Source organism: Nomascus leucogenys, chromosome 10, assembly GCF_006542625.1.
Source record: "Nomascus leucogenys isolate Asia chromosome 10, Asia_NLE_v1, whole genome shotgun sequence".
Lineage (NCBI taxonomy): Eukaryota > Metazoa > Chordata > Mammalia > Primates > Hylobatidae > Nomascus > Nomascus leucogenys.
The window spans coordinates 61,668,222-61,811,150 of record NC_044390.1 but is presented as its reverse complement, the minus strand read 5'-3'; the positions used below and the strand labels follow the sequence as shown (position 1 = coordinate 61,811,150).

The window sequence follows — 142,929 nt, the reverse complement described above, 5'->3', positions numbered from 1 at the left end:
AGAAACAGTGTAAACCGGCAGTGTAAACAAGAGCAGGGCCTATATGAGCAGTTGAGAACGGTGAATAGGAGTATGACTAGACAGAAGATAGTGGGGATGACAAGTTTTTTTGGGGCACAGTCTAAGTTGGTCTGGTGTCTGGAATGAGACTGGGGCCTAATAAAAAGGAGCATCTATACAGGAGCTTAAATGGGCTGTACTTTGTAGCATTCTGAGGACAGGTCTGACTTCTGAGAAGGGAAAGTGGTAAAAGTATTGTCCAGTCCTTTTTAAGTTGGTGGCTGAACTTGGTGAGGTGTGTTTTTAAAAGACGTTTAGTCCGTTCTACTTTTCTTGAAGACAGAGGACCAAAAGGGATGTAAAGGTTTCACTGAATACTAGGAGCCTGAAAAACTCGTTGGCTGATTTGACTAATAAAGGCTGGTCTGTTATCAGACTGTATAGAGGTGGGAAGGTTAAACTGAGGAATTATGTCTGACAGAAGGGAAGAAATGACTGCGGTGGCCTTCTCAGACCCTGTAGGAAAGGCCTCTACTTATCTAGTGAAAGTGTCTACTTTGACTAAGAGGTATTTTAGTTAACTGACTTGGGGCATGTTGAGTAAAGCTAATTTTCCAGTCCTGGGTGGGGGCAAATCCTCAAGCTTGATGTGTAGGGAAGGGAGGGGGCCTGAATAATCCCTGAGGAGTAGTAGAATAGCAGATGGAACACTGAGAAGTTATTTCCTTGAGGATAGATTTCCACGATGGAAAGGAAATGAGAGGTTCTAAGAGGCAGGCTAGTGGCTTGTACTATAGCATAGCCTGCCTTTGCTGGTGTGTGGCGATTAGGCATGGTGGAACTGCCATCAATAAATCAAGCGTGATCAGGGTGAGGAACAGGAAAGAAGGAAATATGGGGAAATGGGGTGAATGTCAGGTGGCTCAGAGAGATACAGTCATGGAGGTCAGGTGTGTTATCAGGAATAATGTGGGAGGCCAGATTGAGGTCCAGGCAACAATGGTAATTGTGGGACTTAACAAAGAGTGAGTACAGCTGAAGGAGCCGGGGAGTGGGAAGTATATGCATCAGGTATGAGGAAGAAAATAGATTTTGGAAGTTATGAGAAATGTAGAGAGTGAGTTGAGCATAGTTTGTGATTTTTAGGGCCTCTAAAAGTATTAAAGCAGCGGCAGCCGCTGCACACAGACATGAGGGCTAGGCTAAAACAGTAAGGTCAGGTTGTTTGGACAGAAAGGCTACAGGGTGCTGTCCTGGCTCTTGTGTAAGAATTCTGACTGCACTAAACATGCCTAAGAAGGAAAGGAGTTGTTGTTTTGTAAGGGATTGAGGTTTGGGAGATTAATCGGACATGATCAGCAGGGAAAGCATGTGTGTTTTTATGAGAATTATGCCGAGATAGGTAACAGATGAGGAGGAAATTTGGGCTTGATTGAAGTAATGGGGGCTGTCTGTGAAGCCTTGCGGCAGTACAGCCCAGGTAATTTGCTGAGCCTAATGGGTGTTAGGGTCAGTCTAAGTGAAAGCAAAGAGAGGCTGGGATGAAGGGTGCAAAGGAATAGTAAAAAAAGTATGTTTGAGATCCAGAACAGAATAATGGGTAGTAGAGGGAGGTATTGAGGATAGGAGAGTATATGGGTTTGGCTCCATGGGGTGGATACGTGAAACAATTTTGTTGATAAGGTGCAGATTCTGAACTAACTTGTAAGCTTTGTCTGGTTTTTGGACAGGTAAAATGGGGGAATTGTAAGGAGAGTTTATAGGTTTTAGAAGCCCATGCTGTAGCAGATGAGTGATAACAGGCTTTAATCCTTTTAAAGCGTGCTGTGGGATGGGATATTGGTGTTGAGCGGGGTAAGGGTGATTAGGTTTTAATGGGATGGTAATGGGCATGTGATCGGTTGCCAGGGAAGGAGTAGAAATGTCCCATACTTGTGGGTTAAGGTGGGGGGATATGAGAGGAAGACGCGAAGGAGGCTTTGGGTTGGGGAGAAGGGCGGCAATGAGATGTGGCTGTAGTCCAGGAATAGTCAGGGAAGCAGATAATTTAGTTAAAGTGTCTCGGCCTAATAAGGGAACTGGGCAGGTGGGGATAACTAAAATGGAGTGCTTAAAAGAGTATTGTCTAAGTTGGCAGCAGATTTGGGGAGTTTTAGGAGGTTTAGAAGCCTGGCCATCAATACGCACAACAGTTACAGAGGCAAGGGAAACAGGCCCTAGAAAAGAAGGTAATGTGGAGTGGGTAGCCTCTGTATTGATTAAGAAGGGGATGGGCGCCTTCCTTCCTTCCTTCCTTCCTTCCTTCTTTCCTTCTTTCTTTCTTTCTTTTCCTTTCTTTTCCTTTCTTCCCCTTTCTTCCCTGTGTGGCCCAGCCTGGAGTAAACTTGGCTCGCTGCAGACTCCCTGCGTCCGGCTCCCGTGATTCTCCTGCCCTGGCCTGCGGGCTGCCTGGGATTACGGCCGCGCCTCCACCCCTCCCTGGTTTTTCTCCTTTGGCTGAAGGCACGGTTTCGCCATGTCGGCCACGCTGGTCTCCAGCTCCTGACCTCCGGTGCTCTGCCCGCCTCGGCCTCCTGAGGTGCTGGGACTGCAGACGGAGGCTCGCTCATTTGGTGCTCGGTGTTGCCTGGGCTGGAGTGCGGTGGCGTGGTTTTGGCTCGCTGCAGCCTCTGCCTCCCAGCCGCCTGCTTTGGCCTCCCAGGGTGCTGGGATTGCAGCCTCTGCCCGGCCGCCGCCCCGTCTGGGAGGTGGGGAGCGTCTCTGCCTGACCGCCCATCGTCTGGGTTATGAGGAGCTCCTCTGCCCGGCTGCCCCGTCTGGGAGGTGAGGAGCGCCTCTGCCCGGCCGCCACCCAGTCTAGGAAGTGAGGAACATCTCTGCCTGGCCGCCCACCGTCTGGGATGTGAGGAGCGCCTCTGCCCGGCCGCCCCGTCTGGGAAGTGAGGAGCGCCTCTGCCCGGCCACCCCGTCTGGGAGGTGGGGAGCACCTCTGCGCAGCCACCCCATCTGGGAAGTGAGGAGCGCCTCTGCCCGCCGCCCCTTCTGGGATGTGAGGAGCGCCTCTGCGCAGCCGCCCCATCTGGGAAGTGGAGCGCCTCTGCCTGGCCGCCCCATCTGGGATGTGGGGAGCGCCTCTGCCCGGCCGCCCCGTCTGGGAGGTCTACCACAGAGGCCAGAAGCAATGTAGGGGCTGGATGTGGTGGCTCACGCCTGTAGTCCCAGTACTCTGGGAGGCTGAGGCGGGTTGATCACTTGCGGCTAGGAGCTCGAGACCAGCCTGGCCAACATGGCAAAACATATGAAAAATACAACTGTCAAACCAACCAACGAACCAAGCAACAACAAAACAGGTCTACCCTGGAGTCATACTCTAATTTTTTCTATTTTCCTCCCTTTCTGATCCTTTATCCCACTTTCTTTTTCTTCCTCTTCCTTCTCCTTCTTCTTTGTCAAATAGAGGATTGAGTTATTATCATTGAAAAAAAAAAAAAAGAAGTGGACAGGCTTAACTTCCACTGTGAGAGTTACCTGAAGCTCAGCATCTGTGATGGTTTAGGGGGCTTCCGAGGCGATCGGGCAGTGTCAGTCTTCAGCCACTAAGCCAAGAAGATCTGGGAAGGAGTCAGTCAGAGAGCCTTGGGCCAGAGTTCCAGGGGCTCTGGGAGTGGCTGCCAGGTGAGTTGAACAGTCCGATTTTCAGTGGGGTCCCACACAGATGGGACATGGCTTAGGAGGAATCCCGGGCTGCAGGCATTCCTTGGCTCAGTGGCCAGATTTTTGGCACTTGTAGCAAGCTCCCGGGGGAGGAGGCTCTGGAGGGACACCTGGCCGCTGTGGTTCAGGCGTTTGGAAGTTCTTGTGTGCTGGAGATATGGCTGGGGTTTGTCTCACAGTGGAGGCAAGGAATTGCAACTTTTTTCTATTATTGTACACCTTGAAGGTGAGGTTAATTAAGTCCTGTTGTGGGGTCTGAGGGCCAGATTCTAATTTTCAAAGTTTTATTTAATGTCGGGAGCAGATTGGGTAATAAAATGTATATTGAGAATAAGACAGCCTTTTGACCTTTTAGGGTCTAGGGCTGTAAAGTGTCTCAGGGTTGCTGCCAAACGAGCCATGAACTGGGCTGGATTTTTATATTTGATGAAAAAGAGCCTAAACCCTATCTGATTTGGGATAAAGAAAAAGGAGCATTAACCTTGACTATGCCTTTAGCTCTAGCCACCTTTTTAAGAATAAATTGGTGAGCAGGTGGGGGAGGGCTAGTCATGGAACAAAACTGTAAGCCAGACTGGGTGTGAGGAGGGGAGGTGATAAAAGGATTATAGAGTGGAGGAGCAGAGGCTGAGGAAGAATTGGGACCTAGCTTGGCCTAGTGAGGAGGGGAGAGGTCAGATGGGTCTGTAGAAAAGGAAGATTAGAAAGACTCAGCGATGCTTGGGGTTGGGATTGAGGGGACAGGCAGGAGGGAAAGAAGGAAGATTTGGGATGAGTTGCATTGGGCACAAAGACTAGGAAGGGACTGATGTGTAAAAAGAATGCCTGGATGTCAGGCACCTCAGACCATTTGCCCATTTTATGACAAGAATTATTTAGATCTTGTAGGATGGAAAAATTGAAAGTGCCATTTTCCTGCTATTTGGAACTACTGTCGAGTTTGTATTGGGGTCAAGCGGCATTGCAGAAGAAAGTAAGATGCTTAGATTTTAGGTCAGGTGAGAGTTGAAGAGGTCTTAAGTTCTTAAGAACACAGGCTAAGGGAGAAGAAGGAGGAATGGAAGGTGGAAGCTTGCCCATAGTGAAGGAGGCAAGCCCAGAGAAAAGAGTAGAGACATGGAGAAGGGGTGGGGGGTTCTTGCCCTCCAGAAAAGCAGAGAAGGGGTTGGCGCATGGAAATAAGGGATTGGGGCACAGAGATAAGAGGTCAGGGTGTGGAAATAAGGGATTGGGGTTCTTGCCCCCCTAGAAAAGTGGGACTTGCCACTAAGGGTGAAGGAGAAGGGGTTGAGGGGTTCTTGCCCTTGCCCCAGAAAAGCAGAGAAGGGGTAGAGACATGGAGAGAAGGGGTTGGGGTACTTGCCCCTCCCCCAGAAAAGTGGGACTTGCCGCTAAGGGTGAAGGACCAAGGCAGGCGTCCCTGCGTCGTCTGATACCTCTGAAACATGGGTGAATAATCAGAGAGGCGTCCCTGCAATGATTAAACACCAAGGGAAGGCTGACTTCCCAGTCCATGATCAGCACCGGAGTTTTGGGTCCACGGATAAAACCTGTCTCCTTTGTCTCTACCAGAAAAGGAAAGGAATTGAAATTAAGAGAAGGGAGAGATTGAAGTGTGGTGCCAAGATTGAAAGGAGAAAGAGGTTGAGGGATAGTGAGGGAGGTTGGAGAAGAGAGTAAAAAGAGGCCGCTTACTGGATTTGAAATTGGTGAGATGTTTCTTGGGCTGGTTGGTCTGAGGACCTGAGGTCGTAGATGGATCTTTCTAATGGAGCAAAGAGCAGGAGGACGGGGGATTGATCTCCCAAGGGAGGTCCCCCGATCCGAGTCACAGCACCAAATTTCATGCGCGTCCATGTGAAGAGACCACCAAACAGGCTTTGTGTGAGCAACATGGCTGTTTATTTCACCTGGGTGCAGGTGGGCTGAGTCCAAAAAGAGAGTCAGCAAAGGGTGGTGGATTATCATTAGTTCTTATAGGTTTTGGGATAGGCGGTGAAGTTAAGAGCTATGTTTTGAGGGCAGGGGTGGATCTCACAAAGTACATTCTCAAGGGTGGGGAGAATTACAAAGAACCTTCTTAAGGGTGGGGGAGATTACAAAGTACATTGATCAGTTAGGGTGGGGCAGAAACAAATCACAATGGTGGAATGTCATCAGTTAAGGCTATTTTTACTTCTTTTGTGGATCTTCAGTTACTTCAGGCCATCTGGATGTATACGTGCAAGTCACAGGGGATGCGATGGCTTGGCTTGGGCTCAGAGGCCTGACAGTAAGTACCCTGAACAGGTGGACCTTCTTTTGTCTTTTAGACTGTACCTTTAAACTATATTTTAACTGTACCTTTTCTATGTTTAGATACACAAACACCATTGCACTACTATTGCCTACAGTATTCAGCACAGTGACATGCTGTGCGGGCTTGTAGCCTAGGAGCAGTAGGTCATAGCATACAACCTAGGTGTGTAGTGGGCTCTACTATCAAGTTAGTCTTGATTCCTCTTTCTTTTTTTGTGTGTGTTTTGTTTTGTTTGTTTTGTTTTGTTTTTGAGATGGAGTCTTGCTTTGTCACCAGGCTTGTAGTGCAACGGCGCCATCTCGGCTCACTGCAACCTCCACCTCCCGAGTTCAAGTGATTCTCCTGCCTCTGCCCAAGTAGCTGGGATTACAGGCATCTGCCGCCACACCTGGGTAATTTTTTTGTACTTTTAGTAGAGACAGGGTTTCAACATATTGGCCAGGATGATCTCGATCTTTTGATGTCGTGATCTGCCCACCTCAGCCTCCCAAAGTGCTGGGATTACAGGCTTAAGCCACTGCTCCGGGCCTGATTCCTCTTTCAATATCGTTACCTTCTCTGTGATCTCACACATTTTGAGTACTATAAAGGAAAGTCTTTGTAGCAATCGGACTCAGCTATTCTCTTCCAAATTAAACATATGCAAGTCATCAAGACAGTGAGCTTTGGTCTCCTTGCAGTCCAAAGTCCTTTGCAGAATGTCATGTTATTGATTTAAACTAGCAAGACATTGGGTAATTCCATCACCAAAACCATGTATCAGTTGGTAGAAATTTGTTATGAAGCATAGAAAGTCATTGATCGTGTCAAAGAAAAATTACATCACATGGGGTCAAGCTGGCAAGGAAGACTTTATTCAAGACAATTGCAATAAGGGTCAAGACTATTGCATTAGGGAGGCCAGGTGATGTGGTTCACACCTGTAATCTCAGCACTTTGGGAGGCTGAGGCAGATGGATCACGAGGTCAAGAGATTGAGACCATTCTGGCCAACATGGTGAAACCCTGTCTCTACTAAAAATACAAAAATTAGCTGGGCATGGTGGCAGATGTCTGTAGTCCCAGATACTCAGGAGGCTGAGGCAGGAGAATCACTTGAACCCATGAGGCAGAGGTTGCAGTGAGCCAAGATTGCGCCACTGCACTCTAGCTCGGCGACAGAGGGATGCTGCATCTCAAAAAAAAAAAAAAAAAAAAGACTATTGCATTAGGGAAAAGAGATTGAACTCAACTCCACTGAAACAAAAATGAGAGGATTTTCAAATGCTGGAGTGAGCTAATGGAAAAGTCCAGGAAGACATTAGGGAGGAGGTTGTCCAGTGTGATTTGGCCATGTGTGTTCACTAATTGTCACTTACAGAAGGCTCCTACCCTCCCAAAGAAGCTGAAAGATAGGGATGTTGTTTTTATTAATAATTAAATTTCAAAGGGATGGCACCCAGGTCCTTGAGAAAGACATTCCTGGGTTATAAAACTGGGATGTGGCAGGGCGTGATGGCTCACACCTGTAATCCCAGCACTTTGGGGGGCCAAAGTGGGATGATCATTTGAGCCAAGGAATTCAAGACCAGCCTGGGCAATATAGCAAGACCCCATCTCTACCAGGAAAAATAAAAATAGCCAGTCATGGTGGCCTGTATGCTCGTAATCCCAGCTGCTTGGGAGTCTGAGGCAACAGGATCACTTGAGCCTAGGAGATTGAGGCTGCAATGAGCTATGATCACGCCACGGCACTCCAGCCTAGGTGACAGAGTGAGAGATAGTCTCATAAAAAACAAAAAGGCATGAGACTTAAAAATGATTTATCTCCCTTTCAAGGGAGCAGATAAATAATTTGCAATTACAAGTTTTTTAAAGTAAATGCTCTAAAAAAAGGTCAGGGCTCTGTAGTCAGGAAGAAACCTAGCTTGTTTTTTAAAGCTGAGGAAAACATTGAAGCCATCTTAGTCCATTGAAAATCAGAATTTTCAAAACTATTGTTCCAACTCTTGGATATTTAAACATAGCACCGTTAACTCTCGTAGTAAAACAGAGGTGTTCTTGTTGTTGTTATTGTCATTGTTGTTGTTGTTGTTTTGAGATGAAGTCTCACTCTGTGGTCCAGGCTGGGGTGCACTGGCGCAATCTCACTGCATTGGATGACGATTTGCAGCATCACCCAAAGACACATATCCGATTGCTTCTTGGGACATCCCTGCATAATCTCTCCTTACACCAAGGTATTCACTGCAACCCCCGCCTCCCAGTTTCAAGCGATTCTCCTGCCTCAGCCTCCTCAGTAGCTGGAACTACAGGTGTGCACTACCACACCCAGCTAACTTTTGTTATTTTTGGTAGAGATGGGGTTTCACCATATTGACCAGCCTAGTCTTGAACTCCTGACTTCAAGTGATCTGCATGCCTCAGCCTCCCAAAGTGCTGGGATTATAGGCGTGAGCCACCGCGCCCAGGCTAAAACAGAAGTTTTATATTGTTTTTTACTAGTATCTTGAGTTCCAAGCTCAAATGGCAACATTAAAAGTGAGAGGCAAGGTAGGCTATCAGGCAGCAAATCTAAAATGGTAAACAGGGTCCATGACCCACAGGGATTTGTGGTGATGGCAACAGATTGTAGGTGAGCAGACATCAAATGTATTATTTGACCTACATATGCAACAATATCATGAGCAAGTCAGCAGAAGTCAGATGTCAGCTGCCACCGTTGAAAATCATGATTCTTCTACTAGGTTTTCTTGTTTTTTAATGACCACTGCACATTTAATCTTTAAATATGTACATTAGGCCACGCACGGTGGCTTATGCCTGTAATCCCAGCACTTTGGGAGGCCGAGGCGGGCAGATCATGACGTCAAAAGATGGAGACCATCCTGGCCAACATGGTGAAACCCCATCTCTACTAAGAATACAAAAATTAGCTGCGCGCGGTGGTGGGCGCCTGTAGTCCCAGCTACTCGGGGGGCTGAGGCAGGAAAATAACTTGAACCCAGGAGGCAGAAGTTGCAGTGAGCCAAGATCGCGCCACTGCACTCCAGCCTGGCGACAGAGTAAGACTCCCTCTCAGAAAAAAAAGAAAAATGTACATTAAACATCACATTTGGGTTTTATTTAAAAACTTCATTTTTGTGCCTTGCCTCATAATACATATTTATAGTTTAAGTGTTTTTCTATTGTAAAATGACACGACTTTCTTAAGGACCACATGGTGTAATAGCAAATTGAACTTGTCTTCTACCAGTTTTCATACTCAAGCCTGTTTTCAGATTTAGAGCATAGAAATTGAAGGGGTGCTGGGCTCATCTTTGGTTGTCAATATATGGCCTCTAAATAGGCATATTTCTCGAGGACCACATGGTGGCAAGTTGATTATATCAGACACCTTCCACCCTAGGGTAGGCAGCGATTCTTTACTGAGATGAATATTTATTTATGTACTTACATTTGCCTTTCCTGCCCGCAGTGCCTTGGCAAACAGCATCGTCCAAAGACATATTATCCAATTTCTTGTTGGAATATCTCTCCATAATCTCACCTTACACCAAGATACTTGTTTTATGGTGGAGGAGATATTAAAATGAATATTTAGGAAGAGATCCAGTAGTCCTAATGGATTTGCAGCATCTGGAGCTGCTCAGCACTTCATACCTAGATTCTGGCAACTCTGTGATTTAGTTCTCACTCTCCTGAATCATAAGCCAGTGCTAACTGCTGGCACCATATTTAAAGATGTGTCTACATTCAGCCAGGTGCTGTTACTGTCTAAACTCCTGTTTTGGGCCTCTGTGAATTCATCTGCAAAATTAGGCAACTAGACAAAACACAGCATGATCAGACCTAAAATTCTGGGCAGATGGTTTGTCTGTTTCTGGTGATACATTTTCTTTTTTCTTTCTTTTTTTTTTTTTTTTTTTGAGATGGTGTTTTGTTCTTGTTGCCCAGGCTGGCATGCAGTGGCATGATCTTGGCTCACCACAACCTCTGCCTCCCAGGTTCAAGTGATTCTCCTGCCTCAGCCTCCCGAGTAGCTGGGATTACAGGTGTGGGCCACCACGCCCAGCTAATTTTGTATCTTTAGTAGAGACGGGGTTTCGCCATGTTGGTCGGGCTGGTCTCAAACTCCTGACCTCAGGTGATCCACCCACCTTGGCCTACCAAATTGCTGGGATTACAGGTGTGAGCCACCATACCCGGCCTTTTTTTTTTTTTTTTTGTTTGTTTGTTTGTTTGTTTTTTTAGCAGAGTCTCTTTCTGTCTCTGAGGCTAGAGTGCAGTGGCGTGATCACGGCTCACTTCAGGCTCAAATTCTTGGGCTCAAGCAATCTTCCTGCCTCAGCCTCCCAAGTGGCTGGGACTATAGGTGAACACTACAATAGCTGGCTTTTTTTTTTTTTTTTTTTGAGACTACTGACCTCAGGTGATCCACCCACTTCGACCTCCCAAATTGCTGGGATTACAGGTGTGAGCCACCACACCCAGCCTATTTTTTTTTTTTTTGTAAAGAAAGGGTCTTCCTATTTTCTTTATTTTAGAGGCTATCAAAGCTTATTTTAGAAATGTACTAAACAAACATATGGAGAAATGTTCAACCTCACTAATAAGGAAATAAATTATTTATCCATCAGTTTATTTTAAATTTGAACATATAACATGATCTGATAACATTCTAAGATTGCAGATTTAACTCTATGGGGCAAGAATTTATTTTCACTTCTGTATCCCAGGCACCTAGAACAGCCTGGCACACTATAAAGTCCAATAAATACTGTCAAAGGATCATTGAGAAAGGTTTAAAAAAAGATTGTCAAATGAATGAACTTGATAAGAGCTAGCAATGGTTAATGGCAAAATGAACTATTTGATAACTTTTATCCAACAATGTCTCAGTTGAGTACTTGAACTTGTTGTATTAACCCTCAGGAATCAACACAAATAAATCTACAAACACTAAGCTGAGGTGCAATCGTGGAAAATGTAAAAGGAGGAGATGAAAGGGTAGAATTGAAGGATAACAGAGAAGTCTCTTTGTATAAGACTCATACAAAGTACTCACAGTACTCACAAGGTAATGTTGACCAAAGGCAGAGAAACAGAGAAACAAATTCCATGAGATTAAGAGGCAGAATTTTTTTTTTTGAGACATTTTACTACCTGTGTTGCCCAGACTGGTCTTGATCTTCTGGTCTCAAGTGATTTTCCTGTCTCAGCCTCCCAAAGCACTGGGATTACAGGTGTGAGCCACTGCGCCTGGCCTACAGGCAGAATTTCTTTAGTTGCTGTTGTTTTTAAGACAGGGTCTGGCTCTATTGCCCAGGCTGGAGTACAGTGGCATGATCTTGACTCACTGAAGCCTCAGCCTCCTGGACTCAAGGGATCCTCCCACCTCAGCCTCCTGAGTAGCTGGGACCACAGGTACACACCACCATGCCTTGCTAATTTTTATATTTTTTTTGTAGAGACAGGGTCTTGCTATGTTGCCCAGGCTGGTCCAGAATTTCTTTAGCTCACTGCTGCTACCTCTGCCAACTCAGAAGCCCAGGACCAATGTCCCTGTCATTGAGCATACAGCTTTCTCCTAAACAGTCTCTCTAGGGTCCTCTTGATGTCCCTGTTCTGCAAGCAGTAGATGAAGGGGTTCAGCATGGGGGTGACCACAGTGTACATGACCGAGGCCACCATGCCCCGCCAGGAAGAGGACGATGCATTGGAACTAAGATACACGCCAAGACCTGTCCCATAGAATAAAGAAACCACAGACAGATGAGATCCACAGGTAGAAAAGGCTTTGTGTTTCCCATCTGTGGACGAGATTCTCAGGATGGAGGAGACAATTTGGGTGTAGGAGAAAAGGATCCCTGAGAAGGGCACAAAGCCCAAAAGGCCGGTCACCATGTAGAGCAGGATGTAATTGATGTGTGTGTCTGAGCAGGCAAGTGTGAGGACCTGAGCAAGCTCACAGTAAAAGTGCTGAATGACCCAACTGGTGCAGAAGGACACCCGCAGCATCAACAGACTCTGGATCAGGGAGTATGACAAGCTGAGGAACCAGGACACAAGAACCAGCAGGCCACAGAGGCGAGGTTTCATGATGACAGGGTAGTACAGGGGGTGACAGATGGCCACATACCGGTCATAGGCCATCACAGTGAGGAGAAATGTGTCCATGCCTCCAAAAACCATGAAAAAATACATCTGGGTGATGCAGCCTGCATAGCTGATGGCATTGCTTTGCACCTGGATGTTCACCAGCATCTTGGGGACTGTGGTGGAGGTGAAACCGATGTCAGCTAAGGACAGGTTGGAGAGGAAGAAGTACATGGGGGTGTGGAGGTGGGAGTCAGAGCTGACGGCCAGGATGATGAGCAGGTTCCCCAGCATGGTGACCAGGTACATGGACAGAAACAGTGCAAAGAGCATCCGTTGATCCTCTAGGTCTTGGGAAAATCCCAGGAGTAAAAATTCTGAAATCCTTGTTTCATTTCCCAAGTCCATGTTGCCGACACATCAGCTAGACAGTTAAGGAAGGGAAGAAACATGAAATAGATGCTGAACAGGCTCCAAAATCTCTCTGCTTTTTTATTTCTTGAGGTGAATAATTGGATACAAAAGCTTTAAAATTGCAAAACTTTGGAATCCTACGTTCTGCCATTTGTTATAGGCAACATTTCATGATGTTGACTAACCCCTGTTCATTGGCCTCTCAGAGGCTCACCCATTCCCTTTTTCTCTGCTTTAGAATCGTCAAATCTACCAAGAGCAACTTTAGACCTTAGAGATAAAATGGTTTGAACCTGCTCTAACACACATAAGGCCCAGTGAACCTAAGAAAAGGTCAGGGTCATCTTCCTTGTCTAAGACACAACTAAGACTGAAGAAGGAGGCCGGGCGCGGTGGCTCACGCTTGTAATCCCAGCACTTTGGGAGGCTGGGGCGGGTGGATCACGAGGTCAGGAGATCGAGACCATGGTGAAACCCCGTCTCTACTAAAAATACAAAAAAATTAGCCGGGCGTGGTGGCGGGCGCCTGTAGTCCCAGCTACTCGGAGAGGCTGAGGCAGGAGAATGGCGTGAACCCGGGAGGCGGAGCTTGCAGTGAGCCGAGATCGCGCCACTGCACTCCAGCCTGGGTGATAAAGCGAGACTCCGTCTCAAAAAAAAAAAAAAAAAAAAAAAAAAAAGACTGAAGAAGGTCAGACAACTATGTCTGAGCAGTGAGAAAATATGAAAGCAGAGATAATAGCTAGGCAAAATATTGCAAGATGAGTGGATTTAGGTTTCCAAGGAAGGAAAGAGGGAGGGAGGACGGAAGGAAGGGAAGGGAGGGGAGGGGAGGGGAGGGAGGGGAGGGCAGGGCAGGGCAGGGAAGGGAGGGAAGGCAGGCAAGGCAGGGCAAGGCAGGGCAAGGCAGGCAAGGCAAGGCAAGGCAAGGCAAGGCGTTACTTTTGCCTTAAGTCCCACTTGGAGTTATGGCGGCAGCAAAATTCTGATTCAAATAGGTCATGACATTACCAGTAATAACATTCATCTTAAGAAGTTGACCACACATTAAAAACTTTCTACCTTAGAACCAGGGTTTCAAAGTTAGAGACCAGAAAGATACAGTCATTTGGCACTTACACGATTCTCTTTTTCCATCTACATAATAAATATGTCCTAATCTGTTTCTAGCGTCTGGTGTTGGTGCACAATTTTTTTGTTGTTGTTGGGTTTTTTTGTTTGTTTGTTTTGTTTTCTTTTGAGACAGTCTTGCATTGTCACCCAGGCTGGAGTGCAGTGGCACACTCTCAGCTCACTGTAACCTCCGCCTCCCAGGTTCAAGTGATTCTCTTGCCTCAGCCTCCTGAGTAGCCGGGACTACAGGTGCGCACCACCACACCCAGCTAGTTTTTGTAAAAATACAAAACACTGTGTTGATCAGGCTGGTCTTGAACTCCCAACCTCAGGTGATCTGCCCACCTCGGCCTCCCCAAGTGCTGGGATTACAGGAGTGAGCCACAGCGCATGGCCTGGTGCACAATTTTTGCTGAGCCATGCTGGGAAGTACAGAAGAATTGAACTAGGTTGACAACTAGGTTGTCAGTCACTGAAAAAGTGCTAAGAGCCATTCTGCAAAAGGGTCTTCTTTGGGCCAGGCTAAGTGTTAGCTGTTGGAGATACAAAGATTAATGATGTGGTCTTTTTTTTCTTATGGTTCCACCTTCCAGAAGATGGATTCAGAAACAGATCATTGTAACACAGCAAATTAAGTGCTAAAAGAAAACGATGTGCAGAGTGGAGTACAGAGAGGAACCCTCAGTCCACCCTGCAGTAATGCATTCACGGAAGGAGTCCTGGAGGAAGGAATACCTGGGCATGGAGTTACCCAGGTGAAGGGTTGCACAGGGGCATTTCTGACAGAGATATAAGCAAGGGAATAAGCCTAGAAGCAAGAAGCAGCATGGGACAGAGTTCTCTTAGCCCTTTGCTGCTACTTAAGCACAAAGTGTTAGATAGAAACGATGAGGATGATGTTGGAGAGGTGGGAAAGGATGGGGCTGTGAAGGAACCACAATCAAAGGAGTAATGTGATAGGAATTGCAATTCTTCCTGGGGCCTGGAGGGAAAGATGGATTTAGGGCAGGCAAAACTAAGGACAACAGAACAGGGTTGGGGATTCCTCATGTCATTAGAATTGAGGGGAACAATTCAGGAATATTTTTACAGAAGAAAAACAAAGGCCAGGAGAGGTAAAGGAATGAGGTCAATATCTTGCTAACAATCTCAGCTTAAGGATGAGACTTGACCTTCAAGTGAAATGAAGGGAATTATGGAAAAGAATGCTGCAGGTTTCAATGCTTCCCTCGTGTTCCCCAGAGGATATGGTGTCAAGAGGATACTGGATGTTGGGCTTGGCTGAGCCCTTCACTTCCCTCACTCACCCACCCTACCCTTGTTGTTATACACCATGGCCTTTGGACACTGACACTTGTCTCTTGAAGGTGTCTACTTAGAACCATGGATAAGGGTAAAGAAAGATGGGGAAGGATAAGTCTTTCTGGAGAGGCAGGAGATGTTTCCAAGCAAGTGAGGGTCACAGAGAAGAACTCAGAGAGGCTTGATCTAGGCTGAGGGCCTCTGAAGTTCTTGGGTCAGGTAGTAGGTGAAAAGAACTGGAAGTGACCAGGACTTCACTGCAAGGCACCTACAGCTCTATCAGTACCTTGGGGCATCCATTTGTACAATGCAGATTGGTCACTGTAAGACCACACAGAGTGATCCAGGGCAGAGCTATGATATCAAACAGTGCCCCAGGCCAACAAAGAGTAGCCCTTCCTATAACCTCCATCAGTCATCCACCCAAGTAATATACAGGCAAAGTTAAAGCTCACTATGCAATGGCTACTTAAGCAAGTAGTCTACCCATTCTCCCTTCCAAGAAATCAGCCTCAAGAGCTCCTTCTCCGTGGACATCACAGGGTTTCTCCTGCCGTATGATTAACAAGACAATGCCTTTCCCCTCAATCATATCTTTTCCCTATTTTCCTCAACACTTACTGGGCTATGCAGGCTTGGCAATGTGGACCCACCACAGGAGCCACCTCCCCTGAATCTTGTTGTCTCGTGGAAGTAGGTGATGAAGACAGAAGCTCTGCTGCCAAAAAGAGGAGGGAGACAGAGCCCGGCAGGTGGTACAGGGCCTGGATGATTTCTCCTGGAGAACACATGAGTGTCTTGGACCTTGAGCCTGGGGACCTGGGTGCCTGTAAATAGATGAGTTGCCTGTTGGGTCGTGGGGTGGTCTATCCCCTCTGAAGCTTGTTAGACAAATTGGTCAATGGCGTATTCATTCCCTGATCAGTTTGGTTTCTCATGGGCAGGGACTACACAGGAAGAGGTCTCTGAACTGCCAATTCCTTATCCCTGGGAGACTATCAATGGGGCCAGCTGTGATTCCCATCTCCTGTACCTCTCCTTTGGGAAGAATCACTCTAGTCTACTTTGAATCACCTTTGGTGACAACTGTCAGCAATTTTTTTTTTTTTTTTGAGACAATCTTTTTTTTTTTTTGCTTCAAATTTTTTATTTTTTGTTCTTTTTATTTTTGTACTTTAAATTTTAGGGTACATGTGCACAATGTGCAGGTTTGTTACATATGTATCCTTGTGCCATGTTGGTGTGCTGCACCTGGGTACATGTGCACAATGTGCGGGTTTGTTACATATGTATCCATGTGCCATGTTGGTGTGCTGCACCCATTAACTCGTCATTTAGCATTAGGTGTATCTCCTAATGCTATCCTTCCCCCCTAACTCCACCCCACAATAGTCCCCGGAGTGTGATGTTCCCCTTCCTGTGTCCATGGGTTTTCATTGTTCAATTCCCACCTATGAGTGAGAACATGTGGTGTTTGGTTTTTTGAACTTGCGATAGTTTACTGAGAATGATTTCCAGTTTCATCCATGTCCCTACAAAGGACGTGAACTCATCATTTTTTATGGCTGCATAGTATTCCATGGTGTATATGTGCCACATTTTCTTTTTTTTTTTTTTTTTTTTTGAGATGGAGTCTCACTCTGTCACCCAGGCTGGAGTGCAGTGGCGCGATCTCGGCTCACTGCAAGCTCCGCCTCCCGGGTTCACGCCATTCTCCTGCCTCAGCCTCTCCGAGTAGCTGGGACTACAGGCGCCCGCCACCACGCCTGGCTAATTTTTTTGTATTTTTAGTAGAGACGGGGTTTCACCGTGGTCTCGATCTCCTGACCTCGTGATCTGCCCGCCTCGGCCACCCAAAGTGCTGGGATTACAAGTGTGAGCCACCGCGCTCAGCCAGTGCCACGTTTTCTTAATCCAGTCTATCGTTGTTGGACATTTGGGTTGGTTCCAACTCTTTGCTATTGTGAATAGTGCCGCAATAAACATACGTGTGCATGTGTCTTTATAGCAGCATGATTTATAGTCCTTTGGGTATATACCCAGTAATGGGATGGCTGGGTCAAATGGTATTTCTAGTTCTAGATCCCTGAGGAATCACCACACTGACTTCCACAATGGTTGAACTAGTTTACAGTCCCACCAACAGTGTAAAAGTGTTCCTATTTCTCCACATCCTCTCCAGCACCTGTTGTTTCCTTTTTAATGATCGCCATTCTGACTGGTGTGAGGTGGTATCTCATTGCGGTTTTGATTTGCATTTCTCTGATGGCCAGTGATGATGAGCATTTTTGCATGTGTTTTTTGGCTGCATAAATGTCTTCTTTTGAGAAGTGTCTGTTCATGTCCTTTGCCCACTTTTTGATGGGGTTGTTTGTTTTTTTCTTGTAAATTTGTTTGAGTTCATTGTAGATTCTGGATATTAGCCCTTTGTCAGATGAGTAGGTTGCGAAAATTTTCCCCCATTCTATAGGTTGCCTGTTCACTCTGATGGTAGTTTCTTTTGCTGTGCAGAAGCTCTTTAGTTTAATGAGATCCCATTTGTCAATTTTGGCTTTTGTTGCCATAGCTTTTTGTGTTTTAGACATGAAGTCCTTGCCCATGCCTATGTCCTGAATGGTAATGCCTAGGTTTTCTTCTAGGGTTTTTATGGTTTTAGGTCTAAGATGTAAGTCTTTAATCCATCTTGAATTAATTTTTGTATAAGGTGTAAGGAAGGGATCCAGTTTCAGCTTTCTACATATAGCTAGCCAGTTTTCCCAGCACCATTAAATAGGGAATCCTTTCCCCATTGCTTGTTTTTGTCAGGTGTGTCAAAGATCAGATAGTTGTAGATATGCGGCATTATTTCTGAGGGCTCTGTTCTGTTCCATTGATCTATATGTCTGTTTTGGTACCAGTACCATGCTGTTTTGGTTACTGTAGCCTTGTAGTATAGTTTGAAGTCAGGTAGCGTGATGCCTCCAGCTTTGTTCCTTTGGGTTAGGATTGACTTGGCAATGCAGGCTCTTTTTTGTTCCATATGAACTTTAAAGTAGTTTTTTCCAATTCTGTGAAGAAAGTCATTGGTAGCTTGATGGGGATGGCATTGAATCTATAAATTACCTTGGGCAATATGGCCATTTTCATGATATTCATTCTTCCAACCCATGAGCATGGAATGTTCTTCCATTTGTTTGTATTCTCTTTTATTTCATTGAGCAGTGGTTTGTAGTTCTCCTTGAAGAGGTCCTTCACGTCCCTTGTAAGCTGGATTCCTAGGTATTTTATTCTCTTTGAAGCAATTAGTGCAGTGGAGAAATCTCGGCTCATTGCAATGTCTACCTCCCGGGTTAAGCAATTCCCCTGTCTCAGCCTCCCAAGTGGCTAGGATTACGGGCACCAGCCACCATGCCCGGCTAACTTTTGTATTTTTAGTAGAGATAGGGTTTCGACGTGCTGGCAGTCTGGTCTTGAACTCCTGCCCTGAAATGATCTGCCCACCTCAGCCTCCCAAAGTGCTGGAATTACAGTCGTGAGCCACCACACCTGGCCAGCATTTTCTGACTTGAGTTTTCCTAATTAGGCAGATAGTTGGGTAGCAAAGGGTCCCAGGATTCACAAAAAGGTAGTGGTTCTCAAAAGGGAGCCCGCACGAGGATGACCTCAAGGACTTGTTTAAACACAGATTGCTAGAACCCAGTTTCAAGTTTCTGTCTCAGTAGGTCTAAGTTTGAGTCATAATTTGCATTTGGGACACATTCTAGATGTGATGGTCCCCAGGACGATCTTTTTGGGATCCAGTGTCCTGGGGCAGTGTTTCACAAATTCAGATTTATCAAAGGTATAAAGAGGGGATCTTGTGAACAGATAGCTTCCTACCCTATGCCAGACTTACCTTGCCAAGATCTCCAAAGGAAGACCTAACAGTCTACTTTAAAAAAAAAAATACTGTAGTTTTTTGTTTTTGTTTTGGAGACAGGGTCTTGCTCTGTCACCCACGATAGAGTGCAGTGGCGTGATCACAGCTCACTGCAGCTTCAACCTCCTGGGGTCAAGCAATCCTCCCACAACAGCCGCCTGAGTAGCTGGGACTACGGGAGTGCACCAACATGCCCAGCTAATTTTTACTTTTTTTTTTTTTTAGAGACAGGGTTTCACCATGCTACCCTAGGGGATCCCAGGGCAATATATAGCTTCCTACTCTATCCCAGACTTACCTCGTCAATATCTCCAAAGGAGGACCTAAGAATCTACTTTTTTGAAAAAATTTTAACAGTTGGCCGGGCACGGAGGCTCACGCCTGTAATCCCAGCACTTTGGGAGGCCAAGGCGGGCGAATCATGAGGTCAGGAGTTTGAGACCAGCCTGGCCAACATGGTGAAAACCCGTCTCTGCTAAAACTACAAAAATTAGCCAGGCGTGGTGACGCACACCTGTAATCCTAGCTACTCAGGAAGTTGAGGCAAGAGTATTGCTTGAACGTGGGAGGCGGAGGTTGCAATGAGCTGAGATTGCACCATTGCTCTCCACCTGGGGGACAGAGCGAGACTCTGTCTCAGAAAATAAACAAAAAATTACAACAGTTTTATTTATTAAAATTTTTATTAATTTAAAATAAATAAATAATAAAGTTCTTATTAATTTTTTTCTTTTTGAGACAAGGTCTCACTCTTGTCAAGGCTGGAGTGCAGTGGCGCAATCTCAGCTAACTGCAGCCTCAAATTCCCCAGCTTAAGTTATCCTCTCACCTCAGCCTTCCAAGTAGCTGGGAGTACAGGCTGTGCCCCCATACCCCACTAATTTTTTTTATTTTTTTGTAGCGACAGGGTAACACTATGTTGCCCAGATTGTCTAGAATTTGTGGCCTCATGTAATTCTTCTGTCTCAGCCTCCCAAAGTGCTGGAATTACAGGCATGAGCTACCACACCTGGCCTTTATTAATATTTTTATTGTGGTAAAACATGTATAGCAAAATTGACCATTTTAAGTGTAAGACTCAGCAGCACATTGCTGGGCACGATGGCTCACACCTGTAATCCCAGCACTTTGGGAGGCTGAGGTGGGTGGATCACCTGAGGTTGGGAGTTTGAGACCAGCCTAACCAACATGGTGAAACCACGTTTCTACTAAAAAAAAGTATACAAAAATTAGCCAGGCGTGGTGGTGTGCACCTGTAATCCCAGCTACTAGGGAGGCTGAGGCAGGAGAATTCCTTAAACCCGGGAGGCGGATGTTGTAGTAAGCCGAGATCACGCCACTGCACTCCAGCCTGGGTGACAGAGTGAGACTCCATCTCAAAAATAAATAAATAAATAAAGAGACTCAGTGGCACTATGTACATTCACAATGGTGTGCACCATTACTGCTATCCATCTTCCATTCTTTTTCATCATTTCTGAATGGAAACCCTGTATGCATGAAATAATACCTCCCATTCTCCTCTGCTTCCAGGCCCTGGCAACCTCTATTGCTCCTTCTGTGTCTATGAATTCCCTGTTCATGTTTCCTCATATAAGTGGAATTGTACAATATTTGTCATTTTGCGTCTGGTTTATTTCACTTAGCATAATGTTTTCAAGGTTCAACCATATTGCTTTTATTTATTTATTTACTTTTAATAGCAATGTGGGTCTTACTCTGCTGCCCAGGTTGGTCTCAAACTCCTGGCCTCATGCAATCCTCCCGCCTTGGCCTCCCAAAGTGCTGGGATTACAAGCGTGAGCTATCATGCCCAGCTCCATGTTGCTTTTGGGATCAAATGCAAACAATCATTACTGAGGCCAATGTCAAGGAGCTTTTTCCCTATATATATATTTTTGAGAAGGTTTATGGCTTCATGTCTTACATTTAAATTTTTCATGCATTTGCAATTGATTTTTGTATATAAGAGTCAAATTTTTTTTTTTCTTTTTTGCATATGGATATCCAGTTTTCACGCCACCATTTACTGAAAAGACTATGCTTTCCCCATTGGGTATTCTTAGTGTCTTTGTTGAAAAATAGTTGACTGCACATACATGGAGTTATTTCTGGGCTCTCTATTGTGTTCCATTGGTCTATGTGTCTGCTATTATGGCACTAACATACTGTTTTGATTCGTAGTTTTGTAATATTGCAATGAAATCATGAAATGTGATGCCTCCACTTTTGCTCCTCTTTTTAAAATTTTTAATCAACAGATAATAATTGTCTATATTTAAGGGGTACTATGGGTTTCGTTATATGTATACATTATGGAATGACGAAATAAAGCTAATTAACATACCCATCGCCTTACATACCAGACAGGAACAGAAAGATAAATACTGTATGATCAGGAGCTAAGCTATGAGTACATGAAGACATAAGAATGATACATTGGACTCTGGGGACTTGGGGGAAAGGGTGGGAGGGGTGAAGGATAAAAGACTACACATTGGGTAACAGTGTACACTGCTCAGGTGATGGGTGCACCAAAATCTCAGAAATCACTGCTAAAGAACTTATTCATGTAACCAAACACCACTTGTTCCACAAAAACCTATTGAAATAAAAATGATAATAAATACTGCATGATCTCACTGATATGTGGAATCAAAAAAGTCAAACTCTTGGCAGCAGAGAGTAGAATGGTTGATACCACAGGCTGGAGGATGGGGTGGAGAAATGGGAAGATGTTGGTCAAAGGGTGCAAAATTTCAGTTGGACAGGAAGAAAATTTCTGGACATTGATTGTACTGTATGGTGACTATAGTTAATAATAATGTATTGTACACTTGAAAATTCCTTAGCCGTGGTGGCTCACATCATGCCTATGATCCCAGCACTTTGGGAGGCTGAGATGGAAGGATCACTTGAATCCAGGTCCTCCAGCCTGGACAACATAGCAAGACCCCATCTCTAAAAAAAAAAAAGTAAAAAATTAGTCAGTTATGGTGCTGTGTGCCTGTAGTCCTAGCCACTTGGGAGGATCACTTAAGCCCAGAAGTTCCAGGCTGCAGTGAGCTATAATCTCACCACTGCATTCCAGCCTGGGCGACAGAGTGAGACCCTGTCTCAAAATAATGATAAACACTAATTTTCAAATATTCACCATAATCCCATCAACAATTGTATTTCCATATCCTCGCAATCTAACTATAGCCCCTGTTAGGACTCCATTACCAGGTCTTGGAACCAGAATACATGAGGCTCCCATGTCAAGGAGTCCCAGAAATGTTTTTTCTCTACCTCCTGACCATTTTATGCACTTGTGTGAATATGGCCTTGTGTTACCAGCCACGTTTCCACTAAAGAAAGTACACAAAAGTTAGCCAGGTGTGGTGTGCACCTGTAATCCCAGCTACTCAGGAGGCTGAAGCGGGAGAATCACTTGAACCCAGGAGGCAGAAGTTGTAGTGAGCTGAGATCGTGCCACTGCACTCCAGCCTGGGTAACGGAGCAAGACTCTGTCTCAAAAATAATAATAATTAATAATAATAACTCTTTGGGAGGCCAAGACGGGTGGATCACAAGGCTAGGAGATTGAGACCATCCTGGCCAACATGGTGAAACCCTGTCTCTACTAAAAATACAAAAATTAGCTGGGTGTGGTGGCATGCACCTGTAATCCCAGCTACTCGGGAGGCTGAGACAGGAGAATCCCTTGAACCTGGGAGGTGGAGGTTGCAGTGAGCCGAGCTCGCGCCACTGCACTCAAGCCTGGAGACAGAGTGAGACTCCATCTAAAAAAAAAATTAATTAAAGATAAAATAAGAACTTATGATAGTGGAAGAAGTGTTTCTGATCCCACAGAAAGGATATAGTCCCTGCTTCCACCCCAGCCATGCTAGTATCACTTCCTATATGCACTTCTGGTGATTCTGAGTGGCTTTAATTTATAGCCAATGTTGATAATCTATCTGCTCAAAGCTAAACATACACTGGTTCTTATTCCTTATTTTTTAACACCTTTCAGATTTTTACATATTAGCCACAAATTTTATGATTGAGGAAGATAACAGAAACAGATAAGCTTCTCTCGGTACTTTGGGCCTCTTAGAGTGGGGTGCTGGGTTTAGAAGTCTTATTGTATTTCAAAAGACTTAGTGTGGATAGTGAATTTGAAGACAGATCTGACCAGAATACTGAGTCCTATATATCCTAGTAGCAGAACACTTAGATAACTGTACTCATTCATTTTACAAATGTTTGAGTCACTATGAGGTGTCTGTCACCATAAAGGAAAGGAAGCAATCCAGGACTAGTCATAAATTTGAGTTGGAAGTACGGTGTCATTTATAAGGGTGGAACAGGTACGATAAGGGTAGCTTGCTAAAGAAAAGTTCTATTTGAGGCATGTTATTTTGAAGATGATTATCAGCCATGCAAATATATGTTTGGAGCTCAGAGGAGGAGTCTGAGCCATGATTTGAATTTGGGAGTTGGTAGCCCATGTGTGTATCAGTTAGCTATTGCTCCAATGTGCTGCCTAACAAATGATCACAAAAATCCCAGAGGAAAAACATCAGTATGTTATTTAGCTCACAAATCTGGGAGTTGATCTGCATTGGGCTCCACTGAGCCATTTAGCTACTCTTGTGTCTGTAGCAGTGCCAGAAGTGCTAAAGTTAGCAAACCAAACTACACAAGCATGTTTAAAGCCTCTGTTCGTATTTTACCGGTTAACGTTCCATTGCCCAAAACAAGTCACATAGCAGAGGGCATGAATATACAAGGAGTGAGGAAATGGGGGCATTAATTTTCTAGAATGTGGTAGTGAAAGTCAAGGTACTTGGACCATGGGATGAAACCACCTTCTGAAGGAGAAAGAAAAAAAGGATCTATCGAAAGAAAGGTCACAACCAGGCATGGTGGCTTACATCTGTAAACCTAGTATTTTGAGAGGCCAAGGTAGGCAGATCACTTGAGCCTAGGAGCTCAAGACTAGCCTGGGCAACATGGTGAAACCCTGTCTCAACAAAAAAAAAATAGCTGGGTATGGTGGTGTGTGCCTGTAGTCACAGCTATTCAGCAGGCTGAGTCCAGGAGGCCAAGGCTGCAGTGAGCTGTGATTTTATACCGCCTTTCAGAATAGTTTTCAATTTTTATGAGACAATATAAACGTGATACAAAACAGACAAGTATATTATGATAAAAGAAATCACAGGACAACCTTCTCATTAACATAGACACAGAAATACTTTTTTTAAAGTAACATTTAATCTAGCAAAAATGAAAAGGCTAAGAAACCATATCCAAGTGTGGTTTATTCCAGTAATAGATGTTGTTTTACCATATGAAAATCAAGGAATATATAATTCACCTTATTAACAGATTTAAGAATTTTTTTTCCCAGACCTCTCAGGATTGACAAGGATTTCTTAAAGACTCTGATACATGCAGAGAAGGCACTAGATAAAATCTAATGTCCATTCATGATTTTTACAAAACAATCTTGACAATCCAAGAATAAAACAATGCCCTTAATTTGATAAAGGTTATTTATAAAAAACTTCTAGGTAGTATCATACTTAATGATGAAATATTAAACACATTTCCCTAAGTTCAGAAACAAGGCAAAGATAATCATTTTCATCATTTCTATTCATTACTCTAAAGAAATAAGGCAAGAAAAATAAGCAAAAAATAAAGTTGAGACATTAGGTAAGACTTTCTTTTATTGGTATTAACAGGATTTTATATATAAAATCCAAAATCCACAAAGTATTGGAATAAATAATTGAATTTATAAATTTCACCAGCTATAAAGTCAATATACAAAAAGATATTGCAATTCTACATACTAGCCAAAAACATTGAAAAACAAATAAAAAATACAAAGCAAAATATACTAGAAATAAATTAAATGAATCAAGATTTCTACAATGAAAACTATAAAACACTCTTGAGAAAAGTTAAAGACAACCTAGGTAAATGGACAATTATACCATATTCATCAACTGGAAAACTCGATATTGTGAAGATGTCAATTATCCTCAGGTTATTTTATAAAATCAATGCAATTACAGGCATAGTACCAAAAATTCATTTGTGAACATTAATCCTGAGATTCCAAAATTAATTTAGAAAACATGGGGAACAGAGAAGGCAAGGCAATCTTAAAGAATAAAAAAGTTGGAAGGCTTTCACTACCAGATTTCCAAAAATATTACAAAGCAACATAAATTAACATAGTATGGTATTGATGCAAGAAAAGACAAATGAACCAGGAGGCAGAGATCACCTCAGTGGAGAGGAAACCATGGTCTCTCTGATAAATCTATATACACACACCTTGATCCTACCTCACGCGCTACAAAAAATTATTCAGAGTAGATCACAGACCTACATAAAAAAACAATAAAGAATCTAGGAGGAAACATAGGAGAATAGATTCATTATCTTGGTCCAGGCAAATAATTCTTAAACAGGTGTCAGATCTCAAGTTGATCTTTATGCTCATTAAAGATTAAGCAGCAATCTTTTTTTTTTTTTTTTTGACATGGAGTCTCACTCTGTTGCCCAGGCTGGAGTGCACTGGCACAATCTTGGCTACCTGCAACCTCCACCTCCCAGGTTCAAGTGATTCTCCTGCCCCAGCCTCCTGAGTAGCTGAGATTATAGGCACAGGCCACCACCCCTGGCTAATTGTTTTAGTAGAGACAGGGTTTCACCATGTCGGCCAGGCTGGTCTTAAACTGCTGACCTCAGGTGATCCGCCCGCCTCAGCCTCCCAAAGTGCTGGGATTATAGGTGTGAGCCACTGTGCCTGGCCAAGCAGCAATCTTTAGCAATCTAAACACATGTTAAAGGATGACACCTGACCTTTCTAAAATGCTATCTAGGAACTACCTAACCCTGTCTGAGTTCCCAGACTTCACAGTTCCCACTTGCTGCTAAGACCAGCATTAACAGCTAACAATGTTACCATTGCTTTTAGATCCTACCTGCCCACTCCTGCCTCCTCCCCTCTGCATCTGCTCCAAAACTGCCAGGACTCTATGATTCAGTCAGTACTGACTTTAACCTAGTTTCTGGATAAGCACGGGCACTAACCCTAAACAAACAGAGTATTACATTCCCCAGGCCAGTAACTAGAGTACAGTGGGCAAGTGAGCCAGTCAGAGCCAATTAGATTCAATTCTGATCATTATATTGGAACTGTTCAAAAAGACAATCACTCTTTTCTCCCTGAGACTTTAAGTTGGGAAGAAAGTAGCCAGAGTTTCTGGGGCCATCTATGAAGAGACAACCTGCTTGGAAGAAATGCTAATGCAGGAGGATGCACAGCCAAGACAGGGAGACAGAATTCAACTAGATAACATTTTTTTAGCCCCAGGATTTAGCCATGTCTGAAGCTCATTATATCCAAGCACTTTTTAGTAATAAATTATTTAAACCAACAAATTCCCTTTAAAGAGTGAAAAGACAGGCCGGGCGCGGTGGCTCACGCCTGTAATCCCAGCACTTTGGGAGGCTGAGACGGGAGGATCATGAGGTCAGGAGATCGAGACCATCCTGGCTAAGACGGTGAAACCCCGTCTCTACTAAAAATACAAAAAATTAGCCGGGTGCGGTGGCGGGCGCCTGTAGTCCCAGCTACTCGGGAGGCTGAGGCAGGAGAATGGTGTGAACCCAGGAGGTGGAGCTTGCAGTGGGCTGAGGTCGCGCCACTGCACTCCAGCCTGGGCGACAGAGCGAGACCCATCTCAAAAAAAAAAAAAAAAAAGAGTGAAAAGACAAGACAGAGATTCAGAAATGTTATCTGTAATGTATGTATATATAATATACATATTTTATGTATATATGTAATATATGATACATGGTTTATACATATCTATGCATGTGTACCTAGATATAGATATACATACATACAATAAAGGACAAGTAACCAGAAGGAAACCTCTCAATTTTTTTTTTTTAAAAAGGAACCGTAAGTCTGGGTGCGGTGGCTCACGCCTATAATCCCAGAACTTTGGGAGGCCGAGGTGGGTGGATCACCTGAAGTCAGGAATTCAAGACCAACCTGGCCAACATGGTGAAACTCCGTCTCTACTAAAAAATACAAAAATTAGCCAGGTGTGGTGGCACATGCCTGTAATCCCAGCTACTCGAGAGGCTGAGACAGGAGAATCACTTGAACCCAGGAAGCGGAGATTACAGTGAGCAAGATCACGCCACTACACTGCAACCTGGGCGCAAGAGTCCATCTCAAAAAAAAGAAAAGAAAAGAAATCATAAATGGGTGAAATATTTCAACAGGTGCCCTCACAAAAAAAAATCCAAATAGCCAATAAGCACATTGAAAAGTACTCAAAATCATTACACATCAGGTAAATGCACACTTTCTGCTGGATGACTATAATCAGAAAGTGCTGGACAGGTGTGTGAAACAACTGGAACTTTCATGCATTGTTTTGGGGATTATTGGTGGCATCAATATCTTTTTAAAACTGGAATACCTACCAAAACTAAACTTAAAGTCTACCCTATGATTCAGTAAATTCATTCCTGTGCATATAGCACATACCAAGATAAATAAGCCCATACCTCTATCAAAAGAACGATTAAAAGTCAAACTACACATTATGTTGAGCAAAAGAAGCCAAAACACATAACTGTACATATTGTATTTTAACATTTAGATGAAAATCAAGAACAAGCACACGAAGTCAATTATAGTAAGAGTTAAAATTGTGGTTGCCCTGTGGAGTAATTAATCACTGAGAAAGAGGATGAAGGAACTTCCTAAAGTCTTGGAAATGTTCTCTGTTTACCAGGACATATACATACATGAAATGTCATTAAGCTGTACATTGAAGATTAGCACACTTCATGCATGTTAGCGTATGTATAATAAAATAAAAAGTGATTAAGGGGAAATAGTAGAGTTATACTTTTAAAGGGAAAATATAATAGGAGGGAAAATATCATAGTAGTAGATTATACTTTTAAAGGGAAAATATAATACTGTAGCTAAAGGTACCTGAAGCAATTCATCTTCTTATATTAAAAAAAAAAAAGCAGTAAAATCTTTCCTGTTTAAAGGTGTCAAGTATAAATCCTCCTCCATTAAACCGGCATGACACCCTGTGGATGCTTACCTCAATTACCAAGGGTAACTTCCCCCACTCTCCACAGCTCTTGCTTTTGAGACTTGCAAAAATATCTTTCCCCATGAATAGTGCAACATGATGCGATTGGACTGTGTAAGAAAGACTGCAACATAAGCAAAATGGCAATGCCAGAGCTTGCTAGAAAACCCAAGAAGCTGTATATGGTGATAGCTGTAGAGATGCTGCCTTGGAGGACACTGAAGTCAAGCAAGCATTTAATGTTTGGTTTTTTATTTCGTTTTGTTTTGTTTTTGAGAAAGGGTCTCACTCTGTCACTCAGGCTGGAGTGCAATGGCATGATCATAGTTCACTGCAGCCTCAAACTCCTGGGCTCAAGTGATTCTCCAGCCTCAGCCCCCTGAGTAGCTGGGACCACAGGTATACACCATCACTCCTGGCTGTAGCATTCAGTTTTGAGCAAATATTGATCAGTGAGTCCAACAGTCAGAAAAATGAGCTGAAAACTAGAGGTCACCTGACCTTTATACGTCTGTCTGTCTGATGGCCCCACTAAACATAGCATAATGGCTTTTTCTTCCCTTATGCCTTCCAAATCTCATACAAACTGTTATTTTAGACAAGTTCAACCTAGAACTGGAGAAAAAAGTGATTCTGGGAAATGTAGTTAATGTAACACAATTTTGACACTCAAAACACTGGATCCAATTCCCAGCCACGAGCAAGGACAAAGAACGAAATATAAAAATAGTATATTAAATTAATTTCTGCTGAAATTACTCACTAGACAATAAAAGCTTTTAAAAGTAAAAATTGATCATCTCAGAAGCTCTAACATCTCTTAGCAAAAAAGAATAGGAAGAAAAATATTGAGTGGGCAAGTCTGCATTATCCATGTAGACTAAAAACAAAACATCAACAAAAACCAGTGTCAATATTATAACGACTACCCATTTAAAGAACAATGAACATTAATTAGAAACCACTTTTTTTAAAAAAGACCACTCCTGCCTATACAGAAAAAATATTTCATATCCTCCATGATCCAAAAGATTTTGTAATGGAAATCATATTTACATCAGAACCAAAATTAAAGCACCTCATACTAAAAAGTATGTGTCTACAGCTGAAAAGGTAAATTTATCACCTTAAATGTTCCTATCGGAAAACACTGGCAATCAACGAGCCAGCAGTCTACTTTAAGGATGAGGCACTGATCTTCATTTCTAGTACGAATTTTCTTATACATAATAAGCAATGTTCATAAAGGCTTCAGCACATGCTTTACATACACAGGGTTTCTCTAAAGTGTCCTCAAATCTTCAAAACGATGAGCAACAATTTCCTACTTCCTTACATTCATAGGGTGTCTCCACAGTATGAGATCTCACACGTTGCCTAGGATCTGAAGGTTTGCAGACATTCCCATATGCCTTACATTTATATGTTTTCTCTAGTGTGAGTTTTCACATGCCTTCGAAAGTAGGCAGGACAAACAAAGGCTTTCCCACATTCCTTACATTCATAGGGTTTCTCTCCAGTGTGGCTTCTCACATGCCTTCGAAAGGACGAGGGACAACTGAAGGCTTTTCCACATTCCAGACATTCAAAGGGTTTCTCTCCAGTGTGCATTCTTGCATGTACAGTAAGGTATGAAGAATGACGAAATGCTTTCCCGCATTCCTTACATTCATAGGGTTTTTCCCCAGTGTGCGTTCTCATGTGGATCCTAAGAGCTGAGGGATAAATAAAGGCTTTCCCACATTTCTTACATTCATAGGGTTTCTCTCCAGTGTGAGTTCTGATATGTACTGTAAGGTGGGAGGAACTAATAAAGGCTTTCCCACATTCCTTACATTCATACGGCTTCTCTCCGCTGTGAGTTCTTAGGTGTTCGGTGAGGGATGAGGAACGACTGAACGTCTTCCCACACTCCTTACATTCATACTGTATCTTTCCAGTGTGATCTCTCACATGTGCTCTAAAGGACGAGGGACAACTAAAGGCCTTCCCACATTCCTTACATTCATAGGGTTTCTCTCGACTTTGATTTTTCACATGTGTATTAAGGGAAGTGGGAAGGTAGAAGGCCTTTCCACATTCCAGACATTCATACGGTTTTTCTCCAGTGTGTTTTCTCATATGGATACTTAAGGAGGAGGGACAATTGTAGGCTTTCCCACATTCCTTACATTTATAGGGTTTCTCTCCAGTATGTGTCCTCACATGTACAGTGAGTTTTGAGGACTCACTGAAGGCCTTCCCACACTCTTTACATTCATAAGGCTTCTCTCCAGTGTGAATTCTTATATGTATTATAAGGTGAGAGGAAGAGCTAAAGGCCTTCCCACATTCCTTACACTCATATGGCTTATCTCCACTGTGAATTCTTTTGTGTTTGGAGAGTGAGGAGGAACAACTGAAGGCCTTCCCACATTCCTTACATTCATAAGGCTTATCTCCACTATGAATTCTTTTGTGTTCTGTGAGCGATGAGGAACAACTAAAACCTTTCCCACATTCTTTACATTCATAGTTCGTCTTTCCGATGTGAATCTTCATATGTGCCCTAAAGAATGAGGAACAGCTGAAGGCTTTGGTACATTCCTTACATTCATAGGGCTTCTCTTCAGTGGGGGTTTTCATATGCTTCTTGAAACAAGCAAGAAAATGGAAGGCCTTCCCACATTCCTTGCACTGATAGGGTTTGCTTCCAGTATGAGACCTGATGTGATTCTTAAGGGATGAATGATCCACGAAGGCCTTTCCACATTCGTGGCATTCATAGGATTTAACTTCAGTATTTCTCTTGAGTGAATCAAGATTTGGAACTTGGCTGAAAGTCTGTCCACCTTGATTTTCTTCACAACATTCATAGATGTTCTCTACCATATGATTTCTTTTAAAAATAAAAGACACATTATTAGTAATAAATTTCTACCAATTTCAGTGAATGTGTATGTTTTCTGCCCTTCTGTCAAGTTATAAGCTGAAAGTTTTCACAGAGGGCTCTACCATAGCTAATACTGTCACCGAGTTATTGACTCACGGGATTTTTCTGATAATTGTTTACAACTGAAGTATGTGTCAAACATTCAAAATCTTGCTCTCATTTGTGGAAAAAACTAACTCATGAAAATTCTTTCTCAAACCACAGTCTTTGATCTAGGCTTATTTATATATACATATTTCTTAAATTTCATGACTTTAATTTTAAGATTCTCTCCTGAGGCAGTTTCTCTTTCTCACGAATGGCACTCACCTCAAATGTGTCTCATGGCTTTTGTTCTGATAATCAATACCACAGGACTCCTGGTTTTCATGTAAACTGGAGAACCAGGAATCATTCCTTTTGAATCTTACTATTTTCTGTTCATTGGATATTTTTTCTCCACAAGTATCTTGTGAAGCAACTGACTCATTAGTTTTAAGTTGAGTCTCAAAACCTGAAACAAAAAAAAGTGAAAGCTTCTGTGAGCAAAGGACTTTTAGCAGAGTGACTATTTCAGGACTTTGGTATTAATAGGCGCAAGGGTCAAAATGGTAAGCAATTAACTAAGAAATAATTCTATGAAGATTCAAACTAACATAACTAATATAGTATTAGGAGGACAAAACAGAAATTGGATAAAATGCACATGACCAAATGCTAACTTACAAAGAGGAAACGTGGAAGGTCTTTGCCAAGAACAAGGAAAATGTGAGACGACTGATAAAAAGTCAAAATAGTCATCTGAGATATCTGTGGAAGATAAGCTTCCTCATATAAAACAAAGTTTGTTTTTGTATTTTACTTTAAGTTGATTTTTTCCCCCAACCAAAACAGTTTCTCCCAAGGGTTCTTGCCTTCCTGGTGCTCTCTCATAAAGATGCCCTGGATAAGTTCTCTCTTCACTGTCTGCAGGTCCTCCTCTTGTTCCCACTGTGAGATCAGATGGGGTGTGTGTAGCGGATACCCTGCACGAGCAGAAAGGCATATCACGAGGGAAAATAATGAAGAATCACTAACATTTCCATGAAACAGAAACAAAACTTTAGTCTTCTGATATTCCAAAAATGGCCAACTGTGAGTTTAACTGCAACAAAATGTCAAATTTATTTATTGTTTTTTTAAAAAAAGGGGAGGTGGCAGGTTGGGTGCGGTGGCTCATGCCTGTCATCCCAGCCACCACGCCCGGCCTGACATTTTTAATTTTTTTTTTAAGAGACAGGGTCTCACTTTATAACCCAGGCTGTAGTAGTGGTGTGATCATAGGTCACTGCAGCCTCAAACTCCTGGACTCAAGTGATCCTCCAGCCTCCACCTCCCAAGTAACTGGGACTACCAGCGCATGCCCCCCACACCCTGGCAATGATATTTTAGATAATAATGCTAAAGCATGATCCATAAAACAAAGAATCAATAATTGAACTTCATTAACATTAAAAATTTCTGCCCTCTGAAAGACAATGTCAAGAGAATGGAAAGATAAGCCGCAGCCTGGGAGAAAATATTTGCAAAAAACATATCTGAGAAGGAACTGTTATTAAAAATATACAAAGACTGTAGCAGATATCATACAGAAAAAAAAAAAACAAAATATTCAAAGAACTCTTAAAACTCAACAATGTTTAAAAAAAAAAAAAGACAAAAAAATGAGCCAAAGACCTTTATAGACACCTCACCAAAGAACGTATACAGATGGCAAATAAGCATATGAAAAGATGCTCAACATCGTAAGTCATCAGAGAAATGCAAATTAAAACAAGGCACCACTACACACCTGTTAGAATGGCCAAAATCCTGAACATTCACAACAATGCTGGTGAGGATGAGGAGCAACAGGAACTCTCATTCATTGCTGGCTGGAATGCTTGCTCCGTCGCCCAGGCTGGAGTGCAGTGGTGTGATCTCAGCTCACTGCAAGCTCTGCCTCCCGGGTTCACACCATTCTCCTGCCTCAGCCTCCCGAGTAGCTGGGACTACAGGTGCCCGCCAACACGCCCGGCTAATTTTTTGTATTTTTAGTACAGATGGAGTCTCATCCTGTTAGCCAGGATGGTCTCGATCTCCTGACCTCGTGATCCACCCGCCTCGGCCTCCCTAAGTGCTAGGATTACAGGTGTGAGCCACCACACCCGGCCGGCAGTTTCTTATAAAATTAAACGTCCTCTTACCATAAAATCCGGCAACTGAATTGCACTCCTTTTACCCAAAGGAGTTGAAAACTTAAGTCCACATGAAAACCTGCACACCAATGTTCATAGTAGCCTTATTTGTAACTGCCAAAACATGTAAGCAACCAAGAAGTCCTTCAGTAGGTGAATGGATAAACTGTGGTACATCCAGACAATAGAATATTAGTCAGCGGTACAAAGAAATGAGCTCTCAAGCTATGAAAAGACATGGAGGAATCTTAAATGTATATTGCTAAGTGAAAGAAGCCAATCTGAAAAGGCTACATACTGCATGATTCCAACTATATGACATTTTGCAGAAGGCAACATCATTTTGGAAACAGTAAGATCAGTGGTTGCCAAGACTTAAGAGGGAGGGAAGGAGGGATGAATTGACAGAGCACACAGGATTTTTATAGCAGCGAAACTATTCTGTATGATATTATAATGGTGGATACATGTCATTATATATTCTTCCAAACCCAGAGAATGTACAATACCAAAAGTGAACCCTAATGTAAATGATGGCCTCTGGGCAATGATGATGTGTCAGTGTAGCTTCATCAGTTATAACAAATTTACCACTCTGGTGGGGGATGTTGTTATTAGAGGAAGCTATGCATGTGGGAAGCCAGAGGTTATATGGGAAACCTCTGTACCTTCCACTCAATTCAGCTGTGAACCTAAAATTGCTCTAAAAATAATAATAAAGCATACAAAAAAAATAAAAGAGAAGTCCACCCAGAACCTCAGAATGTTGCCTTATTTGGAAATAGGGTCTTTACAGATATAATCAAGTTAAGACAAGGTTATACTGGATTAGGATGGGCCCCAAATCCAATGACTGGTGTCCTTATAAGGAGAAAGAGACTTAGACACACAGGGAAGAAGATGAAGGCAGAGAATGGAATGATGCATCTATAAGTCAAGGAATGCCAATGATTGCCAGCAATCACCAGAAGCCAGGAAGAGAAAAGGGAGTCTTTCCCCCAGAGCCTTCAGAGAGAACATGGCCCTGCTGATCCCTTGATTTCAGATACCCAGCCTCCAGAAATGCTGTGAAGGAAAAAATTTCCATTGTTTTTAGCCACCAGTGTGTGATACTCTGTTACAGAAGGTCTAGGAAACTAATACAGCCTGCTTCCATAGACCCATCCCCAAATCACTCAACTGAAGCACAAATCCTATAATAGGTATTTTCTAATACCCTCTTACTAGGACATGTAAGAGGCATGTATTCTTGCTTGCTGCGCTGCAAAATAAACCCAGCTTGTTTAACTATAGGTGTGTTCTGGTAGTCTTTGGGTAAAGGACATAGACAGCAGTAAAATCCTCAAAATGTCCAAACTACAAACCTCCTCCCTGTGTCCTATAGTGATTGCTGAGGTTTATACCCACACTTTCAATACTTAATAAACCTCAAGGCTTTCAACCACGAAAAAAAGCATCAATTCAATATACAGATGTTTATTTTCTTTCTTTCTTTTTTTTTGAGATGGAGTTTCACTCTTGTTGCCCAGGCTGGAGTGCAATGGAGCGATCTTGGCTCACCGCAACCTCCACCTCCTGGGTTCAAGCGATTCTCCTGCCTCAGCCTCCCAAGTAGCTGGGATTATAGGCATGCGCCACCACGCCTGGCTAATTTTGTATTTTTAGTAGAGACGGGGTTTCTCCATGTTGGTCAGGCTGGTCTCGAACTCCTGACCTCAGGTGATCCACCCGCCTTAGCCTCTCAAAGTGCTGGGATTACAGGCATGAGCACCGCGCCCGGCCCAGGTGTTTATTTTCATAGCAAAGCCACTAGACTGTTAAGTTCCTTGGGGTCAGTGACCATATCTGTCTTACTTACCAATGTCTTCCCATTCCTCAGCCCAAATCCTAGAATAAAGTCAATTTAGTGAGATAAAATAACTTTCTAAACAACTACATGAAAGAATCTTGCCATTCTTACCTAGTGAGGCCAGGTTCTGGAAGTTTTCCAGCATCACATCTCTGTAGAGGTTCCTCTGAGCAAGATCCAGCAAAGCCCATTCCTCCTGAGTAAAGTCCACAGCCACATCCTCAAAGACTACTGAATCCTAAAACATACCACAAATTCTGTTCAGAAAAGTACAATTCCTCCAATGTGTACAAGAGGACAGATGAGGCTGACAACATCGAGGAAATCAGAGTCAATTCACAGGAAGTTCAGAAGATCCCAGCATCTACTCTAGGGCTCAGTCAACAAATCTCTCTCTCTTTCTATCCACACATAATTCATCACTGATCAAATCCTGGGTTATAGATTTAATACTTCTAAAACACTAAGTTGCCAGGCAAATTGGGTCAAGCCTGTAATCCCAGCACTTTGGGCGGCCAAAGCAGGAGGACTACTTGAGCCCAGGAGTTCAAGACCAGCCTAGGCAACAGAACATAGTGAGAATCAGTCTCTATCAAAATTTTTTTAAAAATAGCTAGGTGTGGTGACTTGTGCCTATGGTGGCAGCTACTCCGGAGGCTGAGGTGGGTGGGAGGATTGCTTGAGCCGTGAGGTTGAGGCTGCAGTGAGCATGACCATGCCACTGCACTCTAGCCTGGACCAAAAAAAAAAAAAAAAAAAAAAAAAAAAAAATTAAATGTATCTCCCCACAATCTGATGCCAATGAGCTAGGAAAAAACAAACTGTTTTTCCTACCCTCTTACATAGTCACTCAATACTGTACAGAACACTTCTGACACCAGATGTGTGGGGGATATTTTCCACAAACACCAAGCAATTCCCCAGTGGACACCAGCTGGGTATCCTACAATTTGCTTCTGATACTATCTACCTGGAGATTCCACAGGTTGGAGATTCCACAGGAGGTCCCACTAAACTGCCTCCCACTTCAGATGCCAATCCCAAGTTAAAAGGCTGTCAGTTATACTTCTGACTGGCTAAAATCAGGGCTCCTCACAGAACTCGGGGAAACATGTTTATTGGTTTATCACCGAGGTCATTATAAAGTACACAGATAAAATAGCCAGATGAAGAGACGGACAGGCCAAGGTATGCTGGGAAGGGGTGCAGAGATTCCATGCCTTCTCCTGGCATGCCACCCTCCAGGAACCACCACACATCCAGCTATCCATGAGCTCCTCAAGCCAGTCCTTTGGGTTTTTAAGGAGGCTCCATCACAGGCATGGCTGATTTAAGTCCCAATCCTCTGATCTTGCCTGGGTCTTTCTGAACCAGCCCCCATTCTGAGGCTCTCTAAGGGCTTTCAGACACCAACCATCTCATGAGCACACAAAAGACCCTCTTATTCTCCAGAGATTACAAGGGTTTTTAGGAACTCTGTGCTAGGAAATAGGATGAAAACCAAATGGTTTGTTTTTTTTTTGAGATGGAGTCTTGCTCTGTCACCCAGGCTGCAGTGCAGTGGCATGATCTCGGCTCATTGCAACCTCCACCTCCCTGGTTCAAGCAGTTCCCCTGCCTCAGCCTCCCGAGTAGCTGGGATTACAAGCACGTGCCACCATGCCCGGCTACTTTTTTTTGTATTTTTAGTAGAGACAGCATTTCACCATGTTGGCCAGACTCGTCTCGAACTCCTGACCTCAGGCAGTCCGCCCACCTCGGCCTCCCAAAGTGCTGGGATTACACGCGTGAGCCACCGCGCCCAGCCCCAAATATGTATTCACAATATCATAGATGGTGACCAATGCCAGTCTTATGATGGCCTAGAAAAGTCCAGAACATATTGAAGAAATGAGAGAAATGCTCTGGAAATGAAATAATTTCCACACTGACATCATCGATTCCTTATTACGGAAATAACTTCACCTGATACTTTATTCCCACCATAGCAATCACTACATTAAACACAGGGTCAAATCTAGATGGGATTTTAATGAATAAAAATACACCAAGAGAAAAGAAGCCTTTCAATTTTTTCCCCCTCTCACAAAACTGAGAGGCCCAGGAGCCTGCATATGCACAATTTTGAAGCCAGGCCCACAGCTGGTGATACTTCCTTGGATTCTAGGCCAGTGGTTAGCAAACTATGGCACATGGACTATATCCAAGCTGCCACTTGAATGCATAAATACAGTTTTATTGGAACAGAATAAAATGTGTTTATGTATTGTCTATGGCTGCTTTTGCACCAAAATGGCAGAGCTGAATTGCAATAGAAATACTACGGCCCACCGGGTGCGGTGGCTCATGCCTGTAATCCCAGCACTTTGGGAGGCCGAGGTGGGCAGATCACGAAGTCAGGAGATCGAGACCATCCTGGCCAACATGGTGAAACCCCATCTCTACTAAAAATACAAAGTTAGCCGGGCGTGGTGGTGCATGCTTGTAGTCCCAGCCACTCGGGAGGCTGAGGCAGGAGAATCGGTTGAACCAGGGAGTCAGAGGCTACAGTGAGCCAAGATGGTGCCACTGCACTCCAGCCTGGTGACAGAGCAAGACTCTGTCTCAAAAAAAAAAAAAGAAACACTACGGTCTTCAGTGCCTAAAATACTATGTGGTCCAATACAGAAAGAGATTGCTGGCTTGTGCTCTAAAACACTGAGGGAGACCTGGTGCAATGGAAATATTCTTTTGGACAATTATTACCTTTTACTTACCCGTATCCTATTTTTCTGTAATTCGGCAGTTTTTCTTTCTTCCTCCATGTCCCCTTCATGAAGAAAAGCAAGATATTGAGAAGTTAGAATTTAAAAAGATGACGTGAGAATCCAGACCTCCCCAAAATTCCCACACTCATGAGCCTGGATGTTGCAGCCCATCAATTATAAGTAACAATCCCCTCAACACACACACACACACACCCACACACACACACACACACACACCCAAGACACCCAGGCAAATATACCCTGCTCTTGTGGGAAAGTGGAACAACCTTATGTCCCCCTAGAGATACAAAACAGCGCTCTGGTCCTTGTTGATCATAAAGAAGAGGTTAAGAGTGCTATTTTGTAAGTTAACTGAAGACTAGAAAAGTCTGGCTGTCAATTTGCCCATGATAACAAAAAGTATAAAATGTATCAGGGAGTATCTTCCACAACAATAAACACTCCCCGTCTCAAATTCAAGAAAGCACTGATTTATATGCCAGGCTTCTGGGAGTTCCACTCCTAATATTTCTTACTTCTGCACCCCTTGGCTGGCTAAAAGGCTTTGCTGCTCAGCCCTAGACCACTGCCCCTGCCCCCATGAGCTGCAGGGTTCCCCAAAACCTGAGAAAGAGCATCAGCCTATTTTTTTTTTTTTTTTTTTTTTTTTTGAGACAGAGTCTTGCTCTGTCACCCAGGCTGGAGTGCAGTGGTGTGATCTCAGCTCACTGCAACCTCCACCTCCCGGGTTCATGCCATTCTCCTGCCTCAGCCTCCCGAGTAGCTGGGATTACGGGTGCACACCACCCTGCCTGGCTAATTTTTTTGTGTTTTTAGTAGAGACGAGGTTTCACCGTGTTAGCCAGGATGGTACCAATCTCCTGACCTCGTGATCCGCCTGCCTTGGCCTCCCAAACTGCTGGGATTACAGGCGTAAGCCTCCGCGCCTGGCCGCGCATCAGCCTATTGAATTCCATATGCAGGAGGCAGAGAAGGCCGCTATGCTGTGATACACATGCTAAATTTGCCTGCACAGTACAGTAGTAGCAGAATAAGAATACTTGGCCAAGCGCAGTGACTCACGCCTGTAATCCCAGCACTTTGGGAGGCCAAGGTGGGTGGGTCACGAGGTCAGGAGTTCAAAACCAGCCTAACCAATATGGTGAAACCCCTCCTTTACTAACAATACAAAAATTAGCCGGCATGGTGGCGCACGCCTGTAATCCCAGCTACTCAGGAGGCTGAGGCAGGAGAATCGCTTGAACCCAGGAGGCAGAGGTCACAGCAGACGGAGGTCACAGCAAGCCGAAATCACGCCACTGTACTCCAGCCTGGGAGACAGAGCGAGACTCCATCTCAAAAAAAAAAAAAAAAAAAACTTGACCTGTGTCAGCCCTGATGTGGTATCTGCAGTGCTGTTTCACAAATTTCAAACAAGGACATGTTAACAGTTACTTCCACTAGAATGGAACAAGTAGCATTTTTAAAAGCCAATAAAAAACTGTAACATTCTTGGCTGTATTAGTAACAATATATGCCATCTGGACAACCCTGATGTGAGAATGACTTTGCAAAGAAATGGCCACATTTTAGAATATTTCTCACAGAAGCTCTGCAAATCAAATATTATTACAACCAGTTTAGGGTTATCTTAGAATGAGTCAATTAACCACATGTTCAATATTACCCAATTAGACAGCTGCTGAGGCAGGGTACGAATGCAGGCCTATTTGTCTTCAAAACCCAAACACCCAGTGAGTACATTTTGAACACATACCTTAAATTTTAATTGTTTTTAAGCCCCTTATTCCCTAGTTTTACCAGGATTTAGCCTAGAACCCTATTGGGCACTACAGAGAGTGAACAAATGAAGCATTCTAATAAAATATGCTGGGTGTGGTAGCTCATGCTTGTAATCCCAGCACTTTGGGAGACCAAGGTTGGGGGATCACATGAGGTCAGGAGTTCAAGACCAGCCTGGCCAAAATGGCGAACCCCTGTCTCTGCTAAAACTACAAAAATTCGCCAGACATGGTGGTGCACAGCTGTAGTCCCAGCTACTCAGGAGGCTGAGGCAGGAGAATTGTGTGAACTCAGGAGGCGGAGGTTGCAGTAAGCCGAAATCACACCACTGCACTCCAGCCTGAGCAACAGAGCCAGACTCTGTCTCAAAATAAATAAAATAAATAAATAATCAAATATGCTATCTTTGAGCTCCTTCTCCTAAGGCCTATGTCTTGGGCAACAATGCTTCCCTTATAGCCCTTACCTCATTTCATATTTATTTAGATGACATTTATCCTGACCCTACCACATGAAGTCACAAGGAATAAGGCACAGAAAAATAAAAAAGAAAAATCCTGAAGCAAATGAATGTTATAATATTTTGGGGTAAGACACTAAGTTAACAAAATACATCAGGTAGAGATACATGCTATATAAAAAATGTAGCACATTATAGGGATAAGGAGACACGTAACATATTTATCTTTAGCAAGTCAGGACAAGTAATGTGGCAGGGTAGAAGCAGAAAATTAAAATAACTGTTTCAGATCACACTGGAATTTCAGAGGGTTTAGTCTATCTATTATATATTTATAAGCATTATCAACTCCCAGAGGAAAAAAAATCAGTACTGGCCAGGCACAGTGGCTCACACCTGTAATCCCAGCACTTTGGGAGGCCAAGGTGGGTGGATCACAAGGTCAGGAGTTCAAGACTAGCCTGGCCAAGATGGTGAAACCCATCTCTACTAAAAATACAAAAAAATTAGCTGGGCATGGTGGCAGGTGCCTGTAATCCCCACTACTTGGGAGGCTGAGGCAGAGAATTGTTTGAACCCAGAAGGCAGAGATTGCAGTGAGCCGAGATCGCGCCACTGCACTCCAGCCTGGGAGACAGAGCGAGAATCCGTCTCAAAAAAAAAAAAAAAAATCGGTATTAATAGGCTAGACTATTGATATATAAAGTTGAATAAAGACCAGCATAAAAGTTTAGAAAGAAAATAGAAAATAATATTTTTTAAAACATAGTAAACAGAATCAGAAAAGCTAAAAAAACATCCTTTGCAAAAAGAAAAACTAATGAAACTGACAAACTCAGCTTTTTAAAAATTTTTTTTATTTAATTTATTGTTTAAGACAGACTCTCTTTATGTTCCCAGGTTGATCTCATTTCCTAGGCTCAAGCGATCCATCTGCCTTAGCTTCCCACCAGCTGGGACTACAGATGTGCACCACCGCAGCCGGCAACAAACTCAGCAATTTTTTTTTTTTTTTTTTTTTGAGACGGAGTCTCGCTCTGTCGCCCAGGCTGGAGTGCAGTGGCGCAATCTCGGCTCACTGCAAGCTCCGCCTCCCGGGTTCACGCCATTCTCCTGCCTCAGCCTCTCCGAGTAGCTGGGACTACAGGCGCCCGCCACCACGCCCGGCTAATTTTTTTGTATTTTTAGTAGAGAAGGGGTTTCACCGTGGTCTCGATCTCCTGACCTCGTGATCCGCCCGCCTCGGCCTCCCAAAGTGCTGGGATTACAAGCGTGAGCCACCGCGCCCGGCCTCAAACTCAGCAATTTTAAGAGCAACAGGGCATAAACAACAACAACAACAAAAATTATGAACAAGAATGAATCATAATTACAGATATAAGGAGAATACAGAAAAAAATAAGGAATAAATACGAAGATGCACAGGTAATTAATGAATTTCTAGAAAGTAGTACAACTTTCCAGCAATGATCCAAAACCTAATTACACCCAGTAATCAAAGAAAAAAAAAATCAGCGGTTTAAAACATGGTCAGGCCGGGTGCAGTGGCTCATGCCTGTAATTCCAGCACTTTGGGAGGCGGAGAGCCCATGAGTTCAAGACCTTCCCAGGCAACAGAGCAAGACTCCTATTTTCTAAAAAGAAATAGGAATAAAGAAAGGAAAAAAAACCTACAAACACCTACAGCAAACATCCTATTTAATGGTGAAATGATAGAATAATTCCCTCTAGAATCAGAAACAAGACAAGGATGTAAATTACATGCTATTCTGTCGGACATTGTACTGGAAGTCCTGGCAAGTGCAGTAAAGAAATGAAAAGAAATGGAAACTGCAAGGAATAAAAAGGGAAAAGATTGAAACTGACAGATGACCAAATTTTCTGTGTGAAATTTAACCTATCTATAAATGATTCAAATGCATCATTAATGACAAAATGCATCAGTTCACTTTCACCTGAATATAATGTATCAAACTGATGTCCACAGGCAAAGTATAATATCCAGAGACCAAATACTATCTTTTTGTTTTTTTGAAACAGGGTCTCGCTCTGTTGCCCAGGCTGGAGTGCAGTGATGCGATCTCAGCTCACTGCAACCTCTGCCTCCCGAGTAGCTGGGAACACAGGAGTGCACGTTTTATTTTACTTTTTTTTTTTGTAGAGACAGGATCTTGCTATGTTGCCCAGGCTAGCCTCAAAGTCCTGGGCTCAAGCGATCCACCCACCTCGGCCGCCCAAAGTGCTGGGATTACAGGCGTGAACCACGGCGCCTGGCCCAAACACTGCCTAATGCATAAAGAGGGGACAGGAGGGGACCGAGCCGAGGCAAATGTCACCCCATGCTCACCCGACACGCCCTGATCCACAGATCAGCTCACAGAGAACGAGGCTGAGGCGCTTGTCCTTGAGATCCGAATGGCAGAGGTGCTCTTCCTTTCTGGAAAGAGAGCAAAGGATGCTTTCGGAGGCTGATGAACTACGACATTGGTTCTCCAACTCTCGCCTGCATCAGAATCACCCCGATTTCTGAACCCACACCAGAGTTCCCGATTCAGTGAGTTTGGGACCAGCCGCGGCCGCAAGGGCAGCTGACCCGGGCTCTCTGAGGCGGCGCCGCGGCGGCGGGAGGCCCCGGGCGCGGGGTCCGGGCAGGGAGTGGCGGGGAGGCAGCCCTTAGACCGCCGATCCCCAAGCCGAGCCCTTCGTCTCCCGCGGACCCGACCCGGGGCAGGCGGGGCGGGGCGGGGCAGGGCAGGGCAGGACAAGAAGCGGACGGAGGCAAAAATGTTCCTCAGACGCGGACGGAGGCATAGGGTGACATGGCTGTCGACTCGCGCATGCGCAGAAGCACACTTCTGATTCCCCTTTCGGCGCTGCAAACGGCGTATGGGGCGGGGCCTGGGAAGCGGGACTTGAGGTGAAGGGGGTGGAGTGGGGAGGAGCGGGGTGCGAAGGAGCGCCAAGGCTGGTTCTAGCCGCAAGTGGATGAGAAATCCTAGTTTCTTCATGATTTGGAGTAAACAGAAGAAACAGAATCCTGGACTGGACTTTCATGACTCGGCCTGAGGGGCAGAACTGGGGCTAGACCGGACCTAGGGGCGTGGCCTTTTAAATACGCCAAGGGGCAGGGCTGAAGGTGGAACCAGATTGGGAGCGGGGCTTGGTTGAAATTCCTAGTGGGCGGAGACGAGGGCTAGGAGTGGGGCTTAAGTGACTGGGCCTGGGGATGGGGCTAAGGCTAGGGCTTCCCATCCAGGTTCTCAGCCACTACGGATACAGGGTGCTCATCGATCGGGTTTATACCTATCCTCCACGTTGCTACAGCCCTGTACACAGGACACATATATTTGCAGCTCTAATAGGAAACAGACTCTCCTTTCCACTCACTCAGTCCTTTTGGGCCTTTTAGTTTTCCCTTTCATTGTTGTATTGATAAATTCTCCTGTAGAGGGAAGCCATTGATAATTATTTAAATAGAACCTTTTTCCTGGAAACTTGCTGAATTCTGATAGCTGTCAGTTTATTATTTGGAACATCAAATATAAATATTTTCTATGCATATTTTCATTGTTTTAATGTGTATAATTCATTTCTTTTTCTTTTTGTGAGGCAATGTCTCACTCTATCGCCTAGGCTGGAGTGCAGTGGTGCAACCACGGCTCATTGCAGCCTTGACTTCCCCAGCTCAAGTGATTGTCCCATCTCAGCCCCGCAAGTAGCTGAGAATACAGACGCGTACCGCCCCACCCAGCTATTTTTTTTTTTATTTTTTGTAGAGATGGGATCGCACTATGTTGCTGAAGCTGGTCTCAAACTCCTGAGCTCAAGCTATCCTCTCACCTCAGCCTTCCAGAGTGCTAGGAGTACAGGTGTAAGCCACCACACCCAGAGTCATTTCTTTTTCTTATTGTTTGTTTAGGGCTTCCTCAACTATAAGTCGGAAATAAATTAAGCATTCTTGTCTTGGTCTGTAATGATTACCAAAGTTCCTCAGTAAGCTGTTTACAACAGGTGCCCCTCTTATCAAGTTAATCTTTTTAAACCAGGTTTATGAAGATATTTTATCAATAATTTTTTATGAACACTATCAAATGTTTATGCAACAATTGAGTTGATAACATAATTTTGCTCCTCTGACTTAGTTTGCAATATCATATCCATATAAAATATTTAATTTTAGGCAAGGCGCAGTGGCTCATGCATGTAATCCCAGCACTTTGGGAGGCTGAGGTCGGTGGATTACCTGAGGTCAGGTGTTCAAGACCAGCCTGGCTACCATGGTGAAACCCCATCTCTACTAAAAATAAAAAATTAGCTGGGCATGGTGGCGGGTGCCTGTAATCCCAGCTACTCAGGAGGCTGAGGCAAGGAGAATCACTTGAACCCGGGAGGCAGAGGTTGCAGTGAGCTGAGATTGCGCCATTGTACTCCAGCCTGGGCGACAATAGCGAGACTCCATCTCAAAAATATATATATTCAGTTTTATATATCCCCAATGAATCTATACTTTTAGTAAAATGGTTTCTGAGTTTCCTAGTTTGCTTTTAAATGTCTCCCTAAACTCTAAAATATAAAAATATTTTCCTAATTTACTTCCAAATTGTATTGCTTTTTAAAACGTAGAATTCTTTACTCCTCAGGGAATGTATTTTGGTACAATATGAGGTAGAGATGTGTTATATAAATGAAACACAGGTGGCCTTTCTGTATTGGTCCCTAGGTTGTTCATTCTTCATTGCGGCTTGAGGTCACCTTCCCAATGCCTGTCCCTGGAGCCCTAGCCAGCTCCCTTTCATCATCTATGTTTTTTAAGTGTAAATCTTTTTCTATTATGAAGCATTATGTTCTCATTGTAGAAGTTTTTTTATTTTAAAGGAAAAGTATAAGGAAAAAACAAACAACATTCAGAATCCCAGCAGTTTTTGAATTTTCTGTATTTCCTTTCTGCCTTCTTTGTATATGTGGGCAGCAAGCCACCCAGGTGCCAAGGCAAGAGACCGAGGGCACAAGCTGTTCCAGTATAATAAAGAAAATATATAGAATAAGAATAGTTATACTAGAAATAGATTATAGATATGATTGTGTATGAATATCATTAATCATTTGTAGCATTACTCTTTATTCCAATATTATAATAATCTTTGTTCTACAATTACAACCTAGGAAAAACCAAGCCATACAGAGATAGGAGCTGAAAGGACGTGGTGAGAAGTGACCAGAAGACAAGGGTGAGCGCTCTGTTATGCCTGGACAGAGACACTAGAGGGCTCCCTGGTCTAGCGGTAATGCCAGCCCCTGGGAAGGAGCCCGTTACCTAGCGGACCTTGGTCTGGTGGTAGCGTCAGTGCCTGGGGAAGGCACCCATTACTTAGCAGACAGGGAAAGGGAATCTCCCTTTCCCCCGGGGGAGTTAGAGAAGACTCTGCTCACTACCTCTTGTGGAAGGCCTGACATCAGTCAGGCCCACCCACAGCCATCCAGAGGCCTAAACGTCTTCCTGTGATGCTGTGCTTCAGGGGTCACACTCCTGGTCCACTTTCATGTTCCACCCTGTACACCTGGCTCCACCTTCTAATTAGCAGTAGCAGAATTAGCGAAAGTACTAAAGTCTTTGAAATGCATAGAAGAAATAATGGCATAAGCTGTCCTCTCTCTCTCTCTCCACCTTGGCTGCCAAACAGGGAAGGGCCCCCTGTCCGGTGGACACATGACTCGCATGAGCTTACCTATCATTGGAGATGGCTCACCCTCCTTACCCTCCCCCCTTGTCTTGTATCCAATAAATAACAGCACAGCCAGGCATTCAGGGCCGCTACTGGTCTCTGCGCCTTGGTAGTAGTGGTCCCCCGGGCCCAGCTGTCTTTTTGTCTATCTCTTTGTCTTGTGTCTTTATTTCTATGATCTCTCGTCTCCGCACACAAAGAGAAAAACCCACAGACCCAGTAGAGCTGGTCCCTACAGTAAGCATAGCAGTGGGTTTTTTTATTGTTTGTTTGTTTGTTTTTGACTCAGTCTCGCTCTGTCGCCCAGGCCAGAGTGCAGTGGTGCCATCTCAGCTCATTGCAACCTTCACCTCCTGGGTTCAAACAATCCTCCTGCCTCAGCCTCCTGAGTAGCTGGGATTACAGGCACGCGCCACAACGCCCGGCTAATTCTGTATTTTTAGTAGAGACGGAGTTTCTCCATGTTGGTCAGGCTGGTCTCGAACTCCTGACCTCAGGTGATCCACCCTTCTCGGCCTCCCAAAGTGCTGGGATTACAGGTGTGAGCCACTGCTCCCAGCCCATAGCAGTGTTTTTAACATCACATAACCACTACCATGATGAAAGTAAACAGTTATTCTCATTCCTTCAAAAAACTCTCTAGTGCTGCCTCTTTTTAGTCAAACTTTTCCCTCTTCATGAATTCCTGCAATTTTTCCTACAGTTTATTTTTTCCAAAAATGTCATATGCAGTATGTAGCATTCTTCTTTTCACAGAGCACAATGCATTTCAGATTATTCATGTCATATTCTTGATTCACAGTGAAGAATGTCTTGTTTGTTCCTTTCTGCTGCTGTGTAATATTCCATGGCTTACACTTACTACCAGTTGTAGGACATTTGGGTTGTTTCCACTTTTTATGAAGAAAAATGCTATATGAGGGGTTTTTTGGTGGCAAAATATGTATAACATAAATGACACCATTTTAACTCATTTTTTTTCTTTTTTTTGAGGCATAGTCTCGCTCTGTCACCCAGACTGGAGTGCAATGGCATGATCTTGGCTCACTGCAACCTCTGCCACCTGGGCTCAAGTGATTCTCCTGCCTCATCCTCCTGAGTAGCTGGGATTACAGGTGCCCACCACCATGCTCAGCTAATGTTTGTATTTTTAGTAGAGATGGGGTTTCACCAGGTTGGCCAGCCTGGTCTCAAACTCCTGACCTCAGGTGATCCACCCACCTCAGCCTCCCAAAGTGCTGGGATTACAGGCGCAAGCCACCGTGCCCAGCCTTTTTTTTTTTTTTTTTTTTTGAGATGGAGTCTCACTGTCGCCCAGCCTGGAGTGCAATGTCGTGATCTCAGCTCACTGCAACCTCCGCCTCCCGGGTTCAAGTGATTCTCCAGCCTCAGCCTCCCAAGTAGCTGGGACTATAGGCACATGCCACCACACCCAGCTAAGTTTTGTATTTTTAGTAGAGACAAGATTTCACCATGTTGGCCAGGCTGGTCTCAAACTCCTGACCTCAAGCGATCCACCTGTCTTGACCTCCCAAAGTGCTGGGATTACAGGCGTGAGCCACCGTGCCTGGCCAATCAGAAGTAATTTCAATTTTTCATCTGCCATGCAAAAAAGGTGAGGGATTGCAAAGGCAATAGCCTCTGGTCCTTTTGTTACGTGGGCATGGAAAGTGGGGTTTCCCTTTGATCTAGTTCTAGAAAGTCAGTGTGAATTGGCCTTAGGTTCCCTGCCTCTAGACCTTATTCTACCTCGACACTGAAACTTGGAAAGGAAGCTTCTTCCTCCTTCCTTGTCTTCCAGCACCCTACACTGGTAACGGGTAAAAGAGAAATATTTATAAGGCCAATCTCCATTATCACAAAGCAGAAAAAAAGGACAAATTTGTAGCAGAAGTAATAAATCTATAATTAGGACAGTGGTCAAAGCATGTTTTGCCTTGGTTTTCCTTTAGTGACAGACCAGGTCTTAGCAACACCAAGGATTGGTTCATGGTATCCAGACTGCTTTTCCTCCCAATTTGTGGCAGGTCAATTCTCCCTGACAATCACACAGACAGGCCTGCATGACAGTCACACAGACAGACCTGCATAGCACTTCAGTTACACAGACAAATTTCCACAAAACTGCCTTAACATTGAGCAAATAGTTAAATCTAGGGAAATCAGTGCCCAGACATCAAAGCTAGAAATGAAACATATGGTCAGTCGAAGCTTTGCACGGGCTTCTCCCTAACCTGGAGCAAGCCAAAATAATAGAGACAGTCTTACATTCCTAGTACCAGGGTGTGTCTCAGGTGGACAAAATCTGAGATGAGTCAAGATAACAGAGGCAGCTGTTTGAATAGATTCATTGCAGAGTCTAAGGCAGCTTTCTGGACCCAAGCTGTAAAGGAGATAATGTGTCCAGAGTTGGTTCCTGCTGGAGGGTTTGTGGTCTCGCTGACTTCACAAATGAAGCTGCAGACCTTTGCAATGAGTGTTACAGCTCTTAAAGATGGCACAGGCCCAAAGAGTGAGCAACGTTTATTGTGAAGTGCGAAAGGACAAAGCTTCCACAGCGTGGAAGGGGACCCTAGCAGGTTGCCTTGCTGGCTGGGGGGGGTGACCAGCTTTTATTCCCTTATCAGCCCCTCCCATGTTCTGTTTCTGTCCTATCAGAGTGCCGTTTTTTCAATCCTCCCTGCGATTGGCTACTTTTAGAATCCTGCTGATTGGTGCGTTTTACAGAGCACTGATTGGTGCATTTTACAATCCTCTTGTAAGACAGGAAAGTTCCCCAAGTCCCCATTCAACTCAGGAAGTCCAGCTGGCCTCACCTTTCAATTATCCCTCTAAACAGGTCACTCAATAGCTGTTGGGAACTGGGTGATGACCGCTCTGGGCTACTTCCTGCTGGATAGGGGTGAAGAAGGGGCCCTGCAGTTGTAGTGTCCTCCAGAGGGGAACTCTCTAGGCCAGTCAAAGGGCCAGTGGGTCAGTCCAGGGGTCCTCAGTAGAAGTTGTGAGTTGAGCTCATTTGGGGTTCTGTTTGTAAGACCCTCTGTAGCTTGATGACCTCGATCCTGGAGGAAACAAATTTGATAAGGATGTTAAAAATACAGGACCCAAAGGCAAGTAATAGCAAGATGGCTGTCATGGGACCAAGAAAGGGGAGAAGCCATGTTGCCCAACTCCAGAGGTGGTATAAGAGTTTGAAAGGCATCTGATTTCAGAAGCCTTTTCCTGTAAACGCTGGGCGGCATCTCATACTATCCCTTACTGGTTAGTGTAAAAGCAACACTCTTCCCTTAATAATGTACAGAGTCCTCCTTTCTCAGCAGTGAGGAGGTCTAGGCCTCAGCGGTTTTGGACAGTCACTGCCACTAAAGAGTCTATTTGGGGTTGTAGAGTAAGGATAGATTTTGTTATTTCTTGCAAACTGTTTGAAAAATCTTTTGAGAATGTGTGGTAGTAGGATAATGAAGTAGATAAACTGGCTATTCCAGTTCCTGTAGCAGTGGCCATTCCTAACCCTGTAAGTAGGAGTATTAGTTGTATGGCCCTGCACTGACCAACTTGAGCTTTGAGGGGCACTGATAGGGTCTGATTTCCTGGGACAATGTCAATGTTGGGACTTAGGAAGACTAAGGTGCAGGTGCCTCTCCAGTTGGTGGGGAGGCAGATATAGGTTGAAGTTCCACATGAGAAGAATATGCCTTGGCTGGGTAGACAGAAATCGTTGTGTATGTTAAAAAGGTGTGTGAGTTTGTTCTTTTTATTTTCACATACTCCTGGAGTACTTATCAAGGTAGCTCCAGTGAGTAGCTGGAAAGGGGTGTTGGGAGCAAACTGAGTGGCTCCCTGTGTTCTATTTTCCCATTAGAGAAAAAACCGTTTTGTATCTACTAGGAACCATTCAAGAGAGTGATTGAAAGTGGGGATGAGAAGGCATTCATTAGTGGTGGGGGCGCTGCTGCAGGGGTTCCAGGGGTGAATGGTCATGCAGGGAGGATGTTTGCCATTACAAACTGTTTAAGCAGGGAGGAGGTGATGATTTTGGGGAGCCCTGAGAAGCAGACAAGCCATCTGAATGGAGCTGTTTGGGTGACTCGGAAGTTACTATGATCAGTTGGGGCTTGAAGTTGTAGGGTATAATTACACTGATGGGATAGCAGGTGTCCCAGGGGCAGGCCTGATAACAGTTTCCATTGGATGCATAAAGGGGCTTGGAAAGTTAAGACAGTATTTGTGGTTACAGGGCCATGTATGGGTTTTTCATTGCTCGTGTAATAGATGAAGCTGGAAATGTAAGAGCGTAAAAACTGGATTGCGCGTCCTTTTAGGGTATTGTTGGTCCTATCGGAGATGGGGAAGTCGGCTAATGATTGTGTATTTAGAAGTTGGAAAGGGTATTTTCCTTCATAACGGGGGTGTCCAAAGTTTAACTCGGGTGTGGTGAATCCAAGATTCCACTCCTGCCACCTTAACTGTAGTGGGGGTAGAGAGGATTATGGAGTATGTTCCTTCCCACAAGGAATCCATAGATGGGGAGGTAGAGGGGAGGGACTTGACCAACACTAGATCTCCTGGTTGGAAGAACTCTGTTCCCTTGTCTTTGTGACATCCTTCAGGAAGGTTTTTAAGATTTTATTGATATTTTGCCAAAGAAGTTATATCTTTGACCAAACTGGCCGTTTCCTGATCAAGTAGGAGGTCATTAGTGAGAAAAGGTCATCCATACAGCATTTCTTATGGACTGAGCCCCATTTTGTGAGGAGAATTTCGGATTCTCAACAAGGCCATGGGCAAGAGAGTAGGCCATGGGAAATGAGTTTCTTGTGTTAGTTTCCTTAGGTGCCTCTTGAGTGTTTCATTTGCCTTCTAGACCTTTCCTGAGGATTGTGGCCTCCAGGTGCAGTGAAGGTGATATTTTATCCCTAGTGCCCTGGAAATTCCCTGAGTTACCGTGGCTTTAAAAGCCAGACCATTGTCCCTTTGTAAGCTTTGGGGAAGCCCAAATCTAGGAATTATTTCATGAATTAGGACTTTAACCACTTCCTGAAACTTCTCTGTCTTCCAGGGGAAGGCTTCTATCCAATTTGTAAAAGCATCAACACAGACCAGCAAGTATTGAAATCCACTTGACTTAGGCATATGGGTGAAGTCTAATTGCCAGTCCTCTCCAGGATAGTGCCCTATTCTTTGTTCCCCAAGAGGGGCCTTACAATGGACCAGGGGATTATTCCTTTGGCACACCTCACAGGCTTTGACTACTTGTTGGATGGTTCGGAGGAGATTTGATCCTGTAAATAGGGATTTAGCTATTTGATGAGTGCTCTCAATACCCATATGAAAAGTTTGGTGGAGGGTCTTAAGTATTTTCCACGGGCTGGCTTTGGGTATGACTACCTTTCCCTCTTCTGTTGTTAACCACCCCAAGGGGAGAAAACTATGCCCCCGTCAAAGTCCTCCTTCTTTTTCGGTCGGAGAATACTGGGGCTTAATCTCCTGGAGAGGGTTGTTCCATAACAAGGGTCCTTACCTAGGTATTTCTAATGGGAGGTTCTGCCTGGCAGCAATTTTAGCCTCAGCGTCTGCCTGACAGTTTCCTTCTGCCTTTTCTCCTTCACCTTTTTTTTTTTTCTTTTTTATTATACTTTAGGGTTTTAGGGTACATGTGCACAATGTGCAGGTTTGTTACATATGTATCCATGTGCCATGTTGATTTCCTGCACCCATTAACTCGTCATTTAGCATTAGGTGTATCTCCTAATGCTGTCCCTCCCCCCTCCCCCCACCCCACAACAGTCCCCGGAGTGTGATGATCCCCTTCCTGTGTCCATGAGTTCTCATTGTTCAATTCCCACCTATGAGTGAGAACATGCGGTGTTTGGTTTTTTGTCCTTGCGATAGTTTACTGAGAATGATGTTTTCCAGTTTCATCCATGTCCCTACAAAGGACACGAACTCATCATTTTTTATGGCTGCATAGTATTCCATGGTGTATATGTGCCACATTTTCTTAATCCAGTCTATCGTTGTTGGACATTTGGGTTGGTTCCAACTCTTTGCTATTGTGAATAGTGCCGCAATAAACATACGTGTGCATGTGTCTTTATAGCAGCATGATTTATAGTCCTTTGGGTATATACCCAGTAATGGGATGGCTGGGTCAAATGGTATTTCTAGTTCGAGATCCCTGAGGAATCGCCACACTGACTTCCACAATGATTGAACTAGTTTACAGTCCCACCAACAGTGTAAAAGTGTTCCTATTTCTCCACATCCTCTCCAGCACCTGTTGTTTCCTGCTTTTTTAATGATGGCCATTCTAACTGGTGTGAGATGGTATCTCACTGTGGTTTTGATTTGCATTTCTCTGATGGCCAGTGATGATGAGCATTTCTTCATGTGTTTTTTGGCTGCATAAATGTCTTCTTTTGAGAAGTGTCTGTTCATGTCCTCTGCCCACTTTTTGATGGGGTTGTTTGTTTTTTTCTTGTAAATTTGTTTGAGTTCATTGTAGATTCTGGATATTAGCCCTTTGTCAGATGAGTAGGTTGCGAAAATTTTCTCCCATTCTGTAGGTTGCCTGTTCACTCTGATGATAGTTTCTTTTGCTGTGCAGAAGCTCTTTAGTTTAATGAGATCCCATTTGTCGATTTTGGCTTTTGTTGCCATTGCTTTTGGTGTTTTAGACATGAAGTCCTTGCCCATGCCTATGTCCTGAATGGTATTGCCTAGGTTTTCTTGTAGGATTTTAATGGTTTTAGGTCTAACATATAAGTCTTTAATCCATCTTGAATTAATTTTTGTATAAGGTGTAAGGAAGGGATCCAGTTTCAGCTTTCTACATATGGCTAGCCAGTTTTCCCAGCACCATTTATTAAATAGGGAATCCTTTCCCCATTGCTTGTTTTTGTCAGGTTTGTCAAAGATCAGATAGTTGTAGCTATGCGGCATCATTTCTGAGGGCTCTGTTCTGTTCCATTGATCTATGTCTCTGTTGTGGTACCAGTACCATGCTGTTTTGGTTACTGTAGCCTTGTAGTATAGTTTAAAGTCAGGTAGCGTGATGCCTCCAGCTTTGTTCTTTTGGCTTAGGATTGACTTGGCGATGCGGGCTCTTTTTTGGTTCCATATGAACTTTAAAGTAGTTTTTTCCAATTCTGTGAAGAAAGTCATTGGTAGCTTGATGGGGATGGCATTGAATCTATAAATTACCTTGGGCAGTATGGCCATTTTCACGATATTGATTCTTCCAACCCATGAGCATGGAATGTTCTTCCATTTGTTTGTATCCTCTTTTATTTCATTGAGCAGTGGTTTGTAGTTCTCCTTGAAGAGGTCCTTCACATCCCTTGTAAGTTGGATTCCTAGGTATTTTATTCTCTTTGAAGCAATTGTGAATGGGGGTTCACTCATGATTTGGCTCTCTGTTTGTCTGTGATTGGTGTACAAGAATGCTTGTGATTTTTGTACATTAATTTTGTATCCTGAGACTTTGCTGAAGTTGCTAATCAGCTTAAGGAGATTTTGGGCTGAGACAATGGGGTTTTCTAGATATACAATCATGTCATCTGCAAACAGGGACAATTTGACTTCCTCTTTTCCTAATTGAATACCCTTTATTTCCTTCTCCTGCCTGATTGCTCTGGCCAGAACTTCCAGCACTATGTTGAATAGGAGCGGTGAGAGAGGGCATACCTGTCTTGTGCCAGTTTTCGAGGGAATGCTTCCAATTTTTGCCCATTCAGTATGATATTGGCTGTGGGTTTGTCATAGATAGCTCTTATTATTTTGAGATACGTCCCATCAATACCTAATTTATTGAGAGTTTTTAGCATGAAGGGTTGTTGAATTTTGTCAAAGGACTTTTCTGCATCTATTGAGATAATCATGTGGTTTTTGTCTTTGGTTCTGTTTATATGCTGGATTACATTTATTGATTTGCGTATGTTGAACCAGCCTTGCATCCCAGGGATGAAGCCCACTTGATTATGGTGGATAAGCTTTTTGATGTGCTGCTGGATTCGGTTTGCCAGTATTTTATTGAGGATTTTTGCATCAATGTTCATCAAGGATATTGGTCTGAAATTCTCTTTTTTGGTTAGGTCTCTGCCAGGTTTTGGTATCAGGACGATGCTGGCTTCGTAAAATGTGTTAGGGAGGATTCCCTCTTTTTCTATCGATTGGAATAGTTTCAGAAGGAATGGTACCAGTTCCTCCTTGTACCTCTGGTAGAATTCAGCTGTGAATCCACCAGGTCCTGGACTCTTTTTGGTTGGTAAGCTATTGATTATTGCCACAATTTCAGAACCTGTTATTGGTCTATTCAGAGATTCAACTTCTTCCTGATTTAGTCTTGGGAGGGTGTATTTGTCGAGGAATTTATCCATTTCTTCTAGATTTTCTAGTTTATTTGCATAGAGGTGTTTGTAGTATTCTCTGATGGTAGATTGTATTTCTGTGGGATCGGTGGTGATATCCCCTTTTTCGTTTTTTATTGCATCTATTTGATTCTTCTCTCTTTTCTTCTTTATTAGTCTTGCTAGCGGTCCATCAATTTTGTTGATCCTTTCAAAAAACCAGCTCCTGGATTCATTAATTTTTTGAAGGGTTTTTTGTGTCTCTATTTCCTTCAGTTCTGCTCTGATTTTAGTTATTTCTAGCCTTCTGCTAGCTTTTGAATGTGTTTGCTCTTGCTTTTCTAGTTCTTTTAATTGTGATGTTAGGGTGTCAATTTTGGATCTTTCCTGCTTTCTCTTGTGGGCATTTAGTGCTATAAATTTCCCTCTACACACTGCTTTGAACGTGTCCCAGAGATTCTGGTATGTTGTGTCTTTGTTCTCATTGGTTTCAAAGAACATTTTTATTTCTGCCTTCATTTCATTATGTACCCAATAGTCTTTCAGGAGCAGGTTGTTCAGTTTCCATGTAGTTGAGCGGTTTTGAGTGAGTTTCTTAATCCTGAGTTCTAGTTTGATTGCACTGTGGTCTGAGAGACAGTTTGTTATAATTTCTGTTCTTTTACATTCGCTGAGGAGAGCTTTACTTCCAACTATGTGGTCAATTTTGGAATAGGTGTGGTGTGGTGCTGAAAAAAATGTACATTCTGTTGACTTGGGGTGGAGAGTTCTGTAGATGTCTATTAGGTCCACTTTATGTAGAGCTGAGTTCAATTCCTGAATATCCTTGTTAACTTTCTGTCTCGTTGATCTGTCTAATGCTGACAGTGGGGTGTTAAAATCTCCCATTATTATTGTGTGGGAGTTTAAGTCCCTTTGTAGGTCACTGAGGACTTGCTTTATGAATCTGGGTGCTCCTGTGTTGGGTGCATATATATTTAGGATAGTTAGCTCTTCTTGTTGAATTGATCCCTTTACCATTATGTAATGGCCTTCTTTGTCTCTTTTGATTTTGTTGGTTAAAGTCTATTTTATCAGAGACTAGGATTGCAACCCCTGCCTTTTTTTGATTTCCAGTTGCTTGATAGATCTTCCTCCATCCCTTTGTTTTGAGTCTATGTGTGTCTCTGCACGGGAGATGGGTTTCCTGAATACAGCACACTGATGGGTCCTGACTCCTTATCCAGTTTACCAGTCTGTGTCTTTTGGTTGGAGCATTTAGCCCATTTACATTTAACGTTAATATTGTTATGTGTGAATCTGATCCTTTCATTATGATGTTAGTTGGTTATTTTGCTCGTTAGTTGCTATAGTTTCTTCCTAGCCTCGATGGTCTTTACAGTTTGGCATGTTTTTGCAGTGGCTGGTGCTGGTCATTCCTTTCCATGTTTAGTGCTTCCTTCAGGAGCTCTTTTAGGGCAGGCCTGGTGGTGACAAAATCACTCAGCGTTTGCTTATCTGTAAAGTATTTTATTTCTCCTTCACTTATGAAGCTTAGTTTGGCGGGATAGAAATTCTGGGTTGAAAATTCTTGTCTTTAAGAATGGTGAATATCGGCCCCCACTCTCTTCTGGCTTGTAGAGTTTCTGCTGAGAGATCAGCTGTTAGTCTGATGGGCTTCCCTTTGTGGGTAACCCGACCTTTCTCTCTGGCTGCCCTTAACATTTTTTCCTTCATTTCAACTTTGGTGAATCTGACAATTATGTGTCTTGGAGTTGCTCTTCTCGAGGAGTATCTTTGTGGCGTTCTCTGTATTTCCTGAATCTGAATGCTGGCCTGCCTTGCTAGATTGGGGAAGTTCTCCTGGATAATATCTTGCAGAGTGTTTTCCAACTTGGTTCCATTCTCCCCATCATTTTCAGGTACACCAATCAGACGTAGGTTTGGTCTTTTCACATAGTCCCAAATTTCTTGGAGGCTTTGTTCATTTCTTTTTATTCTTTTTTCTCTAAACTTCCCTTCTCTCTTCATTTCATTCATTTCATCTTCCATCAGCGATACCCTTTCTTCCAGTTGATCGCATCTGCTACTGAGGCTTCTGCAATCTTCGCGTAGTTCTTGAAACTTGGCTTTCAGCTCCATCAGCTCCTTTAAGCCCTTCTCTCCATTGGTTATTCTAGTTATCCATTCTTCTAATTTTTTTTCAAAGTTTTTAACTTCTTTGCTATTGTTTTGAATTTCCTCTCGTAGCTCAGAGTAGTTTGATCATCTGTAGCCTTCTTCTCTCAACTCATCAAAGTCATCCTCCATCCAGCTTTGTTCCGTTGCTGGTGAGGAACTGCGTTCCTTTGGAGGAGGAGAGGTGCTCTGTTTTTTAGAGTTTCCAGTTTTTGTGTTCTGTTTTTTCCCCATCTTTGTGGTTTTATCTACTTTTTGTTTTTGATGATGGTGATGTACAGATGGGTTTTTGGTGTGGATGTCCTTTCTGATTGTTAGTTTTCCTTCTACCAGACAGGCCCCTCAGCTGCAGGTCTGTTGGAGTTTACTAGAGGTCCACTCCAGACCCTGTTTGGCTGGGTGTCAGCAGCGGTGGCTGCAGATCTGCAGATTTTCATGAGACCACAAATTCAGCTGTCTGATAGTTCCTCTGAAAGTTTTGTCTCAGAGGAGTACCCGGTTGAATGAGGTGTCAGTCTGTCCCTACTGGGGCAGTGCCTCCCAGTTAGGCTGCTCAGGGGTGAGGGACCCACTTTAGGAGGCAGTCTGTCCGTTCTCAGATCTCCAGCTGCGTGCTGGGAGAACCACTACTCTCTTCAAAGCTGTCAGTCAGACAGGGACATTTAAGTCTGTGGAGTTTCTTGCTGAGTTTTTGTTTGTCTGTGCCCTGCCCCCAGAGGTGGAGCCTACAGAGGCAGGCAGGCCTCCTTGAGCTGTGGTGGGCTCCACCCAGTTCGAGCTTCCTGGCTGCTTTGTTTACCTAAGCAAGCCTGGGCAATGGCAGGCGCCCCTCCCCCAGCCTCGCTGCCGCCTTGCAGCTTGATCTCAGACTGCTGTGCTAGCAATCAGCGAGACTCCGTGGGCATAGGACCCTCCGAGCCAGGTGCAGGACACAATCTCCTAGTGTGCTGTTTTCCAGGCCCGTTGGAAAAGCACAGTATTAGGATGGGACTGACCCGATATTCCAGGTGCCGTCTGTTTCCCCTTTCTTTGACTAGGAAAGGGAACTCCCTGACCCCTTGCGCTTCCCGAGTGAGGCAATGCCTCGCCCTGCTTCGGCTCGCGCACAGTGCACTTCACCGACTGTCCTGCACCCACTGTTAGGCACTCCCTAGTGAGATGAAACCGGTACCTCAAGCAGAAATGCAGAAATCACCCGTCTTCTGTGTCTCTGGGGCTGGGAGCTGGAGACCGGAGCTGTTCCTATTCGGCCATCTTGGCTCCACCCCCTCTCCTTCACCTTTTTGATGGCTTCGGCAGTGTAAGACTGCCACCTCCTTGGGTTTTTGCACGGCGTGCAATAACTCCATGATTTTCTTGTGGTATTTAATGGGGGTTCCCCTAGAGGTTAGGAACTCCCTTTCTTTCCATATTGCAGCATGGCCATGTAAGATTAGATAAGCATACTTGCTATCTGTATACATGTTTATTCTTTTTTCCTTTCCCAGTTCTAAGGCTCAGGTAAGCGCCACTAGTTCTGCTAACTGGGCACTGGTCCCTGGGGGAAGAGGCCTACTTTCAAGTACTGTTACATCACTAACTATGGCATAACCTGCCTTTCATGTCCCATTCTCCACAAATGAACTTCTATCAGTATATAGGTTAAGGTCAGGATTAGCTAAGGGGACTTCTAAGAGATCCTCTTGGGCAGCATAAGTCTGGGCTACAATTTGTTGGCAGTCATGCTCGATTGGTTCCCCATCCTCTGGGAGAAAAGTAACAGGGTTGAGGGCAGCACATGTGTGTATTTGAAGCACCAGCCCCTCAAGGAGTAGTGCCTGGTATCTAAGCAGATGGTTGTCTGATAGCCGTAAACTTTCTTTAGCGCCTAGGTTGCCTTTTACATCATGAGTAGTCCAGACGGTGAGATCTTTTCCTTGTATTATTTTGATAGCCTCTGATACTAAGATGGTCACCGCCACAACTACCCATAAACAGTGAGGCCAGCCTTTTGCTACTACATCTATTTCCTTACTTAGGTATGCCACTGGTTGTGGGGTTGTTCCACGAGTCTGAGTAAGGACTCCAAGAGCTATTCCCAATGTGTAAAGAGAAGTTTTGTGATGTATAAAGAGAAATTTTGTCCTGTGAGAAGGCTTAAGACTGGAGCTTGTACTAGGGCCTGCTTTAAGGTGTTGAAGGCTGTTTCTGCCTCTGGTTCCCATTCTATTAGATGAGTATTTGCCCTTTGGGTGTCCTTGATTAGAGTATAGAGTGGCCTAGCCAACTCGCTATATCTGGGGATCCATAGTCGGCAAAAGCCGATGATCCCAAGGAACGTCCACAACTGTTTTAATGTCTTTGGGCGAGGAAAAGCCAGTATAGGCTGTATTTGTTCTTTGCTGAGGGCCCTGGTTCCTCTGGCTAAGATTAGGCCTAGATATTTGACCTGCTGTAGGCAGAGCTGGGCCTTTGATTTAGATGCCTTGTACCCTTGATTAGCCAGAAAGTTCAAGAGATCTAGAGTAGCCTGCTGGCATGAGGCTTCCGAACTGGTAGCCAAAAGTAAATCATCCACATACTGAAGGACCAGAGTGCCTGGACTTGAGAAGTGGCCTAGATCTTGGGCCAGTGCCTGACCAAACAGATGAGGGCGATCCCTAAACCCTTGGGGCAAGACCGTCCACATGAGTTGGGAAGTGTGGCCGGTGGGATCCTCAAAGGCAAAGAGAAACTGGGAGTCAGAGTGCAGGGGAATACAGAAGGTGGCATCCTTGAGGTCCAGAACAATGAACCATTCTGCTTCCTTTGGTATTTGAGACAGCAGGGTATATGGTTTGGGTACAGGTGGATATAGAGGAATTACTGCCTCATTGATGAGTCTAAGACCTTGCACTAGTCTCCACTGACCATTTGGTTTTTGTACTCCCAGAATTGAGGTGTTGCAGGGACTGCTGCATTTTCTTACTAAGCCTTGAACTTTTAAATGTCTAACAATATCCTGTAATCCTTTATGAGCTTCAGGCCTTAAGGGATATTGCCTTTGATGAGGAAAAGTAGTGGGGTCTTTTAGCCTGATTTGGACTGAGCGGGCATTTTTTGCCCTTCCAAATTGTCCTTCCAATGCCCAGATTTCAGGGTTGATTCCCTCTTCAAGTAGGGGACAACAAATGGGGAACTTGTTCTCCATATTCATGTAAATAATAGCTCCAGCTTTGGCTAGTGTATCTCTCTCTAATAAGGGTGTTGGACTTTCAGGCATAACAAGAAATGCATGTGAAAAGAGCAGTCTCCCAATTACAAATGAGGAGGTGGGAGAAATACCTGGTTACAGGCTGTCCCAAGATTCCTTGGATGGTAACATACCTTGAGGACAGCCATCCAGGGCAAGAGCTTAACACTGAGAAAGCTGTGCCAGTGTCCAGGAGGAAGTCAATTTGCTGGTCCTCAGTGGTTAAACTTACCCGGGGCTCAGTGAGGGTGATGACATGAGCTGGCACTTGCCCCGGGCACCCTCAGTCCTGTTGCTGGATCATCTGGTTGAGGGCTTCTGGCCTAGAGAACCTTTGTCCTCTGGGGCAGTGTGCCTTCCAGTGATTGCCTTGGCATAGTGGACATGGGAGACGGGGCGGCTTGTTTCTCGTTGGACAATCTTTTTTAAAGTGTCTGTGCAGACAAAAAACCAAATACCGCATGTTCTCACTCATAGGTGGGAATTGAACAATGAGAACACATGGACACAGGAAGGGGAACATCACACACTGGGGCCTGTTGTGGGGTGGGGGGAGGGGGGAGATATAGCGTTAGGAGATATACCTAATGTTAAATGATGAGTTAATGGGCGCACCACACCAACATTGCACATGTATACATATGTAACAAACCTGCACGTTGTGCACATGTACCCTAAAACTTAAAGTATAATAAAAAAAAAGTGTCCTTGCAAACCACACTGATAACAAGCCCTACTGGGTGATTGGCCTGCTGCATTTTCTGTCCTCTCTGAACCACCAAAGTTTGTTTGTCTGAGGGCCGTGACGAAGGCTGCGACCTTTCTCTTATCTCGCTTCTCCTTTTTGGCCTGTTCCTCTTGGTCCCTATTATAGAACACCAAGGTTGCCAGGTTTAATAATGCCTCCAAATTTTGTTCAGGGCCCAGGGCTAGCTTTTGGAGCTTTCTCCTGATATCTGTGGCTGATTTGGTAATAAACTTATCTTTGAGGATCAATTGACCCTCGAGAGAGTCAGGTGACAGGAGAGTGTATTTTCTTAAGGTCTCCCATAGTTGCTCAAGGAAGGTGGTAGGATTTTCTTCCTTTCCCTGGGTTATGGTGGACTTCATTGAATAATTCACGGGCTTTTTTCTAATTCTCCATAGTCCTTCTAGAACACAGGTCAACAGATGTTTGCAACTCCAGTCCCCATGATCTGAGTCGAGTTCCCAGTGAGGATCCGTATTGGGGATGGTTTGCTGACCTGTAGGGAATTTGTCCCTTCAGCTGTCATTCTATCATTTACTTGACTGAGATACCACGTATCTCCAAACTCTCAGGCTGCAGCTAAAGCCGCGTTCTTTTCATTAAAGGCCAGTGTTTGATCTAACAATAGCATGACATCTCTCCAAGTGAGGCTGAAGGTTTGCCCTAGACCCTGTAGGACATCTGTATACCTATAAGGATCATCTGAAAACTTCTCCAGGTCTACCTTGATCTGATTTAAATCAGAGAGGGAGAAGGGGACATGTACCCGGGTTGGGCCAAATTCCCCTCTCCCTACAGCTTGAAGGGGACATAACCAATAGCCGGTGGGGGTGTGGGGGTTGTGGTCCCTTGGAGATTGCTTGTTTCCTTCTGGGTGGGGGAGATTAGAAGAGGCTTATCAGTTTCCATTGGCTGGAACAGGACCTCACATTCTGTATTTGTCCTGATTGGCTAGCAACTTAGGACTTTTTAAAAGGGGCAAAGGCAGAGGAGAACAAAGGATGGAGGAAGTAACTTGTGGGATGCTGAGAAAGGTAAAAACACCTTCAGATAAGGAAGAGGAACAGGCTATGACCTAATGCTTGCTTGGACCAGTATAAGCATGCCAGGGCAAATATTTAGGCTAAATTGTGGGAGCTAAGAACATAAAGTACATTGATTTCTTTATTACGGCTAGCAGATATTTAAGAATGTTCGCACAGGTCTTTGAATAAATTTTGCTTCTAAGAGAAGTTACTATTTATTCCTAATTAGATGGGCAGGAAAGTCTTTGAAGAGGAACCTCTACTTTACTTTTTACAGTAGAGAGAGTAGTCTTTGATCTTGGGGAGATGGGGTTTTTCCTTTTGGTTTAGCTTCAGAAAGTTCGTGTTAATTGGCCTTAGGTTCCCTGCCCCCAGCCCCAGGTGTTTTTCCTTTGATTTAACTTTAGGAAATTATCAGGAATTGGCCTTAGATTCCCCAACCCCAGATCTTGGTGTTTTCACTTTTAGGAAGTCCGCATGAATCTTATCTATGCTCTTATCTACGTCCTAATTTTTGTGTTTTTTGTCTTTTTTATAGGAATAGGGTTTTGCCATGTTGCCCAGGCTGGTCTCGAACTCCTGAGCTCAAGTGGTCTGCCTGCCTCAGCCTCCCAAAGTGCTGGGATCACTGGCGTGAGCCATCAGGCCCAGCCTCTAAGTGCTAATTTTTGAACAAATTCCAATAGGAGCATTCTAGTCTCTGGGCGTGAGATGACCAAAAATCAAGTGCTTGTGAGGCTGAATAGAGTCCAGAGGCAGGGAACCTAAGGCTGTTTCGTGCCGACTTCCTAGAACTAAATTGAAAGGAAAACCCTCACTTTCCTCGCCTAAATAACGAAAGGACCAGAGGCTACTCCCTTTGACCTTTTCTGCGGGCAGATAGGAAATTGGCTGTCTGCAACAAATCAGACTGATGGCCTGTTGAGTCTTCATTTGCATTGAAATGTAACTGTGTAACTTCACCCTAGCCTTTGATTGGTTGCTTTTTGCAACCAATCAGATATTTGCACAGGAGTATGACCTTTGTAACTTCACTTCAGCCTCTGGTTGGCTGCTTTGTGCAACCAATCAGATTGAACGCGGGCTACCGCTTCATTTACAGGAGGTGAGCATGAAGTGGCCAATGGGAAACTTCTAGGAGGTATTTGGACTCATGAAGATTCTGTATCAGAGCCCTTGAGCTGCTGCTTGGCCAGTTCCCACACTGTGGAGTATGCTTTCGTTTTCAAGAAATCCCAGCTCTTGTTCTTTTGTTGCTTCCTTCTTTCTTTGCTTTGCTGGGCGTTTTGTCTAATTCTTTGTTCAAAACGCCAATAACCTGGACAGCTTGCAGTCAAGACCCTCTACCGGTAACACTTGCCCTCTTCGGGGAGGTAAACAGCATTTCCTCTCTGCTCTGGGTTAGAAAAAGGGGGGGGGGGGGGGGGGGGGGGGGGGGGGGGGGGGGGGGGGGGGGGGGGGGGGGGGGGGGGGGGGGGGGGGGAGATCCGCCTGCCGGGAAAAAAAAAAAAAAAAAAAAAAAAAAAAAAAAAACCGCAGCGCTGATGTGGAACCCCGGGTCCCGCCCCCCTATGTGGTCCTAGCGTCTGCGCGTGCGCGGACTGTCTGCATGTGCGCATGCGCATAATGGCCGCCATCTTAACCGCGCGTTCCCGGCGTCTGAGGTAAGTTTTCGTTTCTGGGCGGCGTCCGGTCCTGCCCCGGTGAGGCCACTCGGGAGTAGGAGGGTCGAAAGGGGAGGCGCCAGTGAAATTGAGCCTGTCCCGTGCACTGTTGGGCAGTTCGAGGATCCTGTGGGCGCCCCCAAGTCGTGGCCCCTCCTCTGAGAGCCACAGTCAGGTCTGTCGTCTGGGGTCGAGGCGGCTGCATTGGGGCCTCGGCCCGGGAAGAGGCGGGGGGCACGGCTTTTCCATTCTCTCTGCTCCCCTCTGCAGAAGCCTCATAGGTCCGGGCGCGGCGGCTCACGCATGTCATCCCCAGCGCTTTGGGAGGCTGAGGTAGGAGGATTACTTGAGGCCAGGAGTTCAAGACCAGGCAGGGCAACAGAGGGAGACCCCGCCCCCACCCCCCCTACCATCTCTAATGGAAAAAAAAAGCCTCCACATCCAGCGTTGTGCCTTTTCTCCAGAAGGAACAGCATCTCTGCCCTCCTGTTCACGGTGACTTTTGCTTGGCGTCCTCCTGGCCTCACCAACCTGACAATTCTGTCGTGTCTCGGTGAGGACTTCATACACTTGTTCTGGCTGTGGGTGTCGGGTCTTTAAGTTGTATCGAGGTGGAAAGAAACCTTTTCAGGTTGTTCGGGAGCACATGGATCTGTTACCATCGAATGCATGAGTGGATGAATGCACATAAATGTAAAATTTACCACCGAGGAAAAACGCAGTACTGCTCAACTGTGGTTCCAGGCCATCACCTCGATCTCACCCTAGCGCCATGTAGATTCCCCCAGAGCCTCAAAACAGGAGGGCGTCCCTAGGAACACGGTGCAGGCTGATTTACTAGCAGGAGGGATTGAATTGATAATGAATACGAAGATACCTTTTGACAGGTGGGTTTTCTCCCAGTTACTCATTTGAGAGCCTTACCGAGGGCGGGGCAAGGTGGCTAACACCTGTAATCCCAGCGTTTTGGGAGGCTGAGGCTGGATGATCGCTTGAGCCCAGGAATTTGATGCCAACCTGGAAAAAATAGGGCAAGCCTCTGTCTCTACTAAAAGTAAAAAAATTAGCCGGGCATGGTGGTGTCTGTGGTCCCAGCCACTTTGGAGGCTGAGATGCGAGGATCACTTGAGCATGGGAGGTCGAGGCTGCTGTGAGCTGTTATTGCGTCACTGCATTCCAGCTTAGGCGACAGAGTGAGACCTTGTTTCAAAAAGAAAAAAAAGTGCTGATCTAGAGAACGTCTGTAGCTCGAGTAAAACAAATGTCTTTAGTCCGGGCGTGGTGGCTCACGCCTGTAATCCCAGCACGATTGGGAGGCTGAGGCTGGTGGATCACGAGGTCAGGAGTTTGAGACCAGCCCGGCCAACATAGTGAAACCCCGTCTCTACTCAAAATACAAAAAAATAAGCCGGACGTGGGCTCCTGTAATCCCAGCTACTGAGGGGCCTGAGGTACGAGAATCGTTTGAACCCGGGAGGCAGAGGTTGTAGTGAGCCGAGATCGCGCCATTGCGCTCCAGCGTGGGCGACAGTGCGAGACTCCGTCTCAAAACAAAACAAAACAAAAACCCAAATGTCTTTAACCCTTAACCTACATTCACTAGTTGTTAAGATTTGTTTCATTTTTTTCTATGTATACTTTATGATGAGCCATTTAAATTGGAAGTGAATGAACCTTCCCCTTTAAAATTAAACGTGTATCTCATATACCTCCTAAAAGTGAAGACAAGCGTAAAAGAAGACTTCAATGTCCATGCCCACCCCCAAATCAAGTCAAATTTCCCCAGCTGTCCAAAAGTCACCATTATAGTTGCCAGGTTGTTTGCATATTTTTAGATCTGTTAAATCTGTTTTTAACTAGAATATTCACCTGATTTTTTTTTTTTTTTTTTGAGACAGAGTCTCGGTCTGTCCCAGGCTGTAGTGCAGTGGTGTGATCTCAGCTCAGTGCAACCTCTGCCTCCCGCTTTCAAGCGATTCTCCTGCCTCAGCCTCCCAAGTAGCTGGGATTACAGGCGTGTGCCACCACGCCTGACTAATTGTATTTTTAGTAGAGACAGGCTGGTCTCCAACTCCTGACCTCGTGAGCTGCCAGCCTCGGCCTCCCAAAGTACTGCGTGAACCACCATGCCCCGCCATTCACCTGAATTTTTAAAAATAAAATTTTGGCCTTTGAAGATTTCAGGAGCATTATCTTGTAAAATGCTGGCGTTCTCGTGCAATGATGCTTTCCTGTGATTTTATTTGATTTACCTGTGTCCTGTATTTCTTGTAAAGTGGATGTTGGGGTTAGAGTGGTACTGTCTAATACAAATATAATGCAAGGCACAGAAGTAATTTTTTAAAATTTTAGTAGCCAAATTAGAAAATGTTAAATGTATGTGTGAAATCATTTTTAATATATTAAAAATGCAGCATATCCAGTTATCAATACAAATTTATGAAATGAATGACTAGTGTAGTCAATATAAAACTGAGACATTTCACGCTTTTTTTGTACTAAGTCTTTGGAATCCTGCACGTATTTTACACTTACAGCTAATTTTCATTGGAAATTCTTGATCTGTATTTAGAGTTTATAAAATTTACTGTTGAAAAAGTAGATTAACAAACCCAGGTTGTTCCAAACATACTTAAAAGTTTTTCAATAACAATTTTATTTTTAAAGTTGAATTAAAAGTAAATAAAATTAAGAATTCATTGCCTCGGTTGCACTAGCCACATGGGGCTAGTGGCTATTGAGTTAGACTGGCCAGATCCAAGGCTTCCATTTTCTAGGCAATGTACTGGGCTTCATATTATATCCTATCAGTGGTCACATACTACAAGTTTGTTAGTGATGCTAAGCATTTGGTCAAGGTACTCATCTCTGTATAGTCACGTTTTTCTTACAGTAATCTATAAGTGATACTTTGGCCACAGGGTAATAATCTGTTCCCCAACAGCCTTTCACCCAGTGGTTTTTTTGTTTGTTTTTGTTTTGTCGTTGTTGTTGTTGTTTTGACAAAGTCTTGCTCTGCCGCCCAGGCTGGAGTACAGTGGCGTGATCTTGGCCCACTGCAACCTCTGCCTCCCCAGTTCAAGTGACTCTCCTGTCTCAGCCTTCCGAGTAGCTGGGATTACAGATGTGCGTCACCACACCTGGCTAATTTTTGTAATTTTAGTAGAGACAGGGGTTTCACCATGTTGGTCAGGCTGATTTCGAACTCTTGACCTCAGGTGATCCTCCCGCCTCAGCCTCCCAAAGTGCTGGGATTACAGGCATGAGCCACCGCACCTGGCATCACCCAGTGGCTTTAACATCACTCATTTATCTTCTGAACCTGTTTTTACTTTGAGAGGTTAACAATTTTTTTTCCTAGTTCTGTCGTTCTTTCTCCATTCTTTATCTGACAGTCTTAGGTGAAGAGGAGCTTTCTTTCACCACTTTCACTGCCCTCTATACTTTTTTTCTTTTTTGGAATGTCACAACTTATTCTAGTTTTTTTTTTTTTTTCTTTTCATTCACTGTATTATAATCAATTACTGTCATTCGTATTGATGCTCAAACTGTCCCAAGTTTGACCAAAGGTAATCTTTTAAATTTGGCTCTGTGTCTTGTGACACAACTCTACTAATCTGAGTGCAAAATCAGACCCCAGTTCGCTTTGTATTTTCCTCTTACAGACTTCGAATCAATGATTGCTCCAAAAAGTCATGTTCCTTTTAGACACTAAGGTCTGTGTGATAGACCCACAGTGGACGTCTGTGGCCTTACAGTGGACATCTAGAATATGTATTTTCTTACATCATACATTTATACTCATATCCCCATTACAAACTTATGAGATTTTTTGTTTTTCCTTATGTTTGTATCTCTCACCTCTTATTAATAAAGACCTTGACTCCTAATGACACTCATATATTATTTGTTTTAGCAACATTGCCAGATGACTAGTATTACTACCAACTGTTACTTTTAGTATTGAGTTTCTTTGTATTTCTTTTTGTCCTTACTAAGGATATAAAGTTAAAACGTTTGTTTGAACTCAGTTTTTTTCTCTGTGATGTTATCAATTTGACATACTATTAGGCTTGTTTGTCTTTACACTTTTAAGATTTGCTTTTTTGAATTAACCTTTTTTTTTTTTTTGAGACGGAGTTTTTGCTCTTGTTGTCCAGGCTGGAGTGCAGTGGTGCAATCTCGGCTCACTGCAACCTCCAACTCCTGGGTTCAAGGGATTCTCCTGCTTCAGCCTCCTGAGTAGCTGGGATTACAGGCTCCCGCCACCATGCCTGGCTAATTTTTGTATTTTAGTAAAGACGAGCTTTCACCATGTTGGCTAGGCTGGTCTCAACTCCTGACCTCAGGTGATCCATCTGCCTCGGCCTCCCAAAGTGCTGGGATTACAGGCTTGAGCCACCGCGCCTGGCCTAAATGGAGCAGCATTTTGATAGTCTCAGTGCAAAGTAGGGCTGTATAAAGGAGTCAGCATTGTATCTGGATGCAAACAACACAGGGTCGCATTTCCTTGGAAACAGTAAATTTGAGTAGATGTGGAATGTTGTGTCAGAAATCTTTTATTTGAAATTCAGCACCTGGGTTGTAAATTGATACTACTTCTTGGTGTCAAAAAATTACATAAACCCTCCAGGCGAAAGTGGGATATTTCAGTCTTTCTGATATTTCTTACTGATACAATTTCAAACAGCAAATTTCTAATAACTGATTTTAGAGAACAAAGTTTCACAGTGAGTAAAAAAGCAACAGTAACTCAAGAAAGTCATTAGAACCGCTTTGTTCTTTTTGTGGTAACTGTACAGCGGCGTTTTTTTTTGTTTTTTGGGTTTGAGGCTTTAAGTTTTAAACTTTTCTTTTTTATTCCTGTGCTTACCCAATACAGCTTTTTAAAAATCATAGTTTATTATTCCTGTTTCATAAGTGGAATGGCCTTGAGCATATGTGGTGCCATAGTTTTTAATTTTTTTATATACAATATGATTGATTTTTGTATTTAGTTTGAGAATCTTTGTTTTTCACATTTAATATGTTATCTTCCACTTTTTCCCCACTGTAAAGTTAATATCTTACTCTGTGTAATTAAAAAGTTTGTAATAGGGAGATACTTGGAGACTAGGCAAATATTGTGTTTTCATCCTACTATATGCCCACTTATTTTAGTATCCATTGGTAATTATGACCTGTAATACTTATTATTGTGCTATTTTTCCAAATTATGAATTTCTGTTCCAGTCATATCTTCTGTATTTATTGGAATTCTGCAAAAAACAACTTTTCTTTCTCTTCCCTTTATTAAATTACTTCACATCAGTATAGGCCAGTGGCTGTTACCACTATTTTTTATTTTCTTGCTCAGAATGTCCCAGACTTGGTTATTGGGAACTCCCTTAAGTTGATTTCTGCATTTTTTTTTTTTTTTGACATGTTCCCATCCTTTTTGGAGAATTTCTTTACTTTCTGGCAGTGTTCAGGCTCATCTTGTTCTTTCCTTGCCCTAGACCTGGAATTGATCTCTGGGGAACTCTGGTTCCTTTTATTGGAGAATGAAATTCATAAACCAAGATCTGGGCATTAGGTGTGCTTATTTCTTCTGGACCCTCAGAGTGGACACATCTGGGAAATGTGTGTGTCTATACACACACCAAAACATTTATATCTGCCTATATGTATTGGTATATACTCCTAAAACCATGACGTATTTAATAGGTGTTAGGGTTTCAGTTTTGCAAGATGAAAAGGGCTCTGGAGGGTGATGGTGGTGATTGTACAAGCATATGTACTTAATGCTACTGAACTATACACTTGAAAATGGTTAAGATGTTAAATACTCTGTGTATTTTACCACAATAAAAAAGTTTACAGAAAAAAAAAACCACGATATCATATCCAAATCTCAGCTTTTATTCTATTTCTGAAGAATATGTCATTGGACTATTGATAGGAATTGCATGGAATCTGTCGATTACTTTGGGTGCTATGGACACTTTAATATTCTTCCTATACATGAACACTGGGTATCTTTTTGTTTATCTGTATCTTTTCCAGTTTCTTTCATCAGTGTTTATAGTTTTCAGATCTTTTACCTCCTTAGGTAAATTTATTCCTACATATTTTTAATGGTATTTTAATGGAATTCTTTTCTTAATTTCTTTTTTGGGTAGTTTATTATCTATGTATAGAAACAGAACTGATTTTTGTATATTGGTTTTCGTTTGCTTTTTTTTTTTTTTTTTGTAACAGAGTCTTGCTCTGTGGCCAGGCTGGAGTACAGTGGTGCAGTCTCGGCTCACCGCAACCTCCACGTCCTGGGTTCAAGCGATTCTCCTGCCTCAGCCTCCCTAGTAGCTGGGATTACAGGCACATGCCACCACGTCCAGCTAATTTTTGTATTGTTAGTAGAGATGGGGTTTCACTATGTTGGCCAAGATGGTCTCGAACTCCTGACCTTGTGATCCACCTGCCTCGGCCTCCCAAAGTGCTGGGATTACAGGCATGAGCCATCATGCCCAGCCTGTATGTTGATTTTGTATCCTGCAACAAAAAGTAAATTTGCTTGCTTGTTCTAACAGTTTTCGGTGGAGTTTTTTGGGTTTTCTGTATATAAGATCATGTCATCTGTAAATAATTGATTTTACTTCTTCCCTTCCAATTTGGATGCCTTTTATTTCTCCCTCTCTGTTTTGCTTAATTGTTCTGTCCAGGTTTTCTGGTACTGTGTTGAACATAAGTCATTAGATTGGACACCCTTGTCTTGTTCCTGATCTTAAAGGAAAGGTTTTAGCTTCCCACTATTGAATATGATGTTAGCTGTGGGCTTGTCATATGGCCTTTATTATATTGAGGTACATTCCTTCTGTACACAAATTTGAGAGTCTTTTTTTTTGAAACGGGAGTCTCGCTCTGTCTCCTGGGCTGGAGTACAGTAGCACAGTCTCTGCTCACTACAGCCCCTCCTCCCAGGTTCACATGATGCTTGTGCCTCAGCCTCCCAAGTAGCTGGGATTACAGATGCACACCACCATGGCCAGCTAATTTTTGTATTTTTAGTAGAGATGGGATTTCACCATGTTGGCCAGGCTGGTCTCAAACTCCTGATCTCAAATGATCTACCCGCCTTGGCCTCCCTAAGTGCTGGGTTTACAGGCGTGAACCACCATGCCTGGCCTGTTGAAGGTCTTTATCATGAAAAGATGTTTTATTTTGTCAAGGCTTTGTCTGCATTTATTGAGATGATTATAAGAACTGTGTCCTACATTCCGTTAATGTGGTGTATCACATTGCTTAATTTGTGTATTTTGAACCATCCTTGAACTCCAGGGATAAATCCTACATGATGTTAATACGCTGTTGAATTCAGTTTGCTTCTATTTTGTTGAGATTTTCTGTTTGTTTTGTTTTTGAGACTGGGTCTCACTCTGTCTCCCAAGCTGGAATGCAGGGGCACAATCGTGGTTCACTGCAGCCTTGTCCTCCTGGGGTCAAGCAGTCCTCCTACCTCAGCCTCCCAAGTAGCTGGGACCACAGGCATGTGCCACCACACCTAGCTAACTTTTTGTAGAGATGGGGTGTCACTATGTTCCTCATGCTGGTCTCGAACTCCTGGGCTCAATCCTCCCACCTCAGCCTCCCAAAATGCTGGGACTACAGGCATGATCCATTACACCTGGCCTTATTGAGGATTTTTGCATCTACATTCAACAAGGATATTGGCCTGTAGTTTTCTTGAAGGCTTCCTGTCTGGCTTTGGTATCAGGGTAATGGTGGCCTTATAAAATGAGTCTGCAAGTCTTCCTTCTTCAGCGTTTTGGAAGAATTTAAGAAGTATTGGCATTCATTCTTCTTTCTTTCTTTTGAGACAGAGTTTTCCTCTTGTCGCCTAGACTGGAGTGCAGTGGCATGATCTTGGCTCACTGCAACCTCCGCCTCCTGAGTTCAAGCAATTCTCTTGCCTCAGCTTCCTCAGTAGCTGGGATTACAGTCACCCGCCACCCCACCTGGCTAATTTTTGTACTTTTAGTAGAGACAGGGTTTCACCATGTTGACCAGGCTGGTCTCTAACCCCTGACCTCCAGTGATCCACCCGCCTTAGCCTCCCAAAGTGCTGGGATTACAGGCGTGAGCCACCGCGTCTGGCCCATTAATTCTTTTTTTTTTTTTTCGAGATGGAGTCTGGCTCTGTTGCCCAGGCTGGAGTGCAGTGGCGCAGTCTCGGCTCACTGCAAGCTCCGCCTCCCGGGTTCACGCCATTCTCCTGCCTCAGCCTCTCCGAGTAGCTGGGACTACAGGCGCCCGCCACCACGCCCAGCTAATTTTTTTGTATTTTTGGTAGAGACGGGGTTTCACCGTGGTCTCGATCTCCTGACCTCGTGATCCGCCCGTCTCGGCCTCCCAGAGTGCTGGGATTACAAGTGTGAGCCACCGCGCCTGGCCGTGGCCCATTAATTCTTTAAATGTTTGGTAGAATTCACCAGTAAAGCCATTTGGTCCTGTTGGTGCAGGGTGGTTGTTTACTGATTTAATTTCCTTACTTGTTTTTGGTTGTCCAGATTTTTTATTTCCTCATGATTCAGTCTTGATAGGTTGTGTGTTTCTAGGAATTTGTCCGTTTCTTCTAGGTTTTCCAGTTCGTTGGCATGTAAGCATTCATGGTAGTCTCTTCTGGTTCTCTGTTTTTCTGAGGCATCCATTTTAATGTCCCTTTCTTTCATTATAATCCTGTTTGAGTTTTCCTTCTCTTTTTCTTAATTACCATAGGTAAAGATTTCTCCATTTGGTTAACTTGTTTTAAAAAAACCAGCTCTCAGTTTTGTTCTTTTGTTTTCTAGTATCTATTTCATTGATTTATTTTTGCTCTAATCTTTATTATTTCCTTCCTTCCAACTTTGGGCTTCGTTCTTTTTCTAATTCCTTGAGGCATAAATTAGGTTATTTGATACCTTTTTTTTCTAATATAAGTATGTATTGCTATAAAGGTTTCTCTTAGAACTTCTTTTAACTGCATCCCGTAAGTTTTGATATGTAAGTTTTATTTTTGTTTGTCTCAAGATAATTATTAGTTTTCTATTTTAATTTATTCCTCGACCCTTGGTTGTTCAAATACTGGTTAATTTCCACCTATTTGTGAATTTTCCAGTTTTTAGCCTGTTACTGATTTCTAGCTTCATACCATTATTTTCAAAAAAGATGGTTTTTGTGATTTCAGTCTTCTTAAATTTGTTAACTTGTTTTGTCGCCCAACATTTTATTATCCTGGAGAATATTCCAGGATAATATTCTCCTGTGTGCTGGAGAAGAATGTATTTTGTACTGCTGTTGAATGGCATGTTCTGTTTCTACATCCATTTCATCTATATTGTTTTTCAAGGTCACGATTTTCTTATTAATATTTCGTCTGGATGATCTGGTCATTGTTGAAAGTGGAGTATCGAAGTCCCCTACTATTATCATATTGCTTTTTCTTCTTTCAGATCCATTAATATTAGCTTTATGTATTATGAGCTCCCTAAATATGTTGGTGTATATGTACTTAAAACTTTTATATCCTTTTGATAAATTGGTCCCTTTATTATTATATAATGACCTTTGTCTCTTGTCACAATTTTTGTCTTAAAGTCTAGTTTGTGTAATGTAAGAATAGGGGCTCTTGCTGTCCTTTGGTTATCATTTGCATGGAATATCTTTTTCTAACCCTTGACATTTAGTCTGTGCCCCTTAAAATTAAAATGAGTCTCTTGTAGCCAGGAGATAGTTGGATCTTGTTTAGTTTGTTTTGAGATGGAGTCTCACTCTGTCGCCCAGGCTAGAGTGCAGCGCCATGATCTCAGCCTACTGCAATCTCTGCCTCCTGGGTTCAAGCAAGTCTTCTGTCTCAGCCTCCTGAGTAGCTGGGACTACAGGCGCATGCCACCACGCCTGGCTAATTTTTGTATTTTTAGTAGAAACAGGGTTTCACCATATTGGCAAGGCTGGTCTCGAACTCCTGACCTCGTCATCTCCCTTCGTCAGCCTCCCAAAGTGCTGGGATTACGGGTGTGAGCCACTGCACCCCACCTGTTTCTTTGTTTTCACCATATTCAGCCATTCTGTGTCTTTTCATTGGGGAATTTAATCCATTTAAAGTAATTGTTGATAGATGATGACTTGTTATTACCATTTAGTTCATTGTTTTCTGGCTGTTTTGTAGTTCTTTTATTCCTGTCTTCTCTTGCAGTCTTCCTTTGCGATTGATGACTTTTTGAATATGCCATTCTCCTGGTTTGCAAGGTTTCTGCTGAGAAATCAATGGGTAGTATTATGGAGATTCCTTTGTATGTAGTAAGTCATTTTTCTCTCCCTGCTTTCAAAATTCTTTTTGACTTTTGACAAGTTCACTATAATGTGTCTCAGTTTAGATCTCTTTCAGTTGAACGTTTTTGGGGGCCTTGAGATTCATGAATATGGGTTCCTCTGTCTCCCTAGATTTGGAAAATATATAGCTATTCTTTAAATAGGCTTTCTGCTCATTTCTCTCTCTGCTCCCTCTGTAACTTCTTTAATGTTTCTGTTCACTTGGCAGAGTTCCACAGGTTCTTTAGGCTTTCTTCACTCTTTTTCATTGTTTTTTCTTTTTATTCCTCTGACTGACTATAATCTGTTTTTTATTTTGTTGTTCTGTTTGATGATGTCTGCTCTTGGACCCCTCTAGTTAATATTTCCGTTCAGTTATTGTACTCTTCAGCTCCACTATTTCTCTTTTGTTGTTTTTCATTTCAGTCTCTGGGTTGAATTTCTCACTTCATTCATGTATTATTTTCCTGACCTCATATAGTTATGTATCTCTGCTGTAATTTAACTCACTGATCTTTAAGATGATTATTATGACTTCCTTCTCAGGTTATTCACAGGTCTCCATTTCTTTTGGGTTGGCTACTGAATATTTGTTTTCTTCCTTTGTGTCATAGTTTCTTCTTGATTCTTCATGCTATTTGTAGGTTTGCTTTGCTGTCTGTGCATTGAAGTGTAGGTATTTCTCTCAGTCTCTATTGCTTAGTCTTGACTGGGAAAGACCTTCATCCATTAGCAGTGCTCCGTATGAGACAAGATCAGGACTGACCCCTACAGGAGTATACTATAAGGTTGATGACAAGTACACCTTCTCTTCTCTCTCTCTCCACAGAAAAGCCTCCGTTTGTGATTTTTCTCAGTCATACAGAGCAGATGTAAGAGGATGTCTGCCTCATTTCTTTCTCAGATGATCAGCACCTCAGTATGAGGCAAGATGGCTACTAGCCCCTTGGAGAACCCTCTGAGAGGTCAGGAGGTCAAGTAGCCAATCTCACTTCTTCCCATGAAGAAATAATCAGTCAAGGCAACTGAGCTGAGCTGGTTTTGGAGAAGGGCTGATGACGGTAAGTTGAAAATTGTTCTTAGCCATATAAATGCAACTGCTCTCAGTTTGTGCTCCTCTGGGGTTGCTTGTAATTATTAGCTTGATGATGGATTTCTCTTCAAGGTATTTTGGTTCCAGTATTGTTGTTATGTGTTTCCATGAGTGAACAGAGAAGTAGGGCTTCCTACTCTGCCATTTTACTGACATTCTCTATGATATATTACTTATTGAATCTTAAAATACAAATAAAGTAGTTCTGAATTGCTAATTCAGACCCCTGTGGAAAACAAATTTATTAACTGAGTTATTTTTGTGTCATTCTTTTATATTTAGGCTTAGATTATATGTTCAAAATACTGTTTTCCAAATTCACTTAGATGAGTTATTTTTATCTTTCAATATGGTTTTGTTATTCATTTGTAATACAGTTAAAAAGCAATCGTTTTTGTCACCTTAAAGTATAATGTTAGCTTTGGCGTTTTTGTAGATGGCCTTTATTAGGCTGAAAATTTTTCTTGGGCTTATTGAACTTCATTAAAAAAATCATGGTTAATGAATTTTGTCAAATTCCTTTTCTGCATCTCATGAGATCATCTGATTTTCTGGCCTGCTAATATGTTGCATTAAATTAATTTACATTTGAATATCAATTTGGCATTTCTGGGATATGTTCTAACTTGATGTATTATCTGTTCATAAATAGAAGTATACATATGTATGTATATATGTATATATATATATCCACATATATATACACATATATATATCACTGTATTCATTTTGCTAAAATTTTACTAAGGGTTTGTATTAACTCTGCTCTGCAACCAGCCTGTGATAGCTGAGGGCCCAGAGTGCCTTAAATGGATTTATCTTCACCCCTTTGCCCTGCCACTTGCCTTTGGGGATGGCTGCCTCCGTCATCAGGGAGGCTACATGCACCTCAGTGATCCTGCCTTATCCCAGCCTTTGATATACTATGGTCTAATATTAGGTGAAGACTTGTGAAAGTCTGTGGTGGATTCATCACTGTGAATTCTGTAACTGAGATGTCTCAGAATTCTAATGTGGTCAATCAGCCCACACTCTGCTGTCAAATTTTGGTAAGATTTAATGATGATTTCTTTATACCTTCATGTGTGGCAGATTCCTTCTCTCATCACTCATCCAAGATTGAGAAAAATCATGGGTATCTTCTTAGCAAAGCTTATTATTTAGGTTTATCTGCATTCTTGGCTCTCTGATGTGTTTTTAAAAGGTATGATTTTGTAGCTATGTGGCTTGTGTTTTAAGAGAGAAGGATCAACCCTTGGAAGTTCTACATTCTAATATGAATGTATGAGAACATGTATTTTGGTTTTTGTTTTGTTGCATTTTTGAGACAAGGTCTCACTCTGTTGTCCAGGCAGGAGTACAGTGGCGAGATCACGGTTCACTGCAGCATAGACCTCCCGAGGCTCAGGTGTTCCTCCCACCTCAGTCTCCTGAATAGCTTGGACTGTAGGTGAGTGCTACCATACCTAGCGAATATTTGTATTTTTTGTAGAGACAGGGTTTCACCATGTGTTGCCTAGGCTGGACTCAAGCAATCTACCTACCTCAGCGTCCCAAAGTGCTAGGATTACAGGCATGAGCCACCGTGCCCAGCCATAAAATTTTAAAAATAGATATATGTAGAGTTATACATCCAGGAGGATTTTTAGAAATGGGACTGCTAAGTTAAAGGGTAAATGCCTATATAATTTAACTATATGCTGCCAAATTCCCTAGTTTTTTTTTTTTTTAATGAAATTAAAAATAATTCCAAAGGAAGTTAGGCGTAGTGGCTCACACCTGTAATCTCAGCACTTGGGGAGGCCAAGGCAGGAGAATCACTTGCGTCCCACCTGAGCAACATAGCAAGACCCCATCTCTACAGAAAACTAAAGAATTAGCTGGACATGGTGGCACATGCTTCTTGTCCTTGCTACTTGGGATGCTGAGGCAGGAGGATTGCTTGAGCCCAGGAGGTCAGGGCTGCAGTGAGCCAAGATTGTGCTACTGCACTTCAGCCTGGGCAACAGAACAGGGCCCTGTCCTCCACCCCCACCCAAAAACAAGCCTGAGAATAAGAGGAGATAACTCCTACGTATGTAACTGACAAAAAAAGGCTAATATCCAAAATATATTAAGAACTCTCTTAAATGTTATTTCCAAAAATTCAAACAATCCAATAGAAAAATTAGAGGCTTGAGCAGGCTCTTCACAAAACTGACTGTACTATGGATAATAAACATGAAAAATTGAAGTTTTTATCCTCATCAGTAATCAGGCAAATGGAAATTAAATCTGCCACTACACATATATCAGAATGGCTAAATCCAAAAAGAGTTACAATACCAAATGTTGAAGAGAATTTAGAGAAACTAGAGTTTGTGTATACTTTCAGTGTATAAAGTAGAAATATGTTTTGAAAAATGGTTTGGCATTGCATTCCAAATTTGAATGTAAGGATATACCTTTAAATGCAACCATATAACATCATAATTTGAAATAGCCCAGAATTAAGCAACTCGAATGTCTGTCTACAAGAATACGTGAATAAACCATGCCGTACTGGTTAAGTATCAGAAATATTTGGGACCAGAAGTCATTTGGATTTCAGATTTCTTCAGATTTTGGAATATTTGCATTATACTTCAGAAATTTAAAATGTTCCAGTGAGCATTTCCTTTGAGTATCATATCTGTGCTCAAAAAGGTTTTTTTGGAGCATTTTGGAGTTCAGGTTTTCAGATTAGAGATATTCAACCTGTATTATGGAGTGCTTTTAGGTAAAAGGAAAATAACTATAGCTATGTGCAACAGTGTATGGATGACTCATAAACGTAATGTTGAATCAAAAAAGCTAGACATAAACGAATAGATTATTTCATTTATAAAGTTTAAAAACAGACAAAATTAATCTGTACCGTTAGAAGTGAGAATAGTTTCCATTTGAGAAGAGGGGCAATGATTTAGATGTGTCATGTGTGCATCAAGGTGTAGAAATTAATGATGCATTATACTTTTGTAATTCTACACTTTTGTGAATATATATTTCAATTAAATGTTTAAAAAATTGAGATGTCATTTCCAAGTGTTTGAAAGAGATTAGCAAAATGAATATAAAGAAAACATAATAACACTAAAAGCAACATTTAATGGGAAAAAAAGTAAAAGTGATCAGTAAACCCAAGAGATAGGTTTTTTAGAAGTATAAAATTGACTGGTCATGGCTGGGCACGGTGGCTCATGCCTGTAATCCCAGCACTTTGGGAGGCCGAGGTGGGCGGATGATGAGGTCAGGAGATCAAGACCATCCTGGCTAACACGGTGAAACCCCTTCTTTACTAAAAATCCAAAACAAATTAGCCAGGTGTGGTGGCAGGCGCCTGTAGTCCCAGCTACTCAGGAGGCTGAGGCAGGAGAATGGTGTGAACCCAGGAGGCGGAGCTTGCAGTGAGCCAAGATCATGCCACTGCACTCCAGCCTGGGCGACGGAGTGAGACTCTGTCTAAAAAAAAAAAAAAAATTGGCTGGTCATGGTGGATCACACCTGTAATCCAGCACGTTGGGAGGTCAAGGCGGGAGGATCGCTTGAGCCCAGGAGTTCAAGATCAGCCTTTCCAACATTGTGAGAAACCCCTTCTCCATTCCAGCCCCACCACCAATCTCTACCAAAAAAATTTTTTTTAATTGGCCAGGTGTGGTGGTGGCTTTTGCCTGAAGTCCTAGCTACTCAGAAAGTTGAGGCAGGAAGATTGCTTGAGCCCAGGAGTTCAAGGCTGCTGTGAGCTTGATCCTACTATTGCACTATAGCCTTGGGGACAGAGTGCAGCCCTGTCTCCCCCATACTCCCAGAAAAGTATAAAATAGACAAACTTTTGCACAATGTGTGATTTCAGCATTTCATCCATCCCATACGTTTTCTTTTTTCTTTTTCTTCTTTTTTGTTGAGACAAGGTCTGGCTCTGTCTCCCAGACTGGCATGCAGTGGCGTGATCTTGGCTCACTGCAACCTTTGCCTCCCAGGCTGAAGCCACCTTCCCACCTCAGCTTCCCAAGTAGCTGGTACTACAGACATGCATCACCACACCTGGCTAATTTTTGTGTTTTTTGTAGAGATGGGGTTTTACCCTGTTGCCTAGGCTGGTCTCAAACTTGTGAGCTCAAGTGATCTGCCTGCTTTGGCCTCCCAGAGTGCTAGGATTACAGGCATGAGCCACACCCCAAACATTTTCTACCCTCTGCTAGGACCTATGGATATTAAAAGAAAAACTTTAGATAAATGTAATAGTTAAGCATTAAAGGATTCGTGAATCTGGCAGCACTCAAAACCAGAAGAGGTTCAGGGGGCTCTGCTGTAGCAGCAGGCACAGCTGGCTTTTGTAGACTGAATGTGGAAGCAAAGTAAATAACTTACTTAATTGGCTACAGCTAGGCATTAGCCTTAGCCGTATTCTGAGTTTCTTTAGTGAACCATTAGTATTACTCTATTGCTTTGGATAAAAAGTTGAGTGTCACTTTTTTAGGCAAGCCAGATGTCAGTTTTCAAGTGTCTTATGGTTATTTTCTTCTATTTTCTTGCCAGAACCAGTTCTGAGTCTGTAAATATACATTTATATGTGTGTGTGGTAGGAGAGGTGGAGGATGATATTACTTATCTATTCATCTACTTTTTTCCCATAGCACTTGTCACCAGTTGACAAAATACATATTTATGGCCAGGCACAGTGGCTCACGCATGCAATCCTAGCACTTTGGGAGGCCGAGGCGGGCGGATCACCCGAGGTCAGGAGTTCGAGACCAGCCTGACCAACATGGGGAAATGCTATCTCTACTAAAAATACAAAATTAGCCAGGCGTGGTGGCGCATGCCTGTAATCCCAGCTACTTGGGAGGCTGAGGCAGGAGAATCACTTGAACTCGGGAGGGCAGAGGTTGCAGTGAGCTGAGATTGCGCCACTGAACTCCAGCCTAGGCAACAACAGCGAAACTCCATCTCAAAAAAAAAAAAAAAAAAAAAAACTTATTTATGTGTTTACTATCTGCTTAGCCCTTTAGAATGTGAGATACCTAAGGTCTAGGACATTTTTTGTATAGTTGACTGCTCTATCCTAAGTGTCTAGTATATTACCTCAGAAAGATAAGGTCCTTCATAAATGTTTGCAGAGTGAATGAAAGCATAAGCCAGAGATAAGGACTTGAAGGGAAGCCATCTGGCCTACATGACTTTGCCAGCTGGAGGAGCTAAAGATGTTTAAATTCAATAAACCATTTGTGTTGGGGGTCCTCAAGACCACCACCCTCATGCTCAGTGATAGAAGCACTCACAGGACTCAGAAGCTATTAAACCTACAGTTATGGTTTATTACAATAAAAGGGTACAGATTAGAATCTGCAAAGGGAAATGATGAATGAAGTCTGGAAGAAACTGGGCTTCTCTCCCATGTAGTTCTTTCCCATGTAGTCACACGGACAGTGCTTAATTCTCTTAGTAAAAGTGTGTAGTATTCGTGCAAACCGTTGCCATCTAGGGACGCTCACCTGAGCTTTGGTGTCCAGGATTTTTACTGAGGGTTAGTCCCGTAGGCATACAGCACCTGAATGACTTACTTCATACACTTATGCCCAGCCCCTCAACAGTTCAAACTCATGCATTATTGCCAGAAGCCTCAGGCATACAAAAACAGGCCATCAACATAAGTCATATTGTTAGCATACACAATCTGGTCACACCACTATAGTTTGGCTCAATAGCTCAACCATAGAAAAATATACACTTACCAGGCAAGCTGTTCCATACGCTAAAAGATTATCTCTCACAAACTGAGCCAAGTGTCAGTCCTGAAGACAGATGTTTCTCAGGAGAGTGCAGGGTTTGGGCAACCCAGGCCTGTTGAGTTAACCTTTCCACACATCATTTCATGACGATCTCATGGTCACGTTGGAGAATAAGAAGAACCTCAGGAGTTTAGGTTTGTGAGTCAGAGTAACCTGTATTCATATCCTGGCTCACACTTTCTAATTGGTGATGTTGGGTCAATTAGTGTCTGAGCCTAGGTTTCCTCAACTAATATGGTAGTAACAAAAACTGCTTTGATAATTATATGAACTTACCCTACCACTGTTTCTGGCACATGGGTACTAGGTAAACAGCATTTGTTGTTATTTAAGTCCACGTGGCATAATACTGTAGTGGCATTCACGTGAACAACTTCATCTTCTGCAGAGATGGCTAATGAATGGTGCTTGATGACAGATGAGTAATGCCTGTTGCTTAAAGATTGACGGTATGAGGCAAGACTCCCACTACTACTTAATCAAGAGGAATGGAGATTGACCTGCCCATAAGTTCAGACAGTGTCTTGAAGAGACTTTGGGAACAAGATATTCAGGCACATTTCACTGTTAGACCCACAGGATGCTGGCCATTGATCTTTCCCTCTGTGGTAAGTCCGTGTTGATGGTCCTTCAAGACCCTGCTTTAACCAGTCTGTGAACAGCTTGTCTTGTGATTAGGGTTTAGGGTCTAAGTGGCCCTGCTTTTGAGATACCTAGAAGAGGCTAAAGTAGATGTGAATATTCTGTGGTCTAAATCCTGGGATTTGGGAAGGAGGAGTAAGTATGCAGGCTTTTGTGGAAGAGGTTCTGCTTAATCACATGACGAGTTTCATTTTTGGCAAATAAGAAGGAAAATGTTAATTTCTCTGGACTTTTTATTCCTTATAAAATGGGATTGTTAAACTCTCTCTCCTGGTCATCAAAGCCTGAAGCATATTTTCTGGCTTCAGGTGAGACAGGCTGCTTAGGCATTTTATTATAACAATGTGTATGTGTCCACTTAGCATTAGTATGAGGTGGCTTCTTGCCTTGTGAGTATGGAAGCTATCAGCAGCCTGGATTCTCAGGTTTTATTTCTTCTTCTCAAGATCATCTTTCTCAAGACGTTTTCTGTCTTCATGAGGCAAAATTTGAAGAGGAAAGGCTGGTGGCTGGGTGGTTGACAAATTACTCTCAGGTAAGTAGGAAATCGCTTTTTCTGTAGAAGCATATGCTTCTTCCTACCATGTAGATGTGTTTTCTCCTAGTGGAACAGAGCCCCTGCAAGCAAAGAGGGTCTGCTTAGGGACCACATCTCTCATCAAACTTCTTCGGACCACAGGGCCTCTCACGTGGTTAACAGATTTCACAGGGAAATGATCCTGCTATCCCAGCGTTTACTAATTCAGTCTGACTGTCATCCATGCTGACTGTATGTTTTCATTTTGCTGTGATAGACAGGGAGAGAATGCACATGTGCTTCTCAGAATTTGTGCTGTCACTGGAGCATTTATTTGAGTGTCTATAACGTATTCAGGATTGTGCTAAAACCTGTCAATAGAGAACAATAGGAAGAAGTCACAATCTAGTTGTGCTGAGATATATTCAGTTAGGTGAAAGAGGTGCCCTTCAAGCCATATGACTAGATGAGATCACCAGTGGATATGTACAGACAGAGGAGAAGAAAGTGAGGACCATCAAGTGATAGGAGACCAAAGAGTTGTCAAGGCATGCCAAGACAAGGTCCCTCATTCTCCAGTCAACGTAGTGGAGAATGTACTTGCCTGACGCCAGCGTGTGTGTGATGGTTTAGGACTCAGTGACCTTTGAGGATGTGGCTGTGGACTTCACCCAGGAGGAGTGGACTTTGCTGGATCAAACTCAGAGAAACTTATACAGAGATGTGATGCTGGAGAACTATAAGAATCTAGTTGCAGTAGGTAAGGCTGGTACCATTCTTTTCATTTAGTTTTTTTCTGGAACAAATATGTCTTAAGTAACTGTATTCTAGACTCTCTGCTTGTTAATGGGCTGCATTGGTAAACAGGCTAAACATTGTTTCCATCTCATAGACCTTACTGCCTAGTGATTTTTCTGATGAAATTGAAGATCTGTTCATTGTTCTGGCTTTGTTTTCTCCATGAATAAAAGACTTAGAGCTTCTTGAATATGTATATGAGCTTGAGCCTGGGTTTCGTGGAAGGATTGCTAGTCCTTTTGGTGCACAGTGAATGAGAAAAGAGTATTTGCAGTTTAGGTTCACTTGAAAGTTTTTGTCTTGAACATTGTGTTGTTTGAGTTATACCTGAGAGGGTTCAGAATGCCCAAACGGCAAAATCTTAGCCTTAATTCATGGGACGCATTTGTTATCCCTTGCATGTTCTTTTTTTTTCTTTTCTTTTTTTTTGAGACAGAGTCTCGCTCTGTCGCCCAGGCTGGAGTGCAGTGGTGTGATCTCGGCTCATTGCAAGCTCTGCCTCCTGGGTTCACGCCATTCTTCTGCCTCAGCCTCACGAGTAGCTGGGACTACAGGCACCCACCACCACACCCGGCTGATTTTTTTTTTTTTTTTTTTTGTATTTTTAGTAAGAATGGGGTTTCACGGTGTTAGCCAGGATGGTCTTGATCTCCTGACCTTGTGGTCCACCCACCTCGTGATCCACCCACCTCAGCCTCCCAAAGTGCTGGGATTACAGGTGTGAGCCACCGTGCCCGGCCATCGCTTGCACATTCTGACATCATTCATCTTTCGCTGAGAGCAGGGTACTAGCTATGCAAACATAGTTTGACTTTTCAGGTGAAACAAGAAGAGTTAAAGACAGTGCAGAAAATTCTCCAAGATGAGAGAAAAGACAGATGTGATTATTTGTGAGAAACAGCGCTGATCTATGAGAGGTGCAGTCTGTTTATAAATGTTAAATAGGAAGGTTTTGAAAGTGTACTTTTTTGGGGAGAATATCAAGGCCAATTGGTTTCTGAGGTTACTTGGGTACCTTAACTGCTCTTTCTCTTTCACTTTATCCATCTTGGAAACTTTCTTTTGCCCTGACATTAAGATCTATCTCATTTCTCCTTTAAATTTATGATTTGCATTTAGCTCTGTATCCATTTCCTTTCAAGTTTGTTTCCCTGGCTGTACCTCTTTCTTGTTCACTATAAAGTCTCAATGTTTAGAGAACCATTTCTTTTTTCTTTTCCTTTCTTTTTTTTTTTAGAGACAGAGTCTTGCTCTGTCGCCAGGCTGGAGTGCAGTGGCGTGATCTCGGCTCACTGCAACCTCTGCCTCCCGGGTTCAAGCGATTCCCCTGCCTTAGCCTCCTGAGTAGCTGGGAGTACAGGTGCATGCCACCACGCCCGGCTGATTTTTTTTTTTTTTTTGTATTTTAGTAAAGATGGGGTTTCACCCTGTTGGCCAGGGTGCTCTCAAACTCCTGACCTTGTGATCCACCTGTCTTGGCCTCCCAAAGTGCTGGGATTACAGGCGTGAGCCACCACACCCAGCCTAGAGAACTGTTTCTTAGTGCATCACCTACCAACTTGACCTCAGTACCTTACTGTTGCTAGACTCTTTATTACATCCAAATTTCTCAATTTCTGTTTCCCTTTCTTTAAAAATACAAACTATATTTCAAGCCAGTGTTTGAAAATATGTTACACACTAGCCTCGCATTTTTAACACCCTTTTTAAAATCATTATTTCTCTAAGAACTTAAAATTTTTTTCATCTTATTTCAGATTGGGAGAGTCGTATTAATACCAAATGGTCAGCACCTCAGGAGAATTTTTTGCAGGGGAAGACATCCAGTGTGGTGGAAATGGTAAGATTCAGAAGGTATAATTTATTGCCTTCCATGTTAGAGGAAGATTGGAAATTCCATAAAATGGAAAAGCAGCACAATAACCTTGAGACATTTGAGACTAGTGTTTTTCACCCAAAAATAATCTGTCTCTTGGAGAGACTATGGATCATGAGTTTGACAAACACTCTAAACATCCCTCAGAATATATTCGTTTACATCTTTATTTCAACTAAACATTCCCATATAGATACCTCAGATGTTTTTGATAAATAATTCACTCTTGGGCCGTTATCAGCTAAGCTCTATTGAGAAGCCTTGTGAAAGTAAAGAATATAACAGAACTTCCTGCAGTCACTTTGTTCCACTTGAAAACACTCAGGTCTGAACCATGCATTGCAATGAAAATGGCAGGAACAAACAATTTCAATTATATTAACTTATTTTCCATGCATAACAGAATTCAGAGTAAAAGGGAGAATCTGAATGAAATACATTTGGAAAACTTGTATGAATCATCATTAATTTTCACCAACAGGAGAGAAACCATTTTGGAGAGGAACTGTTTGACTTTAACCAATGTGAAAAAGCTTTGAGTGAACACTCATGCCTTAAGACTCACAGGAGAACTTACTTTAGAAAGAAAACCTGTGAACGTAATCACTGTGAAAAAGCCTTCACAAAACCCTCTACCTTTACTTTACACAAGAAAACTGATATTGGAGAGGAACTTCCTAACTGTAATCAATGTGAAACAGCCTTCAGCCAACATCTACATCTTGTTTGCAAGAAAACTAGCCAAAATCTACATCTCGTTTGCAAGAAAACTCACACTCAAGAGAAACCATATAAATGCAGTGACTGTGAAAAAGGCTTACCTTCCTCCTCACACCTCAGAGAATGTGTAAGAATTTATGGTGGAGAGAGACCATATACTCATAAAGAGAATGTCAAAACCTTTTCTCATTCTACAGGCCTTTTTGTACACATGCAAACTCAAGATGGAGAAAAATTCTGTGAATGTAAAGCATGTGGGAAACCCTTCACTCAGTCTTCATATGTTACTCAACATTTAAGAACTCACAGTAGAGTGTTACCTATAGAACATAAGAAATTTGGCAAAGCCTTTGCTTATTCCCCAGATCTTGCTAAACATATAAGACTTAGAACTAGAGGGAAATGCTATGTTTGTAATGAATGTGGCAAAGAGTTTACTTGTTTCTCAAAACTCAGCATTCACATAAGGGTTCACACTGGAGAAAAACCATATGAGTGCAACAAATGTGGGAAAGCCTTCACTGATTCATCAGGTCTTATAAAACACAGGCGAATTCACACTGGAGAAAAGCCTTATGAATGTAAGGAATGTGGGAAAGCTTTTGCTAACTCTTCACATCTTACTGTACATATGAGAACTCACACTGGTGAGAAGCCTTATCAATGTAAGGAATGTGGAAAAGCCTTTATTAATTCCTCTTGCTTTAAAAGTCACATGCAGACTCATCCTGGTGTAAAACCCTATGACTGTGAACAGTGTGGGAAAGCCTTTATTCGATCCTCATTTCTTATTCGACATTTAAGAAGTCACAGTGCAGAAAGGCCTTTTGAATGTGAGGAATGTGGGAAAGCCTTTAGATACTCCTCGCACCTTAGTCAACATAAAAGAACACATACAGGGGAGAGGCCATATAAATGTCAAAAGTGTGGGCGAGCCTTCACTATCTCATCAGGCCTTACAGTACACATGAGAACTCACACTGGTGAACGGCCCTTTGAATGTCAGGAATGTGGGAAAGCCTTTACTCGGTCCACATATCTTATTCGACATCTAAGAAGTCACAGTGTGGAGAAACCATATAAGGAATGTGGGCAAACCTTTAGTAATTCCTCATGCGTTAATGAATGTGTGTAAATTGGGGCTGATACTTGGAAAGAATGTGGTAAAGCCACTGCTTCCTCACACTTATTGAACATGTACTCATTCATAGTGGCAATGTACACAGTCATAAGGAATGTGGGAAGCCTTCCTTGGTGTCTCAGATTTCAACAATTCCAGTAGAAGAGAAGACATACGAATGTAAGGAATGTAGGAAAGTCTTGGCTCCTTCCATAGACCTTACTTACTATTCATGTGTCTGTGCATCCTAGGAAACAAACTGAACGTAGGAAACCATCAGTCAATGCTTACGTCTTACTGAGTCTGTTTGAACTCATGCTGGAGAGAAATGCTATGAATGTGAGGAAGGTGGAAAAGCTTTCATTATTTTCCTCGGGCCTTACTGAGCCTGTGAGCACATTGGATGTAAATGCACGTCCTCTGGATGTAAGGAATGTGTTGAAACCTTTTGCTCTGCCTTATACCTTAATATTCAACTATGATCTCACAAGTGTGAAAAATCTTATGAATGTAAGATGTGTGGAGATTCTTCTTTGTTTTTAGCTTCCACTTTGGGAACGTGTCAAAGCACACATTGAGAAGTCCCATGAGTGAAAGAGATGTTGGAAAGCCTTTGAACTTGGTCATTAGGAAACATCCACACTGAAGAGGAACTCTGACTGTATGGAAGGTCAAAAAGGCTGTATTAATTTACATGCAAAAAGTCACACTAGAGGAATGCCATATCAGAATGCTTTTCGTAAATATACATGTTTTAAAGAGGTATATATTATTAATAAAAATAAATATCTAGCTGGTTTGAAGATCCTGAGTTAGCTCGATTGTTCACAGTTACAGATGGAACTCTTAATTATTTAGGAGTTCCACTCTTTCCCCCATTTGTCACTACTACACTTCACTAGTCTTTAAAACAATTTTGGGCTGGGTGCAGTGGCTCATGCCTATAATCCCAGCACTTTGAAAGGCCGAAGCGAGTGGATCATTTGAGGTCAGGAGTTCGAGCCCAACCTGGCCAACATGGTGAAACCCCATCTCTACTACAAATACAAAAATTAGCCAGGCATGGTGGTACGTGCCTGTAATCCCAGCTACTCGAGAGGTTGAGGCAGGAGAATTGCTTGAACCCGGGAGGCGGAAGTTGCCGTGAGCTCAGATCATGCCATTGCACTCCAGCCTGGGTGATGTGGTGAGACTGTCTCAAAAAAAGAAAAAAAAATTAAAATATCCTCAGAGGGTTTTTTAATGAAAAACTTAGTTATAAGAATAAGGAATTGAGGAACATTTGGGGATACAAGTTTTTACTTACTGCATACAAGAAAATTGGTACTGGCCAGGCATGCTGGCTCACACCTTAATTCCAGCAATTTGGGAGGCCAAGGCAGAAGGATCACTTGAGCCCAGGAGTTCAAGACCAGCCTGGGCAATATAGTGAAACCTCATCTTGACAGAATAAATAAGATTAACTGGGTGTAGTGGTTTGTACCTATAGTCCCAGCTATTTAGGAGGCTGGGGCGAGAGGATTGCTTGAGCCTGGTCAGGGAGGCAGAGGTTGCAGTGAGCCCTGATCGTGCTGCTACACTCCAGCCTGGGCAACAGGATGAGACCCTGTCTCAAAAAAAAGAAAAGAAAATTGACGCCAGCAAAGAAAACCAAATAAATTAAGTTTGCCTTTCTATGTGTCTTTAAAGACTAATGATGTTGAACATCACTTTCATATGCTTATGAGTCTTTGGTGAAGTGTACATTTAATGATCTTTTTTCACTGTTGCTGAGAATCTGTGGTTTGAATTATTGAGGCAGGTTCTTTCAGTAAGTTTGAGGTATAATTGCCATGTAATAAACTGCACATGTTTTTAGCATACACTTTAAGTTTGGACACATACACACCATCAGGATAATGAACATACCTATCAAACCAGATGGTTTCCTCATGCCCTTTTATAATTTCTTCTTCTCACCCTTCCCTGCCTGTCACTCTCCTGATCCACTGATTTGCTTTCTCTTAGAATAGACGACTTTATATTATGTACAGTTTTTATATAAATGGAATCATGTAGTCTGGCATCATTCAGGATAATTTCTAGATCCATTTATGTTGTAGAATCCATTTCACTGCTGAATAGTATTCCATTGCAAGGCATACCACAAGCTATTTATCCATGTGTTATTTCTGCCTTTTGGCTATTGCAATTAAAACTGCCTTGAACACCCATATGCCGATTATTCTTTTAACATATGCTTCTGTTTCTTTAAATAATTAAGAGTGGAATGATCAGATCATATGTTAGTGTATGTTTAAGTTTTTAAGAGACTGCTAAACCTTTCTCAAGTAGTGCCATTTGACATTTCCATGAGTAGTGTATAACAGTTGCAATTCCTCTGCATCCTTGCCAGTTATTGGTATGGTCAGTCTTTTTTATTTTGACCATTTTAATAGGTGTGCAGTGTATCTCATGGTTTTAATTTGCATTTCCCCAGTGACTAATGATGTTTTACATGGTTTCACATGCTTACTGGCCTTTAAGCCTTTGAGGAAGAGTCTGTTCAAATCTTTTGCCTGTTTATATTGGCTTTGTTTTTTGTTTTTTTTAAATAGAGACAGGGTTTTGCTCTGTCTCCCAGGCTGAAGTGCACTGGCACGATCATGTGGTTTTGCAATTTTTATTGAATTTTGAGAGTTAAAAATTTGTAATATATTTAATATTAAACCTATTAGTGTATTTGATATATTAATATTTTAATATACTGTGCATTTAAATATGTAATAAAACATTTCATTTTAACAGAGGTAACATAAATACAGTTCCCAATTATGAGAGTTTTACTTAGTATTGTTTTTAATTTACAATGGTGCAAACACATTATGCATTCAATACATTTCTCAATTTATGATGCGATTACAAATTGTCAACTTATGATAGTTTCAACTTACAATAGGTTTATCAGGACATAGCCCTGTCATAATTTGAGGGCATGTAATACAAATATATTGTATTACAATATATTTAATATAATATGTTGTACTTGTGGTACAAGTACATGATGCACTTTGAGTTAAAATCTTTACATGGCACAAAGATTGGATCAAAATTTTGGGTTTTTTTCTTTGTATCTAATTGTTCCAGCATCATTTGTTGAAAGGACTATCCTTTCTCCACTTAATTGCCTTTGCTTCTTTCTTGGAAATCGGTTGTCTTTATACATGTGTCTGCTTCTCAACTGTTCTGTTCCATATAGCTACTTATCTTTTATTCCAAGACTACCCTCCCTTGACAACTTGATAACTTTTGAAGTCCGATAGAGTTAGTCCTCCAGCTTTTTCTTTTCAGAGTTGTCTTGACTATTTTAGGTCAGAGGTTGGCAAAGTTTTTTGTAAAAGACCAGATTGTAGAGATTTTAAGCTTTACATGCTATATATAGTTTCTGTTGCATATTATTTTTTCTATTACAGGCCTTTTAAAATATAAAAATAGTTCTCACATTCCATTCAACCTGTACAGTTACAGGCTATTAGCCACATTTGGTCTTGATGTGGCTGTACTTTGTTGACTTACTTCTGTTCTAGGACTTTTGTATTTCCATATAAAGTTTAGAATCAGGTTGTCAATTTCTACCACCACCACCCCACACCCCCAAAGTAATTCACTAAGATTTTGATTATCATTGTGTTGAGTCTGTAGATTAATTGATGTCTTCACAATATTGAGCATTTCAACCCGTGAACATAATATATCTCTCCACTTATTTAGGATTTATAATTTTTTTCTCAGCAGTGTTCGTGTTTTTTGGTGTTTGGGTCTTCCTAGGCATTTTTTCTCTGACACTATTGCAAGTGGTATTTTAAAAATTTCAATTTCTCTGCTAGTTCACTACTACTATAGAGGAATACAGTTTTTTTACATATATTCATCTTGTATGCTGCAACCTTGTTAAGCCTGTTTGTTCTGGAAGATTTTTTATATTTATATTAACATTATGCTAAGCTACATAATTTTATTCTTTTTTTATTTTTTAAATTAAAAAAATAGAGATTAGGGTCTTGCTATGTTGACCAGTCTTGAACTCCGGTCCTCAAGCAATCCTCCCATCTTGGCCTCCCAAAGTGTTGGGATTACAGGCGTGAGCCACTGCACCCAGCCACAATTTTATTCTTAAATGAAAATAGATCTTTGATATCATCACCAGATTCATATTTGTTTTTTGTTTGTTTTCTTGAGATGCAGTTTTGCTCTTGTTGCCCAGGCTGGAGTGCAGTGGTGCAATCTTGGCTCACTGCAACTTCCACCTCCCGGGTTCAAGTGATTCTCCTGCCTCAGCCTCCCGAGTAGCTGGGATTACAGGCATCCGCCTCCACGCCCAGCTAATTTTTGTATTTTTAGTGGAGACGGGGTTTCACCATGTTGGCCAGGCTGGTCTTGAATTCCTGACCTCAGGTGATCCACCCACCTCAGCCTCCCAAAGTGCTGGGATTATAGGCATGAGCCATCACACCCACCTACCAAATTAATATTCAAATATATGTAGCCATTACAGAGTGATAACTAAGGACACTTTGAGGTTTAGGCATAGCTGTGGTAAAAATAGCTCTCTCCAACTTTGCATCTAAGTCGTAAAATAATTACATTGATGCTTTTAAATCTGCCATGTATAATTTTTCAGTGTATTAGCCATTTAATAACTCTGAGACAGCTAACATTTAAATAAATCCCTCCCTGTTTGGGAATGATATTTGAATGAATAATATTGTGAACATATTGGCCAGTTTATACTATATTAAGATTCTAAATAATACAGCTATTTAATATATCTTGATAATTAGTATTTGAAATAAGTATATTTCTGTGAGTAGCCTTTTGGAAAAAGTACACAGAATATAGTTTCCAGTCATATGCTACTTTTCTAACTTGCACTTATCTAAACATCTCATCAGGAGAGAGTTCTATAGTACCCGAACCAAAAGTCCAGTGAATCTGACTTCTCCAGTCCCCAATTTGGTTTGCATGTCTGCTTACAACCATCATTTCTCTGCAGATTTTCCACTTAAGTCTATCAAAAATCAATGCTCTGAAAGTTCTCAAAAACATGCAGCAGTTTTTTGGAGTCTCTGATGACAGCATTCTGTAAATCTGCTTCTTCCAGTGTGAGTGTCTCATCTAACAACCTGAGGACAGGAAGAGCTGTTGCCAGGGAAAGGGGAAGACTTCTTTTGAGCTCCTTGGTATTTTTAATGAAGTCTTTGATATGGCTTACCCTTCCTTCTTGGTGACCCTGTCCTGGAAAGGGCTGGAAGACAGGCTTCGTAGACATACATATTTCATTTTTCTTGTCTTCAACTTTAACACCACCTCTTCTTTATCAAAAATTCCCAGTAATTCTGAAGGTAATTCCCGCTTTTTGATGGAGTTCAAAAACTGCTGACTTGCACCATTTGAATAACTTCTGAAATCATCACTGACAGTGAATCCATTTTTCTGTAATTTTATGTTTACATCTACCTGTTTCTTCTGTTCAGTGGGAGGCAAGCATTTGGAACCAACCTTCTGCGTTTCCTCAAAAAGGCTATCAACAAACTATCTACAATTTGTTTGTTGATTATCACCAAGACGTTGATTGTCAGGTCCTGTTTCACAAACCCAGTTTTTTATACTTTGGAGATTATCTGCGTCTTTCATTCTCTTTTGCCTTACTCCGAGCACAGCCTCCAAGCCTAGGCCTCACTCAACTCAGGGGCCACCAGCACTGTTTGGCTGGAGCCCTTCAGACCTGGAGTGCCTCGCCCGAGACCACCTCCGGTACCCCGGCTGTGCTGCTGATATCCTGCCGGCCTCTCTGTCTCCACCAGGCACCAAGTGTTCACCCACGCCTGCTGCCTGCAGACCTGAGGAGAGCGCATGGGCTGTTTTTTTTTTTTTTTTTTTTAAGACGAGTTTCGCTCTGTATCCCAGGCTAGAGTGCAATGGCATGAGCTTGGTTCACTGCAACCTCCGCCTCTCGGGGTCAAGCAATTCTTGTGCCTCAGCGTCTGGAGTAACTGGGACTACACACCTGCGCCACCACACCCGGCTAAATTGTTTTGTATTTTTAGTAGAGCCAGGGTTTCGCTATGTTGCCTAGGCTGGTCTAGAACTCCTGGGCTCAAGCGATCCACCCACCTCGGCCTCCCAAAGTGGTGGGATTATAGACGTGAGCCACCGTGCCCAGCCTCTGGCAGCTTTTTAGTAGATTCTATCAGATTTTCTACTAGGACAATTCTGTTGTCTGCACATAAAAGTTTTTACTTCTTCCTTTCCAATCTGTATGCGTTTTGTATTTTTCTTTTCTTGTTACATTAACTAGAACCTGCAGTGTATTGTTAAATAGAAGTTGAGAGACCAGACATTCTTGTCTTTTTTCTGGTCTTGGGAGTAAATCATTGAATCTTTTACCATTTAGTAACTATCTTTTTAATCTTTTTTTTGGTAACACCTATTGGGTGGGAAATAGTATTCGTTGTTTTTTATTTTTATTTCCCTGGTGGCTAAAGATTTCTATTATTTTTTTTCTGGGCTTAGCTCACCTGAAAACTAAAGATGTTGATCATCTTTTCATCAGTTTGTTGACTATGTGTGTCTTCTTTGGGAGAATGTCTATTTAGATCCTTTGCCATTTTTAAATTGAGTTCTTTTTATTATTGAGTTTCAAGAGCTCTATAAATTCTAGGTACAAATACCATATCAAATAAATGGTTTACAAGTATTTTTTCATTCTTTGTGTTGTCCTTTCACTTTCTTGATGGCATCCTTTCGAGTGTAAAAGTTTTAAATTTATTTTTTTCTTAATGCTTTTGGTGTCAAATCTAAGAAACCATTGCCTAACCCAAGGTCATGAAGTCTTTTATATTTTTTCTAGGATTTTTATAGTTTCAGCTCTTACAGTTCTGTGATCCATTTTGAACTATAATATTTGTGTATGCTGTGAACAGTGTATCCAGCTTCATTCTTTTGCATGTAACACCCAGTTACCCTAGCATATTTGTTGAAAAGACTAATTCTCCCATTGAATTGTCTTGGCACTCTTGTCAAAAATCAGTTGACCATAAATGTAAAGGCTTATTTATTTATTTGTTTTGAGACTGGGTCCTGCTCTGTTACCCAGGCTGGAGTGCAGTGGTGTGATCTTGGCTCACTGCAGCCTTGACCTCCCAGGCTCAAGTGATCCTCCTCGTTGAGCTTCCCAAGTAGCTGGGACTACAGGTATACACCACCACCCCTGGCTAATTTTTGTATTTCTTGTAGAGACAGGGTTTCATCTTGTTGCCCAGACTGGTCTTGAACTCCTGGGGTCAAGCAATCCTCCTGCCTCCGCCTCCCAAAATGCTGGGATTACAGATGTGAGCCGCTGTGCCCAGCATTAAGATTTATTTCTAGACTCTCAGTTCACCTCCATTGTACATGTCTAACCTGTTTGTAACCACACTGTCCTGATTACTGTAGCTTTAGAGTAAGTTTTGAAATTGGGAAGCATGAACCCTTCTATGATCCTTTTTGCAATGCATGGGTTGAGGTTACTTTTGGAGGGAGTAGAAGGGATGTGAATATTTTAATTTTTTTTTTTTTTCAGGACAATTGGTTGAAAACAGTCTTTATTGGATTATTTGCACCTTCTTTGAAAATCAAATTGATGACATGTTTAAATCTATTTCTGGGATCTGTTCAGTTCAACTAATCTATATGTCTATCCTTTTGCTAATACTACACTTTTTTTTTGAGACAGTCTCACTCTGTCACCCAGACCGGAGTGCAGTGGTACCATCTCAGCTCACTGCAGCTTCCACCTCCCAGGTTCAAGCCATTCTTGTGCCTCAGCCTCCCGAGTAGCTGGGACTATTGTGCCTGAGCCTCCCAAGTAGCTGAGACTATAGGCGTGTGCCACCACACCTGGCTAACTTTTGTGTTTGTAGTAGAGACAGGGTTTCACCATGTTGGCCAGGTTGGTTTCAAACTCTTGGCCTCGAGTGATCCACCCACCTCAGCCTCCCAAAGTGCTGGGATTACAGGCGCGAGCCACCGCACCTGGCCTGCTAATAATACACTTTTTTGGTTATGGTAGCTCTCTAGTAAATCTTGAAAGCAAGTGGTGTGAGAGTTCCAACATTGACGTTAATTTTCAGAATCATTTGGGATGGTCCATGTTCTTTGTTTTTTCACATAATTTTTTTTTTTTTTTGAGATGGAGTCTTGCTCTGTCGCCCAGGCTGGAATGCAGTGGCGCAATCTCGGCTCACAGCAAGCTCTGCCTCCTGGGTTCACGCCATTCTCCTGCCTCAGCCTCCTGAGTAGCTGGGACTACAGGCGCTCGCCACCAAGCCCGGCTAATTTTTTGTATTTCTTTTTTTTGTATTTTTAATGGAGATGGGGTTTCACCATGTTAGCCAGGATGGTCTCGATCTCCTGACCTCATGATCTGCCTGCCTCGGCCTCCCAGAGTGCTGGATTGCAGGCGTGAGCCACCACACCCGGCCTTTTCACATAAATTTTAGAGTAAACTTACTGGTTTCCATAAAAAGCCTGCTGGGATTTTTTTTTTTTTTAACTGAGATTCAGTTTAATCTAAAGATGAATTAGAGAATTGGCATCTTAATACTGGCTGTTCTGAACCATAGACATGGTATATCTCTGCCATGGTCTGAATGTTTGCATACCCCCAAAATTTATATGGTTGAAATCCTAATCCCCAGTCCAATGATATTGGCAGGTGAGGCCTTTGGGAGATGATTAGGCTCATGAGGGCAGAGTACTAATTAATTAGATTGATGCCTTTATAAAAGAGATTCCAGAGAGCTTGCTCATCTCTTCTGCCTTGGGAGGACACAGCAAGAAGTCACCATCTGTGAACCAAGAAGTGGGACCTCATCAGACACCAAATCTGCCAACAGTTCAGTCTTGGACTTCCCATTCTCCAGAACTGTGAGCAATAAATTTCTGTTGTTTATAAGCCATCTAGTCTATGGTATTTTGTTCTACCAGCCCAAACGGACTAAGACAATCTCCCCGTTAATTTAGGTCTTATTTCTTTCAACAGTGTTTTGTGGTTTTCTGTATTGCACCATTTCGTTGATGCTATTATAAATGCTAGTTTTAAATTTTCAATTTTCCAGTGCTAGTGTGTAAAATTATTTATATTTGTATATAATTTATATTTGATCTTGAATCCTGCAAACTTTATATAGTTATCTATTCCTGTAACTTTTTGGAATATTCTACATAAACAAATCTTATGCTCTGTATTAAGGCAGTTTTGCTTTCTCTCTGATATCTGTCCCTTTATTTCTTTATATTTTCTTAATATACTGGCTAGGGCCTCCAGTAGTGTTGAATGAGAGTGGTGAGAACACACATCCTTGTCTTATTCCCAACCTTAGGCAGAAAGCGTTCAGTCTTCTACCATTAAATATGATGTTAGCTCTGGGTTCCTTTGAAGACGGCTTTATTAGGTTGACGAAGTTCCGTTCCACTGCTTGTTCACTGAGGGATTTTATGTGTTTTTTTTTTTTAGCATTTATTTATGCATTTTAATTTTTTCTTTTTTTTTTTTTTTTTGAAACAGGGTCTCACTCTTGCCCAGGCTGGAGTCCAGTGATGCAATCATAACTCACTGCAGCTTCTAACCTTGGGCTCAAGTGATCTTCCCACCTCAGCCTCCCAAGTAGCTGGGACTACAGTAGTTCACTGAGAGATTTTATTATGAAAACCTTTTATCATAGAACCATTTCTTAAGATCTCAGAGACCTTTAGTTTGGTGTTTGATAGAGTCTTATGAATAGATATAATATGTAGAAGTTTAAATAAGATGCCTCTTCATTAACCAAAAGAGCATCTCAGCATCCCTTCTGGGCATTGCTCCCCTGCATTCTCACAGACAGTGGTCCAAGTTAGAGAAGGGCCTAAGAGATTTTAGCCATGGCTTTTGTCTAATGACACAAATCCAGTAAAATTAATGGAGATAAATGGGAAAAGGTTTTTTACTGCAAAAAAAAAAAAAAAAAAAGTTGGCAAAAGCAAGGCCAACTTTGTCCAAACAAAATGAAAAGTAGTACAAAATGTAAAGAGACCTTTGAACCCCCAAACTGCAGATAGAAAACAGATGAAATAGGCCTATAAAGCTACTCGGTTGAAAATGTTTAGTTTTTATGGGAAAGCAAGTATGATTCAGAGTACAGAACTTCAGAAGACTCACTCCTGTGGAGCTGCACTGGTGCTTGAGAAACAGATAACATGTTCCTGCCTGAATTTAAGAATTGCTGTGGGTCAGGGGCTGCTGTGGAATCCCATTTCTCCCCACTCATGCCTTTTTAATAGGAATGTCTATTTTAACTATCCCATTCCTGTCCCAAACTCTGTATTTGTTTTGTGGGGAACAGATAACTTGTCTCTTTAGCTTACGAATGTTCAAATCTAGAGGAGCAGGAATATATTCAAGAAACCAAACCCAAGGACTTTTTTATGATTTTTATTTATGTTTTTATTATTATTTTTAAATTTTTATTTTTATTTATTTTTTGAGACAGAGTCTCACTCTGGCACCCAGGCTAGAGTGCAGTGGCACAATGATCTTGGCTCACTGCAATCTCAGCCTCCCAGGCTCAAGCGATTCCTCTACCTCAGCCTTCTGAGTAGCTGGGACTATAGGCACATGCCACCATGCCCAGCTATTTGTTTGTTTGTTTTTGGTAGAGACAGGGTTTCATCATTTTTCCCAGGCTGATCTCAAACTCCTGGGCTCAAGCTGTCCTCCTGCGTTGGCCTCCCAAACTGCTGGGATTACAGGCATGAGACACTGTGCCCAGCCACTTTTCAGAACATTTTTTGAGACAGGGTCTCATTCCATCACCCAGGCTGAAGTTCAATGATGCAGTCATAGCTCACTGCATCCTTGAATTCCTGGGCTCAAGTGAACCTCCTGCCTCAGCCTACTGAGTAGCTGAGATTACAAGCACATGCCACCACACCCCGCATGTGTTTGTGGGGGGTAGGGGGGGTCTTTTTTGCTGTTCTTGCCAAGGTTGGAGTGCAGTGACACAATCATAGCTCACTGCAGCCTTGACCTCCTGGGCCCAGGTGATCCTCCTGCCTCAGCCTCTTGAGTAGCTGGGACCAGAGGCATGTGCCACCATGCCTGACTAATTTTTGTATTTTTTGTAGAGACAGGGTCTCTCTATGTTGCCCAGGCTGGTCTTGAACTCCTGGACTCAAGGGATCCTCCCACCTCAGCCTCCCAGAGTACTGGGATTACAAACGTGAGCCACTGCTCTTGGCCATCTTTTCCGGATTGCACCTTATTTGGATGACCAGATCCTGGACATAAAACCAGAGTCTACTACTAAGGGCATGAGACTTTGGTGTGGCCTTAGGAAGTGGTGAGAGTCTCTTGTATGTGGGAAGTATAAATACTAATAATTTGTAGCCAAATGCAGACTTCAATGGTTTTAAAACACGGCCCTAAAATTCTTTGATACTTTTACCTCCCCCTTGTATCTGCACCGACCTTTGACTGTGTTTCCCAAAGGAATACAACATAAATGATTCCATGAGATTTCCAAAGCGAGGCCACGAAGGGCCATGTGATTCCCTTCTTGTTATCCTGGAACATTCCGTCTTGAGATACTTGCTCCTCTCAGAGTGCTTCCTCTTGGGAACTAGCAGCTATGCTGTAACAGGGAGGGGTTACATGTAGATGCTGCCATCAACAGCCACCAGCTGCTGTCTGTCTTTTAGCCATTTCAAGGAAAACATCAGATACAAGAGTGATGATAGAATCCAGATGATTCCAGCCCCCCAGCCTTTGGATTCAGCATCAGCTGTGTAAGACTTTCCAGCTGAGGCCCTGGACATTGTGAGGGAGAGATAAGCCATTCATTCCTACTGTATCCTGTCCAAATTCCTGCCCCATGGTCTGTTAACATAATAGAGTGGTAGTGGTTCTGTACCAGCATTCTCAACCTTTTTTTATCTTGAGACTCTTTTATACTCCAAAAATTGAGCACCCCAGAAAGCTTTTGCCAATGGGCATTCTATCTGTGAATATTTAACATTTTAGAAATTAAGGCAGGCTGGGCATGATGGCTCTTGCCTGTAGTCCCAGCACTTTGGGAGGCTGAGGCCGGTGGCTCAACTGAAGTCAGGAGTTCGAGACCAGCCTGGCCAATGTGGCGAAACCCCATCTCTACTAAAAATACAAAAAAACTAGCCAGCATGGTGGTGTGTGCCTGTAATCCTAGCTACTCGGGAGTCTGAGGCAAGAGAACTGATTGAACCCAGGGGGCAGAGGTTGAAGTGAGCTGAGATCATGCCACTGTGCTTCAGCCTCTAGCCTGGGTGACAGAGTGGGACTCCATCTCAAAAAAAAAAAAAAAAAAAAAGGAATTGAGGCAAATTTTAAAAATATTTTAGTAATATACATAACATGTTTTTTAAAAATAATTTTTCCACAGTAGCAACAAAGTAATATGGAAAGAGTGGCATATTGCATGCTTTTGCAAATCTCTTTAATGTCTTAAGAGCTTAGTAGATGACAGCTGAATTCTCATACTTGTTTCTACATTTTTTGCCATTAGTTGCTTTGATTAGAAAGTTGAGCTTTGCTGAGATACATAGTTGGAAAAGAGAGACGCATTTTCAGGTAATTTTGGATTTTCTTTGATATTACACCAAAACTCAAGAAATGGTAGTTTCTGAAAGATTACTTGCAATATGGAATATGAAATCCTGTCAAGGAATTGTTTCTTTTCTGTTACATTAAAATCCATTTGTTTGTCTTGCACTATTTTTTTCTTTTCTTTTTTTTTTTTTTTTTTTTTTTTTTTAGACAGTCTCACTCAGTCACCCAGGCTGGAGTGCAGTGGCGCGACCTCGGCTCACTGCAAGCTCCGCCTCCTGGGTTCACACCATTCTCCTGCCTCAGCCTCCCACGTAGCTGGGACTACAGGTGCCCACCACTGCGCCCGGCTAATATTTTGTATTTTTAGTAGAGATGGGGTTTCATTGTGTTAGCCAAGATGGTCTTGATCTCCTGACCTTGTGATCCACTGGCCTCGGCCTCCTAAAGTGCTGGGATTACAGGCATGAGCCACTGCGCCCGGCCGTTTTTTTTGTTTGTTTTTGTTTTTGATGGAATTCTGCTCTTGTTGCCCAGGCTGGGGTGCAATGGTGCGATCTCCACTCACTGCAACCTCCGCCTCCTGGGTTCACGCAATTCTCCAGCCTCAGCCTCCTGAGTAGCTGGGATTACAGGCACCCACCACCACACCTGGCAAATTTTTGTATTTTTAGTAGAAACGGTTTCACCACGTTGGCCAGGCTGCTCTCGAACTCCTGACCTCAGTCAATCTACCCGCCTTGGCTTCCCAAAATGCTGGGATTACAGGCATGAGCCACTGTGTCCAGCCCATATCTTGCACTTTGATTGGCTATTTTATCAATGCATTATTTTATACCTTACTACATGACTTAGAAAATAGGGCTGGCACAGTGGCTCATGCCTGTAATCTCAGCACTTCGGGAGGCCAAAGTAGGAGAATCCTTGAGTCCAAGAGTTCGAAAGCAGCCTGGGCAACATAGTGAGACTTTCATTTCTAAAATGAAAGGAAATAGTCATTTACTTCATTATGCGGATTTTCCAAATGTTGACCCATTTTAAAGTACAGTGTCTGAAATAAACCTTCATGAACATGACCATAAGTTTTTATGCATTGAGACGCTTCCAAGGTGACAGATCTAAGCTTTCCAACTTTTGCTGTTCCCTCAAGGACATTTTTGTTTATCCTGAGTGTGGGGCAGTGAGGCATTCAGTGACCGCGCAGTTCAGTGCCACTGCCTTAATTTCTTTTTTTTTTTTTTTTTTTTGAGACAGTGTTTTCCTCTTTTTAGCCACAGGCTGGAGTGCAATGGTGCGATCTCGGCTCACTGCAACCTCTGCCTCCCGGGTCAAGCGATTCTCCTGCCTCAGCCTCCTGAGTAGCTGGGACTACAGGCACCTGCCACAACGCCCGGCTAATTTTGTATTTTTAGTAGAGATGGGGTTTCACCATGTTTACCAGGCTGGTCTCTAACTCCTTACCTCAGGTGATCCACCCACCTTGGCCTTCCAAAGTGCTGGGATTACAGGCATGAGCCACTGTGCCCAGCACACTGCCTTAATTTCTGCTGAGGCACCAGCACTTTTGCCCACTGTTACATTGTGTCATCAGTATAAATGTGGGTATGGTGAAGAGGTCAAGAATGTATTTGTGCTATTATAACCATAGTTTGTTTGTTTGTTTTTTTTTTTTTTTTGAGACAGTCTTGCTCTGTCGCCCAGGCTGGAGTGCAGTGGCGCGATCTCGGCTCACTGCAAGCTCCGCCTCCTGGGTTCACGCCATTCTCCTGCCTCAGCCTCCTGAGTAGCTGGGACTACAGGCACCTGCCACCACGCCCGGCTAATTTTTTGTATTTTTAGTAGAGACGGGGTTTCACCATGTTAGCCAAGATGGTCTCAATCTTCCGACTTCGTGATCCGCCCGCCTCGGCCTCCCAAAGTGCTGGGATTACAGGCTTGAGCCACCGCGCCCGGCCATGACAATAATTTTAATCTCACAGACCCCCTGACAGTGTTTTGGGTCCCTCAGCAGTTTACCAACCCTGAGAACTGCTATTCTATATCACTAAGTTTGAGGTGGTTTTTTTACACAACAATAATAATCAGAACCGAACTCATATCCCTTTTTTCTTCTTCTTTTTGATTATTAGTTTCTTCAGTGGACTAGATGACTGGGAAGATTCCAGGGTCCCAACAGGCTTCAGAGTTGCAAAGGCTTTAGAGGTACTGTTTGCTCACATAGAGCCTAGGTGTTGAGGGCTTAGACTCTGGAGCCCAGCTGCTGGAATGTCGTCCCTGCAGCTGTTACTGTTGAGCTCTGTGTCTGGGGCCCTTCCCTTAGCCTTTCCTGAGTCTCGTTCTCCATTTGTTAAGTGACGTCATTAATAAGGCAAATGATTTTGTCGCTAGATGCCAATGGAAACTTTTTTTTTTTTTTTTTTGAGACGGAGTCTCGCTGTCACCCAGGCTGGAGTGCAGTGGCGCGATTTCGGCTCACTGCAGGCTCCGCCCCCCAGGGTTCACGCCATTCTCCTGCCTCAGCCTCCTGAGTAGCTGGGGCTACAGGCGCCCGCCACCTTGCCCGGCTAATTTTTTGTATTTTTAGTAGAGATGGGGTTTCACTGTGTTAGCCAGGATGGTCTCGATCTCCTGACCTCGTGATCCGCCCACCTCGGCCTCCCAAAGTGGTGGGATTACAGGCGTGAGCCACCGTGCCTGGCCGAAACTTTCTAATAGTCATAACTGTCACAAGGTCTGATGACCTCACAGTTATTTTGCCCTTAACGGATGCCATAAAATGCCCGAAAAGCTTTCCCTGGGTCGACTCACTTCATTACAACTCCCTGAGGGAGTACCATTGTTACTGTCTTATGTGATCTGTGTACCATGAAATACCCACCACCATCTCTGATATATTCCAGCGCACCTTGTTTCACTTGAGTCTGTCCAGTCCTCAGAGTTAACAGAGGAACCCTAGTTACTGATTCCAGACTTTGGCCTCATCCAAAATTAACAGCAGCCAATTTGCATTCTTCTGGGTTATATATTGTTGGCCAGATATTCAGAATTATTGTGTGCCTCTGAGCAGAGAACTCACAGTTCAAAATATCTTTTTTTTTTTTTCCTTTGGTACAGGGTCTTGCTCTGTCACCCAGGCTGGAGTGCAGTAGTGTGATCATAGCTTACTGCAGCTTCTACCTCCTGGGTTCAAGTGATCCTCCCACCTCAGCCTCCCAGGAGCTGGGACTACAGGCACAAATCACCATGCCCAAATATATATTTTTCAATCTCCTATTTCTTTTCTCTCTCTTGTTTTGGAAGTTACTCAGCAAGCTGCATCTGTCTAATTGGATATGTATGTCATGTCCTGTTAGAATCAAGGATTTCAGAGTATAAGCATGATAGTAATAAAGTTCGCAATATTGTCATTAAGCCACTTACTTTAGAGATCCCATGCTGAACCCAAAATCTCCCTTATTGCTGACCCTGGAGACCTATTAAGTCTAGGTGAAATAATACCAAGATTTAGACTGATCTTTTTTTTCCTAATCTCTTTGCCTCTGAGTAACCCATTCTTCAAATTCAGAACCACACTCAGGGTAAAATATAAGTGAGGGCTATTTATTTTTTGCCACTGTTTTGGCATCTGTAGACAATACAGTTTGTTTAATTTCAGGTTTTCACAGTTATATACAGTCATACCTTGGAGATTTGTGGGTTCGCTTCCACAGACCATCATAGTAAAGCGAGTCATACAAATTTTTTGGTTTCCTAGTGCATATAAAAGTTATGTTGGCTGGATGAGGTGGCTGTCACCTGTAATCCCAGTGCTTTTGAGAAGCTGAGGTAGGAGGATCACTTGAGTCTAGGAGTTTGAGACCAGCCTGGGCAACTATAGCAAGTTACAAAAAAAAAATGTTTTAAATCAGTCAGGTGTGGTGGAGTAGCTGTAGTTCTAGCTATTCAGGAGGCTGAGGCAGGTAGATTGCTTGAACCCAGGAGTTCAAGGCTGCAGTAAGCTATGATTGTGCGACTGCATTCCAGCCTGGGTGACTCAAAAAAAAAAAAAAAAAAAATGCTGAGCGTGGTGGTTCATGCCTATAATCCCAGCACTTTGGGAGGCCGAGGCAGGTGGTGGATCACCTGAGGTCAGGAGTTCAAGACCAGCCTGTCCAACATGGTGAGACCCCATTCTCTACTAAAAATACAAAAATTAGCCAGGTGTGGTGGAGCACACCTACAATCCCAGCTACTCGGGAGGCTGAGGCAGGAGAATCACTTGAACCCAGGAGGTGGAGGCTGCAGTGAGTCAAGATTGTGCCACTGCACTCCAGCCTTGGCAACAGAGCAAGACTCCACCTTAAAAAAAAAAAAAGAGTTTATAGTCTATTAAGTGTGCAGTAGCATTATGTCTAAAAAACAAAGGATGCACCTGAATTGTAAAATACTTTGCTTAAAAATGCTGACAGAGAAACAAAGTGAGTGTGTTATTGGAAAAATGGTGCTAGGAGACTTCATCAGTGGAGGATTGCCACAAACCTTCAATTTGTAATAAAAATAAAACCCCACACATTATCTGCAAAGCACAATAAAATGAAGTATATGTTGATTTTCAGGAATTAGAAGAAAATGAGAGTATTGTCATCAGAAATAAGAGGATTGTTTTGCCAAGCTACTGAAAAAAAAAAAAAAAAAAACTTTCATTCTTTTGTCAACTGCAAGAATGGTAATATTTGACAAGAAAAACCCAACTTGTCAAATACTACGATTCTTGCAGTTGACGAATGAAAAGTTGAAAGCATATGTGAGGCTGGGCACGGTGGCTCACACCTGTAATCCCAACAACTTTGGGAGGCCAAGGCGGGTGGATCACCTGAGGTCAGGAGTTCAAGGCCAACCTGACCAATGTGGCAAAACCCCATCTCTACTAAAAATACAAAAATTAGCCAGGCATGGTGGCAGGCGCCTATAATCCCAGCTACTGGGGAGGTGCCTATAATCTCAGCTACTGGGGAGGCTGAGACATGAGAATAGCTTGAACCTGGGAGGCGGAGGTTGCAGTGAGCTGAGATTGCGCCATTGCACTCCAGCCTGGGCAACAGAGGGTGACTCCATCTCAGAAAAAAAAAAAAAGTATATATGAGCATTTAACAAGGCTATAGGTTTTGATTTTGAGCCCTGAAAACCCCCAGGTTTAGTTTCATTGGGAATTTGTATTCAAACATGTCTCTGCTCTGGATCCATAGGTGGCACAATTTTGCCAGTTTTTGATATATAAATGGTGACAGTATCCTTTATTTTAACGAAAATCCTAAAGTAGTCTTTTAAAAAAATAATTCTGAAAATCTGGCCAATAATAATACAGGACTCACAAATGTAAACTTTTCATATGGAAGAAATACTACCCATTGAAATTGGACAGCCTGTTTTCAATTTGGGGTCTGCTTTTTTTTTTTAATTGCTTTAAGAGATTAAGGATTTTAGACACAAACACGTCATAAAGTGTTTTTAGATTTGCATGAACCTACTGTGGTTTAGTATAAATAAACCCCTAACATGACTTTTACAGATGCCTGTGAGGGTATCTTGGGGGTTTCTACACTGCCTACCCCAAACCTGACTGCAGTCAGAGCCAACAGGGCCCCGCGTAGGCAAAGGCTATGTCATTAATTCTCAAATGAGATTCATCCAAGCGGGAAATGCACATCTAGTGCAGTAGTTTTAGGCCAGCCTTTTTCAGAGCCTAAGGCCCTGCCCGTCACCTTGAAGGCATCCATGTGGGTCCCCTCAGGGCTTCTCTTTGCCATAAAAATAAAATGATTGCTCACACGAATGTTTGTGTCCCTGGGAGAGGAGGTAGGAGCTGTTTATGGAGCTGGTCTCTGTGAGAGGCACAAACTGCCAGGAGGGGTTGAGATTTCCTTTAACCAGGATTCTTAGTTCTGAGTGGCTCTAGTGAATAACAGTAACAATGATTCTCTGGCCAGGCGCTAACGCGGGTAATCCCAGCACTTTGGGAGGCCGAAACGGGTGGCTCACTTGAGGTCAGGAGTTTGAGACTAGCCTGGCCAACATGGTGAAACCCCGTCTCTACTAAAAATACAAAGATTAGCTGGGCGTGGTGGCAGGTGCCTGTAATCCCAGCTACTTGGTAGGCTAAGGCAGGAGAATTGCTTGAACCTGGGAGGCGGAGGTTGCACTGAGCCCACAGTGCGCCACTGCACTACATCCTGGATGACGAGCAAAGCTCAGTCTCAAAAAAATAATTTTTAAAATAATGATTCTCTTCACCATAAATCCTTCTGTCTAGGTAGGAATTTTATTCATGGGAGTCTCTGGAAAAGGGACAAAGAGAGGCTATTTAGATTTTTTTTTTTTTTTTTTTTTTTTTTTTTTTTTTTTTTGAGACAGAGTCTTGCTCTTTCACCCAGGCTGGAGTGCAGTGGCGCAATCTCGGCTCACTGCAAGCTCCGCCTCCCGGGTTCACGCCATTCTCCTGCCTCAGCCTCTCCGAGTAGCTGGGACTACAGGCGCCCGCCACCACGCCCGGCTAATTTTTTGTATTTTTTAGTAGAGACGGGGTTTCACCGTGGTCTCGATCTCGTGACCTTGTGATCCGCCCGCCTCGGCCTCCCAAAGTGCTGGGATTACAAGCGTGAGCCACCGCGCCCGGCCTAGATATTTTTAAAGCCTGGATTTGGAAAGTCTGAATACAGTAATAACAACTCCAAAGCCATTTAAAATCCATCTTTTTTTCTACCACCGGACTGAGATTTTCAGTTTTAACTTAAAGGTTCCAGTCATGCAGATGTGAATCAAATCCTGTTGGTCCTAACAGGATCTCCTTTGTTGGCGGATAATTTCAAGTGCTCACAGAGACCCTCAGTTTTTTTAAATACCTGGACTTAATTGTTTAAACTGGAGTCTGGACCAAAACATCTCTGACCTCAGGGGTCTTCCTTTGGTCAGGAAGAGGGGAGAGGGCAATTGGACCCCTTTCCCCCTGCGGGCTGCAGAGTCCCATTTTCCTCTGGGGACATTTGCTTTTTCCCTTGGGGAAGACAGTACGGATTCTAGTTCTGCGGACCCTTTTACTTAGCTTTGAGACCCAAGCAAGTTACTTGGCTTGTGCCTCTTATTTTCTCTAATGCAATGAATAAAAAGAGTCCCAGCCTTCGCCCTAAGGGAGCAGGACCGCCTGCCACGCCCGGTTCCCAAGTCCTCAGGGCGAATCTGCCAAATTCGCGAGCTGGGCAGTCCGCCCCTCACAACTGCTGGCCGGAAGCGGAAGTGCGCGTCCGTCGCCTCGCCATGTCCCGTAGCTGCCGTCTGCAGCTAAGGTTTTCGCATCGGTTGCTGTCCCAGCGGGCCAGGCCCAGGTGCGCCCCGCTAGTCAGGCCGGCGGAGTGGGGAGGGAAGGGGTCAAGGGCACAGTGCGCAGCCCTAGCTGCTCCAGACCTTGCCTGCCGCTTCCCAGCCCAGGCTCCAGCTATCGCCGCGTTTCTTCTCAGAGCCCCCGGCTGCGGTTCCTCCCGGCACTGCTAGGCTTGGGGCTGCCATTCCGGGCATTGATCCCCGGGAGGAGGCGAGTGGGTTCATGTGGTCAGAGCGCGTCGGCGGGGCCTTTTCTCCACCTTCTGTACCCTTTTCTTTAAACGTCCTCCCCAGTATGAGACTATTTTTTCTCAAGAAAATGCCCTCTTGTGCCTCACTTTCCGCTGTTAGAAGGCATATCTTGGGATGTGTTATTGGTTTGCGGAGATCGTCCCTTTTTTTTTTCCCTCTGTTATGTGGATGCACCCTAGTGCCTGATAGGCATTTGAGTTCCCATCTGAGTGGGCTTGTGCATGTTTATTCGTGTTTGTGGACTTAGATCTTCAAGGTTTATTTTTGGAAGTCAAGTTGTTGGGTCGAAGGATAAATGAATGTGTAATTCCTAGGTATGACCAGATCCCCGTCTATGGGACTTGTGCCTTTTTGAGCCCTCAGGGTGTATGTTTTGTATGCAGCAAGCAGCAGACCTTAGTTTTCAGTTTACCTGTAGTTTCTTTTGGGTGTTTACATATTGACATATCGTTTATGAATAAGAACTTTATTCTCCCTTTATAATCCTATTATGACCCACTCCTGCCCCGCAAATTTACTGCCCTGCCTACGACCTCAGAAACATTAGAAGGAGCAATCCTTGCTGCCTTCCAGGTCTCAGAATGAAAGCTTTCAGCTTGTGACTACTTACATGTTTGCTATATGTTTTTGACAGATTAAGGACATTCCCTTCTGTAACAGCTTTATTGACATAAAATATTTCATCTCATTTAAAGTGTATAAATCAGTGGTTTTTAGTATATTAAGAGTTGTGCAACCATGACTACAATCTAACTCTAGAACATTTTCATTGCCCCAAAAGAGAATCCCATACTCATCAGCAGTTACTCCCCATTCCACTGGCAACCACTAAGAGACTTGGTGTCTCTGTGGATCTGCCTATTCTAGACATTTCATATAAATGGAATCATGAAATGGAAATCATGAACTATGTAGTCCTTTGCAACTAGCTGCTTTCAGTTAGCATAATGATTTCAAGGTTATTTTGTAGCATGCATCGCTACTTCATTCCTGTCTTCTTATATTAATAAGAAAAATAAAATGAAATAGTGGTGAAGTGTTGGGGTGGTGAAAATTTTGGGGGGTGGTATGGAGAGATAATGGGCGATGTTTCTCAGGGCTGCTTCGAGTGGGATTAGGGGTGGTGTGGGAACCTAGAGTGGGAGAGATTAAGCTGAAGGAAGATTTTGTGGTAAGGGGTGATACTGTGGGGTTGTTAGAAGAAACATTTGTCGTGTAGAATTATTGGTGATGGCCTGGATATGGTTTTGTATGAATCAAAAACTAAATGGAGTAAGAGAAGGAGAAAAACAGGTATTAAAGGACTAACAACTGGGAGGACCTAGGACATCTAATTAGAGAGTGCCTAAGGGGGTTCAGCGTAATTACTTGCTTGGTTGGCAAGTTTTTGGGCTCTAGCCTTGAGTTTTTTTATGTTGTCATACACCAGGCCAGACTGATTTAGGTAAAAACAACACTCTTCATTTAAGACTATACAGAGTCCTCCTTTTTCAGCAGTAAGTCAAAGCCTCAGCGGTTTTGGAAGACAACTGCAGCTAAAGAGTCAACTTGGGCCTGGAGGACTGATAAAGTTTGTGATATGTCTGTGATGCTAGCAGAGAAGTCATTACAGAGGCTACGGAAGGTCATGACAGAGGTTGAAATGCCTGCTATTCCAGTACCCAGAGCAATAGTGGAGGCAGAAAGTCTTAAACTGACAAGCAAGGGAATTAGTGGAATAACTCTTTTTTGTTGTGTCGGTGTCATGAGGGGAACAGGGAGCTCTTCGGTCCTATTTGCAAATTGAATTTTGGGAGTAAGGAAAACTAGTGTGCATGTGCCTGTCCAATTAGCAGGTAGACGCATGCAGGCAGAGGATCCACAGAGGAAAAAGAGACCTTGTGCAAGGCAAAACTGGAGATGCAAAGTAAAAAGATGAGAGGGAGTGCTGAAAGGGGTGTCTTGTACTCAGACTCCTAGGGATCCAGCTAGGGCTGCGGCTGTCAGATGTTGTAATGGGGACTGATGAGGTAACTGTGTAGAGGGAGAGGTTCGATTTTCATGGTGTATGAGAAAACGTCGAGTATCTATGAGCAACCTTTCACTATTATTTTCAGGGCTGGGTATAAGTAAACAAGAAGAGGGCCTGGGAGGAGAGTCTGACGAGCAAGGGGAAGGTAGCCAAGGATGGAGTGAAATACAGGGTAAGTGTCTTCCTAAGCAATAATTACTGCTAATGTTTTTTAAGTTTGCCAGTATTGATAGAGGGCTTGTCTGTAATACGGAGCTGGAAGGCTCCAATTGTTTCAGTGATGTGTGTAGTTGGGCTTTGGAGATGAAGAGTAAAGGAACATCGAGAAGGTGAAAGGTTACCTAGGGGAATTCCAGCGGGTCTTTGCCAAGAGATACCTAAAGGAGCGGCCACAGGAATAGTAGTTTGTGTTGTGAGAGGTCTAAATATGGGGGGAGTAGAGTTGATATAAGGAGAAAATAATAGAATAGAGTTGATATAAGGAGAATAATAGAATAGAGTTGATATAAGGAGAAAATAATAGAAATTAATAGAGTTGATTAAGAACACAGGCTAAGGTAGAAGAAGGGGGAATGGAGGGCGGAAGCTTGCCCATAGTGAAGGAGGCGAGCCCAGAGAAAGAGTAGAGACACAGAGAGAAGATGTGGGGGGTTCTTGTCCCCCAGAAAATCAGAGAAGGGGTAGAGACACGGAGAGAAGGGGTCAGGGGATTCTTGCCCCACAGAAAAGTGGAGAAGGGGTAGAGACAAGGAGAGAAGGGGCTGGGGAGTTCTTGTCCCCCAGAAAAGCGGAGAAGGGGTAGAGACATGGAGAGAAGGGGTCGGGGGATTCTTGTCCCCCAGAAAAGCGCTACTTGCCGCTAAGGGTGAAGGACCAAGGCAGGCATCCCCATATGGTCAGACACCTCTGAAATGTGGGTGAATAATCAGGCAGGTGTCCCCACATGATTAAACACCAAGGGAAGACTGTCTTCCTGAGTCTGTGATCAGCGCCGGAGTTTTGTATCGACGGATAAAACGCGTCTCCTGTCTCTACGAGAAAAGGAAAGGAAGTGAAATTAAGAGAAGGGAGAGATTGAAGTGTGGCACCAAGATTGAAAGGAGAAAGAGGTTGAGGGATAGTAAGAGAGGTTGGAGAAGAGAGTAAAAAGAGGCCGCTTACCTGATTTAAAATTGGTGTGATGTTCCTTGGCTGGTTGGTCTGAGGACCTGAGGTCGTAGGTGGATCTTTCTCACAGAGCAAAGAGCAGGAGGACAGGGGATTGATCTCCCAAGGGAGGTCCCTGATCCGAGTCAATGGCACCAAATCTAGCTCTGTCACTAGGCTAGAGTGCAGTGGCTCAATCTCGGCTCACTGCAACCTCTGCCTCCCGGGTTCAAGTGATTCTCCTACCTCAGCCTCCCAAGTAGCTGGGATTACAGGCATGCTCCACCATGTCCAGCTAATTTTTGTATTTTTAGTGGAGATGCAGTTTCACCATGTTGGCCAGAGTGGTCTGGATCTCTTGACCTTGTGATGCGCCCACCTTGGCCTGCCAAAGTGCTGGGACTACAGGCATGAGCCACCATGCCTAGCTTCATTCCTTTTTTTTTATGAGACAAGGTCTTGCTCTGTCACCCAGGCTGGAGTGCCGTGGTGCCCTCGACCTCCCTAGCTGGGCCTTCCACCTCAGCCTCCTGAGTAGGTAGGACCACAGGTGTGGGCCACCAAGCCCGGCTATTTTTTTTAACTTTTGGTAGAGATGGGGTCTCACTGTGTTACCAGGCTGGTCTGAACTCCTGGGTTCATGTGATCCACCCACTACAGCCTCCCTAAGTGCTGAGGATTACAGGCATGAGCCACTATGCCTGGCCTTCATTCCTTTTCTGTTATCAAATGATAGTCCATTGTATGGATATACCACATTTTCATTTATCCGTTCATCAGTCTATAGACATTTGGGTTGTTTCTCCTTTTTGGCTAATATGAATAATGCTGCTGTGAATATTTCTCTTGGGTATATACCTAGGAGTGGAATGGCTTGTTCATGAGACAAACTTATATATATGTTTAATCTTCTGGTGAAATGCTAGGCTGTTTGCCAACGTGGCAGCACCACTTCACTCCCCTCCACAAAAAACAAGAGAATTTCTCCATATCCTCATCAACCTTGTCTTTTTAATTACACTCACCTTAATGTGTGAAGTGGTATCTTAATGTGATTTTGATTTGCATTTCCCTGGGGTCTAATGATGTTCAGCATCTTTTCATGTGCAGTTGACCTTTTTATCTTTAGAAAAATGTTCATTCAGATCATTTGCCCATCTTTGAATTGTGTTTTTAAAATTCACCTGAGGCTGGGCATGGTGGCTCATGCCTGTAATCCCAGCACTTTGGGAGGCCCAGGCGGGCAGATCATGAGGTCAGGAGATCGAGACCATCCTGGCTAACACGGGTGAAACCCCGTCTCTACTAAAAATACAAAAACATAGCTGGGCGTGGTGGCACGCGTCTGTAGTCCCAGCTACTTGGGAGGCTGAGGCAGGAGAATCGCCTGAACCTGGTGAGGTTGCAGTGAGCAGAGATCGCGCCACTGCACTCCAGCCTGGGAAACAGAGCAAGACTCTGTCTCAAAAAAAAAAAAAAAAAAAAAACTGGCTGAATTAATAAATTCACCCTGAAAGTTTTCAGGCTGAAAAAATTTATTTTTGAAATCATTATGTGATACTGGTTTTTATCACTCTTTGAGTTGATCTTACAATTTTTCTTTTGCTCTATTAATGAAGCAAATTATATTAATTGATTTTCTAATAGCAAGCATCTCTTGCATTCCTCTGGTAAACCTAACTTAATTCTGTTGTACTATATTTCCTATTTATTGACATTTTTTGTTTGGACTTATTTTCCGTAGAATATCTGAATCTATGTTGAAATTTGCCAATAATTTTGTTTTCTTAAAGTGGCCTTGTCATATTTGATATCAGTATGCCAATCTCAAAGAATATTCTTCCTTTTATACTCTTAATCACTGTAATCCCTTTGATAAGTTAAACTGTTTTGTGAAATTAGTTTAAAAGTGACCATGTTTTTTTCCCTTGTAATATTGTAAACTGCTGTTAATAGAATAATCAAAGGCAAACATGACATTTTGAACCATACACAGTTCTGGGGTTTGCAAAAAGGCTATATTAAATAAAACCTTCCAAATACCCAACTCTTGCCTAGTGGATAAGTTATCTATACCTGATATAATGCAAACATTAGTGACGAATTACATTGAAGTGTAGTTTAAGTAACCAGAGTCTTCATAAATATGCCTAATCTCTGGAAGATTTTCATCCAGACTGGAATTCTTTCTTCTTTGAGTGGCATAACTGACTGATAAAGCCTTTGAGCATGATGTTTTTTGGTGAAAACCTAAATAATCTAGTTTTCTGTTTTAAAAGAATATCTGGGCAGTGAGTTAAGCTGGGAAGACCTAGCACCTTGCTGATGGGATCAATCTAGATTCCTCTTTTACATTTTTAAAATTGTGGTAAAATACCTAAAGCCAAATTTGCCATTTTAATCATTTTTAAATGCACAAGTCAGTGACATTCATTGCATTCACAATGTTACTCAGCCATCACCAGCTAGTTCTTTTTATTGTGATTTCTACATAGTCAGTTTTGGTAAGTTGTATTTCTGTAGGAATCAATTTATTTCCTGAGAGTTTTGAATTAGATTAAAGTTATTCATGTCTTGTTTAATCTCTGCAACATCTGTAGTTGTGTTTTTCTCCTTTTTTCTTTGAAGAATTTTGCCTGATTTTTTTCCTAGTAGTTTTCAAAGAACCAGTTTGTAGATTGAGTGATACTGTTGTTTTCTAGTTCATCATCGTATTTTCTGCTGTTCCCGTTCCAACTGCTTAAGTTAATTTTTAACTTTACTTCTTTCCTAATATAAACATATAAAGCTTATTTTTTTCCTAAGGACCAGTTTAGCTACATTCTACAAGTTGTGGTACTTAGAACTAATCAATAACCATAGTATTATGTATTCTAATTCAGTTATTTTATAAAACCATAAGTTATTTGGAAGTGTGATGTTTTCTGAATTCCTAATGTGTTTTTTCTATTTGCTTGAAAAATATGAAACCACTAATATTCAACCATATTTTAAAACTACCAAAACACCCATTTCATATAGTTCAACATAATCTCGTTATTAACTTACAACTTAATTACATTGTAATTAAGACATGTCAGAGAACATGTCTGTATACCAAATCTTTTTCTAATTTTTTTAATTTTTAATTTTTATGGGCACATAGTAGGTGTATATATTTAAGGGGCACATGAGATGTTTTATATACCAAATTTTGAAAGGTTTAAGACTAGCTTTACAGTCTATTCACCATATAATATGGTCAGTTTTTATAAACACTTCATGTGTGCTTCAAAAGAATGTATGTATACTCCATATATTCAGTAGTGTCCCTCAGTGTGTTAGATTAAGCATACTCATTGTATTGTTCACATCTTCATATCCTTTTTTTCATGTGATCTATCTATTGCTGAGCAGTGTTTGAAAGTCTTATAGTGATGATGATTTGTGTTATTTATCCTTTAATTGTGCTAGCTTCTGCTTTATAAGTTTTATGAGACTAGAATTTTATATCTTCCTAATTGGTACTTTACATCCTCATGTCATTAGCTCTAATAGTGCCTTTTGTCTTAAAATATATGAAATTAATTTAGCAAACAAACTTTATTTTGGTTAATATTCACCTGGCATATCTTTCTTATTTTTGAGACTCAATTTTTATGTGTTGTGGATTTTAGTGCATCTAATGAAATAACATAGAGCTGGAGTTTATCTTAATCTACGAGGACAGTCTGTTTTTAAACTGCAGAATTTAACCCATTTGTACACTTACTGTTACTGATACAGTCAGACATTTTCTACCATCTTACATTTTACATTGTGCTTTTCATATGACCTGGTTTTTTTTGTTTCATTTCCCTTATTTTTCTTACCTTTGGAATTGAGGTTTTTTTTTTTTTAACCTAATTCTATTTTCTCTTCTAGACTGTGAGTTAAACTCACTATGTCCATGCTTTGAATTGTTACCCTAGCTATTTGATCATGCATACTTATAGTCTAAAGCTAATCAATACTGTGAGTCCCCAGTGGAAGAATACAAGGAACATACAACTCAAATCACCTCCTTCCCAATTTATATATTATTTAGTATTAGGACTGACCTTATTTTTCCATCTCACAAATTTGGTATTACTACCATTTTATATAATAAAGGTTTGCTTAATTTTATCCATTTTACCTTTGTTCATTCTGCTTAACATTTTGGGTCTTCCAATTCCTATCTCCTGAAGTACTTTTAATTTACTTCTGTGATGGTCTTTACTTCTGTCTCAGGTCTTTATTTTAAAATGCCTTTATTTAACTCTCCATGTATATTTTTTAAGTTTTTAATCATGAAAATTTTTAATTCTCCACAAAAGTAGAATAGTACAGTTGTCTCTCGTATCCATGGGGGACTGGTTCCAGGACCCCCACATGGCTTCCAAACTCCACAGTCACACATTCCATATATAAAATAGCATTGTATTTGCATATAACCTACACACATACTCCCACAGATGCTATTTTTTCCCTCCCATTTACTTTAAGTCATCCCTAGATTACTTACAGTACCTAGTACAATAAGTGTTATGTAAGTGGCTGGTTGGTTTTTTGTTTTTTTTAAGAGATGGGATCTCATTCTGTTGCTCAGGCTGGAGTGCAGTGGTGTGATCATAGCTCACTGCAGCCTGAAACTCCTGGACTCAAGTAATCCTCCCACCTCAGCCTCCCAAGTAGCTGGGACCACAGGCATGTGCCACCACGCCTGGATAATTTAAAAAATATATATATATATATATTTTGTAGAGACAGGGTGCTGCTTTATTGCCCAGGCTAGTCTCAAACTCCTGGCTTCAAGGCATCCTCCTACCTCAGCTTTCCAAAGTGCTGGGATTACTGGTGTGAGCCACTGTGCTGGGCCATAAATAGTTATGTTGTATTGTTTAAGGAATAATGACAAGGGGGAAAGTCCACATGTTCAGTACAGACACAAGCATTCATCTTTTTTTCCACATATTTTTGATCTGCGGTCGAGTAGCTCACAGATACAGAGGGCTGACTGTATAATGAATTCTCATGTCCTTAACACCCAGCTTTGACAGTTACCAACATTTTGCTCATCTTGCATCATCTAGCCCTGAGCTGTCCAATACAACAGCCACTAGCCTCGTGTGGCTATTGAAGTTTAAATGCTCTAGTATTCAGTAGCTATCCATACATGATTAGTGGTTACTGTATTAGATACTGCAAATAAATATTATTGAATAATGCTGGGTTTTCCCCCCCCCCAGATTTGTTTTGAAAGCAAATTCCAGACATCCTGTCATTCCATCAGTATATTACTAACTGTGCATCTCTAGTTGGTTCATCACCACTACTCCATTATCCCACCTAACAAAGTCTGATGTTCCCTGATTGGCTACAGAATATCTTTTTACATTTGGTTTGTTCAAATGAGAATCTTAACAGGGTCCCCACATTTTTATTTTATACCCCTTAAGTTTCTGTTTTGTCTGTTCTCTTCCTCCTCCCTTTTCATTTTTTTAATCCACTGATTTATTGAAGAAATAAAGTTATTCTTAAAATGTCCCACATCATATATGGATTTTGCTGACTGGCTTGTTTTCATTGCTTAACTTGGTTTTCTTTGTATTTCCTGTAAAGAGTAGCTGGATAGTTTATCTGTCTAGCATTTTAGGTTGATAAATTATTTCTTTCTCAGCACACTGAAGACGTTGTCCTTTCTTCTGACGTCCATTGTTGCTGTTGAAATGTCAGCTATCAGTCTGTTTTTCCTTTTATAGGTGACCTGTGTTTTTCCCTTGGCTGCTTTGGAAATTATGGGAAAAAATCAAATACCAAGGAAGAAAAATCTATAATGAAATTAGATGTGGATTTCTTTTTATGTATTCAGCTTGGGGCTTACGATACTTCCAGTACCCAAAGGTTAGTGTCTTCCACTAATTCAAGAAAATTGCTAGCTTTTCATCTAATAGTGCTATCAAAGTTCTGATCTGGTAGTTAATACTGGCACTGAATTTCTCATTTCAGTGAGTTTATTTTTCATTTCTAAAAATTGTTTTTTTAAACTAACCATTTTATATTATCTTATTCCATATCCATTCAAATTTTTGTTAATTTCTTTAAGCTTTTATATATTTTAAAATATATCTAAAAGGGTAATATCTGAAGTGTTATGCTTTTTGCCACCTGATACCTGTGTGTTAGCTGTGTCTTACACGTGGTACATTGTGTATTTGTGTTTCACAGTTTCTTAAACTGTGCGTTCCTCAATTTACTTAGAACTTTGTATATAATATTTTTTCTCAGGACCTGACTTAAAGTTGATTTTCCACAGATAGGTTGATTTGCTTGCACTAGTTGCTTGAGGACAATGCCACTTTGGGGACCCTCTTTAAGTGAAATTATTCTCTTGAAGTTGTTTGAACTACAGAAATGAATTTGGACTGAAACCTAAAAGAGAGCACTTGTGTATACAAATCCTCGAGATTTCCTTTCTGTTATACCTGACAGGTACAGTTCCTTGCTTCACGCTTTCATATGGAAATTTTACTTTCTTCTTAAAAAACCTTTTCACTATGGATTTTCAGTCTTACCCAGGAATAGAGTGCTATGATGAAGCTACTGTGTACCTACCACCCAGCTTCAATGATTGTCACCATTTTGCCATTCTTATTACATCTGTTCTCTCCCTTGCTTCCTTTCATAATTCAGTTTTCCTTTTTTTTTTTTTTTTTTTGAGATAGAGTCTTGCTCTGTTTCCCAGGCTGGGGTGCAGTGGCATGATCTCAGCTCACTGCAACTTCTGCCTCCCAGGTTCAAGCGATTCTCCTGCCTCACCCTCCCGAGTAGGTAGGATTACAGGCACCCGCCACCACACCTGGCTAATTTTTGCATTTTTAGTAGAGAAAGGGTTTCGCCATGTTGTTCAGGCTGGTCTTGAACTCCTGACCTCAAGCAGTCCACCTGCCTTGGCCTCCCAAAGTGCTGAGATTACAGGCGTGAGCCACCACACCCGGCCAGTTTTCTTTTTCTAAAGCATGTTTTTCCAGCTTTACTGAGGTATAATTGACAAATAATAAAAATTATATATGTTTAAGGTGTACAACGTAATGTTTTGATCTACCTGTTCATTGTGAAATGATTATCAAGTTAAGCTAATTTACATATCCATCCCCTTGCTTTTGTGTGTAAGACGCACTCTCTTGGAAAATTTCAAATATACAGTACATCATTAACTATAGTCACCAAGCCATACATCAGGTCTCCAGAACTCAGCCATCTTATAACAGCAAATACATACCCATTGACCAACATCTCTCCATTTCCCTCGCCCCTTGGCCCCTGGTAATCACCTTTCTAATGCTTCTAGGAGTTTGACTTTTTTAGATTCCACGTACGTGAGGTCATGCAGTATTTGTCTATGTCTGCCTTATTTTACTTAGCATGATGTCCTCCAGGTTTCCTTCTTTTTTAAGACTGAATAATAACCCACTGTGTGTATAGATATGACATTTTCTTTACACATTCAGTGATCGACAAACATGTTGTTTCCATATAACAGCTATTATAAATAATGCTACAATGAATATGAGGTCACAGATACCTCTTTAAGATAGTGATTTCACTTCCTTTGGTTATATACCCAGTAGCAAGATTGCTGGATCATATGGTAGTTCTATTTTTAATATTCTGAGGTGCCTCCACTACTGCTTTCCATAATGGCTGTACCAATTTTCACTCCTACCAACGATGTATAAGGGTTCCCTTTCTCCACATCCAACACTTGTTATCCTTTGACTTTTTGATAATACCTATTATAACAAGTGTGAGGTAGCAGCCAACTATGGTTTTGATTGGTACTTCCCTAATAATGTGATGTTGGGCACTTTTTAATATACCTACTGGCCGTTTTTATTTCTTCTTTGGAAAAATGTCTGTTTAGATCCTTTACCCATTTTTTATTCCTTTTTTTTCTATCAAACTGTATGAATTTCTTACGTATTTTAAATATTAACTTGTGCAGATACTTTCTCCCATTCCATAAGGTTGCTTTTTCATTTTGTTCATTATTTCCTTTGCTGTGCAGAAACTTTTTAGTTTGATGTAGTTTCACTTGATTATTTTTGCCTTTCTCGCCTGTGCTTTTGGTGTCAACTCTTTAAAAAGAAATTGTCAAAATTAATATCAAAGAGCTTTTCCCCGTTCTAGAAGTTTTATGATCTCAGGTCCTACATTTAAGTCTTTAATCCATTTTGAGTTGATTTTTATTTCTAGTTTAAGGATCCAATTTCACTTTTTTACCTGTGGATATCTAGTTTTCCTTACACCATTTACTGAAGAGACTGTCCTCTCCCCATTGCTTATTCTTGGCATCTTTGTCCAAGATTAGTTTGATGATACATGCCTGGATTTATTTCTGGGCTTCCTATTCTGTTACATTTGTCTCTTTTTTTATGCTAGTACCATACTGTTTTCATTACAGTACCTTTGTAATATATTTGAATTCAGTTAGTATGGTGCCTCCAGTATTGTTCAAGATTGCTTTAGCTATTTGGGGTTTTTGTGTTTCCATATGAATTTTAGGATTGTTTTTTCTATTTCTGTAAAAAATATCATTGGAATTTCATAGGAATTGCATCAATTTGTAGATCACCTTACATAGTATGACATTTGACAATATTGATTCTTCCAATCCATGAACACTGGGTGTCTTCCCATTTGTTTGTGTCTTCTACTTCTTTCACCAGTGTTTCAGAATTTTCAGTGTTCAGATCATCTCCTTGGTTAAACTTATTCTCAGTATTTTACTCTTTTTGATGCTATTATGAGTGAAATTGTTTTCATAGTTTTTTTCAGATGGTTTGTTAGAAATACATTTAATTTTTGTATGTTGATTTTTTTTATCCTGCATTACTGAATTTACTTGTTAGTTTTAACATTTTTTCATGGTGTCTTTAGGGTTTTCTAGATATAATATCATGTCATCTACAAACAGATAATTTTACTTCTTTTCCAACATAGACGCCTTTTGTTTTCTTGCGTAATTGTTCTGGCTAGAACTTCAGTCATATGTTGAATAGAAGTGGCGAGGATGGGCATCTTTGTCTTGTTCCCAATCTTAGAGGAAAAGCTTTCAATTTTTTATAATTGACTATCAGCTGTGGCTTTGTCACCTATGGCCTTTACTGGTGTTGAAGTACTTTCCTTCTATAACTAATTCGTTGAGGGTTTTTATCACAGAAGAATGCTGAATTTTACCAAGTGCTTTTTCTGCATCTATTCTAATGATCATATAGTTTTTATCCTTCATTCTGTCAATGTGGTGTATCACATTGATTTTGCATATCTTGAACTACCCTTGAATTTCTGGGATAAATCCCACTTGATCGTGGTATATGGTCCTTTTAATGTACTGTTGAATTTGGTTTGCTAGTATTTTATTGAGGAGTTTTGCATCTATTTTCAGTAGGGATATTGGCTTGTAGTTTTTTTTTTTTTTTTTTTAGAAGGAGTCTCGCGCTTTCACCCAGGTTGGAGTGCAGTGGCGTGATCTCGGCTCACTGCAGGCTCCACCCCCCAGGATTCATGCCATTCTCCTGCCTCAGCCTCCCGCATAGCTGGGACTACAGGCACCCACCACCTCGCCTGGCTAATTTTTTGTATTTTTAGTAGAGACGGGGTTTCACCATGTTAGCCAGGACGGTCTAGATCTCCTGACCTTGTGATCCGCCCACCTCGGCCTCCCAAAGTGCTGGGATTACAGGCGTGAGCCACCATGCCTGGCCTATAGTTTTTTGCTGTTACAGTGTTTTTGTCTGACTTTGGTATCAGTGTAATGCTGACCTCATAAAATGAGTTTAATGAGGAGTTTGGTTGGGCTCTTTTTCCGTTTTTTTGGAAGAGTTTGAGAAGGATTATTCTTTAAATGTTTGGTAGAATTCAACAGTGAAGCCACCAAGTCCTGGGCTTTTCTCTGATGGAAGATTTTTCCTCACTGATTTAATCTCCTTACTCATTATTGATCTTGTCAGGTTTTCTATTTATGATTCAGTCTTAGCATGTTTTTAGGAATTTATTCATTTCTTCTAGGTTATCCAATTTTTTGGCATATAATTTTTCATTATAGCCTCACGATCCTTTGTATTTCTGTGGTTATCATTTGTAATGCCTTCTCTTTCATTTCTAATTTTACTTCAGTCTTGTCTATTTTAATCTTAGGTCGTCTGGCTAAAGGTTTTTGTTGGTTTATCTTCTCATACAACCAACTTTCAGTTTCATCAGTCTTTTCTAGTGTCTTTCTAGTCTCTCATTTATTTCTGCTACAGTCTTTATTATTCCTTCCTTCTACTGACTTTGGGCTTAGTTTCTTTTTCCTTCTACTGACTTTGGGCCTAGCTGCTGCTTTTTCTAGTAACTTGAGGTGTAACATTAAGCTGATATAAGATCTTTCCTACTCACCCTTGCTCTTTGGTTTCCATTCATGTGGAATGTCTTTTCCCATCTTTTTACTTTCAGGCTACATGCATTCTTAAAGCTATAGTGAGCTTCTTGTAGGCAGCATATACCTTAGGTCTTTCTTTTTTAATCCAGTCAGCCACTATGTGTTTTGACTAGGGAACTTAATCCATTTACTTTTTTGTTTAAGGAGATAGGGTCTCTGTCACCCAGGCTAGAGTGCAGTGGCATGATCATACTCCCACTACTCCCAGGTTCAAGCAATCCTCCCACCCTAGCCCACCAAGTAGCTGGGACTACAGACAGATGCCACCGCACCCAGATAATTTTTTTAAATTATTTTCTGTAGAGATGCGGTCTTGCTATGTTGCCTAGGCTGGTCTCAAACTCCTGCTCTCAAGTGATTCTCCCACCTTAGCCTCCTGAGTACATTTATATTTAAAGTAATTATTGAAAGGTAAGTACTTACTGTTGCCATTTTGTTCATTCCTTTGTGGCTGTTGTACAGATGTTTTGTTCCTTTCTTCCTCCCTTCCTGTCTTCCTTTGTGATTTGATGACTTTCTGTAGTGATATGCTTTGATTCCATTCTTGTTTCTCCATAATATAGGTTCTTGCTTTGTGGCTACTATGAAGCTTAAAACATCCTGTAGTTTTAATAGTCTGTTTTAGGCTCTTAACAGCTTAGCTTTGATTGCATACAAACAATTTATACTCTTACTTCCATTTCCCACATTTTATGTTTTTGATGTCACAATTTACATCTTTCTATATTGTGTATTAACAAATTATTGTAACTATTTTTAATATTTTTCTTTTAAATTAGAGTTATAAGTTATTTAGATACCACTGTTACAGTATTAGGGTAATCTGGATTGAGTATATAATTACCTTTACCCCAGTGGGTTTTATAATTTCATATGTTTTCATGTTACTAAGTGTCCTTTCTTTTAAGCTGCAGAATTTACTATTTCCTGTAAATCAGCTCCATTACTGATGAAGCCCCTCATCTTTTGTTTGTCCAAGGAAGTTTTTATCTCTCCTTGATTTCTGAAGGCCATTTTTAGCAAGTAAAACATTGTTGGTTTGCAGTACAGTCATGCACTGTGTAAAGACATTTTGGTCAGTGAGGGACCACATATGTGACAGTGGTCTCATAACATTATAATGGTGCTAAAAAATTCCGATCACCTAGTGACATAGCCAATGTAACACTGTAAAGCACATTACTCATATGTCTGTGGTTTAAACCTGCTGCGCTGCCAGTCATCTAACAGTAGTAAATATGATTATGTGCAGTAGATTATATACAGTACATAATAATGACTAGTAATAAGTGACCACATTACTGGTTTATATATTTTTATACTATTTATTGTTATTTTACAGTGTATTCCTTCTACTTACTAAAAAAAGAAAAGTTAACAACAGCCTCAAGCAGATGCTTCAGAAGAGATTCTAGAAGGCATTGTCACCACAGATGTCAGCTCCATGCATGTTATTGCCCGTGAATACCTTAAGTGGGACACGATAGAAGGTGTGAGACAGTGATACTCAAGATCCTAACCCTATGTAGGCCTAGATTAATGTGTATGTGTCTTCGTTTACAACAAAAAGGTGTAAAAAGTAAAATCAGGGGCAGGCAAACAGGGCCTTGAAGGTAGGCTACTGAGTTAAGAAGACAAGAGTCCTAGCTCTGCTGTAAGATTTGCAGCACTAGATTTTGATGACTTCACATATACAGCTAAGTGTACTAAATGTTGTTCTGGAATGTCATCCTTTTATTATGAAATGCAAATATGCTCACCTTTATGGTCTTTATGAGTTACTCCTTATTGTTCTAAGTAATTTAGGGATATTAACTCAGTCAGCCCAACCCTATAAATTCGGTCCCATTCTAACAATTAGGAACGTGAGGGTGTGATATAAGATATTTCAAACTCATCTTGAAGATGCCTTTTTTTTTTTTGCACACCAAACAATAAACATTTTCTAAAAATACAAACAAAAAGATGCATATCAGACATATTAGGAAGGTTGCACATGGGAAGACGGAGAATAGAAATGGGGGGTGGGAATTAAAGAAAATGAGAGAGGGACTTTGTATGGATCAATGATAATAACTCAATCCTCTATTTGACAAAGAAGAAGGAGAAGGAAGAGGAAGAAAAAGCAAGTGGGATAAAGGATCAGAAAGGGAGGAAAATAGAAAAAATTAGAGTATGACTTCAGGGTAGACCTGTTTTGTTGTTGCTGGGTTGGTTGGTTGGTTGGTTGGTTTGTCTGTTGTATTTTTTCATGTTTCGCCATGTTGGCCAGGCTGGTCTCGAACTCCTTGCCTCAAGTGATCAACCCGCCTCGGCCTCCTAGAGTGCTGGGACTACAGGTGTGAGCCACCACGTCCAGCCCCCACATTGCGTCTGGCCTCTGTGGTAGACCTCCCAGACGGGGCGGCTGGGCAGAGGCGCTCCTCACTTCCCAGACGGGGCGGCCGGGCAGAGGCGCTCCTCACTTCCCAGACGATGGGTGGCCGGGCAGAGGTGCTCCTTAGACGGGGCGGCCAGGCAGAGATGCTCCTCACTTCTTCCCAGACGGGGCGGCCAGGCAGAGGTGCTCCTCACTTCCCAGACAATGGGCGGCCAGGCAGAGACGCTCCCCACCTCTCAGACGGGGCAGCAGCTGGGCAGAGGCTGCAATCCCAGCACCCTGGGAGGCCAAGGCAGGCGGCTGGGAGGCAGAGGCTGCAGCAAGCCAAGACCACGCCACCGCACTCCAGCCCGGGCAACACCGAGCACCAAGTGAGCGAGACTCCGTCTGCAGTCCCAGCACCTCAGGAGGCCGAGGCGGGCAGACCACTCGAGGTCAGGAGCTGGAGACCAGCGTGGCCAACATGGCGAAACCGTGCCTCCAGCCAAAGGACAAAAACCAGGCAGGGTTGGTGGCGCGTGCCCGCAATCCCAGGCAGCCCGCAGGCCGAGGCAGGAGAATCACGGGAGCCGGAGGCGGGGGACTATACTCCAGCCTGGGCCACAGAAGGAAGAAAAGAAAGAGGGAGGGAAGATGTCTTAATCTATGCGAGAGTCGGCTATTTCCCCACTGAGTCCTGGTTTCTGTCACGGGTAAATGATATTCAGAGACAGTTTTGCACTTTAGAGGCTCATTCCTCCTGAGCTGTTAGCAGTCATAAGCCTTTTTAGTGGTTCAGGCTAGAAAAAAAGTCCAACAAGAAAAAATGAAAAATGCATACTATATTTCTAATTTGAGGATATACTGTGTTCTTGGATAAGAAGACAAATTGTAACTGTACTCTATGTGTGTGTTGGTACCCTTTAGTATGAAGAAGCTTCCCAGCCTGCTAGTGTTGAATATCTAGCAGGCCTAGACTCTAATGGCCTCTGTCTTCTCCTCTAGCTCTGCCTGCTTAGGACTCTGCCCAGCCAGGAAGGAAAGGAAACCTACAGGAGGAAGAATGGCTGCAGGGTGGCTGACAACCTGGTCACAGGTACACAAGAAATTTCTGTATTTCCAAAAGCACACTGCCATTCCTGAAAAGAACACATCTCTTGCCCCTGACCTGAAGCTTCACAGCCCAATCTGAGCTGGCTTCATCTTCAGCAGTTACCAGGCTGCTTCATGTGGAGGAGGGAATCACTGGGAAAGGCTTCTGTTCCCACATTTGTTAACTTTCTCCAGATATACTTCCATATTTTTGAGTATGAATTCCATACTTTAGTGAGTGCTGTAAAGAAAGACTTTTACTAGGAAAATTGTTTATCATTTCTCAAGTATTTCTCACATTCCTACAGTATGCCCTATCTATACTGGATCTGAATAAGACCAAAAGAGTCCTCACAACCTAATTGTGCAAAGATCAAGCCAACCATATTTTAGGAAAGCTGTTTTGACCATGACCCTGAATGAGATGGCCCAGGGAGTAGGATTTAAAGAGAGTTCTGAGAACTCAGCTTTAAGGCAAATTAACAGAAGGTCCCTGATGCATGTCTGAGCTTCCAGTGCCCTGAGCCTCCTCTCCAGTCCTTTCAGCCTCACCCACCATTCTCCTGGTACATTGTCAAAGATGGTCATCGGCTGAGCCAGAATATGTATGTGATGTTTTAGAACTCAGTGACCTTCCAGGAAGTGGCAGTGGACTTTTCCCAGGAGGAGTGGGCATTGTTGGACCCTGCTCAAAAAAATCTATACAAAGATGTGATGCTGGAGAACTTTAGGAACCTGGCCTCAGTGGGTAAGGCTGGCCTCATTCCTTTATTTGTTTATGTAGCAAATAATTCTTAAGCACATATTATGTTCCAGAATCTGTGAAAAGAATGGCAATACAGTGGTTAACCACAAAATGAATGGTCCCTGCCCTTGAGGGGGCAGTCCAGTGGCTTCCCATGAAAATACACTGATTTCATTTTCTCTATCACTAATAGCTTTAGGTAATTTGCAATCTGTGTCTGATCTTGTGTATAGGTTTCAAGGATCACTTCCATATAGGGCATGGACTATGCTTTTTGGTTCTTGTGAAAGAAAGAGCTCGGCTCTGATAGTTTCATTGTTCCTAAAGCTGCACTTGACTATTTTAGTAATCCTTTAGTTAAAGCCATAGTATGGCAATCAGTTTTGTGGAATATTTAATTCTCACACATTTCTCCCACATCCTCTTTCTGCGTGAGCAGGGTATCAGCTCTGCAGACACAGTCTGATCTCCAAGGTGGATCAAGAACAGCTGAAGACAGATGAAAGAGGAATTCTACAAGGTGGCTGTGCAGGTGAGCCTTGGCTAGTGAGGGCTGGTACATTTGGGAATGTCACTCAGTGAAGAAAAAGAAATCTGAGGCCATTACATGAGCTTCCTTCCTGTTTCACCATCTATCTAGTCATTCATACGTTCATTTGGTCTCCAAGAAGTTTTAATTCCTCTTTAAATGTAATGTTTCCATGAATGCTTTTTGTTTAGTTCTCCCTATTTTCCAGATAATACTGTCTTACTTCCCAACCTCCACAATCCTTTCTAACTAAAATACCTCCCATTTCTACTGCTTGTTCCTATCACTGATGAATCACTGGTTGTGTCTTCTCTCTTACATTTCTCTACTTAGAAGATACTATTTGAAAACAAATCCATAGGGTCTCCCTCCCTTTTTCTTTCATCCCAACCTTTTCTCCCAATAATTATAAAAATTTTCCTGTGCTATTTCAGACTGGGAAACTCAACTTAAATCAAAAGATATAATTGCTATGCAGAACATTCCTGGGGAAAAAACATCCAATGGCATAAACATGGTAAGATTTACTAGGAATTATTCCTGGTCTTTGTAGTCAAGTCTGGGAATCTGAATGAGTTAAAACATCAGCATCCAAAGCAAGGGTAAGAGTTCAGGCACCAAGCTTTCACCAGAAAGCTGTCTCAGGAGAGTTTGATTTTCATGAAATTGGAGAAATCTCTAAACCTAGGTTAACACTTGCTGGCTCACAGAGAATAACCACAAGTAAACATTTACGTAAATATGATTTTAGAGTTAAGTATTTAGTACATCTTTCATTCTTCACTCAGTATTAGAAAAACTGTATTAAAGAAGCCCTTTGCTGGGAAGGAATAGAGCCTTGGACAGAGGAGTGAGCTTATTCAACTTGAAAAAGCTAATAGGGCAAAAGTCATATGCACATACTGAAAATGGTACACATGTCAGTCGTGATCATGTGCTTCCTATATATGGCAGAATCCTCATGGAAGAGAATTCCTGTGAATAAGGTGAAAGTGAAAAAGCCTTTAGTCACCACTTACTCCCTTTTCAACAGGCAGAAAGTCAACCTGGTGAGCACTCCCTGGAGTGTAACCATTGTGGGAAATTCAGAAAGAACACTTGCTTTATTTGTACAAGATATTGCAAGGGAGAGAAATGCTATAAATATACAGAGTATAGCAAAGTCTTCAACCATCCCTCAGCTCTTAGGAGTCATGTGAGCATTCACATTGGAGAGAAAACTCCTGAATTTACTGATTGTGGAAAAGCTTTCAATCAAGAGTCATCCCTCAGGAAACACTTAAGAACTCCCACAGGACAGAAGTTTCAGGTGTATGATCAATGTGCTATGTCCTTCAACCTACACTCTTTCTGCTCAGTACGTGAGCAAATACCTACTGGAGAGAAAGGTGATGAATGCAGTGACTATGGCAAAATATCTCCCCTTAGTGTCCACACAGAAACTGGTAGTGTGGAGGAGGGTTTGGAATGTAATGAACATGAGAAAACTTTCACTGACCCTTTGTCCCTTCAGAAATGTGTCAGAACTCACTCTGGAGAGATGCCCTATGAATGCAGTGACTGTGGGAAAGCCTTCATTTTTCAGTCTTCCCTTAAGAAACACATGAGATCTCATACTGGAGAGAAGCCTTATGAGTGTGATCACTGTGGAAAATCCTTTAGCCAGAGCTCTCATCTGAATGTGCACAAAAGAACTCACACTGGAGAGAAACCCTATGACTGTAAGGAATGTGGGAAGGCTTTCACTGTTCCTTCATCCCTTCAGAAACATGTGAGAACCCACACTGGAGAGAAACCCTATGAATGCAGTGACTGTGGAAAAGCCTTCATCGATCAGTCATCCCTCAAGAAACACACACGCTCTCACACTGGAGAGAAGCCTTATGAGTGTAACCAGTGTGGAAAATCCTTCAGCACAGGCTCTTACCTTATTGTGCACAAGAGAACTCACACTGGTGAGAAAACCTATGAGTGTAAAGAATGTGGGAAGGCCTTTAGGAATTCCTCTTGCCTGAGGGTACACGTGAGAACTCACACTGGAGAGAAGCCTTATAAATGTATTCAGTGCGAAAAAGCCTTTAGCACAAGCACTAACCTTATAATGCACAAGCGAATCCACAATGGCCAGAAACTCCATGAATGAAATGACTATAGGAAAGTGTTTGTTGCCCCTCATGCCTCCTTTCTCACCTTAGAACATACACTGGAGAGAAACCCTGTTATGGTCACGTGGAAACAGCCTTCTGGCCCAACTCTGGATGTCTGTTATACCGGGACAAACCTTATAAATGTTATAGCTCTGATTGTTTTTATCAGTGAGTATTTCATTCTGTGTGCCAGAACTGTAGATCCTATGAATATTTTAGTTATCTTTTCAGTTTAATTGCATTGTGAACAGAATACATGGTCTTCAATATATAGATTCTGTGTGACATAGATTTGAACATAATTGCTGGACACTGACTGATGTACTGTGGCAGACAGAACTAGTTGCTGTCTCAATATCCATTCCTCCCTTCTTTCTTAAAGTAATAAAATTTACCATTTAGTTTAAGCTGGCAATGTGGACAGTTTTCACCCAGCTTTCCTTACAGCTGTGAGCGGCCAAATGTGTTCACATCCCTAGCCCATGCAAAGTAGGCAGAAGTCACTGGATACATCTTCTAAGGAAGCTGATGGAAATGGGAATATCTCATCTCGTGTGTTTTTCTTAACTATTTGCCCTTTGTCTTATCCCTTATTTCCTAGAAAATATATACACCAAGAGGAGGGCAGAGAAAGGATACTAAATGAAACAACAGGGGAGATACAGTATTATCTGGTTGCACTAATCCTGTGCTGCTTATCTCTGGATTTCATGTTACATGAGAAAAATTAACTGCCACGTGGTTTAAACTACTCTTGTGGGAAGTTCCTCTTTCAGCTGATTTCAGTCCCAACTGTTAACATCTAATATATGGTCAAGTTTTAGGAATCATTCAAGTATGGTTGAAAAATTATGTTTTCTGAGGCAGAAGAATCACTTAAGCCTAGGAGCTTGAAATCAGCCGAGGCAACACAGTGAGACCCCATCTCTACCAAAAAAAGAATAATTAGGTCTTGCTGTGTTGCCCAGGCTAGAGTGCAGTGGTGTGATCTCAGCTCACTGCAACCTCCGCCTTCCGAGTTCAAGTGATTCTTGTGTCTCATCCTCCCAAGTAGCTGGGATTACAGGCACATGCCACCACGCCTGGCTACTTTTTTGTAGTTTTAGTAGAGGTGGGGTTTTGCCATGTTGGCCAGGCTGGTTTCGAACTCCTGATCTCAAGTGATCTGCCTGCCTTGGCCTCCCAGAGTGCTAGGATTACAAGTGTGAGGCACCGCCCCCAGCCAAATTGTTTTCTTTAAAAATCTGTCTCTCTAGGCCAGGTGCAGTGGTGCATGTCTGGAATCCCACCCAGCACTTCGGGAGCCCAAGGCGGGCAGATCACTTGAGCTTACCAGTTCAAGACCAAGCCCAACCAATGAGCTGAAACTCCATCTCTACAAAAAATACAAAAAAAAAAAAAAAAAAAAATAGCCAGGTATGCTATTGTGCACCTGTAGTCCCAGCTACTCAGTAGACTGAGGTGAGAGGATCACCTGAGCCCAGGAGACAGACAGAGGTAGCAGTGAGCCGAGGTCATGCCACTGCATTCCTGCCTGGGCCACAGGGAGACCAAGTCTCAGGGAAAAAAAAAAAAAGTCTCATTTTTTTGGGGGCACTATAATTGGGTACATATAAGTTTACTCATATTTCTGGCAAGTTGTCCTACTAGTGCCCATACTTTTCCCCAATAACTAATGTTCATTAATTTACTTGATATAAATGTGAACTAGTGACCTAGAAATACCATTTTCTCAACCTGTAAGGACAACCAAGAGCAACTTACTTTTTCTCAGCATTACATCAGTTATACTGTTGCTTGCAATAACATCCACCAGGTATGGTCATCTTTACATCCCACAACTTGTCCTCTCTATTGATGCCTTTATGAGTTCTTTCATAAGACATAGGTGAATAAGATGTTTGTTGGGGAATAGACCCAAACATTCAGGCTAACCACCTGAAGTTTCTAGGGGTTCAATTGTCTGGAGCTTGCCAAGATATTCCTTCTAAGGTGAAAGGAAAATTGCTGCAATTTGTACTACTAACCACAAACAGCACAATGCTTGGTTGGCTTTTTTGGTTTCTGGAGGCACTATATTGACACATATGACCCATCTGCAGATGACTATATTAGTGAAGTTTCTACCCTACAGAAAAGAAGCAATATGACAACACTTTGAGAATTTAGAAAAGTAACACATTCTCAGCTGGGTGCGGTGGCTCACGCCTGTAATCCCAGCACTTTGGGAGGCCAAGGTGGGCGGATCACCTGAGGTTGGGAGTTCGAGACCAGCCTGGCTAACATAGAGAAATCCCATCTCTACCAAAAATACAAAATTAGCTGGGCGTGGTGGCGCATGCCTGTAACCCCAACTACTTGGGAGGCTGAGGCAGGAGAATCACTTGAACCCAGGAGGCAGAGGTTGCAGTGAGCTGAGATCGCACCCTTGCACCCTTGCCTGGGCAACAAGAGTGAAACTCCATTTCAAAAAAAAAAAAAAAAAAAACACATTCTGGCAATATATGAGGGGCAGGATAACAAAAACAAGGACAGAATGAAGCCTGAAAACCTTGAAAAATAATTTACAAAATAGAAGGAAACTGGTTTCTTTTTTGTTTGTTTTTTTTGAGATGGAGTCTTGCTCTGTTGCCAGGCTGGAGTGCAGTGGCGCGATCTCAGCTCATTGCAACCTCCGCCTCTCCTGGGTTCAAGTGATTCTCTTGCCTCAGCCTCCGGAGTAGCTGGGACTACAGGCATGCGCCACCACACCCAGCTAGTTAGAGATGGGGTTTCACATGTTGGCCAGGATGGTCTTGATCTCTTGACCTCATGATCTGCCCACCTCAGCCTCCCAAAGTGCTGGGATTACAGCTGTGAGCCACCATGCCTGGCCGAAACTGGGTATTTTTTTAAAAGAAACCATCATGTCGCATGTAAATTTATCCAGAAATGCAAAGTTGGTTTTACATGAGAAAAATCAATAAATACAATTCACTTTTAAAATAGGCTTATTACTCATTCACTCATACTAATAATTACTAGGCACCTAGAATGAATGAGGCAGTGTTCAAAGCATTTAATGCATTATTGAAAAAATAGTGTAATCTCAGTAGATATAGAAAAAGCCATAAAGAGGTATTACTGAGAAAAATATTTCAAAATATGATAAACATTGTATAAAAAAATGCAAAAGTAAACAATAAATGCATGGTGGAAAATAGAATATGAGTTTAAAATCAGGAAGATGACAATGGTATCCACTACTTAGTATTTTACTGGACTCTTAAGTGAGGCAGGCTAGGAAAAGATATTTAAAAACCTAAGGACCAGAAAAGTAGAAGTAAATCTCATTATTTTTAATATGATTACCTAAATGGAAAATTTCAAGGATATATAAATTATTAGAATTAATGAAAATGTTTAGTATCTTAATAAAGATAAACTTGCAACTTATGCTCAGGAATAGAAATAATAAAATTTAAAAGTCGATACCATTTATAAGAGCAACAATGGTATAACATATGGAAGAATAAACTTTAAACTTACCAAAATTGTTTTGAAGACAGTATTGAAAACATTAAAGATGATGTAAACAAATTTGAGACATTCATTGAAAAGTCAAATTCTGGAAAGACTCAATTCTCCCAAACTGATTTAGATTCAAGAAGTTCCAAATACAGCTCCACTTCCAGATTGGCTGTAGACATTTACAGGAAACCACATGAATAAACAGTGAACTGACATCTTCAAAGACCCTGGAAATCTGTGGACAAAAAAAGGAATGAAAGAATTAAATGCCAGAGGATGAGCTCCTCTTAGAAGAGCAGAAATCAGTGCCTGGTTTCTTCCCTGAAGGCATTTTCCTGGTCTAGGAGCAGATTGGTGGAGAGCCAGGCCTGCCACAAGCAGAGGAACTTTAAACTGGAATATGGAGAGACCAGGGGGGCATTAATGGTCACAAGGCTAGTGTGACACTATAATATAAAACGGACTCTCTTTACCAGTGCTGCGTATCCCTATGATGATTTGCCGAGTGTGTAGCCACAGCTGGTGCTGGGCACTAACCAGGAAAAAATGGATATCCGTATTATCTTGTAGTGCTTAGATTCCACAGTCCTGCTAGAGGGAGTGGTCTGAAATAGTCATAGGAAAGATCTTACTCAAGATGTTTGAAACCAGAAGTGAACCAAAACTAATTTTTACATCCCAACCTCTGATTGGATCAAAATTGAGGAGATTCTTACCTAAACTGCTTGACGGAGGAAAGGGAGTGACTTCCAGGTGAAAATAATTTCTGCTGTTCTTTTAAGCATAATATCCACATAAAACTTAAAACATCACATGATGTGCAGAGCAGCAGGGCAATGTTACCAATCATCAGGAGAAAAAGGTCCAACAGAAATAGACCCATAGATGATATGAGAAGTTGGAATTAGCAGACAAGGACTTTAGAATTGTTATAGAACCAACAGGTTCATATGTCTGCTGTGTAGTACCAGACCAGTTACACAGACAGGGATTAAGCAGAGAGTTTAATTACCACAGGGCACCAAGTAAGGAGATAGGAGGAAACATCTATATCCCCAAGAAGTTCCAGGCTGGAGTTTTAAAGGGGATCAGGAAGGGTGAAGGACTGGAGAATTAGGGTTGTTGATGGTCAGAGCAAGCAGGATGAAGTCATCAGGATGTGGAAACTAGATTCTTTGGTAAGTCAGCTCGTGGTGCCCCTCAGACCAGCTGAGTCAATGGGGTCCTTCAGACCAGCTGACATGGTAGGTTTATCAGCATGTAAAAAGTGTGAAAGAATATCTCAAAGGAAAAACTTAATGTTTTATAATGGCCAAGTTATCAATAGAGCAGTTAAGGGGAAGTATAATCTTGTAACAGGGTGATATGGTTTGCCTCTGTGTCCCTACCCAAATCTCACCTTGAATCATAATAATCCCCACCTGTCATGGGAAGGACCCAGTGGGAGGTAATTGAATCATGAGAGTGGGTTTTTCCCATGCTGTTCTCATGGTAGTAAATAAGTCTCATGAGAACATATGATTTTATAAAAGGGCAGTTCCCCTGCACATGCTGTCTTGCTTGTCACCATGTAAGATATCCCTTTGCTCTTTGTCTTGGGCCATGATTGTGAGGCCTCTCCAGCCATGAGGGTCTGTGAGTCCATTATACCCCTTTCCTTTATTAGTTACCTAGTCTCATAGTTACCTATGTCCTTATTAGCAGCATGAGAACAGACTAATACACAGGGTCTACATGATTGTAGGACAATAGGTACCAGTGAACTATGAAGAAGCAGGTCAGAGATTAAACTTGATTAATGTTGAATGTGCTATAAGCTTAGTTTTTCATTTATCCCCCTCCCTTCTTTCCTGATTAATTTTATAAAGTTTATAGGGGCAGTTTCAGAATTGCCCCCATAAATTATGACAGATACGTTAAATAAAACAAAAAATTTCAAATGGATGAAAATATGTAGAATTGCAGGCCAGGCATGGTGGCTCACACCTGTAATCCCAGCACTTTGGGAGGCCAAGGCAGGTGGATCACGAAGTCAGGGGTTCGAGACCAGCCTGGACAACATGGTGAAACCCCATCTCTACTAAAAATAGAAAAATCAGCCAGGTGTGGTGGCACATGCCTGTAATCCCAGCTACTCGGGAGGCTGAGGTAGGAGAATCACTTCAACTTGGGAAGCAGAGGTTGCAATGAGCCGAGATTGCACCATTGCACTCCAGGGTTGGGTGACAGAGCAAGACTCTGTCTCAAAAAAAAAAAAAAAAAAGAAAAAGAAAAATACATAAAATTGCAGTATCTAAGTGGAATCTCTAAAGTAGAAACAGACAATCTAGAGGTAAAAATTACAATTTCTGAAATTTAAAAGAAATTCTGTAAGTGGGCCTAAAAGCAAACTAAACACAGCAAATAAAGGTGGGAGAGAGGGCAATCAGTGAACTCAAAGATAGATTAACAGAAATGTGCCAAATTTATGGACATGGGAAAACAATGAGTGTTTTCTAAAACTGATTAAAAACATCAAACCAGCAGATTCAAGCTTAGCAAACCCAAGCAGGATAAATGTAAAGAAAACCACAATCAGTTCACCATCAATCTGTTAAAAAAAAATCTTTAAAAAGCAAGAAAAAAATAGTATGTTCAGAATTTAAAAAAATGTGGCTGACTTCTCAGCAACATAACAGGGAGAAGAAAAATGTAATTGTATCTTTAAAGTGCTGAAAGAGAAAAACCTAATTATATGCTTTGCAAAAAAAATTCTTCAAAAATACAAAATTCCATTTTGAGACAAAAGCTGACAAAATAAATTGTCAAACTTGTGCTATGGGAAATACTACAGGAAGTGTTTCATGCTGAAGAGAAATAATCCCAGGCTGAGGTGCATGCAGATTGATGGGATGAAATTAAAGAGTATGGAAGGGCAAACAGGTGGACAAACATAAAATGCTGTTTTTTTAATTTAAAGACTATTGATAGATTAAAGCAACAATAACTTAGTGTGAACTCAGTAATATGTTCCAGGGTCTATATGTCTGCTTTTACACCAGTACCATGCTGTTTGGCTTACTGCAGCCTTGTAGTATAGTTTGAAGTCAGATTGAGTGATGCCTCCAACTTTGTTTTTTTGTTTTTTTTGTTTTTTTTTTTTTACCCCCAGACAGGGTCTCATTCTGACGCTCAGGCTGGAGTGCAGTGGCATGATCATGGCTCCCTGCAGCCTCAACCTCTCAGGCTCAAGCAATCCTCCCATCTCAGCCTGCCAAATAGCTGGGACTACAGACACATGCCACCACACCTGGCAAATTTTGGTATTTTTTGTAAAGATAGGGTCTCACGGAGTTGCACAGGCTGGTCTCAAACTCCTGGACTGAAGTGATCTCACCTGGGGCTCCAGTGATCCTGTCTTGGGCTTCCAAAGCACTGAGATTATTAAGTGTGAGGCACTGCACCTGGCTCTCCTCCTCTTTTTCTAAAGCCACAAGTCCTGCAGGGTACAGGAGCTCATGCCTGTAATACCAGTGCTTTGGGAGGCCAAAGTAGGAATACTCCTTGAGGCCTCAAAGGTTTGAGAGAAGTTTGGGAAACAAAGCAAGACTGTCTCTACAAAAACATGTTTTTAAAAATAAGCTGGGCATGGTGGTGTGCACTTGTAGTCCTAGCTACTTGGGAGGCTGAGGTGGGAAGACTGCTTGAGGCCAGGAGGTTTGAGGCTACAGTGAGCCGTGACTGTGCCACTGCACTCCAGCCTGGGTGACCAAGCACAAGACCCTGACTCTTTTATAACAAAACAATAACAACAAAAAAAGCCACCAGTCCCACTCACATGATAACCTATTAATCTGTTAACCCATTAATTCCTCAATCCATTAATGAATTAATCCATTCAAGAGGGCAGAGCCCTTAAGACCAGTCCTCTCTTAAAGGCCCCACTTCTGAATACTACCACATGGGAGATTAAATTTCAACATGAGTTTTTGGAGGGGACAAATATTCAAACTATAGCATTCCACCCCTGGCCCTCAAAAACTCTTGTTCCTCTCACATACGAGTACGTTCATTCCCTCTCTATAGCCTCAATGTCTCAAGTCATTCCATCACCAACTCAAAAGTTCAAAGTCCAGAGTATCGTCTGTGAGCCTGTGAAATCAAAACAAGTTACCTACTCTCAAGAGATAGTGGTACAGGCAAAAGACAGACATTCACATTCCAAAAGGGGAGAATGAGCAAAAAGAAGTAACAGCCCCCAATCAAGTCTAAAGCCCATCAGGGCAGACCATAAATCTGCAAGCTGGAGAATCGTCTCTTGATTCCGCATGCTGCCTCCTGGACACACCGAGGTCACAGTTTGACCCCCAAGGCCTCAGGCAGCACGGCCCCTCTGGCTTTGCTGGGTGCATCCCAAATTGTGGCTTATACGGTTTGAGGTCTCATGCCTGAAGACTTCCTAGGTGGGTATTGCATGCTGCTGGTTACTCCACAGTTTTGGGGTCCTGATGGCACTCTTACTCTCATAGCTCCACTAGGTATTGCCCTGGTGGGGATTCTGCAGCAGCCCCAATGTCACATTTCTGCATGTGACCATGGCTCTGGTTGGGACTCTCTGCAGTTGCTCTGTCCTTATAACACATCTATGCTTGGGCCTCCAGGCTTTTGATGGCATCCTTTGAAATCTGGGTGGAAGCTGCCAAACCTCCATTCTGCAAGTCTGCAGAATTAGCTGCACATGGATGCCACCAAAGTTTATGACTTGTATCTTCTGAAGGGCATGAGCTGCACCTGGGTCACTTAAGCCATAGCTGGGCAGCCACAGAGCACTGTGCTGAGGTGCAGGGAGCAGAGTTCCAAGGCAACTCAGCAGCAACCTATGGAGAGTGACTGGTCTGTCCCCTGAAGCCACTGTGCCCTCATAGGCCTTTAGGCCTGTAATGTGAGGGGCAACCTTGAAAATCTCCAAAATGCCTTCAGGGTCTTTCTTCCATTGTTTTGAGTAAAAGCAGCCGGCTCCCTTCTATCTGTGCTAATCTCTTTAACAAAGGATCACTAGGGTACAACCTTAGTTTCCCCACCTGAACACACTTTTTCACTCTATGTGGCCAGGCTAAGAGTTTTCCAGATCTTTCCACGGTGCTTCCCTTCTAACATAAATTCTTTTAAATTGTTCTTTTTAATTGTTCCATTGCTTCTGAATCTCAGCACAAATAGCCAAAAGTAACCATGCAACTCCTATGTTTTGCTTAGAAATTTCTACTGCTACATACCCTAGTTCATCACTCTCAAATTAGGCCTTCCACAAAGTCCTCAGGCATGGATAGAGTTCAGCCAAATTTTTTGCCAGTTTATAACAAGGACAGCCTTTACTGCAGTTTCCAGTGCCTTCTTTCTCAATTCCACCTGAAACCACATCAGAATGGCCTTTACTGTCCATATTTCTATCAAAATTCTAGTCACGCCGCTTAACAAATCTCTAAGGCTTTCCGAATCTTTTCCTTTCTTGTTTTCTAAGCCTTCATCAGAATCTAGGCTTTTTCTAGTCTGCTCCTCCAAATTATTCTACCCTCTGCCCCATTATACCCAGTTTGAAAGCTGCTTCCACATCTTCAGGTATTTCTCATTGTCAGTAACACCCTACTTCTTGGTACCAATTTTCCAGAATTCCATGAACTCTACCACCAGTTAACCCAATGGTAACTGGAACATATTCCAGCTAACAAATTCAGCAGTTTATTAAAAATTAATGGATCTAGGCCAGGCATGGTGGCTCACACCTGTAATCCCAACATATTGGGAGGCTGAGATGAGGGGATCACTTCAGCCCAGGAGTTTGAGACCAGCCTGGGCAACAAAGCAAAGCCTTATCTCTACAAAAAAATGAGAAGATTTGCTGGGCATGGTGGTACATGTCCTGTGGCCCCAGCTACTCAGGAGGCTGAGGTGAAAGTATTGCTTGAACCCAGAAGTCGAGGCTGCAGTGAGGTATGATGGTGCCCCTCCACTACAGCCTGGGTAACAGAATGAAACCATGTCTCTAAAACAAAACAAAACAAAACAAAAAAACCTCAGCCAGGCGCAGTGGCTCACGCCTGTAATCCCAGCACTTTGGGAAGCCAAGGCGGGTGGATCACCTGAGGCCAGGAGTTCAAGACCAGCCTAGCCAACATGGCAAAACACCATCTCTACTAAAAAAAAAAATTAAAAAATTAGCCAGGCACAGTGGCACACACTTGTAACCCCAGCTACTGAGGAGGCTGAGGCAGGAGACTCGCTTGAACCCAGGAGGCGGAGATTACGGTGAGCTAAGATCGTGCTGCTGCACTCCAGCCTGGGCGACAGACCAAGAATCTGCCTCAAAAAAAAAAAAAAAAATTTGGGTCTAGGCACTGAGCACCAATGACTTCTAATACTCACCAAAGAAACACCATTGGACATTAGTACCTTCTGAGCAAAGATCACATGTGCCACCACTTCCCCAAAAATGAAACTGAATTTTATCTCTAGATCCAACTATGATATAAAAGGAAATACTCTGACAACCCTATGAGAATGCAATTAGCAAAATCCACACTACACATAACTCTAGATCTTAACCCCGGTGCTTCAAAAAATAAGAGAAAAGGGGAAAGACTAAAAAATGACATCCAAAAATGAGCAAAAATTAAATAATGTTTGGGGTTCCACATTTGAGTGAAAGGTAATAAACGATTACTATAAAAGTCATGAGAGTGGTTACTTTGAGGGAAGAAAGAGGCAGTTGTGACTGGGACACAGTATTTGAGGCAAAGTTGTACGTCTTGAACTGGGTTGTGGTTATAAGAGTATTCTTTATCTAATTCATGAACCACACATTTAGGTCATATGAAAAAATAAACCTAAACCTGATCTCCCGTTGCCAAAAAATACTAGGAAATACAAGAGGAAATCTTCCCCCAACTACCCTTATGAGGCTGGCATAACCATGCTATGCACCAGATAATATGACAAAACCATAGAGCTATCTCATTCACAAACAGATTGGCCAGGTACAGTGCCTCACACCCGTAATCCCAGCACTTTGGGAGGTCAAGGCAGGATGACTGGAGCCCAGGGGTTCAAGACTGTCCTAGGCAACATAGGGAGACCCTGTCTCTACAAAAATTTAAACATTGGCCAGCATGGTGGTGTGTGCCTGTAGTCCCAGTTATTCAGGAGGCTGAGGTGGGAGGATGGCTTGAGCCCAGGAGTTCAAGGCTATACTGAGCCGTGATCATGCCATTGCACTCCAGCCTGGGTGAGAGTGAGACTCTGTCTCTTAAAAAAAACAAGAACTGTATGAAAAGTCAGGAACTATAGTTTCTATAAATATATGTTAATTACTTTTTCTGGCAGGGCGCGGTGGCTCACGCCTGTAATCCCAACATTTTGGGAGGCTGAGGCAGGCGGATCACTTGAGGTCAAGTGTTCGAGGCCAGCCTGGCCAACATGGTGAAATCCCGTGTCTACTAAAAATACAAAAATTAGCTGGGCATGGTGGTGTGCACCTGTAGTCCCAGCTACTCAGGAGGCTGAGGCATGAGAATCGCTTGAACCCAGCAGGCGGAGGTTGAAGTGGGCCAAGTTGCACTACAGCACTCCAGTCTGGGAAACAGAGAGACTCTGTCTAAAAAGTAAATATATATACATACACACACACACACATATATTTTCAAAGTATATGTTCAATGTGGTTTTTTTTTCAACTATGACCTATCTTTATAGGTGAAGCACCTCCAAATTAGCATCAGTGGGTCCAATTATTAATCTAAAAAAAGTATAATACACTACTACCCTGAGATTTCAGACTTTTTGGCCATTATATATTATGTTAACAATTAGATTCATTGCTTTAAATTTACAGTTATTTCATCTGAAAAGTTTTCCGGAGGCCAGGCATGCTGGCTCACACCTGCAGTCCCAGCACTTTAAAAGGCCAAGGCAAGAGGATTGCTTGAGCCCAAGAGTTCAAGACCAGCCTCAGTAACATAGTAATACTCCATTTGTATATAAAAAACATTTTTTTAAGAAGAAAAGTTTTCTGGAGATTGAAATGTATCCAATTTAATATCCTCTTTGCTCTCAGGTATTTTACCAATGTTTCTACAATGAATGTGGAAAGGTTTCACAATAAAACCAATCTTTGGCCTTTCCTCCTTTCCCCTTTCTCTTCCCTTTCAGCAGAGTGTCCTTTGGGAAGGTACCCCTGAGGTGTGGGAGACTGCAGGGGCCAGCATGTCCACGGTCAAGCTTTTGGGTAACACGGTTGCAAGTGAGGGTTTATAAGCCAATGAGGAAATGCTCTGAGGATAATGGAAGCTAGACTTCTCACTGAGAAAAGAGTTACAAACAGGAAAGGAGGAAGGTGAGAATAATGCCTGTCCTAATTAATTGGAAATATTAGTGTAAAGCCCTGTTAAGATATAATATAGGATGCAAATGTGTATACTTATATCCATGAATGTGTGTAGGCAGAAAAGCATTCTCTACTCCTGTTTGCTGAGAGGCCCTGAAAGCAATGAATCCAAGGTAGCAATGATCACACTTAGTGCCCAGAATTGGTTTCTAAATACCATTATCCTCTTAAAGGAATTAGAGCTCTTTGGAGAAAAGGCTGACTCCAGCGCTGGAGAAGGAAAAATACGAGATGAGCCTAGAACATCTTAAGGTTGGAAAGTTCTCATGGAATGATGGGTCATGTCAAGGGGATACATGAGCCAGCCAAGGGGGCTTCCACTGGCCAAAGCTGGGACAACTAGAGCAAAATAAGTAATGAGTACATGGGAACCCATGAATTCACACTGATATAAATAAATGAAGAAAGAAATAGGGAGGAGAAAAATATCTAACCTAGAGCAGTATGACAAACAGGAAATCTAGAAGGCACAGACAGTTGGAAAGAAAAAAAAAAAAACCTGCCGGGTGTGGTGGCTCACGTCTGCAATCCTAACAATTTAGGAGGCTGAGGTGGGCAGGTCATCTGAGGTCGGGAGTTGGAGACCAGCCTGACCAAAATGGAGAAACCTCATCTCTACTAAAAAATAAAAAATTAGCCAGGCATAATGGCTCATGCCTGTAATCCCAGCTGAGGCAAAAGAATTGCTTGAACCCAGGAGCTAGAGGTTGCAGTGAGCTGAGATCACGCCATTGCACTCAAGCCTGGGCAACAAGAGCGAAACTCTGTCTCAAAAAAAAAAAAAAAAAAAAAAAAAAAAACCTATTTGGCAACTATTATAATAATAATTAATCCAGACAAGAATCATTACTGCTGGATGAATTTCTAAGAGGAAGAAAAAGATATTTACATAGTCTTAACACATTGCCCCCTCAAAGCATTTAAGTATAACCTACTTTTAATTAATGCAGTTTTGCAACTTTTCAGTCTAAAGAAAAACAAAAAATTAAAAAAATTAATGCACAGTGGAAAAACTTGCCAGACACCATCTTAACCAAGAGATAACAGCTTACACCACTATTAGAAATAATGGGGAGTGGCCAGGTGCAGTGGCTCAGGCCTGTAATCCTAGCACTTTGGGAGGCCGAGGAGGGCGGATTACTTGAGGTCAGGAGTTCAAGACCAGCCTGGCCAACATGGTGAAACCCTGTCTCTACAAAAATACAAAAATTAGCCGGGTGTGGTGGTGTGTGCCTGTAATCCCAGCAACTTGAGAGGCTGAGGCAACAGAATCGCTTGAACCCAGGAAGCAGAGGTTGCAGTGAGCTGAGAACACGCACCACTGCCCTCCAGCCTGGGTGACAGAGCAAGACTCTGTCTAAAAACAAAAAGAAAAGAAAGAAATAATGGGGAGTCTTTGGTGGTTTGTGTTGGGGGTCTTTATGATCAGTGATGAGGTCTATTCATCTCTACTGTGAGATTACAGGGCTCAGTGGGGTTAGTGAGTGATATGGTTTGGCTGTGTCCCCACCCAAATCTCACCTTGAATGGTAATAATCCCCACATGTCAAGGGTGGGGCCAGGTGGAGATAACTGAATCATGTGGGCGGTTCCCCCATACTGTTCTTGCGGTAGTGAATAGGTCTCTCAAGATATGATGGACTTATAAAGGGGAGTCCCCCTCTACAAGATCTCTTGCCTACCACCAGGACTTTGCTCCTCAATCGCCTTCTGCCATGATTGTAAGGCCTCCTCAGCCATGTGGAACTGTGAGTCAATTAAACCTCTTTCCTTTGTATATTACCCAGTCTCAGGTATGTCTTTATTAGCAGCGTGAAAACAGATCAATACAGTGAGGATTTGTGAGGTTAGTGATGAAGGTCTGTAGGGACAGTGATTAGGAGTCTCTGGGGTCAGTAACATGTACACTGTGGGGTTATTGATAGAGATTCCTTAGGAGCAGTAATAGGGATTATATAGAGATCAGTGGAGGAATCTCTGGTGCTATGTTGCAGCTCTGTGGGGTCGGTGATATATATGAAGCGGGGTCAGGGATGTGCAGTCTGAAATCAATGGTGTGGCTATGTGGGGGTTAGTGATGTGATCCCAAGGGGGCTTGGTGGAGATTCAGATGGTCAGTGATGCTGGGGAACTGTGGAGTCACTGATGGAAGGTCTGTGGGATTGCTCATTGGGAATTTAGAGGTAAGTACTGTGGCACCCATGGAATATTTACCAGGGATGGAAGGTGCATTAGTTAAGGTCAGTGATGGGGGTTGAGGATTGGTGATGGGGTGTGGGTGTGTAATATGCCAGTGGTCAATAGGTTAGGTGAGGAGGGCTATGAGGTATGCTATTCATTGTCTACAAGAAACCCACTTTATACAGACACATATAGATTAAAAGATGAATGAAGAAAGATATACCATGCTAATGACAAAAGAAAGCAAGAGTAGCTATATTAATTTCAGACAGAGCAGACTTCAACTTTTTTAAATTACAGAGATGGGGTCTTGCTACATTGCCCAGACTGGTCTCAAACTCCTAGCCTTAAGTGATCCTCCACCTCAGCCTCCCAAAGTTCTGCGTTACAGATGTGAGACCCTGTGCCTGGACCAGAGCACATGTCATATCAAGGAAAGTTATCTGGGATAAAGAGGGGCATAACTTAAAGAGATCAATATTCCAAGAAGTCATAACAATCCTTAATGTGTGTACACGTGACAGAGCATCAAAATGAGGTAAAATCTAACAGAACTGCAAGGAGAAATAGATAAAACCACTATTATAGCTGGAGATTTAAATACCCCTTTATCACCAGGCAGAGTGGCGCACTTTGGGAGGCTGAGGCGGTTAGATCATGAGGTCAGGAGTTCGACAACAGCTGGGTCAATATGGTGAAACCCTGTCTCTACTAAATATATAAAAATTAGCCAGGTGTGGTGGTGCACACCTATAGTCCCAGCTACTCGGGAGGCTGAGGCAGGAGAATCGCTTGAACCCAGGAGGCAGAGGGTGCAGTGAGCTGAGATCATGCCATGGCACTCCAGCCTGGGTGACAGTGCAAGACTCCATCTCAAAAAAAATAAATAAATAAATGAAAAAATAAATTAATTAAAAATAAATACCCCTCTATCAGAAATGGACAGATCCAGCAGGGAGAAAATCAGTAAGAATGTAGTAAAATTCAACAGCACCATCAATCAACTGGATATAATTAACATATATAGATTACTTCATCCAAAACCAGCAGATTATACATTCTTCTCAAGCTCACATAGAATATTCATCAAGACAGACCACACTGTGGGCCATGAAACACCTCTTAACAAATACGAAAGAACTGAAATCATACAATGTATGCTCTCAGCTCACAACAGAATTAAACTGGAAACTAATCAAAGACAGCTAAAAAAAAAATCTCAAAATACTGGAAGATCAAACCACACACTTCTAAATAACAAATAGGTCAAACAAGAAATCTCAAAAAAAGTTTTAAAAATTTGCACTGACAGCAGATACAACTTAACAAGATTTGTGGGGTGCAACAAAAGCAGTTCTTAGGGGGAAATTTATAGCACGGAATGGTTAGTTAGAACAGAAAAAAGATCTGTGACAATCATCTAAGCTTCCACCTTAGGAAACTAAAAAAAAAAAAAAAAAAAAAAAAAAAAAAGCAAATTAAATCCAAAACAAGCAGAAGAAAAGAAAGAATAAAAATTCAAGGCCAGACATGGTGGCTTATGCCTGTCATCTCAGCACTTTGGGAGGCCAATGTGGGAGGATCACTTGAGGCCAGGAGTTTTGAGACCAGCCTGGGCAACATAGCTAGATTCCATCTCTACAAAAATTTTAAAAGTAGCCAGGCATGGTGGCACATGCCTGTACTCCCCTCTACTTGGGCGACTGAGGTGGGAGCATCCCTTGAGTCCAGGAGTTTGAGGCTGCAGGGAGCCATGATCATGCCACTGCACCTGGACAACAAAGCAAGACACTGTCTCAAACAAAAAACCTCAAGTAAAAGTCAATGAAATTGAAAACAGAAAATGGAGTAAAATCAACAATACCAAAAGCTCATTCTTTGAAAGGATGAATAAATAAACCTCTCATCAGGCCAACAAAGCAAAAACAGAGAAGATACAAATTACTAATAGCAGAAATTAAGAAGGGACATCACTACAGATCTCATAAATATGAAATGGGGGGTGGAGCCAAGATGGCCAAATAGGAATAGCTCGTCTACAGCTCCCAGCGTGAGTGAGGCAGAAGATGGGTGATTTCTGCATTTCCAACTGAGGTACCAGGTTCATCTCACTGGGGAGTGTTGGAAAGTGGGTGCAGGACAGTGGGTGCAGCGCACCGAGCATGATCCGAAGCAGGGTGAGGCATCACCTCACCTGGGAAGTGCAAGAGGTCAGACACCGTCTGTCACCCTTAGTCAAAGAAAGGGGTGACAGACCGCACCTGGAAAATTGGGTCACTACCACCCTAATACTGCACTTTTCCAACGGTCTTAGCAACAGCACACTAGGAGATTATATCCCGCGCCTGGCTC

General features: G+C 42.4%; 5 protein-coding genes and 1 pseudogene across 19 annotated transcripts; 2 read left to right on the top strand and 4 right to left on the bottom strand.

Moving 5' to 3' along the window:
- Positions 1 to 11,560: 11,560 nt before the first annotated feature.
- On the bottom strand, positions 11,561 to 12,499 carry LOC100584980 (olfactory receptor 7D4-like). The gene has a single exon (XM_003275704.3). The coding sequence runs from the start codon at positions 12,497 to 12,499 to the stop codon at positions 11,561 to 11,563; it is 939 nt and encodes a 312-aa protein (XP_003275752.3).
- A 14,612-nt stretch (positions 12,500 to 27,111) lies between these two features.
- On the bottom strand, positions 27,112 to 31,371 carry ZNF699 (zinc finger protein 699). The gene is made up of 2 exons (XM_030820946.1): positions 31,197 to 31,371; positions 27,112 to 30,833 (listed from the first exon to the last, which is right to left on the bottom strand). The coding sequence occupies exon 2, from the start codon at positions 30,824 to 30,826 to the stop codon at positions 29,375 to 29,377; it is 1,452 nt and encodes a 483-aa protein (XP_030676806.1). The 5' UTR covers positions 30,827 to 30,833; positions 31,197 to 31,371; the 3' UTR covers positions 27,112 to 29,374.
- Positions 31,372 to 31,724: 353 nt separating this feature from the next.
- Positions 31,725 to 42,764, bottom strand: LOC100585996 (zinc finger protein 699). The gene is made up of 4 exons (XM_030821777.1): positions 42,289 to 42,764; positions 37,688 to 37,740; positions 35,043 to 35,169; positions 31,725 to 31,891 (listed from the first exon to the last, which is right to left on the bottom strand). Exons 2-4 carry the CDS (start codon positions 37,733 to 37,735, stop codon positions 31,725 to 31,727), a joined length of 342 nt encoding a protein of 113 aa, XP_030677637.1. The 5' UTR covers positions 37,736 to 37,740; positions 42,289 to 42,764.
- A 20,010-nt stretch (positions 42,765 to 62,774) lies between these two features.
- ZNF559 (zinc finger protein 559) lies at positions 62,775 to 86,522 on the top strand. 11 transcript variants are annotated; one of them, XM_030820935.1, is made up of 9 exons: positions 62,791 to 62,992; positions 63,282 to 63,370; positions 73,028 to 73,131; positions 73,973 to 74,204; positions 80,435 to 80,654; positions 81,135 to 81,223; positions 81,839 to 81,965; positions 83,761 to 83,843; positions 84,361 to 86,522. In XM_030820935.1, the coding sequence occupies exons 5-9, from the start codon at positions 80,627 to 80,629 to the stop codon at positions 85,732 to 85,734; spliced, it is 1,701 nt and encodes a 566-aa protein (XP_030676795.1). In that variant the 5' UTR covers positions 62,791 to 62,992; positions 63,282 to 63,370; positions 73,028 to 73,131; positions 73,973 to 74,204; positions 80,435 to 80,626; the 3' UTR covers positions 85,735 to 86,522. The 11 variants fall into 11 exon arrangements, with proteins under 11 accessions (XP_030676799.1, XP_030676802.1, XP_030676795.1 ...); XM_030820939.1 differs by lacking the exon at positions 73,028 to 73,131 and having other exon boundaries at positions 62,775 to 62,856; XM_030820936.1 differs by lacking the exon at positions 63,282 to 63,370.
- On the top strand, positions 86,364 to 127,305 carry LOC100581535 (zinc finger protein 177). 5 transcript variants are annotated; one of them, XM_030820931.1, is made up of 7 exons: positions 86,364 to 86,458; positions 114,878 to 115,019; positions 122,963 to 123,053; positions 123,671 to 123,797; positions 124,234 to 124,326; positions 124,758 to 124,840; positions 125,357 to 127,305. In XM_030820931.1, the coding sequence occupies exons 1-7, from the start codon at positions 86,383 to 86,385 to the stop codon at positions 126,464 to 126,466; spliced, it is 1,722 nt and encodes a 573-aa protein (XP_030676791.1). In that variant the 5' UTR covers positions 86,364 to 86,382; the 3' UTR covers positions 126,467 to 127,305. The 5 variants fall into 5 exon arrangements, with proteins under 5 accessions (XP_030676791.1, XP_030676790.1, XP_030676793.1 ...); XM_030820933.1 differs by lacking the exon at positions 86,364 to 86,458 and adding an exon at positions 107,408 to 108,141 and having other exon boundaries at positions 125,837 to 127,305; XM_030820929.1 differs by lacking the exon at positions 86,364 to 86,458 and adding an exon at positions 107,408 to 108,141.
- LOC100585669 lies at positions 90,195 to 91,681 on the bottom strand (annotated as a pseudogene).
- Positions 127,306 to 142,929: the final 15,624 nt, after the last annotated feature.

What these genes read in the sequence shown, in the direction of transcription:
- ZNF699 (XM_030820946.1), bottom strand. Translation starts at nt 30,826, where the DNA reads ATGGTAGAGAACATCTATGAATGTTGTGAAGAAAATCAAGGTGGACAG.
- LOC100584980 (XM_003275704.3), bottom strand. Translation starts at nt 12,499, where the DNA reads ATGGACTTGGGAAATGAAACAAGGATTTCAGAATTTTTACTCCTGGGA.
- ZNF559 (XM_030820939.1), top strand. Translation starts at nt 80,627, where the DNA reads ATGCTGGCCATTGATCTTTCCCTCTGTG. An exon ending in GGTTGACAAATTACTCTCAG is followed by an intron (nt 81,224 to 81,838) that starts GTAAGTAGGAAA and finishes GTGATGGTTTAG; the next exon opens with GACTCAGTGACCTTTGAGGA. An exon ending in CATCCAGTGTGGTGGAAATG is followed by an intron (nt 83,844 to 84,360) that starts GTAAGATTCAGA and finishes TTTCACCAACAG; the next exon opens with GAGAGAAACCATTTTGGAGA.
- LOC100581535 (XM_030820929.1), top strand. Translation starts at nt 108,006, where the DNA reads ATGAGAAAACGTCGAGTATCTATGAGCAACCTTTCACTATTATTTTCA. An exon ending in TCTACAAGGTGGCTGTGCAG is followed by an intron (nt 124,327 to 124,757) that starts GTGAGCCTTGGC and finishes GTGCTATTTCAG; the next exon opens with ACTGGGAAACTCAACTTAAA. An exon ending in CATCCAATGGCATAAACATG is followed by an intron (nt 124,841 to 125,356) that starts GTAAGATTTACT and finishes CCTTTTCAACAG; the next exon opens with GCAGAAAGTCAACCTGGTGA.
- LOC100585996 (XM_030821777.1), bottom strand. Translation starts at nt 37,735, where the DNA reads ATGGAGGAAGAAAGAAAAACTGCCGAATTACAGAAAAATAGGATACGG. An exon ending in TACAGAAAAATAGGATACGG is followed by an intron (nt 35,170 to 37,687) that starts GTAAGTAAAAGG and finishes GGTATGTTTTAG; the next exon opens with GATTCAGTAGTCTTTGAGGA. An exon ending in CCAGAACCTGGCCTCACTAG is followed by an intron (nt 31,892 to 35,042) that starts GTAAGAATGGCA and finishes CTGCTCGTGCAG; the next exon opens with GGTATCCGCTACACACACCC.